At 38.6% G+C, this 141524-nt stretch overlaps 27 protein-coding genes across 27 annotated transcripts in view; 11 read left to right on the top strand and 16 right to left on the bottom strand.

The window, feature by feature from the left end:
* Positions 1-23120: 23120 nt before the first annotated feature.
* On the bottom strand, positions 23121-23925 carry GCK72_022088 (uncharacterized protein; the record flags this gene model as incomplete). Its single annotated transcript, XM_053734649.1, has 3 exons — positions 23121-23249; positions 23451-23519; positions 23617-23925. The coding sequence occupies 3 exons, from the start codon at positions 23923-23925 to the stop codon at positions 23121-23123; spliced, it is 507 nt and encodes a 168-aa protein (XP_053578215.1).
* GCK72_022087 (uncharacterized protein) lies at positions 23704-25636 on the top strand (the record flags this gene model as incomplete). The annotated part of the gene is made up of 4 exons (XM_053734648.1): positions 23704-23772; positions 25095-25271; positions 25328-25389; positions 25432-25636. The coding sequence occupies 4 exons, from the start codon at positions 23704-23706 to the stop codon at positions 25634-25636; spliced, it is 513 nt and encodes a 170-aa protein (XP_053578214.1).
* Positions 25637-26229: 593 nt separating this feature from the next.
* On the top strand, positions 26230-26494 carry GCK72_022086 (uncharacterized protein; the record flags this gene model as incomplete). The annotated part of the gene is made up of 2 exons (XM_053734647.1): positions 26230-26401; positions 26466-26494. 2 exons carry the CDS (start codon positions 26230-26232, stop codon positions 26492-26494), a joined length of 201 nt encoding a protein of 66 aa, XP_053578213.1.
* Positions 26495-27246: 752 nt separating this feature from the next.
* Positions 27247-27684, bottom strand: GCK72_022085 (uncharacterized protein; the record flags this gene model as incomplete). Its single annotated transcript, XM_003091375.2, has 1 exon — positions 27247-27684. One exon carries the CDS (start codon positions 27682-27684, stop codon positions 27247-27249), a length of 438 nt encoding a protein of 145 aa, XP_003091423.2.
* A 260-nt stretch (positions 27685-27944) lies between these two features.
* On the bottom strand, positions 27945-28336 carry GCK72_022084 (uncharacterized protein; the record flags this gene model as incomplete). The annotated part of the gene is made up of 2 exons (XM_053734646.1): positions 27945-28059; positions 28110-28336. 2 exons carry the CDS (start codon positions 28334-28336, stop codon positions 27945-27947), a joined length of 342 nt encoding a protein of 113 aa, XP_053578212.1.
* Positions 28337-30398: 2062 nt separating this feature from the next.
* Positions 30399-30822, top strand: GCK72_022083 (uncharacterized protein; the record flags this gene model as incomplete). Its single annotated transcript, XM_053734645.1, has 2 exons — positions 30399-30585; positions 30638-30822. The coding sequence occupies 2 exons, from the start codon at positions 30399-30401 to the stop codon at positions 30820-30822; spliced, it is 372 nt and encodes a 123-aa protein (XP_053578211.1).
* Positions 30823-31980: 1158 nt separating this feature from the next.
* Positions 31981-32404, bottom strand: GCK72_022082 (uncharacterized protein; the record flags this gene model as incomplete). The annotated part of the gene is made up of 2 exons (XM_003091370.2): positions 31981-32165; positions 32218-32404. The coding sequence occupies 2 exons, from the start codon at positions 32402-32404 to the stop codon at positions 31981-31983; spliced, it is 372 nt and encodes a 123-aa protein (XP_003091418.2).
* Positions 32405-34405: 2001 nt separating this feature from the next.
* On the bottom strand, positions 34406-37587 carry GCK72_022081 (uncharacterized protein; the record flags this gene model as incomplete). Its single annotated transcript, XM_053734644.1, has 6 exons — positions 34406-35193; positions 35888-36083; positions 36128-36664; positions 37012-37096; positions 37146-37308; positions 37359-37587. The coding sequence occupies 6 exons, from the start codon at positions 37585-37587 to the stop codon at positions 34406-34408; spliced, it is 1998 nt and encodes a 665-aa protein (XP_053578210.1).
* Positions 37588-44292: 6705 nt separating this feature from the next.
* GCK72_022080 (uncharacterized protein) lies at positions 44293-46119 on the bottom strand (the record flags this gene model as incomplete). Its single annotated transcript, XM_053734643.1, has 3 exons — positions 44293-45148; positions 45868-45965; positions 46069-46119. 3 exons carry the CDS (start codon positions 46117-46119, stop codon positions 44293-44295), a joined length of 1005 nt encoding a protein of 334 aa, XP_053578209.1.
* Positions 46120-48331: 2212 nt separating this feature from the next.
* Positions 48332-48753, bottom strand: GCK72_022079 (uncharacterized protein; the record flags this gene model as incomplete). The annotated part of the gene is made up of 3 exons (XM_053734642.1): positions 48332-48371; positions 48416-48622; positions 48677-48753. The coding sequence occupies 3 exons, from the start codon at positions 48751-48753 to the stop codon at positions 48332-48334; spliced, it is 324 nt and encodes a 107-aa protein (XP_053578208.1).
* A 282-nt stretch (positions 48754-49035) lies between these two features.
* Positions 49036-49581, bottom strand: GCK72_022078 (uncharacterized protein; the record flags this gene model as incomplete). Its single annotated transcript, XM_003092793.2, has 3 exons — positions 49036-49084; positions 49128-49325; positions 49379-49581. The coding sequence occupies 3 exons, from the start codon at positions 49579-49581 to the stop codon at positions 49036-49038; spliced, it is 450 nt and encodes a 149-aa protein (XP_003092841.2).
* A 7420-nt stretch (positions 49582-57001) lies between these two features.
* On the top strand, positions 57002-58396 carry GCK72_022077 (uncharacterized protein; the record flags this gene model as incomplete). The annotated part of the gene is made up of 5 exons (XM_003092801.2): positions 57002-57084; positions 57746-57893; positions 57939-58115; positions 58162-58229; positions 58276-58396. The coding sequence occupies 5 exons, from the start codon at positions 57002-57004 to the stop codon at positions 58394-58396; spliced, it is 597 nt and encodes a 198-aa protein (XP_003092849.2).
* A 7915-nt stretch (positions 58397-66311) lies between these two features.
* On the bottom strand, positions 66312-69059 carry GCK72_022076 (uncharacterized protein; the record flags this gene model as incomplete). Its single annotated transcript, XM_053734641.1, has 6 exons — positions 66312-66390; positions 66587-66726; positions 67061-67864; positions 68193-68289; positions 68334-68500; positions 68856-69059. 6 exons carry the CDS (start codon positions 69057-69059, stop codon positions 66312-66314), a joined length of 1491 nt encoding a protein of 496 aa, XP_053578207.1.
* GCK72_022075 (uncharacterized protein) lies at positions 68303-70551 on the top strand (the record flags this gene model as incomplete). The annotated part of the gene is made up of 5 exons (XM_053734640.1): positions 68303-68413; positions 68874-69039; positions 69280-69362; positions 70198-70361; positions 70413-70551. The coding sequence occupies 5 exons, from the start codon at positions 68303-68305 to the stop codon at positions 70549-70551; spliced, it is 663 nt and encodes a 220-aa protein (XP_053578206.1).
* A 641-nt stretch (positions 70552-71192) lies between these two features.
* GCK72_022074 (uncharacterized protein) lies at positions 71193-71717 on the top strand (the record flags this gene model as incomplete). The annotated part of the gene is made up of 2 exons (XM_053734639.1): positions 71193-71256; positions 71458-71717. The coding sequence occupies 2 exons, from the start codon at positions 71193-71195 to the stop codon at positions 71715-71717; spliced, it is 324 nt and encodes a 107-aa protein (XP_053578205.1).
* Positions 71718-74066: 2349 nt separating this feature from the next.
* GCK72_022073 (uncharacterized protein) lies at positions 74067-75850 on the bottom strand (the record flags this gene model as incomplete). The annotated part of the gene is made up of 4 exons (XM_003092789.2): positions 74067-74184; positions 74230-74357; positions 74985-75618; positions 75696-75850. 4 exons carry the CDS (start codon positions 75848-75850, stop codon positions 74067-74069), a joined length of 1035 nt encoding a protein of 344 aa, XP_003092837.2.
* Positions 75851-81148: 5298 nt separating this feature from the next.
* On the bottom strand, positions 81149-86259 carry GCK72_022072 (uncharacterized protein; the record flags this gene model as incomplete). The annotated part of the gene is made up of 19 exons (XM_053734638.1): positions 81149-81175; positions 81224-81401; positions 81455-81605; positions 81654-81735; positions 81786-82044; positions 82094-82191; positions 82247-82402; positions 82447-82615; positions 82748-82861; positions 82921-83152; positions 83200-83377; positions 83840-84181; positions 84228-84434; positions 84482-84640; positions 84769-84890; positions 84940-85087; positions 85138-85235; positions 85282-85391; positions 86225-86259. 19 exons carry the CDS (start codon positions 86257-86259, stop codon positions 81149-81151), a joined length of 2865 nt encoding a protein of 954 aa, XP_053578204.1.
* A 931-nt stretch (positions 86260-87190) lies between these two features.
* On the top strand, positions 87191-89483 carry GCK72_022071 (uncharacterized protein; the record flags this gene model as incomplete). The annotated part of the gene is made up of 7 exons (XM_053734637.1): positions 87191-87295; positions 88013-88207; positions 88327-88442; positions 88522-88845; positions 88891-88986; positions 89062-89296; positions 89388-89483. 7 exons carry the CDS (start codon positions 87191-87193, stop codon positions 89481-89483), a joined length of 1167 nt encoding a protein of 388 aa, XP_053578203.1.
* Positions 89484-91671: 2188 nt separating this feature from the next.
* On the top strand, positions 91672-92923 carry GCK72_022070 (uncharacterized protein; the record flags this gene model as incomplete). Its single annotated transcript, XM_053734636.1, has 4 exons — positions 91672-91802; positions 91845-92252; positions 92598-92853; positions 92906-92923. 4 exons carry the CDS (start codon positions 91672-91674, stop codon positions 92921-92923), a joined length of 813 nt encoding a protein of 270 aa, XP_053578202.1.
* A 4107-nt stretch (positions 92924-97030) lies between these two features.
* Positions 97031-97973, bottom strand: GCK72_022069 (uncharacterized protein; the record flags this gene model as incomplete). Its single annotated transcript, XM_053734635.1, has 3 exons — positions 97031-97145; positions 97273-97499; positions 97911-97973. 3 exons carry the CDS (start codon positions 97971-97973, stop codon positions 97031-97033), a joined length of 405 nt encoding a protein of 134 aa, XP_053578201.1.
* A 5955-nt stretch (positions 97974-103928) lies between these two features.
* Positions 103929-109306, top strand: GCK72_022068 (uncharacterized protein; the record flags this gene model as incomplete). The annotated part of the gene is made up of 11 exons (XM_003092806.2): positions 103929-103951; positions 104288-104455; positions 104509-104628; positions 104674-104718; positions 104770-104901; positions 105741-106494; positions 106642-107199; positions 107246-107617; positions 107881-108906; positions 108951-109166; positions 109244-109306. The coding sequence occupies 11 exons, from the start codon at positions 103929-103931 to the stop codon at positions 109304-109306; spliced, it is 3477 nt and encodes a 1158-aa protein (XP_003092854.2).
* Positions 109307-109859: 553 nt separating this feature from the next.
* Positions 109860-110383, bottom strand: GCK72_022067 (uncharacterized protein; the record flags this gene model as incomplete). Its single annotated transcript, XM_003092794.2, has 2 exons — positions 109860-110062; positions 110110-110383. 2 exons carry the CDS (start codon positions 110381-110383, stop codon positions 109860-109862), a joined length of 477 nt encoding a protein of 158 aa, XP_003092842.2.
* Positions 110384-117170: 6787 nt separating this feature from the next.
* GCK72_022066 (uncharacterized protein) lies at positions 117171-118274 on the top strand (the record flags this gene model as incomplete). The annotated part of the gene is made up of 4 exons (XM_053734634.1): positions 117171-117472; positions 117523-117549; positions 117646-118092; positions 118139-118274. The coding sequence occupies 4 exons, from the start codon at positions 117171-117173 to the stop codon at positions 118272-118274; spliced, it is 912 nt and encodes a 303-aa protein (XP_053578200.1).
* Positions 118275-119033: 759 nt separating this feature from the next.
* On the bottom strand, positions 119034-122227 carry GCK72_022065 (uncharacterized protein; the record flags this gene model as incomplete). The annotated part of the gene is made up of 10 exons (XM_053734633.1): positions 119034-119144; positions 119195-119416; positions 119466-119700; positions 119805-119915; positions 119964-120077; positions 120124-120284; positions 120902-121069; positions 121132-121314; positions 121856-122087; positions 122139-122227. The coding sequence occupies 10 exons, from the start codon at positions 122225-122227 to the stop codon at positions 119034-119036; spliced, it is 1626 nt and encodes a 541-aa protein (XP_053578199.1).
* A 6756-nt stretch (positions 122228-128983) lies between these two features.
* On the top strand, positions 128984-129757 carry GCK72_022064 (uncharacterized protein; the record flags this gene model as incomplete). Its single annotated transcript, XM_053734632.1, has 4 exons — positions 128984-128988; positions 129204-129338; positions 129394-129519; positions 129718-129757. The coding sequence occupies 4 exons, from the start codon at positions 128984-128986 to the stop codon at positions 129755-129757; spliced, it is 306 nt and encodes a 101-aa protein (XP_053578198.1).
* An 828-nt stretch (positions 129758-130585) lies between these two features.
* Positions 130586-131046, bottom strand: GCK72_022063 (uncharacterized protein; the record flags this gene model as incomplete). The annotated part of the gene is made up of 2 exons (XM_053734631.1): positions 130586-130793; positions 130847-131046. 2 exons carry the CDS (start codon positions 131044-131046, stop codon positions 130586-130588), a joined length of 408 nt encoding a protein of 135 aa, XP_053578197.1.
* Positions 131047-135158: 4112 nt separating this feature from the next.
* GCK72_022062 (uncharacterized protein) overlaps positions 135159-141524 on the bottom strand; it is a gene marked incomplete at both ends in the record, with an annotated part of 7085 nt that continues 719 nt past the window's right edge. Inside the window, 10 exons of the mRNA XM_053734630.1 lie at positions 135159-135278; positions 135327-135440; positions 135833-136050; positions 136480-137035; positions 137084-137257; positions 137314-138085; positions 138141-138348; positions 138403-138529; positions 138965-139122; positions 141234-141332. Of these exons, the coding sequence (XP_053578196.1) occupies positions 135159-135278; positions 135327-135440; positions 135833-136050; positions 136480-137035; positions 137084-137257; positions 137314-138085; positions 138141-138348; positions 138403-138529; positions 138965-139122; positions 141234-141332 (2546 nt within the window). The remainder of the gene's footprint in view (positions 135279-135326; positions 135441-135832; positions 136051-136479; positions 137036-137083; positions 137258-137313; positions 138086-138140; positions 138349-138402; positions 138530-138964; positions 139123-141233; positions 141333-141524) is intronic.

The following is a 141524-nucleotide window of genomic DNA, read 5'->3' as shown; positions in this document are numbered from 1 at the left end:
TCATCATGTACCCGTTTTTTTCTCGTACGATCCTCCAATCAACACGGAAAATCCAGACAATAAAATCGGCGGACAACCGCAATGAGACGCTTCTAACTGTTTTCCGTGTCTATCGCTCATAACTTGTGTATTTCGGATCACGTACTAACTTCAAAGAAGTCGAGTCAGTATCACCGTATAAAGATAATCATCGCGATATGACAAAGTCAACAACTACTAATTACAGTAACCCAACTCTTAAAATGTATCGTTTTCGAATGAACCAAATTGAGTATTGGCGAACCAACGCTACTTGATGATTCACCGATCCCGATACAAACTCAACAACTACTAACTTATAGTGACCCAACTCTAAAATTGTACCGTTTTCGAATGAACCAAATTGAGTATTGGCGAACCAACGCTACTTGATGATTCACCGATCCCGATACAAACTCAACAACTACTAACTTATAGTGACCCAACTCTAAAATTGTACCGTTTTCGAATGAACCAAATTGAGTATTGGCGAACCAACGCTACTTGATGATTCACCGATCCCGATACAAACTCAACAACTACTAACTTATAGTGACCCAATTCTAAAATTGTACCGTTTTCGAATGAACCAAATTGAGTATTGGCGAACCAACGCTACTTGATGATTCACCGATCCCGATACAAACTCAACAACTACTACTTATAGTAACCCAACTCTAAAGATGTATCGTTTCCGGTAAAACCAAATTGAATATTGGCGCGTTTCGAAGAACGCGTAGCCAACGCTTCTCAATGATTCACCGATAACGACACAAAGCCAACAACTACTAATTACAGTAACCCAACTCTAAAGATGTATCGTTTCCGGTAAAACCAAATTGAATATTGGCGCGTTTCGAAGAACGCGTAGCCAACGCTTTTCAATGATTCACCGATAACGACACAAACTCAACAACTACTACTTATAGTAACCCAACTCTAAAATTGTACCGTTTTCGAATGAACCAAATTGAGTATTGGCGAACCAACGCTACTTGATGATTCACCGATCCCGATACAAACTCAACAACTACTAACTTATAGTGACCCAATTCTAAAATTGTACCGTTTTCGAATGAACCAAATTGAGTATTGGCGAACCAACGCTACTTGATGATTCACCGATCCCGATACAAACTCAACAACTACTAACTTATAGTGACCCAACTCTAAAATTGTACCGTTTTCGAATGAACCAAATTGAGTATTGGCGAGCCAACGCTACTTGATGATTCACCGATCCCGATACAAACTCAACAACTACTACTTATAGTGACCCAATTCTAAAATTGTACCGTTTTCGAATGAACCAAATTGAGTATTGGCGAACCAACGCTACTTGATGATTCACCGATCCCGATACAAACTCAACAACTACTAACTTATAGTGACCCAATTCTAAAATTGTACCGTTTTCGAATGAACCAAATTGAGTATTGGCGAACCAACGCTACTTGATGATTCACCGATCCCGATACAAACTCAACAACTACTAACTTATAGTGACCCAACTCTAAAATTGTACCGTTTTCGAATGAACCAAATTGAGTATTGGCGAGCCAACGCTACTTGATGATTCACCGATCCCGATACAAACTCAACAACTACTAACTTATAGTGACCCAATTCTAAAATTGTACCGTTTTCGAATGAACCAAATTGAGTATTGGCGAGCCAACGCTACTTGATGATTCACCGATCCCGATACAAACTCAACAACTACTAACTTATAGTGACCCAATTCTAAAATTGTACCGTTTTCGAATGAACCAAATTGAGTATTGGCGAACCAACGCTACTTGATGATTCACCGATCCCGATACAAACTCAACAACTACTAACTTATAGTGACCCAACTCTAAAATTGTACCGTTTTCGAATGAACCAAATTGAGTATTGGCGAGCCAACGCTACTTGATGATTCACCGATCCCGATACAAACTCAACAACTACTACTTATAGTGACCCAATTCTAAAATTGTACCGTTTTCGAATGAACCAAATTGAGTATTGGCGAACCAACGCTACTTGATGATTCACCGATCCCGATACAAACTCAACAACTACTAACTTATAGTGACCCAATTCTAAAATTGTACCGTTTTCGAATGAACCAAATTGAGTATTGGCGAAGCCAACGCTACTTGATGATTCACCGATCCCGATACAAACTCAACAACTACTAACTTATAGTGACCCAATTCTAAAATTGTACCGTTTTCGAATGAACCAAATTGAGTATTGGCGAACCAACGCTACTTGATGATTCACCGATCCCGATACAAACTCAACAACTACTAACTTATAGTGACCCAACTCTAAAATTGTACCGTTTTCGAATGAACCAAATTGAGTATTGGCGAGCCAACGCTACTTGATGATTCACCGATCCCGATACAAACTCAACAACTACTAACTTATAGTGACCCAATTCTAAAATTGTACCGTTTTCGAATGAACCAAATTGAGTATTGGCGAACCAACGCTACTTGATGATTCACCGATCCCGATACAAACTCAACAACTACTAACTTATAGTGACCCAATTCTAAAATTGTACCGTTTTCGAATGAACCAAATTGAGTATTGGCGAACCAACGCTACTTGATGATTCACCGATCCCGATACAAACTCAACAACTACTAACTTATAGTGACCCAATTCTAAAATTGTACCGTTTTCGAATGAACCAAATTGAGTATTGGCGAACCAACGCTACTTGATGATTCACCGATCCCGATACAAACTCAACAACTACTAACTTATAGTGACCCAATTCTAAAATTGTACCGTTTTCGAATGAACCAAATTGAGTATTGGCGAAGCCAACGCTACTTGATGATTCACCGATCCCGATACAAACTCAACAACTACTACTTATAGTGACCCAATTCTAAAATTGTACCGTTTTCGAATGAACCAAATTGAGTATTGGCGAACCAACGCTACTTGATGATTCACCGATCCCGATACAAACTCAACAACTACTAACTTATAGTGACCCAATTCTAAAATTGTACCGTTTTCGAATGAACCAAATTGAGTATTGGCGAACCAACGCTACTTGATGATTCACCGATCCCGATACAAACTCAACAACTACTAACTTATAGTGACCCAATTCTAAAATTGTACCGTTTTCGAATGAACCAAATTGAGTATTGGCGAACCAACGCTACTTGATGATTCACCGATCCCGATACAAACTCAACAACTACTAACTTATAGTGACCCAATTCTAAAATTGTACCGTTTTCGAATGAACCAAATTGAGTATTGGCGAACCAACGCTACTTGATGATTCACCGATCCCGATACAAACTCAACAACTACTAACTTATAGTGACCCAATTCTAAAATTGTACCGTTTTCGAATGAACCAAATTGAGTATTGGCGAACCAACGCTACTTGATGATTCACCGATCCCGATACAAACTCAACAACTACTAACTTATAGTGACCCAATTCTAAAATTGTACCGTTTTCGAATGAACCAAATTGAGTATTGGCGAACCAACGCTACTTGATGATTCACCGATCCCGATACAAACTCAACAACTACTAACTTATAGTGACCCAATTCTAAAATTGTACCGTTTTCGAATGAACCAAATTGAGTATTGGCGAACCAACGCTACTTGATGATTCACCGATCCCGATACAAACTCAACAACTACTAACTTATAGTGACCCAATTCTAAAATTGTACCGTTTTCGAATGAACCAAATTGAGTATTGGCGAGCCAACGCTACTTGATGATTCACCGATCCCGATACAAACTCAACAACTACTACTTATAGTGACCCAATTCTAAAATTGTACCGTTTTCGAATGAACCAAATTGAGTATTGGCGAGCCAACGCTACTTGATGATTCACCGATCCCGATACAAACTCAACAACTACTAACTTATAGTAACCCAACTCTAAAATTGTACCGTTTCGAATGAACCAAATTGAGTATTGGCGAGCCAACGCTACTTGATGATTCACCGATCCCGATACAAACTCAACAACTACTACTTATAGTGACCCAATTCTAAAATTGTACCGTTTTCGAATGAACCAAATTGAGTATTGGCGAACCAACGCTACTTGATGATTCACCGATCCCGATACAAACTCAACAACTACTAACTTATAGTGACCCAACTCTAAAATTGTACCGTTTTCGAATGAACCAAATTGAGTATTGGCGAGCCAACGCTACTTGATGATTCACCGATCCCGATACAAACTCAACAACTACTACTTATAGTAACCCAACTCTAAAGATGTATCGTTTCCGGTAAAACCAAATTGAATATTGGCGCGTTTCGAAGAACGCGTAGCCAACGCTTCTCAATGATTCACCGATAACGACACAAAGCCAACAACTACTAATTACAGTAACCCAACCATTAAAATGTATCGTTTCCGGTAAAACCAAATTGAATATTGGCGCGTTTCGAAGAACGCGTAGCCAACGCTTCTCAATGATTCACCGATAACGACACAAAGCCAACAACTACTAATTACAGTAACCCAACTATAAAAACGTACCGTTCTCCGCTTCTTGTTTTCTTGCCCACCGCATCTCGCACTCGACCTCTCCTCATCCCTCACGACGTTGGTTTCCTCTTGGTCCTCGTCACTTTAGCACTGAAAAAGAAAACACTAATTTGTAAACTTAGTAAGCAAATAGGGAATATAAGTATAAGATAAGTAATGGTTATGGAGATACCTCAAAGATGGTCAGAAGAGAGGCAATAGATGAGTCACCATCCAGTACGGAGAGATAGTGGACGACTGAGCCAAGAAAATAAAGTGAGGAGACTGAGGGACACTGGGAGGCGTCTAGAAAGAAAGCGGCCATCTGCTGGTCAATAGGATAGGACATAAAAAGTGATTATGATGGTCTATTCAACATCACGTTACGCTAAATCCCTAAAAACCCCAACTCACCGTTTTTCGCTTTCTTGCGAACCGTGTCTCGCAGTAGACCACTCCTCCTCCTCTACGACGGCTGGCTTCCTCTCGATCCGCTTCACGTCAACACTGAAAGAGAAAACACTAATTTGTAAACTTAGTAAGCAAATAGGGAATATAAGTATAAGATAAGTAATGGTTATGGAGATACCTCAAAGATGGTCAGAAGAGAGGCAATAGATGAGTCACCATCCAGTACGGAGAAAAAGTGGACGACTGAGCCAAAAAGATAGTGTGAGGGGGACAGTGGGAGGAGTCAAGAAAGAAAGGGGCCATCTGCTGGTCCAGAAAGATAGATTTTCCATGAAGATAAGTGAGCAGGTGGTTTGTGTTAGCATTAATGAGACAATAGAACGGTGTCTATCATGTTGTCTTAAAAAAGGGTAAGAGTGGACTGCTCGGTTGCGAGAGAGAGAAAGGGACAACTGACTGTGTTCTACCAGTCTGACCTCATTTGACTTGGCGGCGTGGTCTATTCGTCATCCTCCATTCGATTTCTCACGAAGATAACTGACAGATGGCTGTCAAGTCGAGTGAAGAACAATGAGAATACGGGCCGACTTTTTCACATTTATGATTGATGACTCGCTCTCACCTGCCCCTATGAGTATTGTTTGCGGACCGCTCGCAGATCACCTGACGGAGTCTAACCGGCCACGTTTGGGGTAAGAATTATTGATTTATTTATTTAATTTCAAGAGATAAAGAATTATAAGATACAGAGAAGACTTGAAACATGTCCCTCACGAGACAGTTTCAGGTTAAAAAAAGAGGACAATTCAAGGAGCAATAACAAGGGACAATTATCGGGTTGAATGAGACAAGTGAAATTTCTAAAAACGGGGAAACCGTGTTATATGAATGAGATAAAAGGGGAAAACGAACAAGGCAATAGGAGACACGGGCAGGGAAAAGAAAAAAACTGTGAATATGTACAGTTATAAGGAGAAATGAAAGAAAAAATTACAGTAGCGAGCATAAGTGAGCACCCCTTCATACTTTTATACGTAACTCTGCTGAATCGTGTCCGTTTTGCATAAACTTTTATTTGAAAGAAAGCCAAAGTATTCAGCAATAAGAAAATATGTTTTTTGAAAAAGTTTCGTCACGGATTTTTTCGATAATCGATTTTTCCTGAACTTGATTTGAAAATTCGAAAAACAACTTTTTATTTTTCTCTTGGAGGTATTGAGTTTTTGATGTCAAAATGATGGAAAACACTCAAATAAACACAAAATTATGTTGAATTAGCTTTTCAACTCCTGAGCATCGTGCTAGAGCTCCAGAAGTCAAAAGTAGTGCCCTCGGGGAAATCATCATAACTCATCAAAAAATGCTCCAAATCGATTAAAACATGTACCAAAATACGCGTTTTGAGTTTTTCTACTAACCAACATTAAAAAGTTACAATTTTAGAAAAAATAATTTTTCAAATTTTTTTCAGTCAAAAATTATTTTATTCCCATTTTTCCCAATTTCCGATATTTTCTGGCTATAAAACGTGCATACCTTTCAAAAACTTTATGCAAAGTGCTTTATCACAAATAACAAAACACATGCATGTGTTCCTCGTTGCGTATTTATTGTGAGGACTCGGAGAACTACAGGGTTATGAGGGTACCTTGCCACCGGCAACTTCCCCCCCTTTACAGAAACCGGGCCCCGACCGGTTCGAGTACTCTCACAGATACGACTTACATTCTTCTCCCCTTATCTCACACCACCTAGCCTAAACTCAGTCACACCACCCTAACATCAAAATAATCAAAACGTTGTCTTTAGGAGACCTCAATAATTTTACCCTACTACTAAAACAAACAATTAATTAACAATTTGGATTGTCCACCAAGATGACATCACTGGTGACTCCATTTGTCCTCCTTTATCCGTGGCTCCGAAGTCACCGACTCCTTACTCAGTTGGGCCACCACCACATTCTCCGTCGTCCTCGCCTCCAGGAACTCCAGCAGTTGTTCCCACGTTTTGAACTTTTCGTCCGCACTCGCAGCCGAATCGCTCCACTTTACACGACCGGCAGTTATCCAACTCCGTTTCCAACTTTCCACCAATCCCGATTTTGCACCATCCATTTTGTATGGAATGATCGTGATCTCCTTCACTTCCTCAGCTAACTTTCGCACCAAGTCACCCAACTTTTGGTTCGTCTCCTCGTCCTCCGTGAGCTCTAACAAGAATACGATCGATTCCACATTCGCAAAATCGAATCTATTCTTCCACGTGTTCAGCGCACTTTTCCGATACTCAAAGATGGATTTACCCTTCACGCCGATTCTCGGAGTTATGAGAATCTTCGATTCTCTAATCACCGTCTTCTTTGGCTTCATCCCTTCTTTTTTCTCCTCCGTCACTGTATCCACAGCGATTTCCTTGCTCCTCTCCGCAGTTTTTCCGGAAGGTTTCGTGTTTTCCACCCGGATTCCCAGATTTCCCACCATGAAAACCTTCTTCTCCTCACTACTCGTCGCATCTCTTTTTGCTTTCTTCTGTTGCACATCCATTCTTTCCTGTTTCCACTCCACCGAAACTCCAATACTTTCGAATGCGTTCGTTCCAAGCAGCATTATTTCGGCATCGTTCTCAACGAGCTGAAAAACTACTTCCGCCTTCCTATCTCTCACTTGAATCGGTACTTCGATTTGCTGAATGATACGCATCTTCTTTTTCGAAGTATCGATCACTTCGAAGCTCGGTTTCCCTAACCTTTTCACCACGTCCACCCAATTTCGGCAACCCTTCTTCAGTCCATCCCATGCTCCAGTTGACATCACCGACACCGCGGCTCCACTGTCGATCACCATTCTCCGCTCTTGTCCCAGCAACTTAACCGTCTCCACAGCTACTTTGCCTACACCTTCTCCTTTTCCTCTTACTTCCACACTTTGCACTGGCTTCGATGGGCATTGACGCGCCAGGTGTCCCACACCTCCACACGAAAAACATTTCTGCTCCATCCAGTACCGGTTTTCCCCACTTTCTTTTTCCGCCACATCTTTCTCGCCGTCATTTTCAGCTTTTGGACGTTCCTTCCAGCATTCAGAATATCGACTCTTCTGGCAATTTCCACGACGCTGTTCGTTTTCTTGTTGCAGCACGATATCTTTCAGATGATCGTACTGTTCTTCCAACGATAACTCGAAACGCTTCATTATGAGCATTTTGTGCAACGTCTCATCTGCGCGTGCCGCTTTCATCAGCTTTGTTGTTCTCATCTGAGACAACGTCTCCTGCTTCACCTCCGGGAACGCCTCGACCACTTCTCTACTTCCACGAGATACTCCCACATCTTCTGGTCCGACCTCTTCTCCAGCCCTTCAAACTCGTTCAACGCTTCGATCTTGCTATCTCCTTGTCGCTTTCGCAGCTTTTGCTCAAACTCTTCGAACAGCGACTGTATCGATCTTTCGAATCTTTTCGGCAGTGTTTTGAACAGTGACTTAGCTGCCCCTTTCAAAAACTTTCCCTCCAAGATTGCGACCAGCTCGTAATCATTCTCCGTAACATGGTTGTACTTCAACAAGAATGCCCGTTTGAACTGTTTGAACTCGCCAGTTCCATCAAACGTTTTTGGCTCCGGTAATGCCGACGACTTCAACATCCTGTTCATACATTGCATCATATCGTTGACTTCGCTACTTCCAGAGTGACTCAACGTTTTCCTGCTAAACGCGTCTTCTCCTCCTTTCTTCCTGCTCCTCTCATCGTTTCTCTCGATGTCCCAATTTTCCACCTTCTCGCACCAGCTTCTGCTTCCTTGGGTTTCGTCCCACAAGCCATACGGCTTGCGTTCCTGCCGCTCCTCGAATTGCAACCTTGTTTCGTCCTCCACTTTGACGCTGCTAGCGATGATTTTAGTGAACTTCTTCACATTCTTTCTTCTCTCCTTCACGCTCATTTGAGTTTCCACAACAATCATCCGATTGTCGTCCACTTTCGACGTTGACCGCTTCGACGATGTTTTGTCGCTCATCTTCTGCGTTGTTGTCCGTAAACTAAGTTTCTATTCAAAAACTGTTTACAATTCGTTGATAATCCAATCGACGAAAAGTTATTTTTTGATTTCTCCGATACTTCCTCCAAATTTCCACGTTATTCAACGCCAGAAACTGCCGACAACCGGTAAATAATTTCTCCGTTTATCCAAACAGAAGAAAAATAAACCAGAAGATTACAGAAAACAAGGAAAAATAACGAAAAATTAAGAAAGACGGTTCGGCCCCCAAGTTGCCCGCGTACGAATACGGGGTGATAGGGTCCTGATAAAATAAGACGACAAATACACAGTTTCTTACAATAAATTTACTTTATTGCAAGAAAATACAATAAGAGAGCGTAAAACTTACAAAACAAAGGTAAAGCACCAACGCTAAAATTAGAACTAAACTCTGAAAGCCAACCGACTTCAGAAAACTTCTTGCTGCCACGTGGAGTACACGTGTCCACGTGAACTGACGCGCTGACGTTACGGTAGGCGCGTGAGGCTTTGGCGGAGTGTCGTTGCGTATTTATTGTGAGGACTCGGAGAACTACAGGGTTATGAGGGTACCTTGCCACCGGCAACTAATACATTGTGAAGGGAAAAGAAAAGAATTGACATTTTAGGTAATGACATTCCAATACGGAATAGTAAAGGAGAAAAAATTATCAGACAGGTGGGAGAGATAGATAAGAGTCATGGGTGTTCTGGGAGAATTTGACAGTCTGACATAGGCATAACAGAAGGGAAAGTGAGATGCGCCAGCAATGAATTCGTACAGAAGGAGTAATTGAGCTCTGAGTCTACGGTGTCTAATAGAGTGCACAGAGAGGAGTTCCAAGCGATGCGCGTAGAAAGAAAACGAGATGTTGCAACGCTAGAGAGTTTTTTTAGAGAATACTCTGAGGGTGAATTCCAGAAGTCTAGAGAGACGAGATGAGGGGGACAGGCTGAAAATAACAGAACAATGGATAGGAAGCACATAAGTTTTGAATAGGAAGGAGTAGAAAGCAAGGTTGCTAGACTTGAAAGATTTTAAGATTGGGGTGGAACGAAGACGGGCTAGAGCCACGGTTCGATTAATGTGAGCTCGAAATTTGATCAGGTTCAACAAAAAGGCTAATGCCAATTATGTGTGCAACTATGGACCTACAGCTAATTTTCCACAATTCAAAAATAATAAACACGATTCTTCGTTAGCCAGTTTTGCAGATTTCTTGCTACATAATCCACGGGCTAGCACACAATGGTGGAAGGTTTAATTCAGTAATGAAGAATTTCCAACTTCCAAGATATTTTCAGGTATGACCATGTTATGTTGTTAGGAGAGCTTGACAGACAAGGAGGCAGAAAAGCAAAAGAACCAAAAATTGTATTGAATGGAATGACAATCATTACGGCAGAGTTTGACTATGAGAAAAGGAAACTGCATTTTCGTGATTCTTTCCAATACTTGCAAATGGGACTAACCAAGATGCCAGGGGTTATTGGTCTGGAGGGGGAGGCAAATGGCTTTTTTCCCCATCTCTATAATGATTTGGACAATTATGATAAAGAGTTAAAACGTTGCCAGCGTAGATGTACTATAGCCCACAGTTCATGGCACCTTCTACAAAGAAAGAATTTGATGACTGGTATGGAAAGTGGTGCCATGATGGATTCAAGTTACATGATAAGCTGCTAAAGTATTGCCAATCTGATGTTCGTATTCTCACGTTAACATTGATGTCTTTCATAGAGGTAAGTAAATAGTTTGAACCTGTTGGAATTTTGCTTTTTTACAGATGTGTGAATCAACTTTTAATGGTTGGAATCCAATAGTCAATGGATGTACTATAGCTTCCTATGTTATGTTCGTATTGAAACACGAATACATCAAAAAGGGAGATGTCGGATATATTCCCGAGAATGGCTATGGAGTTGGAAACAATTCAATGTTAGCGTTGAAATATATTCAATGGCTCGAGAAAAAAGATCCAACACTACATATGAAGTACAAATTACGTGGAGGAGAAGTCAAAATCGAAGCAAATGGATCTTCTTACTTTGCTGATGCTTTCAATGAGGCCACAAGGACGTTTTTGAGGTTTTTTTTCATTTTTGAGACAAACCCATTCCATTTACACATACACACTCACAGACCCCAAGGAAGACTGACCCTCACAACAAGTGAGATGAAGGAAACCTTTTTCTCTAAACTGTTTCAAATAGTATCGATGTTCATGTAATTTTTTCAGATTTATGGATGTGTATGGCACGGGTGCCCAACGTGTTACCCGGATCGTGACAAGAAATTTCCAATGAGACCCGACAAGACAATGGAAGGTTTGTATAAGGAAACAATGAAGAGAGAAAAAGATATTCTATATGAGTGATTCAATCTAAATTCTTTTTGGGAATGTGAAATATACGAAGAGATGGAAAAAGATAGAGAGATGCAAAAATCTTTTGAACTAGTAAGTTTCAAACTAATAGGCCAATCATAAAGTTTTCTTCAGAACAAGTACGATCAAAGACTCAAACCACGCGTAACATTGTATGGAGAAAGAACACAGGCATTTCGATCAATGGCAGTTGCACTTGAAGACACACTCCTAAATTTTTATTAATATTTTCATTCTTGCAATTAGGAATTGTGGGCCCACACAAGACGCAGCTATGGGATATTTACCTCAGAAAATAATGAAGAAGCTAATGTTTGTTCTTTGTAGAACTTGTGCGACTGATCAGAACATTGAAGGGAAGTGTATACATACGAAGGTCTCTGAAAGATTTTTGACTGGAGTATGGTGCACAGATGAGCTGAACAAGACCATTTCTAAAGGGTACAAGGTGCTCAAGTATCATGAAATCTGGCATTGGGCAGAAGAGGCTTGGGTCAAAGGAGGGTTTTTCGCCGATTACATTACATCAAACCACTATTGAAATTGAAAGACGAAAGTAGTGGGTGGCCAAAGGAAAATATGACAGATGAGGAAAAGAAAGCATACATCGCAAGAACATGGGAGATGGATGGAGTCAAACTGGATCCCTTGAAGACCATGAAGAACAAAACACTGCGAAGCCTGTGCAAAATATTCCTCAACTCCACCTGGCGTAAGTAGAGATCTATTATCATTTAATTTTGTTCTTTTTCCAGGAAAATTTGCACGAAACCCAATGAAGGTTGAGACAAGACTCGTTTACAACAGTGATGGACTTGCAATGACCAATTTGTTCAACGACCCTAACTTTGAACTAACAGGAATGCTTCCTTATGGTGAACACAAGCATTTCATCTCAAAAAGACCCAAGAAAGACTTTCTCAAGACATCACCATTTACAAATCTTGCTATCGCAGCAATCACTACATGTGCGGCCAGATTTATTTATTTTATTTTATTTTGAAATACGATTAAAGAATCGTGAAAGTGAGAATTAAATCAAATACAACCGAGTGTAGTTCAGAATAATTAGAGTAGATGTGGTACGATAGTAACGAGTTTACAATAGATGAGATGTGGGTGACGTTATATTAGACCTTATAAAAATGAGATTTATGATACATACATGTATATTAGTGAATACGTGGAATAGACCGGAATAATGGAACCAATCAGAAACCACCTGTGTCTTATTTGTGTGTACTATTAATGTTATGTGTGCCCTATTTGATAATTGTTGTTAACGCGCGATTTGTGAAAAAATGCCTCCTTAGCCTAGTTTTGCACTTCGTCCAGATGAACTTTGTTTGGGTTCGGGTCTTATTGTTTGTGTCTAGCTGGAAAAATTTGCTTGTGTCTATATCAACTTTCCCGACTAGCATTTTGGAGACGAATTTATGGTCTATCAGAGTTCTTTGCGATACGAGGGAAGAGAGGCCGAACATTTCGTTGCGTTTTAATGCAGTTTTATAGTCGGGATAATCAATACTAATATATTTTCCTAACTCCCTGCTTTGAATTCTTCTGGTAAAAGAGTTCTGAACTGACTCAATTGATCGTATGTCACTTTTCTTCAGCGGGTTGGTCACTACTGTATCATACTCTAGAATGGGGAGTACAAACGTTTTATATAATAGAATAAGTAGTCTGGGGTTGTCGCTAGATTTCTGGTTGAAGATTTGTGTTAGAACACACTTTGCATTATTCATATAATTTCCTCACGTCGGACTAATGAACCATCTATGCTATAGTCAAATATTTTTGGTTTGGTACCCAGGGTTATACAGGAAGTTCTTTCTTTATTGAGAGCTAGCCGATGGTCTTTTGATCATTTGATGATGGCCTCGATGGCTGCGGGGAGAGGGCTAGCGACGGCGTCTTTTGGCAGAATCGCGTACAGTTTCAGATAAAGAAAAAAAGCGAATTGCTTACAGCGAGCATTTTGTGAAAGAGCACTCGGAATAGTTTTCACAAAGATGCCAAACAGCGCTGGCGAGATCACGGACCCCTGCGGAACCCCACAGATCGCTGTTCTTTTGCTAGAAAACGAAGAACCCCACTTTTACCTTAAAAACTCAATTTTTCAAAAATTCACTTATCCACGAGACTAAATTCTTATTAAACTTCAGTTCTTGGAGTTTATCAAGCAGCTGGCAATGAGGGACTCGATCGAAAGCTTTGGCGAAATCAAAATAGATTAGATCTACTTGGTGTCCCTTGTCAATTGCCTCAGTCCATTCATTCATTGGTTCTAACATACATATTGTTGTAGATTTCCTAGGCAGAAATCCGTGCTGGGAACTGTTCCAGAATTGGATATCGCTAAGATGACTATGAATTTATCGCAGTAGGCATCTTTCGAACACCCTACATATGTTAGATGTGATGCTAATGGGTCTGAAATCGGTGAGAGCCCATGGTTTGGCTATCTTATTTAGCGGCATAACTTTCAGCAATCCGGTATTTCCCCTGACATCATGAACGCGTTACAGATTTGAGCTATTTGACTACTTATTAGAGGAGCGATAACCTTTACAAACATGAAGGGGACTTCGTCGGGTGTTAGAGAACAGGAATCTGTGGGTGCAGGCGATCCATCCGGATGGGTAAGGTTGGGAACGATAATAGTTTTTGGCTTTAGTAATGTTTTTGCGTGGTGGGAAAACCTTAATTGTGCGAATTTCCTTGCGATTTTTTTCGCGATACAACAACCGAATACCTCGAAAATAGTGCCAGAGTCTCTGAAAACCCCGATTTATCGGCCTTTTTGCGAGTAATTCGGCAGAAATTCCCGAGAAATCAGCGATGGACTAATGTATCCCCTTTTCTCCGGAAAAGTTGAGATTTTCGATTTTCGCAGGAATTTGGACTCCATTTGCTCGAAGACCGCTCGCATCGACCGTTTGCTTGATGTTGTCGTGCCTCGCAGCTTGTTGGCTATCATCATGTACCCGTTTTTTTCTCGTACGATCCTCCAATCAACACGGAAAATCCAGACAATAAAATCGGCGGACAACCGCAATGAGACGCTTCTAACTGTTTTCCGTGTCTATCGCTCATAACTTGTGTATTTCGGATCACGTACTAACTTCAAAGAAGTCGAGTCAGTATCACCGTATAAAGATAATCATCGCGATATGACAAAGTCAACAACTACTAATTACAGTAACCCAACTCTTAAAATGTATCGTTTTCGAATGAACCAAATTGAGTATTGGCGAACCAACGCTACTTGATGATTCACCGATCCCGATACAAACTCAACAACTACTAACTTATAGTGACCCAACTCTAAAATTGTACCGTTTTCGAATGAACCAAATTGAGTATTGGCGAACCAACGCTACTTGATGATTCACCGATCCCGATACAAACTCAACAACTACTAACTTATAGTGACCCAACTCTAAAATTGTACCGTTTTCGAATGAACCAAATTGAGTATTGGCGAACCAACGCTACTTGATGATTCACCGATCCCGATACAAACTCAACAACTACTAACTTATAGTGACCCAATTCTAAAATTGTACCGTTTTCGAATGAACCAAATTGAGTATTGGCGAACCAACGCTACTTGATGATTCACCGATCCCGATACAAACTCAACAACTACTACTTATAGTAACCCAACTCTAAAGATGTATCGTTTCCGGTAAAACCAAATTGAATATTGGCGCGTTTCGAAGAACGCGTAGCCAACGCTTCTCAATGATTCACCGATAACGACACAAAGCCAACAACTACTAATTACAGTAACCCAACTCTAAAGATGTATCGTTTCCGGTAAAACCAAATTGAATATTGGCGCGTTTCGAAGAACGCGTAGCCAACGCTTTTCAATGATTCACCGATAACGACACAAACTCAACAACTACTACTTATAGTAACCCAACTCTAAAATTGTACCGTTTTCGAATGAACCAAATTGAGTATTGGCGAACCAACGCTACTTGATGATTCACCGATCCCGATACAAACTCAACAACTACTAACTTATAGTGACCCAATTCTAAAATTGTACCGTTTTCGAATGAACCAAATTGAGTATTGGCGAACCAACGCTACTTGATGATTCACCGATCCCGATACAAACTCAACAACTACTAACTTATAGTGACCCAACTCTAAAATTGTACCGTTTTCGAATGAACCAAATTGAGTATTGGCGAGCCAACGCTACTTGATGATTCACCGATCCCGATACAAACTCAACAACTACTACTTATAGTGACCCAATTCTAAAATTGTACCGTTTTCGAATGAACCAAATTGAGTATTGGCGAACCAACGCTACTTGATGATTCACCGATCCCGATACAAACTCAACAACTACTAACTTATAGTGACCCAACTCTAAAATTGTACCGTTTTCGAATGAACCAAATTGAGTATTGGCGAGCCAACGCTACTTGATGATTCACCGATCCCGATACAAACTCAACAACTACTAACTTATAGTGACCCAATTCTAAAATTGTACCGTTTTCGAATGAACCAAATTGAGTATTGGCGAGCCAACGCTACTTGATGATTCACCGATCCCGATACAAACTCAACAACTACTAACTTATAGTGACCCAATTCTAAAATTGTACCGTTTTCGAATGAACCAAATTGAGTATTGGCGAACCAACGCTACTTGATGATTCACCGATCCCGATACAAACTCAACAACTACTAACTTATAGTGACCCAACTCTAAAATTGTACCGTTTTCGAATGAACCAAATTGAGTATTGGCGAGCCAACGCTACTTGATGATTCACCGATCCCGATACAAACTCAACAACTACTAACTTATAGTGACCCAATTCTAAAATTGTACCGTTTTCGAATGAACCAAATTGAGTATTGGCGAACCAACGCTACTTGATGATTCACCGATCCCGATACAAACTCAACAACTACTAACTTATAGTGACCCAATTCTAAAATTGTACCGTTTTCGAATGAACCAAATTGAGTATTGGCGAGCCAACGCTACTTGATGATTCACCGATCCCGATACAAACTCAACAACTACTACTTATAGTGACCCAATTCTAAAATTGTACCGTTTTCGAATGAACCAAATTGAGTATTGGCGAACCAACGCTACTTGATGATTCACCGATCCCGATACAAACTCAACAACTACTAACTTATAGTAACCCAACTCTAAAATTGTACCGTTTTCGAATGAACCAAATTGAGTATTGGCGAACCAACGCTACTTGATGATTCACCGATCCCGATACAAACTCAACAACTACTAACTTATAGTGACCCAATTCTAAAATTGTACCGTTTTCGAATGAACCAAATTGAGTATTGGCGAACCAACGCTACTTGATGATTCACCGATCCCGATACAAACTCAACAACTACTAACTTATAGTGACCCAACTCTAAAATTGTACCGTTTTCGAATGAACCAAATTGAGTATTGGCGAGCCAACGCTACTTGATGATTCACCGATCCCGATACAAACTCAACAACTACTACTTATAGTGACCCAATTCTAAAATTGTACCGTTTTCGAATGAACCAAATTGAGTATTGGCGAACCAACGCTACTTGATGATTCACCGATCCCGATACAAACTCAACAACTACTAACTTATAGTGACCCAACTCTAAAATTGTACCGTTTTCGAATGAACCAAATTGAGTATTGGCGAGCCAACGCTACTTGATGATTCACCGATCCCGATACAAACTCAACAACTACTACTTATAGTAACCCAACTCTAAAGATGTATCGTTTCCGGTAAAACCAAATTGAATATTGGCGCGTTTCGAAGAACGCGTAGCCAACGCTTCTCAATGATTCAACGATAACGACACAAAGCCAACAACTACTAATTACAGTAACCCAACCATTAAAATGTATCGTTTCCGGTAAAACCAAATTGAATATTGGCGCGTTTCGAAGAACGCGTAGCCAACGCTTCTCAATGATTCACCGATAACGACACAAAGCCAACAACTACTAATTACAGTAACCCAACTATAAAAACGTACCGTTCTCCGCTTCTTGTTTTCTTGCCCACCGCATCTCGCACTCGACCTCTCCTCATCCCTCACGACGTTGGTTTCCTCTTGGTCCTCGTCACTTTAGCACTGAAAAAGAAAACACTAATTTGTAAACTTAGTAAGCAAATAGGGAATATAAGTATAAGATAAGTAATGGTTATGGAGATACCTCAAAGATGGTCAGAAGAGAGGCAATAGATGAGTCACCATCCAGTACGGAGAGATAGTGGACGACTGAGCCAAGAAAATAAAGTGAGGAGACTGAGGGACACTGGGAGGCGTCTAGAAAGAAAGCGGCCATCTGCTGGTCAATAGGATAGGACATAAAAAGTGATTATGATGGTCTATTCAACATCACGTTACGCTAAATCCCTAAAAACCCCAACTCACCGTTTTTCGCTTTCTTGCGAACCGTGTCTCGCAGTAGACCACTCCTCCTCCTCTACGACGGCTGGCTTCCTCTCGATCCGCTTCACGTCAACACTGAAAGAGAAAACACTAATTTGTAAACTTAGTAAGCAAATAGGGAATATAAGTATAAGATAAGTAATGGTTATGGAGATACCTCAAAGATGGTCAGAAGAGAGGCAATAGATGAGTCACCATCCAGTACGGAGAAAAAGTGGACGACTGAGCCAAAAAGATAGTGTGAGGGGGACAGTGGGAGGAGTCAAGAAAGAAAGGGGCCATCTGCTGGTCCAGAAAGATAGATTTTCCATGAAGATAAGTGAGCAGGTGGTTTGTGTTAGCATTAATGAGACAATAGAACGGTGTCTATGATGTTGTCTTAAAAAAGGGTAAGAGTGGACTGCTCGGTTGCGAGAGAGAGAAAGGGACAACTGACTGTGTTCTACCAGTCTGACCTCATTTGACTTGGCGGCGTGGTCTATTCGTCATCCTCCATTCGATTTCTCACGAAGATAACTGACAGATGGCTGTCAAGTCGAGTGAAGAACAATGAGAATACGGGCCGACTTTTTCACATTTATGATTGATGACTCGCTCTCACCTGCCCCTATGAGTATTGTTTGCGGACCGCTCGCAGATCACCTGACGGAGTCTAACCGGCCACGTTTGGGGTAAGAATTATTGATTTATTTATTTAATTTCAAGAGATAAAGAATTATAAGATACAGAGAAGACTTGAAACATGTCCCTCACGAGACAGTTTCAGGTTAAAAAAAGAGGACAATTCAAGGAGCAATAACAAGGGACAATTATCGGGTTGAATGAGACAAGTGAAATTTCTAAAAACGGGGAAACCGTGTTATATGAATGAGATAAAAGGGGAAAACGAACAAGGCAATAGGAGACACGGGCAGGGAAAAGAAAAAAACTGTGAATATGTACAGTTATAAGGAGAAATGAAAGAAAAAATTACAGTAGCGAGCATAAGTGAGCACCCCTTCATACTTTTATACGTAACTCTGCTGAATCGTGTCCGTTTTGCATAAACTTTTATTTGAAAGAAAGCCAAAGTATTCAGCAATAAGAAAATATGTTTTTTGAAAAAGTTTCGTCACGGATTTTTTCGATAATCGATTTTTCCTGAACTTGATTTGAAAATTCGAAAAACAACTTTTTATTTTTCTCTTGGAGGTATTGAGTTTTTGATGTCAAAATGATGGAAAACACTCAAATAAACACAAAATTATGTTGAATTAGCTTTTCAACTCCTGAGCATCGTGCTAGAGCTCCAGAAGTCAAAAGTAGTGCCCTCGGGGAAATCATCATAACTCATCAAAAAATGCTCCAAATCGATTAAAACATGTACCAAAATACGCGTTTTGAGTTTTTCTACTAACCAACATTAAAAAGTTACAATTTTAGAAAAAATAATTTTTCAAATTTTTTTCAGTCAAAAATTATTTTATTCCCATTTTTCCCAATTTCCGATATTTTCTGGCTATAAAACGTGCATACCTTTCAAAAACTTTATGCAAAGTGCTTTATCACAAATAACAAAACACATGCATGTGTTCCTCGTTGCGTATTTATTGTGAGGACTCGGAGAACTACAGGGTTATGAGGGTACCTTGCCACCGGCAACTTCCCCCCCTTTACAGAAACCGGGCCCCGACCGGTTCGAGTACTCTCACAGATACGACTTACATTCTTCTCCCCTTATCTCACACCATCTAGCCTAAACTCAGTCACACCACCCTAACATCAAAATAATCAAAACGTTGTCTTTAGGAGACCTCAATAATTTTACCCTACTACTAAAACAAACAATTAATTAACAATTTGGATTGTCCACCAAGATGACATCACTGGTGACTCCATTTGTCCTCCTTTATCCGTGGCTCCGAAGTCACCGACTCCTTACTCAGTTGGGCCACCACCACATTCTCCGTCGTCCTCGCCTCCAGGAACTCCAGCAGTTGTTCCCACGTTTTGAACTTTTCGTCCGCACTCGCAGCCGAATCGCTCCACTTTACACGACCGGCAGTTGTCCAACTCCGTTTCCAACTTTCCACCAATCCCGATTTTGCACCATCCATTTTGTATGGAATGATCGTGATCTCCTTCACTTCCTCAGCTAACTTTCGCACCAAGTCACCCAACTTTTGGTTCGTCTCCTCGTCCTCCGTGAGCTCTAACAAGAATACGATCGATTCCACATTCGCAAAATCGAATCTATTCTTCCACGTGTTCAGCGCACTTTTCCGATACTCAAAGATGGATTTACCCTTCACGCCGATTCTCGGAGTTATGAGAATCTTCGATTCTCTAATCACCGTCTTCTTTGGCTTCATCCCTTCTTTTTTCTCCTCCGTCACTGTATCCACAGCGATTTCCTTGCTCCTCTCCGCAGTTTTTCCGGAAGGTTTCGTGTTTTCCACCCGGATTCCCAGATTTCCCACCATGAAAACCTTCTTCTCCTCACTACTCGTCGCATCTCTTTTTGCTTTCTTCTGTTGCACATCCATTCTTTCCTGTTTCCACTCCACCGAAACTCCAATACTTTCGAATGCGTTCGTTCCAAGCAGCATTATTTCGGCATCGTTCTCAACGAGCTGAAAAACTACTTCCGCCTTCCTATCTCTCACTTGAATCGGTACTTCGATTTGCTGAATGATACGCATCTTCTTTTTCGAAGTATCGATCACTTCGAAGCTCGGTTTCCCTAACCTTTTCACCACGTCCACCCAATTTCGGCAACCCTTCTTCAGTCCATCCCATGCTCCAGTTGACATCACCGACACCGCGGCTCCACTGTCGATCACCATTCTCCGCTCTTGTCCCAGCAACTTAACCGTCTCCACAGCTACTTTGCCTACACCTTCTCCTTTTCCTCTTACTTCCACACTTTGCACTGGCTTCGATGGGCATTGACGCGCCAGGTGTCCCACACCTCCACACGAAAAACATTTCTGCTCCATCCAGTACCGGTTTTCCCCACTTTCTTTTTCCGCCACATCTTTCTCGCCGTCATTTTCAGCTTTTGGACGTTCCTTCCAGCATTCAGAATATCGACTCTTCTGGCAATTTCCACGACGCTGTTCGTTTTCTTGTTGCAGCACGATATCTTTCAGATGATCGTACTGTTCTTCCAACGATAACTCGAAACGCTTCATTATGAGCATTTTGTGCAACGTCTCATCTGCGCGTGCCGCTTTCATCAGCTTTGTTGTTCTCATCTGAGACAACGTCTCCTGCTTCACCTCCGGGAACGCCTCGACCACTTCTCTACTTCCACGAGATACTCCCACATCTTCTGGTCCGACCTCTTCTCCAGCCCTTCAAACTCGTTCAACGCTTCGATCTTGCTATCTCCTTGTCGCTTTCGCAGCTTTTGCTCAAACTCTTCGAACAGCGACTGTATCGATCTTTCGAATCTTTTCGGCAGTGTTTTGAACAGTGACTTAGCTGCCCCTTTCAAAAACTTTCCCTCCAAGATTGCGACCAGCTCGTAATCATTCTCCGTAACATGGTTGTACTTCAACAAGAATGCCCGTTTGAACTGTTTGAACTCGCCAGTTCCATCAAACGTTTTTGGCTCCGGTAATGCCGACGACTTCAACATCCTGTTCATACATTGCATCATATCGTTGACTTCGCTACTTCCAGAGTGACTCAACGTTTTCCTGCTAAACGCGTCTTCTCCTCCTTTCTTCCTGCTCCTCTCATCGTTTCTCTCGATGTCCCAATTTTCCACCTTCTCGCACCAGCTTCTGCTTCCTTGGGTTTCGTCCCACAAGCCATACGGCTTGCGTTCCTGCCGCTCCTCGAATTGCAACCTTGTTTCGTCCTCCACTTTGACGCTGCTAGCGATGATTTTAGTGAACTTCTTCACATTCTTTCTTCTCTCCTTCACGCTCATTTGAGTTTCCACAACAATCATCCGATTGTCGTCCACTTTCGACGTTGACCGCTTCGACGATGTTTTGTCGCTCATCTTCTGCGTTGTTGTCCGTAAACTAAGTTTCTATTCAAAAACTGTTTACAATTCGTTGATAATCCAATCGACGAAAAGTTATTTTTTGATTTCTCCGATACTTCCTCCAAATTTCCACGTTATTCAACGCCAGAAACTGCCGACAACCGGTAAATAATTTCTCCGTTTATCCAAACAGAAGAAAAATAAACCAGAAGATTACAGAAAACAAGGAAAAATAACGAAAAATTAAGAAAGACGGTTCGGCCCCCAAGTTGCCCGCGTACGAATACGGGGTGATAGGGTCCTGATAAAATAAGACGACAAATACACAGTTTCTTACAATAAATTTACTTTATTGCAAGAAAATACAATAAGAGAGCGTAAAACTTACAAAACAAAGGTAAAGCACCAACGCTAAAATTAGAACTAAACTCTGAAAGCCAACCGACTTCAGAAAACTTCTTGCTGCCACGTGGAGTACACGTGTCCACGTGAACTGACGCGCTGACGTTACGGTAGGCGCGTGAGGCTTTGGCGGAGTGTCGTTGCGTATTTATTGTGAGGACTCGGAGAACTACAGGGTTATGAGGGTACCTTGCCACCGGCAACTAATACATTGTGAAGGGAAAAGAAAAGAATTGACATTTTAGGTAATGACATTCCAATACGGAATAGTAAAGGAGAAAAAATTATCAGACAGGTGGGAGAGATAGATAAGAGTCATGGGTGTTCTGGGAGAATTTGACAGTCTGACATAGGCATAACAGAAGGGAAAGTGAGATGCGCCAGCAATGAATTCGTACAGAAGGAGTAATTGAGCTCTGAGTCTACGGTGTCTAATAGAGTGCACAGAGAGGAGTTCCAAGCGATGCGCGTAGAAAGAAAACGAGATGTTGCAACGCTAGAGAGTTTTTTTTAGAGAATACTCTGAGGGTGAATTCCAGAAGTCTAGAGAGACGAGATGAGGGGGACAGGCTGAAAATAACAGAACAATGGATAGGAAGCACATAAGTTTTGAATAGGAAGGAGTAGAAAACAAGGTTGCTAGACTTGAAAGATTTTAAGATTGGGGTGGAACGAAGACGGGCTAGAGCCACGGTTCGATTAATGTGAGCTCGAAATTTGATCAGGTTCAACAAAAAGGCTAATGCCAATTATGTCTTTATTGAAAGCTCGATGGCCTGGAAGTTTTTCATGGTCATAATGCTCGAAATAAGCAACAACTTCAATCGTTCCTGTAGCCGTAACTGTTTTCTTTTTCAGGAATGCTGGGCACAATTTGGATCCTGACAACTTCTTCGATAGACCAACCATCACTTCTTTGGCTTCTGATTGGAAAGATCCTTCATGTTTACAGTTCCAATAGCTTGAGATGACTCCATCATTGTTACGGCTGTTTCGGATTGTCCGCACGTGTCTTCTTCTCTGATTCGATGCCAACTCTGATAGAAATGAAGGTATTTATTTTTATTTTTACAAAAATGTATACTTCGAACTCTGATTCAGTTTTGAAACGATGCCGTTGCACTACAGAATCTGGAGCGTGATCTTCAGAAAAATGACATCCCAAATTCTCTCTAGGTAAAAAATTTTGCTTCGCATTCTTCGAAAGGGCATTCCATGTTTCCACTTCGGCTTGTTACCGACTCTGGAGCAGCAACATGGTGACGTACCAGAATTGGAGATTTAGTAGATTTAGCCAGATGAATTTTCTGAAGGATGAGATGAAAACTAACAAAAATTACCAAATTCTTAGATTTTATTCATAAAAATTACACTAATTTCCCTGTTTTCAGCTATCTACAGTACCTTTAGAGGCGGAGCTTGACTTGGTGGTGACATTGACAGCGAGATGTTTGCCGGATTGAGCAATGGTTTCGGATGCTTTCTGCGGATATGTGTCTCCAAGCCATTCTTCGTTGCGACAGTGTGGCTACAGTAACCACATGCGAAGGCACCAGTTCCGTGAGTTTCTAGTGCTTTATTAGATACAATTCGTTTGTCGAATTCATTGACTTCAGCTTCAGTCAGATGATGAACATTCTTCAGATGACGAACAATGTTGCTTTTCTTTTTCGTTTGGAAATCATACTTTGGGCAGCAGATCGAAAAATCCATTTTTGACGAAAAAAAATGTTCGAATGAGATGAAACCTCCCTTTTATACTCTTTTCCCTAGGCTAAAGTTCCCATGGACCCGTGAAAACCTTACCATTTTCCCATGAACAATAATGGGAAAATTTCGAAAAATTATCATCTTTCCAGAAAATTCGGAAATTTGAAAAACTAACGTTTTTTAAAATCATTTTTCATCATCATCACTCAAAATTGAAAGTTTTTTTTGATTTTTTCCAGTGCAAAACCTTAAATTTTCAGCAATGAGTATTTATTTCAGGTTTTTCTCATATCTTGGATCCTGCTCCTGCACGCTTCGTTCCAGCTCTATCGCTTATGTTTCTATTTTTTTTTCAGATAAGTTTTTTTCTGTGTTGTTCCGTTCAAAAAATCTCCGTAGTTTATTGAAATGTATGTTCAGGTTACTCTTCCTCGATCTACTCTCTTCAGATGGCAATTTGGCTTCAGCTCATCAGTACAATTCGACTCTCCCCGATGATTTCTTCGTCCAATTGAAACAATTTTTTTCGAAAATAAATTTATATCAAATTTTATATTTTCCCATTAAAAACTCTTAATAAAATAATACAAAAAATCACAATATCACATTTATCAAATCTGATAAACTTAAACAATCAACGTTAAAATTTTTCTTCGAGTCTCTCCAGTTTTCCCTGCTCGATTTCGACGTTGTTCTGAGGCCGTATGCATGAACATTTACCAAGTAAACCGTTTTACCTTGGTAAATCTTTACCAAGGTAAACAGGGGGTAAATCGTTTACCGTGGTAAACCATTTACCGTATTCACAAGACATTTTTACCGAGGTAAACATTTACCTCGATAAATAGGGTTGTTTTTCCCTCAAAGTTCATTGACTACACGTCTCAATGACTGCATAGACTCACGGACTCCACATTTTCATTGACTTCAATGTACCATTGAAAAATGTAGTCAATATTAACTCAATATTGACTACATTTATTCTCACTCACTATACTTTTCTCATCGACTACACCATTCATAGACTACAAAATTCAAGAAACACTCTCTACGATTACATCTATCTGAATGAAACTACACCATCTGAAATTATCACATATCTCAGAAGTCTTATCTTTGAAACAGAGCTAGAATTCATTTATTAGATATAGAAAATAACGTTTTCATTCCAGGCGATCAACTGGCTCAGTGAGTTTCCATTGCCAGAAGCAATCCGATTGGCTAAGAAGCTCAGCTTCCAAGCGAAGATCCCTTCGTGGGCTGTTCCAGGACTCAACCAAACAACCACAACGATGTCACAGTCGGAGTTTAAGAATCTGCGGGTTGTAAAAAATCCAGAAACAGGATCGGTTAGTTTGGAGCATATCAGAATTGTTGGAATTTGTTATTTTCCAGTTAACTGCAGCACTCGGCTCTCGTGTTGATGGTCTCTCGGATGCAGTCAAAAACGATTCTATGGACAAGAAAGTGCTTAACTGCCTGATTTTTGTTGATAATATATTCTTTCAGATCCGCCCAGCAAGTTGATGGACACCGGAACTCGCTTGCGCCACGTCTACTCGTTGAAACAGACAAAGAAAATGATCCAGAGTCAGATGAAGAAGGGTCCGATGAGGAAGAGACTGATGAGGCGCAGTCCGATGAGGCGGAGTCCGATGAGGAAAACTCGGAGTGGAGCTACGAAAATGAAAAGAGAAGACCGCACCGTCACTGATTCTTTTGTTGACCATTTACTGTGATTTTCTCCAAATCAATTTTCATACTGTATCTCTCTTTTTGTGTGATCTCCATATCTGTTTTTCATTGTTTTACTGTCAAATTCACTGTCAAATTTTGTTGTCAACATATTGTGTTTTTTTTTCAATGAGTGCGTCATTCTCATGTGGAAATAAAACTAATTCTGCAGGAAAAGTGGATCAGAAAACTGAAAATCGGCAGAAATTGGGAAAATTTGATTTTGAATTGGAATTAGTTAAGGCAAACTAGGGATGCTGTAAGTTTCTTGGCTAAAACAATCTTTAAATTTATCAGAAAGTCATTTGGTTTTTAAGCGCAAATAGAAGGTTCTTGGGCTGCAATAAGAGAAGAGAAAGCATTTAACACCACGGTCTGTTTTGTTTTGCCTGTTTTGAAAGCTGCAAAACGCAGTGTAACAATTTTAGTAGTATATTATATATTTACTGATAAGTTAGAAACGGTTTCAGAACATTCCACATGTCTCTCTCATGAGTTTTGTAGTTGACTATTTTTTCCTTGTTCTGGAGAGAAAAGAGATACAGACGCTGCACTTCAAGATTATATAAGTGCATGTACAAGCATTGGCAGTGGTCCACTCTCAGAACAGTCATTCATGCCACCTCTGAAATGGTCAACCATTATTGCGAGAAGCTGGACCAAGGAAAGGCAAAGGCACTGAAATGGAATGATGCCGTCCCAACGACCCGGCGGATGAGAGGACAGAAAGAAGAGGAGAACAATTGTGAGTAACCCCCTCCAAAGCTATTTAAAACTTTAGATAAACAAATAATTAAAAAATTTTCCAGCTTCCGAACCATCGACATCATCTTCATAAACGCGCTCTGATTCTCTGGCCACCTGCCTTCTTCATCTCTTATTGGATCAAGCACATGGATATATTCTCATTTCTGAAAACCTTTAAGTATCTTTTGTTGAGTTGCTGTCTTTTTCTGCACTATTTTTCGCGCTCTCTTTTTCTACCCTTCAACATTTGATTTCTGCTTCACCCACTTTTTAACACCGAATTTTCCAAAGTTTCACATTAAGGATGTCAACATTTTGAGTTCAATTGTTATTAATCACTTGTTTCTTTCTGATCAATCTTGATATTCGTTGTTCTTTTTTTCTCACTCTATTAAACATAGTTTTTCTCTTTTTGTCACTTGTAACACTATTTATCTCTTTTTTTCAGCTCCATCATTTGATTATTATTTTTTCTCTAACTATTAAAATGTGTACTAAACTTTATTTAATACTACATACTTCTTCCCTCATTTTTTAAATAAATATTACCTTACTTTTTTATATCATTGTTTTTCTATATTATTTCAGCGATTCCAGAACATTCAAATCTAAAATTCAAATCGTCCTTTGTAATTGTTTCAATGTGACCGTCCAGATCCTCCCACTTCTCGAAATCACTGTAGTCATAGGTCATATCAATGTACAGATGGGTTACTGTAGTGATGGATCATGTCATCGTTGGGATGGGTTACTGTAGTAATTAGTCATGATATTGTAGATATGGGTTAATGTAGTAGTGGGTCATCTCATTGCAAAGAAGGGTTATTGACATGATGAGTCAAGTCATTGTAGAGATTGGTTATTGTAGTCTTGAGTCAGGTCATTGTTCTCCTCTGCTTTCTGTCCTCTCATCCGCCGGGTCGTTGGGACGGCATCATTCCATTTCAGTGCCTTTGCCTTTCCTTGGTCCAGCTTCTCGCAATAATGGTTGACCATTTCAGAGGTGGCATGAATGACTGTTCTGAGAGTGGACCACTGCCAATGCTTGTACATGCACTTATATAAGAAGTCCTTTCGATTTTCCACAAATGTTCTTTGGATGAATGGTGAAACCGGAAGTAACTCAATTTCCTTATTATTGGGAATAATGTAGAAATATGTCGATTTCAGTTCCTTGATGTAAGGTTCCAAATGTGACATCAGACGCTCTCTTTTCTGGAGAATGGTTCCTTTATTTGAATTCTCAACACTTTTTCGAGCCCTATCTGCCCACTGGAGCATGATCTCGAAAGGACCATCCACAAACAGAACATTCCATAGGGGGGAAGAAAAAGAGAAGAATTCGAACTTTACGAGTTCTGCAGACCAGATAATCAAAAAATCAACATATTTATTCAAAAAAAGTGAACTAGAAAATATCGGGTTTCTTTTCACAGTCAAATTGTTTTGCTCTGAAGATGGTTGAGCTGAGTCCATCAACGAGAAATTGGACCATGAAGTACTTTGCTTTTATCCCAATCTCTAGAACTGTTTCCTCCATCTCAACAGCCATATCCGCGTGGCAAGCGACCAGGGTACCAACAGCAATGTGATATCGAGGGTGGAAGGACACAGTCATCTCTTTGGGAAGAACGGACATCGATTGAGCGTATCGATCTGTAAAATAGTGTTTGTCCAATTGAAACTCTTTATTTTTATTTTCTCACCCCGCAACAGAGTCGAATTGCATCCCAAGTAAAAAAAACTCCTCTGGGAAAAGGTCCATGATTAGACTTGCATCTCGTTTTGCAATAGTTTGTTGAAGAGTATCAAGGACTTTGACGCATGTGCCGTGGTACGGACTGAATTCCTCGTCGACTTCATTGTTTACTGGTACGCAAACCACTGATCCAAAAAGAAGCACAAATACAGTTAGAGACAAGGAAACACTCATGACAGCGAAAATATCCTAAAATCAGAAATGTGACGAGAAGGGCTTAGAAAAGAAGTGAATGAAAAGGAACGAGAAGAGCTGACGATTCCTCTTCCTGAGGAGGCCGGTATTTAAATCATTCTTGGGAGGCGAGAAAGTACGGTCAGAGAAGAGAGTGCTCATGTGGGCGATGGGAACGGGTTTTATGTCTTTTATTTTATGGGAATGGGAATTGGGAGAAAATGAATGATCAACACCATAAACTGATCATGAATCATCTAAAAGATCGAGAAATCAAATCCAGGATTTGAGACTGGCCCAATGAAAACAAAGAGAAACAAGAGGAAGGATTTCAAAAGAAAGTTGCAACTTTCCTGAACCAGCAGGTTGGTAATAGAGTACCGTGCAGTAAGATATACTATTTGGCCTTTCCCAGTTGAAAACGTCTATTTTTGAGAGTGTCTTAGTGAAACTAACTGTCCAACAATGTAAATTATGTATCAGCCATACAGAACAAAGGTAGAGCTTCATTTTTGTAGTTACCAACTTTTTCGCACGGACACTCTCTAGAGAGGTATGTTCATTTTGAGGAGACAGCTTAAAAATCACTCTGTTTTAACATTAATAATATATTCATTCAAAACATATTTCAGATTTTGGGACTCAACAATCAAAACTCAACAATTTAGTAAGAAAACAAGTGAACAGCAACAATGAAAAAGTGGCAGTTGAAAAGGAACGTTGAGATAGGATGAGTCAATTTTAAGACAAGTTCAAGAAATTGGAAAACAAGAAAAAGGGAAAGGTAGGCGCTTCTCGGTTTCAATGCAATAGAAAAGACAGATGCTCAAGCAAAACAACGGGGAAATTTGGCGAACAAATAAAAGAAATTCTAAACAACGACAGAAAAAAGAACATTTTTATCGGAGTAATAAAAAGCAGTTGAAAGGAGAAGGTCTCGGTGATAGATTTCTCAACGTCTTTGAAGATTATCTGGAAAAACTCCATATTCAGGTTTTTCAAGAGTCCCATTGCTAAAGTCTGGAGGTTTTTAAAAAGTTTTGAAGAGATTCATAGGTGCTTTCTAAACTTACTTTATTCAGGTTCTAAGTTTTGCTTGATCTTTAAACATCCATCTCAGTCATTGTTAACCAAACATTGTCTAGAAGAAGATTTCTTCCAGTGTCTTGAGAGGGAAGCTCGCTTTTGGAAAACTTTGTGAAGGCAGAATTCGAGAAATACAGGAGCAGCAGTACTGTCTATACTATTTTGTTGCTACAGTAATCCATCAACACACTGTTACTTCTCCAGACTATTTTATAGCTACCACCTCTACAATGACATGACCAACAGTAACCCATCTCAACAATAACAAGAGTCGTCACTACAGTAACCCATTTTTAGAATGAAAAGATTTGTCACTACAGTATCCTGTCTCTACAATGACACGACTCCTCACTACAGCAACTCACCTCTGGAATGACTCAGCACTACAGTAACCCATCTCAACAATGACAAGACTCGTCACTACAATAACTCATCTCTGAAATGACTCATCATTACAGTAACCCTTGTCTACAATGACATGTTTGATCACTACAGTATACCAATTCTACAATGACAAGGCTAATCACTACAGAAACCTCATCCCTACAGTAACCCATCTCAACAATGACAAGACTCGTCACTACAATACCCCATCTCTGAAATGACTCATCATTACAGTAACTCATTTTTACAGTAACCAGTTCCCCTTTTTTTCTGAATAAATACTCAAAATTATCGTGCAATATCAGTTTGTTCCTTGTGTAATTTGTCGAGTTTACGTTCATTTTCAGCAGGATAGCTTGATTTGATATTGCAACATCCTCAAAATCATCGATTCCTTTAGAACTTTGATTCTACAGTTTCCTCTTTCTTTTCAATTGTTTCTCGTCTTTTTTCTGAAAATTCCCATAACAGAAAAACCATTTAGCAATAAAACGCTCCCTCGCCTCCACCTTGGAAAATATGTTAATCGAATCATGAAGTCGCTATATAACCGTCCTCACATTTTCAGTTTTTCATCATTCTCATCCACAGAATGTCTTATTCTATTTTCCTTCTCCTTCTTTTCGCTGTCCTCGTGTCTTCCGCTCGCGGTTCGAAGAATCCCAAACCTGATCCAAAATTAATTGCATCTAACACTTTGGAAGCCGCCTTGAATGCAGCTAGAGCTGAGGATTTTGGACGGTTCAAAACTCTCGTTGCCTATTACAAAGGGCCAGGACGTAAGTTGCTTTAGGAGGACGTGCCAACTTTTTATTAACAAGTTTTTTTCAGTTTCCGATTATGATATGAGGATGTTCGCCAACTACTATGAATACATTGTGTTAAAAGCGGAATTCAACGAAGACGGACACGTGGAAACTATATGTACTACGTCGCCGACCGATCGTCTCTATTTCTTTAAATTCAAACCATCATCCGAGAGTCCAACTGGATGGACCAGTTATCTTGCCAAATAATTGGGTTTTGACTGAAATAAATCATTGAGCATTTCAAACAGAGTCAGAGATGAAATTAGATTTGTTGTATTAGTGTGGTCTTATCAAAAAATATTTTTTTGAACATTATATTTTTTTCCGGTCCGGCCCGGTCGGGCCGGATTCAAAAATGGGTACTCATTTTTTAACAAAATTTTCTAAAAAGTTACAAAAATTTAGAGTAAAAAGACTCAAATTGTCATACATATTCACCTCTTGATAGCATATCTAATTTTTAGTCGAAAACTATACTTTATTTCTGAAAACTTCAAAAAATTTCCAAAAAACTTCAAAACTTCACATTTTTTTCGAAAAATGTTTCAAAACGTTCCGAGCGGGCCGAGCCGGGTCCGGCCCGTGACAAGTCTGCTTTCTAGAAACTAGTATTGTGTTTTTAAAAGAAAGGAGAAACATTAAGCAGGTGTGATATGTATGAGAGTTCTATCGTGGAATTCGACTTTTAAAAAGTAGATTTGTTACAACAAAAACTATTTTCAGTGATTTTTTGTGGATTTTAGTGGTCAACATGTGTCAGCCCAATCGATAGATCGCTTTTTTGACTCTTTTCCAGTTTAGATGTCCTTTAAAAACTAGAACGTCCCTTAAAACTCTCAGACGTCCCTTAAAACACTTAGATGTTCCTTGAAACACTCAATCGTCCTTTCAAACTCTTTTTTTTTGAAACGTCCTTTAAAATGTTTAGACGTCCCTTGAAACTCCAAAATATAGTTGTGAATATTAAGACGTCCCAAAAAACATTTAGACGTCCCAAAAAATATTTATACGTCCCTTGAACCCTTTCAGTGACTTTTAGTGTTGAAGGGACGTCTAAAAATGTTTTGGGACGTCTATTTATGTGAAACCAAATTTTGATATTTCAAGGGACGTCTAAATATTTTTTGGGACGACTAAACGTTTTATGGGACGACTACATGTTTTAAGGGACGTCTAAGTGTTTCAATGGACGTCTAAGTGTTTTAAGGGACGTCTAAGAGTTTTTTGGGACCTTAGAGTTTTCAAAGGACATTTAAACTGGAATAGAGCCGCTTTTTTTAAATATGGCCAGTCTGATACAACAAATCTAATTTCATCTCTGACTCTGTTTGAAATGCTCAATGATTTATTTCAGTCAAAACCCAATTATTTGGCAAGATAACTGGTCCATCCAGTTGGACTCTCGGATGATGGTTTGAATTTGAAGAAATAGAGACGATCGGTCGGCGACGTAGTACATATAGTTTCCACGTGTCCGTCTTCGTTGAATTCCGCTTTTAACACAATGTATTCATAGTAGTTGGCGAACATCCTCATATCATAATCGGAAACTGAAAAAAACTTGTTAATAAAAAGTTGGCCCGTCCTCCTAAAGCAACTTACGTCCTGGCCCTTTGTAATAGGCAACGAGAGTTTTGAACCGTCCAAAATCCTCAGCTCTTGCTGCATTCAAGGCGGCTTCCAAAGTGTTAGATGCAATTAATTTTGGATCAGGTTTGGGATTCTTCGAACCGCGAGCGGAAGACACGAGGACAGCGAAAAGAAGAAGAAGGAAAATAGAATAAGACATTCTGTGGATGAGAATGATGAAAAACTGAAAATGTGAGGACGGTTATATAGCGACTTCATGATTCGATTAGCATATTTTCCCAGGTGGAGGCGAGGGAGCGTTTTATTGCTAAATGGTTTTTCTGTTATGGGAATTTTTAGAAAAAAGACGAGAAACAATTGAAAAGAAAGAGGAAACTGTAGAATCAAAGTTCTAAAGGATTCGATGATTTCGAGGATGTTGCAATATCAAATCAAGCTATCCTGCTGAAAATGAACGTAAACTCGACAAATTACACAAGGAACAAACTGATATTGCACGATAGTTCCAGATTTTTTAATTATAAACAATTACTAACATAAAAGTAATTTTTGGAGTCTCTTTGAATTTTTCGCGAAATTTTTTTTTTCATACGCAAAAACTGATTGGAAATGCGGTGAGTCATCATCGGGAGGAGGCAAAATGTGTGAAGTGGGCGGGGCTTCCGTCTGGGAGCCGTGTGTGCATTATCATTATTGATTTTGGATCGTGATGACCGGTGCGGATCCTTTCGGAAAATTGAAGGTGAACGTAAGCCGTTCCAGACTGGTTGATTTCTTTCTTTGATATAATTTGTGGATGCATTGATATTTTCAGAGCAGAAAACTGAAAAATGAGCTGAATCGAAGAAGTCACCGGACAGGAGGTTCAAAACGTGAGTGACCAAGGGGTTTTTGAATTTTATAGTTTTTTAAATAGGTCCAAGTTGGCGGGGCTTTTATGAAAGGAATAAGCGCTTTTGACGCAAAATCTGGCGGTCGATTTAAGGGTAGCGTGCAAACTGTAAATTTGGATGTGGAGATTCCAATGTTCTTCACCGTCCACGATATCGTGTTAGACAGTTTTTGATAAAGTGAAAACAATTTTTTAGAAGAAAAAAACAATTTTAATTGCAACATATTTAAAAACAAAACATTCGAACGAAAAACATAGAAAGCATGCAATTTTTGATTTTCAAAAATAATAAACTGGAAAAACCGAAACAATTTTTAAATAAAGTTGTATCATTTAGTTAATTTAGATTAAGTGAAGATGTAGGCAAAGGCGCTCGTAGGCTCTTGATTTTTCATTTTCTTTTTTTGATCGTCGCTTTTCTGAAAATAGGGTTGTTAAATTTACTATATTTGTGTGTGCCTTTTATAAGAACTGTCAGATATAGAACTGGTTCGAATCAGAACCGCCCGACCGTTGAATCTAGAGTACCGCTCAAAAGTGTGTTAATGTAAGTTTTTTTTGAATAATAACTTATTTCAAATATGCTCCGAAAGTTTTCTGCACAATGTTCGAAAATCTTAAAATGCGAAAACTTACATTCTCATTTATGTAGATTTATAGAAATAACGTTTAACCAAATTTTATTCTGCTCCGATCAGACCGATTTTGATTTGACCCATTGTATTTCGGACAGTTCTGATCCGGGTCAACACATTTTATTTGAATTTCAGTGAGTATTAACGCTTCTTGATAGCTACAGTACGATCAAAACGATTGAAAAGTTTTGCAGGTTTGGTTGAAAGTGGTGATTCTTGAGAATGAGCCAAGGGTGTACTGTTGTATTTGATCACTTTTTTTAAAAGAGCAACCTACGGTTATATTGATGACTATAGTGAATGCCGCAAGAAAAAAGTTTTCAATTAGAAAAGTGAGACTCGTGGTTTCAACTACAATCCCCGTGAAAGATACCGTAAGCCTGAAATAGGGCCGCATCTGGCGGTGCCTGTTCGCAGCGGAATATCTCGGTTCCCATATGAAATATCAAAAATATGCAACTGGCAAAATATAGCTTAACATTCATAGAACATTTCTTCTGTTGACATTGTTTTAATATCTTCAAAGAAAACTGAGATAGGATTCTCCAAACTCTTGCTAGCGAGTGCGCCTCTATTACAGGTTTTACGGAAACATCAGGAAGGCTTTACTCGTTCGAAAAACCCCGTGGAAAACTAAGACAGTCATTTAAACCCCCACCAGCTTCCTCAAAACTCACTTTTTTATCTCCCTCTTCCTCTCCCACTCCCTCTCTTTCCTATGTTTCTCGGACGCCAACAGTGTCTTTCTTCTCGCCTCTGCCACCATTTCATCCAGTTTCCTTTTTTCCTCCGCCTCAATCTTCTCCCTCTCCGTCATCTTATTCATCTCCTTGAATCTCTTCCTCTCCTTTTCAAATGACTTCTCCAGAGTCACTATAAAAATCGTCCCCATATCAACGGCTCCCTTAAACCCTAACTGATTTTCTGATTTGCTGAATAGACACCAGAATTCATTGGGGTCACTGTAGTAGATCTCTCTTCCTTTCTTCTTCAAATACTTCATCTCTTTCACTTCTTTATTTGAGATAACGAGGCCCGACAAGGAGCTTGTTCCATCGTCTCCGGTAGTGGAGGCACATGTGAATGTAAATTCATATGCTGGTTCTTTCTTTTCAAATGCCATCAAACAATCCAACATTAACTCTTGAATAGGAGTAGTTGATTTGAAGTCTTCTCCTTCTATCTTGGCATCCATCGGTCCAACTTCTCCACCACATATCAGAGCCATTGGAAACTTCGTGGGGAGTGGACTAGTGGCGTTTCTTGCCAACTCAGTGTCTTCCAAGTGTTTAGAGCACAACACCTCCGTTAACAATCTTCCAATATTCTTGGTTGTTCCTCTCTTATAACCAAATGGAAAGGAGGTGTCATAGTGTAACAGCTTTTCGCTTATGGAATCAAAGAGTAGAGGGACAGTAACAATCATCTTGTTCTGGTTTCGATACAATCCTGGTCTGTTATCTGGAAATATGATATTTTTCAGAGATGAGTTTTGTCGTGATGTCTTGTATGTGCTAACAGCGTAGCAACTCGGCAAACCGATTTTGTTTTGGGAATAGTAAAACGTGTTAGTTATAATGTGACTGACTCGAGGCATTGATGTCGAGTTCATCTACAATTCGTCCAAAGTCTCTAAGCGACTAAAGCATTTCTGTTCAACTGATGGAATTTCAAGCCAGTCAGACCTCAAAAGCCTTTTCAAAATTTATGTGCATACTTGTGAACCGGGCCGAAACGGACCGACGCGGGCCTGGCTTCAAACTCAATATTATCATTTGAGATATATTACAACGGTACGCTTCTTGCGACCGAGCTCTACCAAAACAGACGAAAGTTGTGTGCGAAATTTTTCAAGGGTGTTTCGGTGGAGCGCAGTTGCAAGAACTGTACCAAAGCAAATGTAACTAAATTCAGATCTCAGCGAATTTTAAATCACCAACCTACTCGAGGTTGGATTTGAAAAGCGTTTTATAATACTTCAGCCTTGCCCGCCACATATTAACAATCTTCCATTAGACCCGTAGTAGATCACAGACAGAGAACCTGCCGAAATCTTCATTTTCGTATATTTTCACCTCATATATTAAATTTGAAGAAAACAACGGACCGGATATGTATCCCCTCTCCTCCTTACAATCAGAAAAAACAAACTTACAATAATCATTGGGAGTTTCGAGCTGGCTCCACTGAAATTCGTCGAACTCTGATTCTTCCATTCCGAGGTTCTCCATAATCTTCTTCACTGCACCTTCTTCTTCAGCATATTCCGGGAATATTGTTGGACCGCCCGAGATGTCTGCCATCTCGTCGTCCAAGGACTCGGGCATGTAGAATCCATGGCAATATCCATTCTGAAAAAAATAAATGTCTTAGGACATCCGAACAACACACATACCTTGATGTAGTTGATAATTCCTCCTGCTTTCACTCTTGAGAGGATCTTCCGAACGACTGCCAACTGCTCCTTGGTGGCACAGTGATCCTTGAATTTGCTGACGATTTTCACTTTCTCCTCCAACAGTAATCTATCTTCTCCTTTCACCACGGGTTCCCTCGGAGAGAAGAAGTAGTCTTCCCCTCCTTGAGAGACCAAGAAGATGAACTTGGGATACATTTTTATGATTTCATCGGTATTATCGCACTCCTCGTGGTATTGTTCATCATATTTCTGGAGCTCCTCAATCACTCTATCCGTCGGATTGACATAGTTCTTTGCAAAACAGGAAGCCTCGAAGTTCTTTGGGGCATTGAAAAACTGGCACCTCTCCCTAGTCTTCTTTGCGTTGGGTCCCGCAAAGACAAAAGTCTTCAAAATATTGAACATTCCCAAGTTCTCAATTGCTCCCTCAGCCATTTCCATAGCATACTTTCCGATTGACACAATAACGACGTCTCTGGTAAGTGTCGGGAAGGCAGCGAGTTCTGCGACAGCCTGAAATTAGAAATTAGGTATAAGGATGAGTCCAGTGATAAACTTTTGATGCTGATCTAAAGGAAGGACATGATTATAACAAAGATTCGAGGAACAGATCGATCCTCATGTTTCTTGCATTAACCAATGTCTTTCTGTTGCAAACAACATCCGGACTGAAGAGAAAAGCTAATTTAACACAATTTTACAGAAAAAAACCTTGGCTATGGCCTCAATCACAGGCTTAAGCCACCATAGACCCGACAGGGCCAAATAATTCGCGATTGAAAAACTGAGAAAGTGGAGTCTACAGTGGTTGCCTTTAAGCCCCGCCTTCTCCTTTCACCCCTAAAAATTCAAAATCTCACCTGTCCTGTTGCTCCCTTCGGACAGAAGCTTTGCACACATGATTCAACGATGACCTCCATCTTTCGCTTGTTGGTACTGTCAGATCTGAAAATTACAGGATAGATTGTCTCCGTGAGAAGTAATAGAAACATACAAAACATTCGCACCATTAGGGACATCAACATAATGAAGTCTTCGAGAAGATGAGCTTGGAACTCCTGGAACATCATATTCCACACCATCATCGAATTTTTTGAGGATAGATTTCCTTGGCTTCTTAGAAGTTGGTTCTTCAGAGATGTTGATGTTTGGTAGTTCTGAAATTTTGCAAAATCAGTTTTTTTTTTCACAGATTCAAAATCCTTACCATCTGCTTCTTGTTCCAAATAATCTGAAGACATAGATGAACTGGAGCCTCTGGGACTCATCATCGTCGAATTCCGAATCCTTGCGACGGGATTCGCATTTGATGGAGCAACAGGAGAAGGAGCATCTGGAGAAGGAGTATCTGGAGGTGAAGCTCCTGGACGAGAACTCGTTGGTGTTGGAGCAACTGGACCGGTTTTTGGAGGGCGATGGTTGTTTTGTTGGGACATTTTGAGGGATCTGGAATGGAGGAATTAGATGATTTTGGAGGAATTTTGATGTCGAGCAGGAAAAAAACAAATGAGAAAAGAAAAATGATTTAGAATATAATAAAGAAAATTCAAGGATTCTAAATTCAGACCAAATAGAGCTCAAAATATAGATTCAAAAAGTTTAAGAACACAGTAGTTACAAGTCTTTACGTGAAGCCGGTGAAACCTTTTATTAGGAATTTGGAAGTTTGGATTCCAATTCAAATTTGGTATTTTTGTGTCTGGAAGGTAAGCTTTTGTAATTGATCAGTATATGAAAATCCCTTTCGAAATCAAAAAAAATTGAAAAATGACACTTCCAGAGAAAAGTCAACATTGAAGTAATTGCATTTTCAATGGAATCGTTGGTCTGAGGAAATTTGCGTATTTTGTGTAGTTGGAGACTCCTCTCGGAACTTTTCAAGACTGAAATTTGGGCGAAATTTTTTACTTTTCTAAAATAAACCAGTCTAGATGGAAACTCAGCGAGCCAATACATCGTGCGTTTTCAGAATTTTATGAGACTTTTTTGGGAAGTAAATAACAACTCCAATAGACATATCAAAAGATGTGTCAAGATTTTTTTTTTTACAAATCATCATTAAAAATTACAACTTTAGAATAAATAATCTTTTTCACATAGTTTTTATTCACATTTTTTTCTCAGTCTCCGATGGAAATGTCTTTGAAGATTTTAGCTTCTGAATTTCAAAAATTAAGTCAGCTTTATACCAAAGTTTCAGACATTTCTCAAAATCTCAAAATTTTGATTCTTTGATTCGTAATCAGTTTCGAAGTGACCATTTCAGTTATTCCAAACGACGTCTTAAAAACTTCATTTGTCTCAACAAAAAACTAATTTCAAATAATAATTTGGGTCTTAAACTTGAACTCTCAACATCTTATCAACTCAAAAAACAAAAGCTTCCATTTGTTCCAGTTTGAAAAGTCAAAAATACCCGCTTTTACCAACAAAAAAACAGTAAAGAAAGGAGTCAGTTGGAAGAAAGAGAGAGTGTGGAAGAGTGAGGGACGCTGAGAAATAAAGATAATATTGGAAGAAAGACGGCAGAAAAAAGCAGGATGGGGACTCCCTTCATACACACCACACAACACCAAGAAACTTATAATTTGCCATCAATAAATTTGGTTGAGTTGAAAAATGTCTTGATTCCACAGCATCTTTTCAGGGTTTGAGTCGCGCTAGGGTGTTTAAACCACACTTAGACGTTTCATGGGCGCCTTCAGAACCCGAGAGAGCGGGTCGCAATGAAATTTGGCGAGAGACGTAGAGAGAAAGGGAGCCGAGACGAGAGACGCACTTGGCATGAGAGACGCAAAGAAATATTCGAGGGAGTGGGGCACCGACGAGAAAAGCGTCTCTTATGAGAGAAGCAGAGACCCCACCACAGGTAAAGCGCGATAGGCAAGCGGTAAGTTAACTGCCGACCGCTGGCAGGCGAAGGGGGAACAACGCACACGTCTGTGGGCGGCCTACCAGTAAGCTACCAGCGCTCCATTTTTCAATTTTTGGGCAGCGGTTCCCCTCCACTATGGGTCTTATTAAGGAATATTCCCTACAAGAATTACATAATTTCAGCACATTTTCCTGCTTTTTTCGTTCCTTGGGTCCTTTTGTAATATCTGAAATAACCTAAAACTTCCTTTCCTTCGTTCTCTCTTCCCTTTATCCAGCCATCCAGGCACTTTCTCCTTTCTGGTTCATTTCTTATGTTTTTCACCATGCTGTCAATACTCCAGAAACTCAAAATACCTCAGAATGTGTTACTAATAAAAACGAATACATCGAAAAAAAGTAAGAGTGAAGAGGTCACTGTTTTTGTTCTAAATTGCTCTATTAATACACAAAAGGAGGTATTTTAGTTATCAAAGTATTTCTTTAATGATTTTGGCTTTTCCTGAACGTGAACTACGGCAGAATTAAAAATGTTTCTGTGAAAAATGAGCACCTACAACTCTTTTTTGACTTTAAAATTTTAATCTTCGCTGAATTGCCAATTTTCGACCCAAACTGAGAATTTTGAGACAAATGTTTGAAATTTTCATGCGAAAACAGATACAATTAAACGCTTTCCAAGTTTTTTCCAGTTACAAATGAGAAAAATATTTGAGATTTGGCTAAATTCTTTCAAAACGAAAGATTTAACGCATTTTCAGAGTGTTTTTCAGTCATTTTTTTCGAAAAAGGCAGATTTTGAGCGAAAAGTCAGAGTTTTCGACTAAATCAAAAGCAGTTTTTAACCAAACATGTCATTTTCACCTGATGCCTTCAGGAATGATTATAAATAGTTGAAGTTCGTCAAAGGTTATCGTTAGCAGTCAGAAATTAACATCGAAATTAATGCACTGTGCGGTTTTGTTAATCGCTCGTCTCTGGTTGTTTTTAATTCTCCGAAAACTAACTTACCTCACTTACCGATCCACCTGAAAAGTAATTAAGCTTCCGATTAGAACTAAAAATAACCAGATTAGTAGCAGCGCACAGTTCCCATTTTTGCATTTTTTTAAAAAATTATTGCAACGCGCAGCTATTTTCAGTTAAAATATAGTTTTACGCAATATTTTGCAAATAATTTTAGAAAAAGTAGTTCTGCCGTAGTTTAACTTTTCGGAAAAGCACAAAATACCAAAAGATTTCGGTGAGAAACACAAGAAACAAGCGAGAAAATGGGAAAAAATTAATTATTATTTAAAACTCCGACGCGGCCGCAGTGCCTGCGTCCCCTCTCTCTAATGCGTGTCAATGGAGTGTGGTTGCCTTATTTCTCTAAAATTGAGTTTTGACGCGTTAAAGCTCAAAAAAGAGAAAATGGATGAATCCTTGAACTAAAAGGACAGTTTGAGATGATATTTGTAAGAAATAGAACGAGTACATGCATTTGGCCAAGTTTCATTCTCACACGAACTCTCTCGTTGGTTAACCTTCACAACGTCTGCTGTCCATTCAGTTCCATACCGTATAAAAAGAATTACATAATTCTAAAGTATGAACGAGTTCACTTAGTTTGCTCGAAAAACTCTTTCATTGATTTCGGAATGGAATGAATTATTTTCGAAACGTTGGAAGTCTTCTCCGAAGAAGTTTGGGTTACGGTATCTTCACATAACAGATTAAATCTTTCTGATTCTCACGAGAAAGAAACTGGAAGACCAAGTTTGTTTCATAATTAACAACAGCATTCACCTGAAAACTCGCTTTGGAGCTTCAGAGAATATGGAGAATGTGTTAAAGGGTTCAAGAGAAGAAGGACATGGTCAGGAAATAGTGAGAATCAAGACATGAATATTTACAGAAATTAGGTCAAAGACTGTTTTCGGGCTTGATTATCTCATTCCAGTTACAAACTGTCAAATTAGATACGCCGAACCAAGATTTTTTTCTTCTATGTGAAAGAAAAGATCATTCAGCAATCATTCATCTATCCGCGGTATTCGAATATCATTCAGCTATCATTCACTTTTCCGCGATATTAAAATATCACATAGCTGCCGTTCGTCTATCGCCGCTCTTCGACTATCGCTCGCCTACCTTTCAGCTACCACCGCTTCCACCTAAAAACACCAATATGTCGCTCGCGTACTATTCACCTACTTGCGGTGTTCGCCCACCATTCACATGCCATTCGCCTGTCAGCGGGCCTTCAGCTACCGCTCGCCTACCACTCGCCTACAGCGCTTTACCTGTGACAGGACGACCAGCAAGGGCACACAGTGAGCGCGCTCGGCGAGGGAACCGCGGCGCCCAGCGCGACCGGCGGGGGCGCTCGGTATCTATTGTGACAGGGCAACGCTCATGTCATTCTTTTATTATTCTGTTGTTGCTGTCAGTGCGCAAAATGGTTTATCTCCAATTATCCCTATTGTTTACACTTACCACTATCTTTCCGTGCGAAGGGCCTTTTTCATATGCGGTCGATTCCCTTCCGCAGGTTCGACACCCACCCAGTCTCTGACTGACTGATTTTCCAAAAAATGGATGGGTACTTTTTTAAGGATAGGCACCTCATTAATGATAAACACTAAGGATAGGCACCTCATTGAGGATAGGCGTGGAGGATAGGATTCAGAGTGAGAGAGGGTGTGTGAGGGAGAGACACAAAGAATAAGCCCCCCCCCCTCTTCCAAGGTAGAAAGTGAGAGAGTGTGTGAAAAGCCATGTGGAATTGGCTTCTCAACCATTGAGTATCGTGCTAGAGCTGCAGAAGTCAAAAGTGATCCCCTCGTAAAAATCTTCATAACTCATCGACAAAGAGAGAACTTTACAGATAAACAGACTAGGAAAGTACAAAACACATCAAAGCTATATTAAAAGAAAGAGAAAAAGAGAGATGCTACCAACCCACCCCCGAAGGGTATCCATATCGAACGCAACAGTTGGAAGCAGAAAGGGAGGGAGAGAAAGAAGCGGGTGTTGATAGTGTTGCGTAATAAACGCCTGACTGTACTAGTGGGTAGAGAGCGTACTTGATGCACAGGACCCATGAAGCAGAGAGACGTAGACGACGAGAGAAGCTCCGCCCACCTCCAAGCATCAATAGTCCGGAGATCAGAAAATCATCATAGGGATGTGGGGATGAATGGGCTAACATTGAGTCGCTGACGGAGGCTAACCGATGATATTGAGAAATGTGTCAAATGAGAGAAACTGAAAACAATAAAAAAAGATGAACATAAGGATATCACATATTCAAAAAATAAGCGAAACGTAGGGTTATCAGACGACAAAAATTGAGAAACAAGAACAAGGAAAACAACAATCTTGGGTAAGAGCTAAAAAACGATCAATTACAATTTAAGACTGGAATGTTGAGTATTGCTCTAGATTTTGGTATCAAATCAGGATATCCCAAAATCCATAATCCACAAAGTTTCATTTAAAACTATACGTTATCAACTAGATATGTCCAATTCAAGTTTATTCCCTCAACCCAATTGTTTCTGTTCCCTCCTTTATCATTCATCGCCAAAATTAACAAGATTCAAATTGAGGAGCTGGTGGAGCTGGAGAGAGTACACAACCACAAAAAGATATAAAAAAGCAGCCAAGAGCATGATAGTCGCTTAAATGTTAGAACATAAAAGTAATAAAGCACAAAGGCGGTTGAAAAATGACTCTGGATTGATGTCTTTTGTCACAGTAATAAAAATGTGATAAGGATGGGATGAGAAATAGGAAAGAAAATGTCATTGCTGAAATTGGAGAGTGCATTGAAATTGTAGACGTATATTTCAAAGTTGAGGTGTAGGAAATCATCAGATCGAAATCTCTATTTTTAGCTACATAGTTATATAGGGTATACACCAAATTTCATTCTTGAAGCGTTCACTGACTTTCCTTTCAGTATGATGATGAATTTTTGAATACACCGACCGACAGTGACTATCTGTTTGTGAAAGCCAGCTGTAAATTTTTATCCCCAGAAGAGGTAGCCCTCGTTTTCGAAGATTTTTCGAAACGCTCCTTGTTGAGCATCGAATTAAAAATGCATATTTAACTTTGGAGTAGGTAAGGTCGTGTTCCTTTTTTACCCGGCCCATCCATATTTCCATCTGATCTCTCCTAACTGTTCCAATCATTCACACATTATAAACGGAAAAAGGTCACCAGACGTCTCATAACTCCGGTCATCGAGACTATTCGTTGCAGGTGTGCACGAAATAGTTACTGACAAGCAATGGTATAGTAATTACGAGAGAAAGAGAGAAAACTGTAAAAAGAAAGGTCCAGACCAAATTGAAACAGGCCTATTTCAATTTTTGATAGTACATTGTTCTCATTTCTAAGAAAAGGTTGAATAGTAGGGAGAGAAAATGAAGTTTATCAACAAAAAACCGATTCTATATATGTACCGGGTTCAATAACTCATTTAATTTTTTTTAATGTTCAACACTCTAGGTTTATCTTCGTTCTAATATTTATATACCTTTTATTTTACCTGAGTTGAAGTTTTTTCTCCAATAAATCTTACTTTGTGTTATTCCTCAAGTCTACAACCGTAACCTCTCTCACCATATCTCATTTCTTTCTGATTCACTATGTTATCTTGTGGAAGCAGAAGTGGGAAGAAACAACATTTTATCAGAGATTTCCTGTCCGATGACTTCAACATGTTTATCTACAAAACAGTGAACTAGAAAATAACCTGATACTCATTCTTTCAACAGGATTTGATTGTAACACCACCAGTTTCAGTTCCAAATCTAACGGCATGTCTTTACAGTATTCATGTTTGTTTCTACACAACCCATTCACCGCTGGGAGCATACAATATGTTTGTTACGGTGCGCCATTTCCCCTTTCCCTCTTTTCAAATTGGTTGAGTGTTTACAAAAAATGACAAAAAAACACGAGGGATGGAATGGGAATACCAGGAGAAGGAGGTAGGACAGAAAAGACGCTTTAACAAAAAAAGGGGGAAATTGGGCGAATGAATAGGAAAAATTCTGAGAGGGCAGGAAAAAGAAATTATCATTGAAGTAGATTGAAGCATTCGAAAGAAAAAAGTCTCGAAGATGGGATTTGAACGGTCCTTGAAGATTATCTGGAAAAAAAATTGTATTCAGGTATCTTGGGATTCCCATTTCTAAAGTTTGGAGGTTTGAAAAAGTTAGAATTCAAAGGTATTTCCTATACTTACTTTATTCAGAATAAAGTCTCTGCTCCTATGCATCCATCTCAATCATTGCTGGCCAGACATTGTCCCGGATGAAGTTTTTTGCAGTTGCTTGAGGGGAAGATCGCTTTTGGAAAACTCTCTGAAGACACCATCCAAGGAGTACAAAAGCAGCGACTACAACCACAATGATGATGAGCAACAATTCAATCAGCTTTGAGGTCTCAATGTCATCCAGGATACGGAAAGCAAGGGTTGATGGGGAGGCCGGGACGGTTGTGTTTGGAGTAGCAGTAGAGGAAATTGGAGCATGGGTGATGAAGGGATTGAACACGTGGCACTCCTTTATAACAAGACGAATCGATTGAATGTTGAACAGATCGGTCATAGTTTCAGTAAGTTCTTTGGTTATCTTCTTTCTTCCTGGCTGTCCCGTCATTGCCACATATATTCGGTTGATGTCCGTGTTGTTGCACTTCTTCACACCATTATGAAATAATCTGATCCGAGTTGTGTTGTTTTTAAAGTTTATCGCACGGACAGTAAAGCGGTGAGGGTTCTCATGCACTCCGTCTGCTAGATGCTCGACGAATCTGAGCAACAGACTCGGTTTTTGATGAAACTGTTCGGTGGTTGGTTCGATCATTTGAAAATGGAACATGTGGCTTGCAGGGATACCGCGGTTGACGTGAACTTCAAATGGTATGCGAACGAGTTGTCCTGTTGATACCCGGAATTTCCAGCTGAAACGGTGCACTCCAAGTTTCACTGGAACCGCTTGGAAAAAGCGATTCTGCACCTTAACGAATCCAATTTCCTTTTTCCCATCGTTAACATCGATTGTAAGATTTGAAAGGAATGTGATGTCGTAATGGATTTTCAGGTAGACTGAGCAGATTTCGCCTCTGAAATATGAACATTCGACACTACAGTAACCCATTTCTAGAATAACACGACTTTTCACTACAGTAACCCATCACAACAATGACCTGACTCATCATTACAGTAACCCATCTCTTCAATGACCTGACTAATCACTACAGCAATCCATCTCTACAATGACCTGGCGCATCACTACAGTAACTCATCTCAACAATAACACGACTGATCACTACAGTAATCATTCTCCATAATAACCTGACTCATCAGTACAGTAAGCCATATTCACGATGACCTGACTCATCACTACAGTAACACATCTCTACAATAACATGCTTAATCACTACAGTAACCCATTTCTAGAATGACACGACTTATCGCTACAGTAACCGATCCCTACAATAACATGACTCATCACTACAGTAACCCATACCTGCAATGACCTGACTCATCACTACTGTAACCCATCTCAACAATAATACGACCTATCACTGCAGTAACCATTCTCCATAATGACCTGTCTCATTAGTACAGTAAGCCATATTCACAATGACCTGACTCATCACTACCGTAACTCAACTCCACAGTGACCAGTACCCCTCCATTTTTCTACATAAGTACTGACAAGTTATCTTTCCGGATACCATAGTCTTAAAACCTCACTCATGTTCCTAAAGTTGTAACTCTTCCGAAATCCCTATTCTACTGCATTACTAGTTCCCATTTAATGTTAAGACAAACTGACCGAATACAAGTGAATTTTCTTGATGGTGCAGCTCCGTTGGGTCCAGATTTCTCCATAAGGGTAATGTTTCTTTTGGTGTAGATGTGCCACGGGTGGTACTGCAATATTTAAACTGGTTTAAAGGGCTTCAAGATTTCCCATTTTGTCTTCGAAATTCAGAAGAACTTCTCATTTGTTTTTAAAACTGTTAGAAACTCTTACTTTCGATTCGGGGGTGATGATGATTGCAGTAGCAATGGCTGCGAGCAGCATAAGCAGAATGGCCAGAAGTTGAGAATGAGTCATTCTGGAAAATTTGATCTTGAATAATAAGAAACACTTCTTGATGAATTTAAAATGAGTTTCGCTTGTCAAAAAAGTAAAAATTAAAAGCAAATGATCTAAAAAATACTTGTTGTGTAGGGTATCCGTTTTAAAAATGACATTAATGAAGAGCGAGAGGAAGATGTGCGTTGAAGGGGCAGAACTGTATTAGGGATAGTTTATGAGCAAGATACAGGTTGCGAGAGCCAGCGAGAGTTCATAGTTAACCACGGAAGAGTAAGAGGGAGCCATCATTAAGGGGTGGGGCAAGGTCAAAGATAGTTCATGAAAAAAAACGAATCCGACAGTGTGGTACATAATTGTGGGGATTTGATACGGAGAAAAAATATAAGAAATGGGAGGTTGATTTAAGGAAGCAACGTATGAGCAGGCGGGTTTTATAATTTTAAAGTTGAAGATCAGTATCCTGCAACTCTGAAAACGACCTTCGCATGATTAGGTGTTGAGACTTTTTTGTTTTTTCAACTTTTTGTTGAAAAAACAAGATCTGGAAAGTTCAAAATAAGATAAGGATTGTCGCATTCGCGATTGCACCCTGGTTCTTCAAATATGCGGTTTTGCCATGCCCGGTTTTTAAATAGCCGGTACCTTAGTGTCCTGGGGTCTCAAAATTGATATAGTGATTAAGTAACGTCAAAACTAAGTCGAATTAGTGCCCTACAGCGCTGCATCCGTCTTTGTAACTAACTGAGCCATACGGACACACGCGGAAATGATAAAGAACGGGGATAATTGAATTCTCATGTTTTTAAGGAAAGCCATGTGGATGGTCTTCCAAATGTAGAGCAGACAGCCTGGTTACCTTACAAAAACTGCTCGGAAGCAGTCTTCATGTTAACTTCTCTTATTTTAATTGAGACTTTTCCTTACTATCCGTTATTCTTATTGAGAATTTTATCAAAAATTGTCTGTATATCTAAAAACATCTTCCAGGAGTTCCCAACTATCTAGTTCTCCTGAAATACTCTACTTCTCTCTCAAAAACGAACGAATTTCGTTTCATTCTTAAACTCATTACCGTAACCTCCCCTCATCTTTTTTTCTTTTTCCCTCCACATTCTTGTTGTCTTTTTTTAATGAATTTTTAACGATGTGTTGAGAGCAGGTTGTTGATGCATTGTTCCCTCATAAATGGAAGCGAAAGGGTGCGGGGAGCAGGTGCCAGGTGCAGTACATGTTGACAAATTCTAAAAAAGGACTTTTCAGAAGAATATTCACGTGGTGAGAGCCGGGTGGAATTTTATCTTTCACAATAGCGGAAAAAAGACCCGGATTAAGAAAAAACAGATACTTTAAGAAAAGAATAATAAGTATCAGGTTTGTAAATAGTATCTTCATGTTTTGACACTGCCTCATCCATCCCACATACCGTAAAACCTGAGATAGAGGCGGATGAGCCGCTAAAAACAGACAGTATGGTTGAAAAATAAGTTCAGAAGAATATTCACGTGATGAGAGTCGGGTGGATTTTCAAATGACTTTTTTATGCGACCCCGTTAGCAAAAATTCAGAGGAAAACCATGTTTCACTATCTTACCGTATTCACTTCTTTGTTTTATCAAGATAATTTTTCGAAAAACAACTCATCTCAGTTCCCAGAGCCATTACCGAAATAACACCTCGTCTTTTTCTCTTTTTCATTTTATAATTTCATTGTCTCTTTTCAATGAGTTTTTTATAACGATGTGTGTGACGATGTGAAAGCAGGCTGTTTATGCATTGTTCCCTCATAAATGGAAATGGGATCTTTTTCATACTATAACAAGCGCGCGAAAAGTGCGGGGAGCAGGAGCCATGTGCGGTACTTGCTGACAAATTTCGAAAGGCAACAAAAAAAAGAGAGAGACTGCTTCACAAAGTTATTCATCTTTGATATCAGCAAGAAAAGCTTGAAACCATTTTGATAATTTCGATGCCAATTTTTTGTTTCTCAAGCTGGTCTTTTTTTTGAAGGAGTGCTTAGCCCGAACGGTCACGACTGTTTGTAGCGGATGGATGAAAAGTTTTTCTATTTCTTTAACGCCTTAGGGCGCATGTGTTTTTTTCAATTCAGTACATTCCCAATACGTTTGAACAAATTGGATTTTTAAATGCTCTTTATTCATTCGATTTCACGACGCGTGTGCAGTTAGTCTGGAAACTAGTCAGTCTGCCTGAATGACACGCCCAAACCGATTGATCTGAAAAAGAACCGTTATGGCTGTTTGAGAGGTTTACAACCTACGTTTGGCTTGTCGACCATGAGAAGGAATATATTTTATTTCTTGTAGTGTGACGGTCAGAAGTGCAGTTGTGTTCGGCCCACAGGTAAAAATCGTAGAGGGTTGATGGAAATTCATCCCCATTAGCGGTACCCTTGACATCGTACTTGAATGGGTAGGTGGTCTGATCCAGAGATACTGTCTCTGGCAAATGGTCATCCCAGTTTTCACTGAAACAAATCAAGTTACTCTGAGCCTGAGAAACAGATTACTGAGTAACTTACAATAGATCTTGCTCCCAAAGTTGAATGAATGTGATAGCTGGACCTGGTCCATGACACTGCTTCACGACATGAAACATGAGACTGCTTCACAAAGTTAGTTGTTTTTGAAAACAGCAAGAAGCGCTTGAAATCATTCTCATGCAAATTTTTTGGTTTCTCAAAATAAAGCTGGTTGAATTTTTGAAGGAGCGCTTAGCCTGAACGATCACGACTGTTTGTAGCGGATGGATTAAAAGCTTCTCTTTTTGTTTAGCGCCTTATGGCGCATATGTTTTTTTCAATTCAATACATTCCGAATACGTTTGAACAAATTGGATTTTTAAATGCTCTTTATTCAACCAATTTTATGAAATCAACAATTAATCTCCATATTTGAAAAGCTCGAATGATGCTGCAGCATTGATATAGCTGAAAAAGGAGTTTTTTGGTTTTCGAGAGGTTTTCAACTTACGTTTCGCTGACCAATTTTTCCTGGACCCATACTTTTCTTTTTGCAGTGTGACGATTGAAAGTGCAGTTGTGCTGCACCCACAGGTAGAATTCGTAGTGGTTTGATTCATCCCTATCGATGGTAGCGTGTATGTCGTATTTGTAAGGGTAGACGGTCTGATCCAGAACAATGGTTTGCGGCAAGTGATCATCAGCATTCCTGAAACAAACGAGTGACTCTAAGCCTGACGAACAGATCACTGAATAACTTACACTGGTGAATCATGCTCCCATAGTTCTAGTAGAGCGATAGCTGGATCGTTTGCGTATTGACAAGTAATATTCCCGTAGAATCGGACATAGTTGAGCACAGTTTTTCGAGTCATCCGTCCCGGGTTTGGAACAAGGGGAGATGAGTATCCGAACAAATCGGAAGAGAGCAGGAGAAGAACGAGAACAGTCGAGAGACGAATCATTGCTTGATGTCGAGTAAAGAAAACAGGGAAAAGGGTCTGCTATATATCGTGTGTTTTTAATTCGATTAGCACAGTTTCCCACCGGCTCCACCATCGAAGTTTTATGATTTTGGTGTTTGGTTTCCGGAGGATTGTGATAGGAAAATAGATAGATAAAAAATAAAGAATCAAAAGATGATAATATTCCCGGAACACTCAAAGTTACAAACAAAAATAATTGTCTGTTTTAGCATTAATTGAAATATCATCCATTCTGGAGGATGTGTCTGCTGATTTGAGAGCAAATTTTCCAAATTTCGAAGTACTTTCTCTTAATGAAACATTTTTTTGTTCTAATCATGATGAAGATTACCTAAAAACAAAAAAATTTAGGTGCTTTTTATCCAGAAGACATCGACATGTGTACTTTTTTTCAGCATTTTCAACAATTAATTTCTGTTTCTTAAAACTGGTACTATATTCAGTTTTGTCTGGTTCTGAATTTTGCTCACTGTTCAAAATCACCAATAAAATGTTCCAAAACCTCAGGCAATGATGCACACAGGACGTTTATCAATAAAGTATGAAAACAAAAGTGTTGCTATCAACAAACGAATAATTACAACAACATTAGAGCGAAGATTTCAAACGGAGTGGTCGAAAAACAGGAAAAATTGACTTCTACCGAAAGATGCTGTTCTCGATTCTCGTTTTGTAGCCAAGAAGCGCAAAACCCACAGAACTATAAAGTCGAACGAAAAATTTTCTCTCCATTTTTTGTGAAAACCAACACAATGGAGCTATTAACCTCCGAAAGAAATGTTTTTCCCTCTATTTATTCACAGGAAAAATCGGCGAAAAACGAAAAAAAATAGTTTTTTTTTAACGAATCGGATGAAAAAGTATTTTTCCGGTCATAAACAGCCTCATAAGGTAAATAAATTGTAAATTTAAAGAAGAACCACCAAATAAACTCGGGTAACTGTTCTTTCGGTCCTGTTGTGTGTTCTGATTTCTACATTTCTGCTCACGGCAGTGACAAAACATGAAAATGACATATTACATTTTCTTCCCTATTTTCGTTAAAAGCTGTAGATGCTGAAAATTAGAAAATTTCCAATTTCAGAAACTTTTTTGATTGATCTTTCACCCATCATCAGTAAATGGCGCCACAATTTCCCGAAAAAAGTCGAAAAAATCGGCAATTCCAACTTCCGGTTTTGAACAACCCTGGTCTGCAACCACTTTAGAAGATGTGATGGCTTTCGAAAATTAATACTACATTTCCTGGACTTCTGTCTTCTGTCATCTTGCATCTAATTTTGATTTCAGCTATTCCATTCTCCATATATTACTTTTTCGCATTTTTTCTTTTATCATTTTCAATATACTAACTTTATTGATAATAAAAGTCATTTGTTCCGATTAATCCATAATTTTCACAAAATGAATGCCTGAATCATCTGAAGTCTGAGCAATATCTTCTCTGAGAACTTTAATTTCTAATTACAAACAATTCTGAACCGTAGTCCCCAATAAGAGAAAAAAAGCAATTCCGCGCCGCAAATTGCGAAAACCTCGTGCGGCAGGAGGGTGTAGATTTACGAGGACTCCACCCACTTTTTTTAGAGGGAATTTCGATTTTTAAACCTAAAAGTTTTTCTTTCGTCATCACCCTCGATAATATAATTGAAACTTCAATTATATACCTCGATTTAAAGCCCGAATGAATCGTTATTGTTTTTATATTCCGAAATTTTCCAAAATTTCGGATTTTCCTTGAAAAAAATCTGAAAAAAAACTTCGGATATCCAATTTTCCAAAAAGTAAAATCTGGAAAAAATTCACGTTTCCAATTTTCCGAAATGTTTTTTTTTCGAACAAGCCTGTGGCACACCAAAAAGTGTTTTTGCAGTATTGTGTTATTCGACTGAAAAAAAGTTATTTTCAGAAACAAATATATGAGAACTCCTTGGCGATTAATATCAGATGTAGTTGACCTGCAACAATACTAAACAGAAAAGTGTCATTCCCACTTTCTCAATGAAAAACATCTGGCTTTGACATCAGCAATTTAAAATCATTGATAAGTATTCGATTATCTTGATTTTTAAAGGAACATTTAAATTGAATGTGGAACTCTTTTTTCGTAACTTGCAGTTATTTTTTGTGCAATCCCTTTTTAAAGAGACTGTTTGTTCTTTTCGGTCTCTCGATGATGGAGATTCGCTACAGTGTCTTAATGATCCTTCCATTGACAAATCACATTGACGTCTGAAACGGCAGAGCCACGATATCTCAACTTCTACCAAATGATTATAAAATGTAAATCAAAACTTTGATTTTGCGGTTTTACTGCAATCGCTACATTTAATATCATCACATTGCCCGCCTTTGATACTTTTCCTCCGTTTTTCTCTTTAACTTGTGGTTTTGTGTTTTGTTTCATCCATTTTCGCCAAATTTAATACTCGTATTAATCAATCACTAGTTTTATTGCATCAAGAAGAGATTTTGTGATGAATAAATAGAAAGCGACGTTTCCAATCAATCGTTGCATCAACCAGCTTGATCAGCAAATCGTTTTCTCTATTCCAACAGTCGGTCACGTGTTCTGAAAATAAAATCATTGCCCAGGGGTGGTTTCATGATGAACGGAACAAGATTTGAGGAAAAAATGACCTGAGAAATTATCCTCTGACGGTTTATGCGGAGAAAAAGACATCGCTTCCATCATTTCGTCACGGTTTTTTGATTGAGAGTGTGGTAGACTTCTATCAGCAACTTGTCATTACCAGTTCCTGCAACTTAGATTATTTTGATTTGGAATTAGTGACCAAATGAATAGTAATTGTTTCTGTTATATCCGTGAAGATATAGAAACCTGGCGTAGCACTCTGGTTCACGTTCTCTACTCATTGAGCGTGTTATTTTTTTTGTAAATCAGTTTGTAATTAAACTTTTTCCAAATTATCGGGATGATACGGTTGCGTTTGTGCGATGACTTGCTTATGATTATTTTGAATCCTTCCAACTTTCTCATCTGGTCAATTTCTTCGGGGTTTCTTCATAAATCCATTCTTCATAACCACTGTCGATCCTTTTTCGGTTTTGTCTTCATCAAGTGTCTCTCACTGTGCCATTATATACTGTTGACTTTGAAAATGTCACTTCTTCTTCTCGGTGTCTTCGCAACTACATCATTTTCTCTATAACTCAAGCGGTCTGATTTCGCATCATCATATTGTTGTTATTGGCACTTTTTGGATATGTGTTCTCTGCGTCCGCCGTCAAAACGTTTTGGCACAACATCTCATTGGATTATGCTCATTCCCACATCGATGACATTTATTTCTTCTCTGATTCTGGACTCTCGGCGGATTTTCTTCATCCGAACCATTTTCATCTACAGCACTTCCTTTGTTCTCAAATAATTATTTCTCTCCTCTCTGCACATGTCTCTGGCTCGATCTTTCCGGTTTTATTCTGTTTTTTCAGTTTCCATCGTTTTCACGGCAAATACCTCTTCTCTTGTTCTGCATCCTCCAATGTTTTTGGCGTCTTCTCTGAACTCTCGCAACTTCATTATCTCGTGCTCCAATTGAATAAGCGTCGTCGTCGTCGACCTTGTCTCCATGATTTGGATAGCCCTAAATCTTACATCAACCGTTTCGTTGGTTTGTGGACCCTTTGTCCAAATCAAAAACAGCACTTGTTCCGAAGTCATCTCTTTGAATTTGGCATCTGCATAGGCTCTGCATAGGCTCTCCTCCGATGTACTCTCTTGAATTGCCGCCTTTGTCTACAATATTCAGGAATTCCATTTTTTTTGCAAATGTTGATCTTGTCGGTGAGAAACATTCCTCGAGTTTATTCCTCAAAATAAAACTCACTCGTCTGACCTGGTAGGATTCAGTTTGTGAAGTAATGGTAGTCTCTCTGATCCAATTTGTTCAATCTTCTCTTGGCTTCATCTCATGAATCAGCTCCGTCACCCGTTATGGTGTCTCCATATCTCAAGTACCAATATTCAAACGCCTGACCTTCTTCTGGTTCATACTCAAAATTCGCGATCCGTTCCGGAATCGAATCGACGAGCTCTGATCCTGCTCCTTCGGTTGTCGCTTTTTTTAATTTCCCTTGTCCGTCGGCTAACGCCTTTAGCATCCATTGAAATTTAAACATTTATATCTCCAGCTTTTTCTACCATTGTTTATTCTTCAGCTTCTTCTACCATTGTCTTTCATTTCAATAGTTCGGTCGAAGGTTTCTTTCAAGTCTCTCGTGGTCTTTCAGTCTTGTGATCAGCACGTGAACTTGGCTACTTGACCCAGTTTTTATATTTCACGGATATAACAGTTTCATCTAAATCAAAACTTACGTCAATACCTTTTTGATGATGTGGTACTTTCATCACTTCGACCTCCCGTAGCGATTCAACCAACGAATTTTCTTCAATCCAATACTCCGGGTAGTACTGGCCGCAAATGCAGTTGGAAACTCTGAAATTAGGCGGAATTTGGGTATTTAGTGTTTTAACAACTGTCTAGTCATTTATGAAACCTCTTCGTCAAAATCAGAAACATTTGCGATATTCACAATTGCATTTTTCTGTTTTAGCTGTTTTTGTATAGGGGTAGATCATGTTTTGCATATTTTCATACAAAAAAACGAATGTTTTAAAACTTGAAATGGCCAACTAGGCATGCATTATCATATTGACTATACCGTGACCCCACTGCAGAGTTCATGTTCTACCAGAAATTGAGGTTCTATGTTTTTACAAAATTGTTCTTCACGTTCTCTAATCTTAGTTTCCGGAAAACTGAGAAAATCAAAGACTTACTGATAGTGGCTCAATTTTAGTTTTTGAATTGTTCACGTTGTCCACGCCGTTGACTGTTTATCAGCTTTTGATAATGTCCTCGCAGTGTTAGTCTATAGTTCCAACAACTGATGAAACTCGACATTCTTTCTGAAATAGTTCGGATTATTTTTTGATTTAGCAGTTTATTAAAAGTTGTACCTTACCAAAATATTTTAAATTGCTGATGTCGGCATGAGGGTTGATTAAGATACTGAAGTCAGGTCTTCACTGTTGAATTATCACTATTATAATAAATTAATAGATAAAAATTGCAAAAAATAAACTTTCCCGCCAAAATATGTATTTAAATCTTAAAGGCGCATCCTGCACATCTTACTCCTTTTTGCTGTTTGAATCTGAGAGACGCAGACAATCCTCGCTGTCTCTGCCTCTCTTCTCTTTTATAACTAGTGACGTCACAGATTCTGCGTCTATTCGGTTCATTATGGAGAGAGAGAGTGAACGGTCAACGCTGCCTCGGGCCGATCGGAGTCTCCTTCTCTTCTCAGCTGCGTCTCTCTATGCGCTTGTGTTGAAGGCCATCTTTCGAGGACCGCTGGGCCTTCTCTTGTCGATTCCCTGTTGCACGGGTCCTCTTCTCCACACAATTCGTGTGTGAATCGACGGCTAACAAGGACAGTGGTCTTCTTGGAGAAAGACTGTTTCTGTCCTGCGTCTCCGCACGTCTTCTGGTTGAAAGAGGGAGGATATGTAGAAAAGAGAAACAGCGTTCTGACGGGAAAATGAAAATGATGACGATAAGAGAAGAGAGAGGGATTTATGTTTAGCATGATAAGTTCCGTCGGGAGAAAACGAAATTCTAGAAAAATGGTTGCAGAATATAAAGAAATTTGATAATACCTTAAGTATCTAACGGTGACTGTTCAAATCGTGTCAAAGGGGAGTTATCATCTCTTTTTTTGTAAAAATGTCAGTTGAAATAAGGCAGACACGCTTTAAAAAATGCCAATTGCTTCAAAAAGTTGTGTCGTTCTGTGTTCCATCTAATTCCAAAAACACATTACCGTAAAGCCTAACGCTCGCACAAACTATCAAAACTTCAAGGCTTAATATCTCTTTTGGCTCTATGAAATGTTTCACAACTGAGAAACAGTTCTATGACTATTCAGCTTTATTTTGACAGCTGCCAGTTCTTCAATATCATCTTCGGAAATTCCGAGTATTCCGTTTCAAACGGAAACCACTCTGTGTGCCAGCATTATGAGTTGAACGTTTGGTTCAATTTTGAAAAAACAGGGCTGAGCCTTGTCAGCGAAATTATGGCTCGATGTACTTGACGCCAAAATTCAATTTTTTTCGCGAAAAAGTCAAACTTTTTACTATCATTCAGAATTAAAAGAAATTCTGTTAGCATTTTTGATAAAAATTGAAAATTTTCATTTTTGAACCCGGGCGTTCGGGCCTGACCGGGCCTCGACAAGTATGAATTTTGTCATTTTCTCTAAAATGTATTATCTCTTAAAAAAGTGGCGTTCTGAAGTTTTCTGCTTTTTTGGTTTAGAGTGATCAGTGTTTTTTTCGATAATTCGTGATAAACTATTGAATTCGTCTGTAGCCGAGGAGAGGTTTTTTGCAGTTGCCGATTTTCTGACTTTGAAACTTCCTTTGTTATCATTATACTGCTTCCTTAAATTTTTCTGATTTAAAACAAGTTTTCGTTCCTATACTACATGCAGATATTCCGCAACTGTTAGCAGGTTTCATAATCAGTGTGACAACCAAAACACGCGAAATTGACCTGCCAGCTGTTAATATTGAATCAATGTGTAGCCTCCTCATCTGACCTTCCATCAAGATGGAGAGACCATTATTGCTCTTTATTCTAATAGACCTTGTCGTCATCTCACCTCATCTTCCACTCTTATACTGACTCCCCTTTTTCTATTTAAAACATGAAAGTTTTTTTTAGTTGCACGAGTTCTATCGAGGGCTGGAATTCTCCGGCAACAACCGTTTTCTCTAACTTTTCTCGGAAATAATGATTGAAATTCTAACATTTCCGATATAAACTAGTAGATAACGAACAAGTGACACTTACATCTTCTTTTAGAGATAAGCCTTTTCTGCAATACACGTGAAACTCAACAACTTGTAATCTAAATCTAAAACTAAAAATCTAACCAAATTTCCATTCTTGCCGTATTCTCCCACTACTCCTCCTCTCTTATCAACTTTTATAATTCCCTCCTACTTTTCTAGGTTCTATCCTTAGATTTAACTGTTTCATTGCTCATAATTTTCTATTTATTAGTTGCATGATGTTGTGTGTACTTAGCTTTCTGCTCTCTTTCTCTGCCTTGTCAAGCCATCCATTGTTTAGCACACAGACAAATTGTCCTTTACTATTGATTTATTGGTGTGTACGTGCAAGGTGTAAGGTCAGTATTCTGGGAAATACCAGAAAGCTACCAACTATAACCTAAAGAGTCCTACCAGACATGGTATTTTTGTGTTTATTGTTCCTCTATCGTCTATTTCTCAAAATATTAAAAAATTCCTTTTCATTACTTGTAGAAACTTTTCTTCTCTTACAGATCACATCTTCAAGACAAGATGGCTGCTTTCAAGAAGGTATCGATTATGATGAAGGAGGAAACTCAAGTGCGACCAGACAGACCGATGTCTGAGAAGATTGCGTGAGTTTTAAAGTTGGAAAAATCTCACTTTTTTTTGTTTGACAGACCTTCTGAACCATTCCTCACTTTTGAAAATCTTAGAAATTATCGGAGAGCCCGGAGATACATTAAAAACAATTTTTGACTCCAGTTTTCTTCAAGTTTTCTTCAATACAGGAAGATCAATTTCGAAAGAGTGTTGTGGGATAACTGATTGTAGCAGAAAGATACTTTTTTATCGGGAGTAAAGATCAAACCTGAAACATCGCTTTTGTAGTGACAACTTTTTGGACAAGACCTTTCTGCCAAGCTACAAAATGTTGCTTTTTTGCTATGAAGCGGGAAGAGAGAAGAGCTTTAGGGATCTGTTACTTTTCAGGGAGGTCTCTCAGAAAAATGTTGTCAACTACAAAAGTAAAGTTTTAGGTTTGATGTACCCTCTCAATAAACTTTGCTATTTTTCAATATTTTTTGAACAATTTGTAAGATGAAAATGATTTGAGCACAAAAAACGGAACAAAATGGACCAAATGTCCAACCAAGCTTGTTTTATTGACAAGAAACTTATACGGGTTCTTTTGTGGGTTTTCGGAAGAGATTGTTTTATTAGAAAAAAGTAAACATTAAGATAATTCTGTGTCAAAAGAACAAATTTCAGCCTATTTTAAATGTTCTTTCTCAGAGAAATCCCGGAATTCTCAATTGCACTCAACAGTGGAAATAATGAAAAAGACCAGGAAGAGAACATTCACAATTCACTGGACCACAATCAGTCGGAGAAAAATGTGAAAGAGTTCCTGAAGGAGTGCCCGCATCTCAGCCAAGAGCAGGTAGAATTCATTTATTAGATATAGAAAATAGCGTTTTCATTCCAGGCGATCAACTGGCTCAGTGAGTTTCCATTGCCAGAAGCAATCCGATTGGCTAAGAAGCTCAGCTTCCAAGCGAAGATCCCTTCGTGGGCTGTTCCTGGACTCAACCGAGCAACCACAACGATGTCACAGTCGGAGCTCAAGAATCTGCGGGTTGTGAAAAATCCAGCAACAGGATCGGTTAGTTTGAAGCATCTCAGAATTGTTGAAATTTGATATTTTTCAGTTGACTGCAGCACTCGGCTCTCGTGTTGATGGTCTCTCGGATGCAGTCAAAAACGATTCTATGGACAAGTAAGTGCTTAACTGCCTGATTTTTGTTGATAATATATTCTTTCAGATCCGCCCAGCAAGTTGATGGACACCGGAACTCGCTTGCGCCATTTTGTGCCCATAAAGGAAGGGTTAGTCCCTTTAGGAGCACAAGCCAGGCAGTAGTAGACAGGAAGAGTGATAGATAACGGAGAGGAAGTGAAGGAAACGAAGAGACGACGGAGATAGTAAGGAGAGACAGTGACGAGAGGACTAAGAGAGTGTGTGATTAGAAGAAAGATAGAGAAAAGACTAAGTTTATAGTGATTTTAGGACTAAGTGTATGAAGATGTGAGAGACCTGAAAGGAGAGAGAGAGAGAGAACGAAGAATTGGTGGTAATCATAAAGATTTATTATTGTGGAAAGGGGTACGCGTGGTGATTTGCGTTATAAATGTAATGATTTTATAAGGAATTTTAGGCCAGTCATTTGCCACGTTGTTGTGGGCTTTCTTGGTTGCTACGGGAACAGGGGGAATTTACAGTTAAAAGGACTAAATTAATTAAAGATAATGAAAGGTGGAAAACATATTAAATTAGGGAAAAAAGGGAGAAACGTGATAGCGGTCCGTCGGTCGTCATTCCACCGATTCGAACTTGCCTCCGCCGACGGCAGGCCATCTCCACGGCAAGTGAGTCGCGACGCAGAGAAATGTCCAGCAGAGCGCGGATGCAGCGGGACAGTGAAGAGGAAAACAGAAGGAGGCGATTCCAGGGAAAAGGACGACGGGGAAGCTGAAAAGGCGGGTTAGAAGGACGGAGCTTTGCTCCTTTTACTGATTTGGATCAGATATTTTTATATTATTGTATTTAGTATTTATTATGCAAGAGTACGACTTGTGGAGTGAATAATTCCACAACACTCCCCCCCGGGGCAAAGGTCCGGCTATAAAATTAGTCGGCGGAACCTAGTCCGTGTGAATTCAGACCATCCTTTTCTGGACACCTTCCTGTTAGTTCTTCATCTGCTAGCATTTCACTGAGAAACGAATCTGCTTTTTCGAACACGTATTCAGGTGTGATTGTTCTATTTTCTCTTTTCACTGCGCATCGTTGTCGTACTGGGTACGGCATTTTTGCCAGTAGAGCTAAAGTGTGGTGGTATGTGAAGAACTCTGGGTCGGCTTCGTTAATGCGATCGTAAAGTTGTCTTGCTACACAGAGGTGGTGGGTGAAGTTTGCTGAGCTGTCAGATGGTACTCTCACGTTTTCCAGATCTCTTGCGAGACTGGTGACGCTCACATGGTCCATGTAGACTTTGTCTAAGCTCTGGAATGTAGCTCGGATTGCTTTTGTTGCATCCGTTACGAGAGAACGATGTACAGCGGCTTGTCCAGTAACCTTTTCGAGCAGAATGTCTCTGGCAATATCGAGATCAGTGTCTCCTAGCGTTACTATTTTGTTGAATAGTGTTCGGAATTTGGGGTAATATGACTTGTCTCCAGAGAATGGTGTGCAGCGTCGGAAATGGTCGAGCAGTTGTAAACTCTGTGCGCTGCTCATGTATCTTGGAACTCTGTTTCGTTCTTCTTGAACGGATTCTTCATCTGAATCTTTTCTTTGTCTTTGGTTTTCGTTCGGTTTGTAATGGGACGCTTTCTTCTTCGGTTCTGGTAGGAAGCTCTCGTGCATTGACTGAGCCCTTTCCGGTTTCGGAGTTGACGTAGCGGTTGGAGCGTGATTTTCCGCTGAGTTGGAGTTCTTGAGTAGGCTCCGCTCCAATTCTTTTTCCCGTAGTTGCCTTTCGGCCTCTTCATTTTTTAACTGACGCAGAGGACAGTTGTGATAGGTGTGAAGGAGGGATGTGCACTCCATGCACCTGTTTGTGTTCACACAGTATCTTCTGAGTGTGTCCTTATCCACCGTGCAGGTGGAGAGATGATGTCTTCCTTCGCAGAGTTCGCACGTGGCTGGTCTCTGTTGGCTTATCGCCGCTTCAATGTTTTTGTTCACTTCTGAGTCTAGTTGTTGGTTGGACTCATTAGAGAACCTTTGATAGTTATGTGGAATTTGTTGTTGATTTGAGTAGTATTCATTGTTGTGAATTTTTGAACGTGTTGGATTGTTGTCTGGGTTCTGAGTCTTACGAGCGTCTTGAGAGTTTCCTCTGTATGCTGAGTGCTCGGGTAGCTTGGAATATTCGGTGTTGTTTGGTTGTCTTTGCGAGTGGTGTGGTAGGTGGGTACTGTAGTTTCTGGTATTATCGAAAAGCTGTTGTACTTTTGGATTACGGAAGTTTGAATTGAAGTAAGTGTCCGAAATTTTTTCGGATGCTCTTGTGTTTCCTTGGTCATGGAGGTTTCCTCCTGTAGCCGAAAGAATTGGTGTTTCAGGGATATGGTGTGGCTGAGGGTGAGCTGAACTATATTCCTCATGGGTGGATGTTTCAGTATTTGGTGTATGGTTTGGGTGAGTTGGTGGGCTGGTGATACGGTGAGTAGGTGGGCTGGTGGAAGGTGTGGGTGATACAGAGCTAAGAGGTGGTGATAACTCTTTCTCTTCTTCTTGGAGACTGGACTCCTCGAAGGAGCGTTCCATTTCCTCCAAAATTTCTTCTGGAGAAACTGGAACGCTGACATTTAACTCATAAGACACAGTGTAAGCAGTTAGAATTGTAAGCAGATCTGCTATGATTGCTTTCTTTTCATTCAGGATCGGAGCATAACTAGATACCAGTGCGAGTCCTAATGACTCGACTTCTTCTGGGTCGGATCCTGACTCGAATGCTTTAGACTTAGCGTCAGATACCTTGTTTCCTAAGAGAACAGGAAGCTCACCGACTTGTTGCAGCATCCGTTGCAGGGACTCTGCGATCCGAGGCGCATGGACGCGATCCACATCATGTTGTTGACCGCCTTCCGAAGCTTCTTGGTCGCGGATGACTTTTTGGTCTCGCTGCCACAGTCTTGCTCCATCGATGACCTTGTCGATTTGTTTGTCGAAGGAAGTAACGTAGCTCTGGATCGTTCCGATCCTTTGTCGCGCGGTGCGAGGAGGAGGAGCGGGGGGACCTGGAGCCATGTTGGAGAGAGAGCACGAAAAACTGTTGAGATTCTGGAAACATATAGATTAGAGGGGAGAGAGGTCTTTACGACCGAACGAGAAGAGGGAGAAAGGGAAAGAGAGAAAACGAAACACAGCGGTGTAGAAACATAGAGGTTTTGCATCACAGAGTAGCAGTCGTCAGGTATCAATAGTTCGTATCTCGAGTTACGGTGGATTGTGTCAAGATTTATCCCTTCTGCGCAGAAGGGCTAATGAGAGAGAGTTGCCTAAGGTTTCGTGGTGTCGACTCCACAAACCCTTGTCTCTCTGCATAGTGTATCTTGTTGGTGTTATCCTTTAACTATTGGTAGCTGATCCTACTTTTAACCGGGGGGCGTCCATGGGCGGGAGAGGCCCAACTATAAAAATTAGACATCCTTTGCGGGAGAGGTCTAGTGTAGCATAAGAGAATAAGACATGTTGACTAAGTGTTCAACTTGATTTGGTTTATTGTGCATAAACCATGGCTTGCGCCAACATGAAAGAAAAAAACAGGGGGTTAACATGAAAAGGGAGGGAAGAAAAGATTGTGGGGAAACTGATTAAAGATTACTATAGGAAGAGGGAGGGGTGGAAGTGATTTGCTTGTCACGTTGACTTCATCGTCCGGTTAGAATCGGTGGACGAATCGGTTGATCTGTAAAACAGATGTGTTAATTACGGAAGCGACGTGTTTCAGTCGATGTTTTATTTCGTGCTGGGTGATTAGTCAGCGATTGTATTATGTTTGGTGAATTCTGCTGTGTTCTTTATCAGCAGTTATGTTCGGGTTTGGGGTGAAAGTGGACTTGAAGAGGTTTATGGGTTAAGAGGAACTAAGAGAATAGAGAAAATAAAGAGGAAGAGTGGAGAAGAGAACTAGGGAGATAGTAGAGGGAAGGAGAGAGATTTAGAGAGGATGACTTATGTTAATGCGGTGTGAATTATGGTAATTGGGCTTTGAATATTGTTAATTCGGGCTGGTTAATGATTATTATTAGTCGATTATTGTTGTAGTCGACAGATATAACTAATACGTTGATGAATGTTTACTAAATTGACATAATTTCTAGCTATTGAGTATTGATTTAAGATAATCGCTCGTTAATACGGCTTTTTAAGTGAGAATTCTAACTATTTCGAAATATTTCTTAGCCTTTTGATCTTTTTCATATTGATTTTTTGATAATTTTGAAAGAAATACTTACTTTGGAGCCTTTTCTCCTTTTTGTTCCGACGTTGTTGTGCGTTGTGTTCGATGGAGAAGACTCGGTAGAGATCTGTTCGGTTGGAAAAGGAGAGAGAGAGATTGGGATGAGAATAGAAAAACAGGTTGTTCGAAAAAACTTGATGGGATTTTCGAGAGAAAATTATATGCGATTAAACTGCTGAGAGAAAGTGATGTTCTCTTTGAATTTCGAAATTATAGCTCTTTTTATGTTTTGTTTTTGTCTATTTGTGTGGGGAGAGATAGGGATTAGGGTGGTAAACAGGTTGATTGAAGGTACTCGACGAGATTTTCGAGAAAAAAGAGTTTTTAGAAAAAAATTATGCGATTAAACTGATGAGAGAATAAAATATTTCCGAAATTTTTTCGAATTTCGAAATTATTGCTCATTTTTATATTTTGAAAACTACTGTAGAGCGTGCGCCTTTGAATGTTGTTGCGTCTGTTATACACTTATGCGTTGTTCATACACTTGTGCTTTAAGGAGCGTCTTGTGCGTTCGAGGAGCGTGAGCGCTACGCACTACTATCACCCGATGATTATCGATTAATTGAAGTTTTATATTTGAAGATGATACGTGTAAAGATGAATGAGAAATGGTGTGTAGAATCCATTTTCAGAACGATTTTTAGAAATTCAGAGTTTTATCTCCAATAACGACGGATATAAGCAGAAATGAATGGTTTTCGGAGTCTATTTTGACAGCGCACTTGTGGTGGATGCGATATTACGAAGGGATTCGAGTTTTCGGAATAGTTTGAGACTGTTTACTGTGTCTGTCTTGCTGAGCGTTCTGAATGGTTTTTGATGCTTACTTTGAAAGAGGAATAACGTCTTCTGCTTTGGAGTATTGGTTCAGAAGGAATGAGAATGAGATGTTATTAGCACGATGAAACTTGAATTTTTATGCATATTTTTCTGATTTTTATTGATTTTTAACTCTAATTTTAACGGAATTCTGGCGTATTTGATTGCTCTTGCTATCGATTTTGCTCGAATTGCTCTATAATTTAAGTTTCTCATGAATAAGTTTGAAATTTGGATATGCGACTGAGATTTCGGTATTTTTAGCGTGAATCGCTCATTTTTATTCGAAAATTGTCATTTTCTGGCTGAAATTGTGATATTTCAGTTCGAAATGCTTTCGCTTTTATCTGGAATAGTTTAAAATTGCATTGTTTTGGTGAAAGATGGTGATCGGGGTGCTTTTCCGATAAAGGTGTGAAAATATCGATTTTTGCAGTGATGCAATTTTTTGATTTGGGTGAATGATTTACGTCAGTGATGACGGTTCAGTGGTGGGTTCGGGTTCAGTGGTATGCTCGAGTTCGTAATAGAGGGAGATGCACCATTTTGTGCCCATAAAGGAAGGGTTAGTCCCTTTAGGAGCACAAGCCAGGCAGTAGTAGACAGGAAGAGTGATAGATAACGGAGAGGAAGTGAAGGAAACGAAGAGACGACGGAGATAGTAAGGAGAGACAGTGACGAGAGGACTAAGAGAGTGTGTGATTAGAAGAAAGATAGAGAAAAGACTAAGTTTATAGTGATTTTAGGACTAAGTGTATGAAGATGTGAGAGACCTGAAAGGAGAGAGAGAGAGAGAACGAAGAATTGGTGGTAATCATAAAGATTTATTATTGTGGAAAGGGGTACGCGTGGTGATTTGCGTTATAAATGTAATGATTTTATAAGGAATTTTAGGCCAGTCATTTGCCACGTTGTTGTGGGCTTTCTTGGTTGCTACGGGAACAGGGGGAATTTACAGTTAAAAGGACTAAATTAATTAAAGATAATGAAAGGTGGAAAACATATTAAATTAGGGAAAAAAGGGAGAAACGTGATAGCGGTCCGTCGGTCGTCATTCCACCGATTCGAACTTGCCTCCGCCGACGGCAGGCCATCTCCACGGCAAGTGAGTCGCGACGCAGAGAAATGTCCAGCAGAGCGCGGATGCAGCGGGACAGTGAAGAGGAAAACAGAAGGAGGCGATTCCAGGGAAAAGGACGACGGGGAAGCTGAAAAGGCGGGTTAGAAGGACGGAGCTTTGCTCCTTTTACTGATTTGGATCAGATATTTTTATATTATTGTATTTAGTATTTATTATGCAAGAGTACGACTTGTGGAGTGAATAATTCCACAACACGCCACCTTTACTCGTTGAAACAGACAAAGAAAATGATCCAGAGTCAGATGAAGAAGGGTCCGATGAGGAAGAGACTGATGAGGCGCAGTCCGATGAGGCGGAGTCCGATGAGGAAAACTCGGAGTGGAGATACGAAAATGAAAAGAGAAGACCGCACCGTCACTGATTCTTTTGTTGACCATTTACTGTGATTTTCTCCAAATCAATTTTCATACTGTATCTCTCTTTTTGTGTGATCTCCATATCTGTTTTTCATTGTTTTACTGTCAAATTCACTGTCAAATTTTGTTGTCAACATATTGTGTTTTTTTTTCAATGAGTGCGTCATTCTCATGTGGAAATAAAACTAATTCTGCAGGAAAAGTGGATCAGAAAACTGAAAATCGGCAGAAATTGGGAAAATTTGATTTTGAATTGGAATTAGTTAAGGCAAACTAGGGATGCTGTAAGTTTCTTGGCTAAAACAATCTTTAAATTTATCAGAAAGTCATTTGGTTTTTAAGCGCAAATAGAAGGTTCTTGGGCTGCAATAAGAGAAGAGAAAGCATTTAACACCACGGTCTGTTTTGTTTTGCCTGTTTTGGAAGCTGCAAAACGCAGTGTAACAATTTTAGTAGTATATTATATATTTACTGATAAGTTAGAAACGGTTTCAGAACATTCCACATGTCTCTCTCATGAGGTTTGTAGTTGACTATTTTTTCCTTGTTCTGGAGAGAAAGGAGATACAGACGCTGCACTTCAAGACTTTATAACTAGAAATGGGTTACTGTAGACGTGATGAGAATGATTTCAGAAGACTCTACTTGTCTCTCTCATTATTTTTGTAGTTGACTACTTTTTCCTTGTTCTGGAAAGAAAATAGATAAGGGATAGCTCAAAACTTTTAGTTTTGAATGAGTTTTAGTGGAAAGTTAGTGTTGAAACTGATAAAGTTCATTAAAAGTCGCTCTAAAAATTGATTTTTGTTGTATTTTCGGAATTGATCACAATCTCAGCAGATTTTGTACTAAAAATTTTTGTTTTTGGGCAATAATAAGTATGGAATGCACTAAATCAGTTAGAAAGCCTAATAAAGCGTCAGGAATTGTGAAAATGAAAATTTAAGCTTTTTACTTGAATTCTTCTCATTTGAAACAAAAATCGAGTCATTTCACTAAACTTTCACTGAAATTGAATGATATGTCGTCTTTTTTTACGAAACATAACACTTTCTCACTGTTTCCGGTTGATAACTATTAAACCATTAAAAACTCTAATAATACAATAAGACAGCGACAAAGTATGCACTTCATTACTACTTGTTAGACAGAATTTAATTGTGAAGGGAAAAAAGTGAAAAAGTAAGTCAAAAGTGACAGAAAATTGATAATTTACGGTTTTTACAGAGAAGTAAAGCTCGGAAATAGGATTTACAGGAAAAATGTGAGAATGAAGAAAATAAAGATATTAGACTTTCAAGTCATATAGAAGTGCACTTTATTGATAACCAGGTGATTTCGAACCGTTTTTCATCGTTTTTCATGGTTTTTGGCATCGAGTTCCAGCGATTATCAACAGAGCTCACTCTTACACATAGAACACAATCATAATACAAACAAAAATAACATTTTGAGAGTTGAGATATGAGGTTTTTGGTGATAAAAGCGCTGAGAAATCAATAGTTCAATTAATAACCCTCTCGTTTTGGCTCTTGGAGCCTGTAGCCGTGCAGTTCGCACCATCCGATCGGCAGAATGTCGTGGGAGCTGGAAAAAATGGAATTTCCTGGGTCCGTTGTTGAAAATTTTGAAATTGTGAAAAAAAGGCGAAAAATAGAAGACAATCATCAAAAATGTTGATTTATATTGAAAAATTCCGCAAATTTCGACCAAAAATAACATTTTTCAATGAAAAATCCTTCAGTTTGCTCAAAATTTTCCATTTCTGCCGCTAAAAACGTACTCAATATCGTAGAGTTCGTCGAACTCCTCGTCCCATCCGTCGTAATTGACGTTTATGATCCGTCCGTGTACTCCTGTGATTGTCGCAGGACAGATGAATTGATTCTCACACATGTCGGCCGCTTCGAGACGCATTCCGACCTAAAAAATGGCTGAAAATCATGAAAAATCACTGAACGTTACTCAAAATCTCGAAAAATCCGGAAGAAATAGTGTAATTACTTAATTTCGAAAAATTTTCATTTATTCCGGGCCAATTTTATCCTAATTGCTCTTACTTTGGCCGATTTACAACTGATTTTAGCAAATTTCTGTCGGAAAAACACCGTTTCTTTGAATTTCTCGATGAAATCGGCTGTAAATCGGCTAAAAAATAAAAAATTGGTATGAAATTTGTCCGAAATCAGAAAAATCTTTAGAAATCAAGTTTTCTCCGTAGAGTTTTTCAACGATATTCAGCCATTTCCAGCCATACCTGAAACATGTTCAACCTCTCCTGAGTGGGTTCGGTTCTGAACAGTTCCAACGGCATTCTCTCTGCGTTCTCCTCCTTCAAATAATCCGTCCAATTGAATGTTCCCTCGAATCCAGGAGGATCCGCCAACTTCAATCCATTTCTCTCTGCGTATCCAACAGGAAACATGAACGTATTATTGATATGAATAGGGAAACTGTCATCTAGTTGATCTGGACCGTCCATTCCCACAATCATATATCCATCGGTCTCACAGAAACTGATAATTGATGCCACGTGGAGAATCTGGAATTTTTGATCCAACGGATCGATCAACTCGAATTTTTGTCCGACTTTGACGCGTTTCCAGGCCTCTTCGTCCACTTTTTCATGCGGCAAATCGTCGAAAGTCACGTCTTCCTCCAAAAATTTCGGCGTTTTCCCCGCTTTCAGATCCGCCGCGATACGTTTCGTATGCGCGATGTAATCCTTTTTCGCCGACAATTTGTAGCCGTTGACGGCCGCGAAGCCCACGGGAAATATGAAGAAAGACGCCTCGTCTATCCAATACAGTGACTCGTTGCTCTGAGTTTGACGATCGGCTTCACCCAACGGCACCGGTGAATCTTCGTCGCATACCACAACACTGAGTCGGCGACCTGCGATCTCCTGGATTCGGGCGACTCGTATCTCCTGGGAATTCGTGTAATTCAGAAGTTCCAGACGTTGATCTACGTGGAAGCGAGAGTCGTGAAGGCGATTCAGTTTGTCGTCGTGGTTATGGGCAAGAGTATTCTGACCGTAGACTTCACTCTCGAGCGCGTTCTGAAACACGTTTTTAGAGAGGAAATTTTCAATTTCTGGGCGATTTTTGCTTTCTCAAAGGATTCGGGACTATTTCTGAACTTCAACTGTCAATTTTTGGCGGGTTTCCAACCCTTTTTGACAGATTTTATGCTTGAAATTCAAACATTTGAAAAATTGAGCCTAAGAAATATCATTTTCAGAGCGGAAATCAGCTAGAATTTCACATTTTTTCGTCGGAAACGGGGAATTCCGCCGAAAAAAACATCATATTGATGGAATTTCTCCCCAACATTTCCTAGTTAAAGCAGTTTTTCGGCGATTTTTCACTAGAAAAACGCTCACTTACCCGAATAAAACTCTCCAGATCGTTTTCATACTCCTCGGCTACGTGATACGGCGGAACATACGCGACCTCCACCATTTTTGGATCTTTTGAATCGGCGCTGAAAATTCAGAATGGCTTCAAAAACCTTCACAAATCTCTTACTCTGGCATATTATGAATCTCCGCAGTGAGCATATTCGTCCAAAACTTCTTGTCACTGGCGATGAATTGAGCCAACACACGGTAGCCGCACACTTTCTGGATCCGCGCGAACCAGCGACATTGGACACCGTCTGTCACTTTGTCGTAATCGTGAATTTTGCATTCGAACTGGAAATGGGGTTTAGGGGACTTTTTTAAACTTCAGATTCCGATATTTCAGAAAATAAGATCGGCTGAGATCGGCTAAGATCATTTGAAATTGCCAATCTGTACCGATTTCAGCCGATCTTACCGATCTTGACCGATTAATCTCACTCGCAACGTCCGCAAGTTTGGATTCTCAAGAAAATGATCAGAAATCTTGTTAGAGATGACTAAACGGCCGCGCGGAAAAACTCTTTCACCAGATCTCATTTTGAGTCAGGAGAACACTTATTGAAGCGATTTTAGCATATTCGTCAGTAATAAAAGTTCCTTAGAATTAGCCTAGAATCCCAACATATTCATTTCCATCCCCACTCACAATAAGGCCCTCTTTCAGAATGTCCTTAAAATCGATATTGGTATTCGTGTTGAACGCCTCCACCGGAATATATTTCTCCGTCTTCGATCCGTTTTCGAACGCCCTCAAATGGGTTTCCCACGAGTACGACAAGCCGAGTCGTTTCTCTTTCGCCTCGCCGCACCTCACGACTTTCAGATAATCGGTTTGTGGTAGTCGTGACATTTGACTGAAAAATGAGAAGCATTGGTGAAGAAACGATGGAGAAAAGGGTCGGAAAGTAACGGGAAAATCGGAAAAGATGGAAATGTTGATGAAATACACCTATTTGTCGCTATTTTTCATTAAAATACACCCAAAAATGTTTAATTTTCGGCACCTTCCTGCCTAAAATAATAGTTTTCTATGAAAAAACTCGAAATTTGTCCGAATTTCTGACTTTCAGAAGCAGTTATTCAAAGCGAACTTCTTCAGATCACTATTGACCCCCGAAGTGGCAGATTTTGGACGGAAAACGTCGATTTTTGGGTAAGAAACTATAAAACGACGCAGAAGATTTCATTTACAGCACAGAAACCTTGCCGAACACCCATCTTCGATAATTTGTCGTTTTTGACTGATAACTGATGAGAAACAGAGTTTTAACGAATTTTTGAAGTCAACAATCGGGTTTTTACGTGTTTTTAACTCGAAAAGTTACAGATAAATATAAAAAATCGGAAGAAAATCGAGGGAAAACTAGGAAAAACGATACAAATCGAGGAAAAACGAGAATCTGACATTATTGGCTGGAAAGTGATGAAAAATTGAATTTGAATAGATTTTTGGGATGAAAAATCGGGTTTTTACGCGTTTTTTACATAGAGAATCACGAAAAAATCAGAAAAACCGAAGGAAAATGAGGAAAAACGGGCATCCCGACATTGATTTCGCGGGTTCGATTCGTATTTTGCGGGCAATTTGAGTGTGAGCGGTGGAGCGCGTTTGCTGACTGTGACGTCACCAGCCGTCTTTTGCAGCGATTTTTGTAGAATTTCGATGAGTTTTTGCCCTTTTAAAATGTTTCTTTTTGACTTTGTGTCGGAAAATAGGTTTTTAATTGGTTTTTGAATAGAACATTTTTGAAAAATACCTAGAAATCGCAAAAATTCAATTTTTGTTAATTGAATTTTTTCTCTTCTAGTTTTTCGTTTTGTCATTGCGGTAATTTTTTGTGCATTCAAAGTTAAGTGAGATTGAAAAGTAAAGCTGGGTTTGGAGGGTCCCAGGATTTCCAGATAAGTCGGACATTCAGTTATCTCAGGATTAACGGTAACACAATTCGTTTCATAAAGATTTTGGTTCAAATATTCATTTATTTCAGAGAGAATCTGGATTCCCAGGACGACAACAAGGAAATACAATTCCAGGACCTGTTGGACGACACCTGGTTTTCAAGGAGAAAACGGATTCTCACCAGGAATTCGATTCAAGAGAGAACTTGTGGGAGCCGGTTTACCAAGACAACCAGGATTCTCGGGATATCCAGTAAGAGACAGACGCCAGGATTAGCAGAAGCACTAAATCATGTTATGCCAGGAGAGAAGGGACTTCCAGGATTTCTAGTAATCCGCGGAGAGAAGTGAATGCCAAGACTGGATGGGCCACCAGGAAGATTTCTAGTAGGCCAAAGCAAGCTGTGGGCGGATATTCCTTGTTGTACATTGATGGAAACTAGAAATCCCATAACCAAGACATCGGTTAGTTCCCTATTCCGTTATTTGATGTAGATATTTTTCTTAATTTTAAATATCAGAACACGGTGAATCCTACCTCCAAAGATTCTCTATCATGCCATTCATGTTCTGTGACTTCAATAACGTGTGACTAATCGAACTGGCTATCTACCTCTGCTTCTATTGCAATCCCAGTCGACGTGAACAATAAAAACGCGAATAAGTAAGTTTTGTCACAGATAATTCCCTTTTCATCTCCTAAAAACAACAATTTGAAAAAATCGCGCAGTTGGGAGAAATGCGCGGCCCTTGCAAAAACTTGCTACCGAAACGGAAGAAAATTGAGTGCGACTCTTCAGTTTTTGGTCGGAATATTGAAAACAAAAATAACTACAGTAACCCATTTCTAGTTATAAGGTCTCTAAGTGAAGCGTATCTATCTCTTTTACCTCCAAATTTTCTGTGAAAAATCTGGGATTTCAATAATTTTTCGTTCAAAATACACGAAAATCGGCTCCCTTTAGCCTCTGAAAAGACTGGATTTGCATTTACCTGCCCATGCGCTTTTCGCAACTTTGCCGCACGGTTTGCATTCTTTCCGAAATACGTTCAAACTTCATTTTTCATCACTTTTCAGCCAAAAATGTATGACTTTGACCATGCGTTCATGCAGCTCCATCACAATCCAACGCCAGAGCAGATCAGAGGTTTTTACCTCGTGAGTTGAAAAATTTTCAGCTAAAACCCCAATTTCCATACATGTCAAGGCCTGGCCCGGTCCGGACCTTGAAATTTTCTACCGGTCCGGGCCTTGACAATTATGGCAATTTCTATCTATTTTCTATTCCAGACAAATGGAATTCCTATCAAAAATGATGAAATTTGACCAAATGAAGTGAAAACTGCAGGATTGTCTCTCTTCGATCCTTCGCGAGCAGCGACTCGACGAAATTGGCTCAGCAAGCACATGCTTCGCCTCTACAAGCTTCTCGGCTTCTATAGTCGGAATATAGGAGGACGCGGTGTCTATGAGCCGGTCCACCGGAAAATTCAGCTCAACGAAATCCTGAAATTCTATCTGAAATGGGCGGAGCAGTGTGGGAAGGATCAAGATTTAGAGAAATTCAGGGAGGTGCTCCAGAAGGCTCGATCAAATTCGGATTCCTAGATCTCGTCGACGAGTTATTCGATGGGAAACAGAGCAAGATATTCTGTAGTCCTGATGACACTATGGAGTTATTCAGAATCATTCTGTGTTGAAGTCGGGCCGAAGAAACAAGAGATGATCTCCGTCTGCTTCCTTCGCATGGTTGCATCGATAATTAACGATAAGAAGTCCCTTTTTGGACGTGGAAGTGCGTAAAACAACAGGAAAACTGTCGTTTTTCTTTGCAAAAGCATTGAAGATTGTGAAATTCAGCCGATTTTTGTGGATTTTTATCGAAAATCGGTCTTTGCCCCGCGGCTCGTCAGCCAGAGAGAATACAGAGTGTAAGAGACGCAGAAAAGCGAGAGCGACAGGACTCAGCTCGTTTTACAACACTGATCAGCAACGTGTAATTGTGAAAAAGTGTATGTCACCCATCAAGAATGTCCAGTAGTTATATAATGTTTTCTCACATTTGTTGATGTAGTACTGTATTCGTTTGATGTTTAAAAGGACCGTGCTTTGCTGATGAGACCTGCGGTCCTTTTCTTTTCGATTCGTGTATATTATCTGACTATCCAAAGCTTAAAAAGTCGATATAGTCTTTGTTTTCATTTCTCTGTGTTATCTGTTATTTGTTTTTCAAGATTTTAATGTTATTTCAGCTACTTGTAACAAATTCGTCCCAAGAATGTCAAAGTGAACGTTTTTTTATGTGGGTGAGCTTTCGCGATCAAGAAAAATGGACAAGACGAAACTAATAAAGTGAAGAGGAAATCAATGAAACCAAAAACTTCAAAATTCTGCAAAAAAATTTTTTCTCGAAAAAACAACTGAAAATGTTCTCCCTCGTTCAAAACATATTCTGGTGCATTTTAATTGGATGATTTACGTAACTTCAAAGTTTCAATTTCAAGTACTGAAATCTTTTTAAGAAAAAGCCGCGGCTTTCCTAAATTTTCTTGCTCCTTTCTAGTTGTGCATATGTAACAGTTTTTCTTTCTGCCTCACATTGCATAGTTCCATTGGTCCCCATTTATCTCATTCCCATATCATTTCTCGTCCCCGTCTTGGTCATTTTGTTTTTCCTTCCCCCGGTTAGTTTCTTTTGATAGTTCACTTTGATTTTTCCTTTTTTCAATTGAAACTGTCTCATGAGGGACTTGTTAAATTCTTCTTTGATGTTTTATAGTCCCTAATCCATTGAAAATGAAATCACTGTACCTGACAATTTGGTCACTGTAGTCGAGCTTTTTTATCATTGAAACGGATGAAGGTCACTGTGAATGATATGAATTGTTCGAATTCTAGGTCAATGACACTGCGACCTGAGTTTTCAGATAATCTGTTTGCAAAATATTTCCTTGAAAGAGTGTGGGAATTGCGATCATTCTACGAAAAATTTCAGCCTCAGATCGTATTTTCCCGGGTGAGTCGAAACAAGTCTCAAAAAACTATATCACGAAGATCATGGGCAGATACACCAGGAATTCTAACTGATACACTGATAACAGCGTGTACGACGAGAAACCATCAAAAATAAAGCAGTTAGCCCCAAAAAGGAGAAACTGCGAATCAAATTGCCGCCAACGACAACGCAACTACGCACCATCGTACACTTTTGCGCCACGTCATGATAAATGGCGCGCACGCTAACGCACTCTCTTTTTCTCTCTTTTTCCCCCACCCATTTTCCCTAATTTTTCTCCGTCTTAAGTCTCTTTTCTCTAGTTTCTCTCACCTAATCATCCAAACTTTTTCTTTTTGTCACCGTTGTGAATGTTCATCAATAATTACATTTTCATAATGGTTCGTCTTGTTTTTCACCATAAAAATCACAAAGTCGATGTTCCTTAATTTCCATAGCAGATTTCCGCGAAAAAGTGCAGAACTTCCTTTTCATATCGCATAAACCTTCATCATCAGATGCTTCACATATTCAAAACTTCTTCTAAATTCAGCTTTCCCGACACATATATTATCCTGTATGTCCTACAAATCTTTTTCAACACTAGGGAAATTACGCCACACTTTTTGGGCAGCAACAGTAACAGAAAAGCATTAAATCAAATACCTTTTTTTCGACATTTATTTCATTTTCAAGGAATTGATAAGTTTCTAACAATGAAAGCAGGGAAGAAAGGAGACCTTTATGTCATTGAACAATTAAGCGTCAATGTGTTAATGAACAAGTAAGCATGCGTTTAATTTTCAAAACGTTCAAAAAAATCAGGAATTTTCAGAAAGCTATATAATTAAAGGTATGAGAAATAGTGAAAGATTGGTAAGGGTTAAAGAGGACGAATTGGTTAATAATCAGAAATTATTAAAATTTTAAAATTTTAAAAGTGAGCGGAGCCTGTTCTACGTTTACATAACTATTGGTTTTTTCTTCTCCACAATGCCTTTGATTGAAAATTCGCCGAACTCCAAGACTAACTCTTGTTCCTCGGTTGCTTCCATTGGGTAGCGGTGGGTGAATTTGAATCTAAAATTTCATTTACAGTACTGAATGGGTAACCAAATAACATACGTCATCCAATGCGTGTCTTTTGGGGCACGATAGTTGTACAAGACCTTCAGATGCTTTTTGATGGGGTAGTAGTTGCGGAAGTGAATATATAGGCATTGCCCAACGGGGAGCGTTTTCGATTGGAATCTCTGAAAAATCTGATTTGAGAAAAGGGTCGAAAAGATTTGTTGAAAATACCTAACTCTTAACTTGACACCTAACAATCATACAAAATCGTAAAATCTTATATGACTTTGAGAGTAGGGAACAGACCCAGAGAAGCGAGAAGCACTCCTCAAGCCGCACGGTCTCTTGTTTTCTCTGGTACATTTCTTTGCGCGTGTGTATCTCAGAAATTGGCGGAGCTATCAAAAAGCTGTCAACTACAATAGTGTAGCTTAGGTTTTGATCTAGATACACGTAAATTAACAATTTCTGAATAGAAAGGTAAGCCGTTTCGACATGTCAAAGTTAAGCAATTTTTGAACTAAAGTTTCAAAAAATTAGTGTTTTAAAGACGTACATCTTAAAAGTGGGCGGAGCTATCAAGAAAGGGTCAACTACAAAAATAAAGATCTCAATCTCATCTACATTTTTGCAATTGTCAATTTTTTAGTAGCTCCTCTACTAGCGCCAGTACTCATGACATTGGCAATTTTTTTGTAAATTCTTCAGGAAAAAAGTTTTCTTTACGGTAAAATCGATAAATCATAGATAATCTATTGGTAATTGGGTCTAATTTGCAAAACTAGGGTCATCAACATCAAATAACTCACCTTAATAATTCTCTGCAACACCTTGACACTCATTCCATCGACATAAACCGCCAAATTGTTGCAATGAAGAGCATGGTTGTACCTTATGTCCGGAATGTCGTCCTCATTGAAGCGAACACCATAACGACTCATATCCAATTTCAGCTTAAGACACTTTTTCCATTGCGGAGTGTTCACAAACGCTTTCTGCACGTGGGGCTTGTGACAAAAGAACTCGAACTGCTCAAGAACATCTTCATCAAACATCTCAACGAACTCAACCATTTTCTCAATTGGACAGTCATCATTAGTCCTGATTGATAAGTTTGTCACTCGGAACTTCATTCTTTGCTGTTTGGCGTACTCCACCAGATAAACGAATGCTTCCCAACTGTTTTCGTAGAATCCGAACATGTCGAATTTTGCTAAGCAGAGAGTGAAACCACGGTGTTTGAAAAAATTCACAAATTGATGTGCAGCAGTGTTGGCTTCTTGTCTACGTGGTGCCTTTTGCTGTCCTTCCAATCGTTCTATCGCTGTATTCAAAAACCACTTATTGGCCTGCCGATCGTAATAAAATTTAATTATGTCCAGTTTCATTGGGATCATGTCGACCAGTGTCTTTTCAGTTCGAGCAGTTAGACGCACCTTGCATCTGGAAATTAGAACTCATGTTTTTCAATCCAAGAGATTAGTGTAACACCCGCTAACTAACTTTCTACCGTTACTCACCTATCTCGATTCTCCAGTTTTTCGAAGACCAATTTCTTCACCTCCACCGGCAATTTTGCCCATTTGTGGAATTTGTTTATTTCCACTTTTTTATTCACTTTTGCATCCCGACTTTCGGTGGTCTTGTAGCGGGTCGTCGCACGGGTATCGTACATTTCGGTTTGGATCTGGAATAGCGAGGTTTTAGAGAAATGAAAGATAGGAAAAGATATGAAAAGATAAAAGAAATAGATCGCAAAAAGAGAAACGCGCCCAAGCTACCCCAGCATTTTTGAATTCATTAGTACATACAGACTATAGTTATAAAATTTTCTAGTCTTAATTAAAAACGCGGCGAAGGTGCGCCAAACAAACGAGAAAATTTTGCTGATAACAATCGGAATTGAAATGTGGCTCCTCTCTATGCCACAAACAACAAAAGAGAGACTTCGACGTGCGAGGAAGAAAAAGAAGAGAAGGGAACGAGAGAGCAAAATAAGACGAGAGAAGGAAAAGGGGAGAATTCGTAATTCCTCTGAAAGTTCATCGATTTTCTTGCTTCGTCGAGAGCATGCAGGAAGAAGCATTTGATGATATGGCAAGAAGAAAAGAAGGGATTAAAAAAGAGGGTTGGATGAATGAATAAATGAAGATAGGAGTGGAGCAGAGCAGAAAATAGAGCAGAGAACATGAGGCTCATTAGGCATATGGGTGTGGCTCGCCTAATAGAACGGTTTGATTAGAGAAATTATTATTCACATAACAGAAAACATGTAGTGCACTTCGCGGTGGAAACTCTTTGAAACCCTCTGAAACTCTTTGAAATCAAAGAAAATTGGAAAAACACGGAAAATCATGGTTAGTAACCTAATTTTCAAAGAAAAAAAACGCTCGAAACTATTGAAAATTCAAAAAAAAACACGAAAACAGATTTTTCACACTTTCGCTGCCAAAAGCCAACAAAAACATGTTCGAAATGGCGTGGCACCCACGTGAGTGAAGCGAAAACAACTTTCTGTCTGCAAACACAAACACCGAATTTGACGCCCTTGCTGGTTTTTCAAAATGGAAAAGCATAAAAAAATATTTTTGAAAAAGAATTACTTGTTCCGAACGGAGATGACTTAACTTCAACCTTCCCGGAATGAATATCGGATAAAGGGGCAGAAGATGAAAGAAGATCATAAGATGGTCAAGACGAATGAAGTGAAATAAGGGTCTGCTCCCTTTGGATGACGTGGCAGATCAGATGTGATTTGATATAGAGAATTGACTGTTCCATTTTGTTTTTCAGGTCATTTTTCAGGATTTTCAGGTGGATAAAATTTGTTCACTTTTCACAAAAATAACCGGTAGCTTTCCATTACAAAATCTCGATATGAGAAAAAAAGGTTCGGAAAACGGAAAAACACAAAAAATGAATAGTTAAGGAAGCAGATCTAAGAGAAAATACACTTATTTCTTGACTGCAACCCTGAAACCGAATTTCAAGAAATCCTGAATGATCATGCTTCGTTTACACGAAATTTTATCTCAAAATGAGACTAGAAAACCGGTGTCTCTACAATTTCATTATAGTTTTTTTTTGATTTTTACCATAATTCAAAGTCACAGAAGCGATTTTCTTTGATTTCCGTAGCAGATTTTACCGAAAAAGGGAAACTTCCTTTTGATTTTGCATAAACTTGCTCCGCATATCTGAACTTTCTTCAAACTCAGCTTCCCCGCCACAAAACATTCTGTGGGAAACATACATCCCCTAGTAGTATTCTCTCACTTCTCCCATCATTTTTCTTCTCGATTCCCCCGCCAGTACACCCTTTCTCTTCTGCTCCCTCGTCCACCAAAACACGACTGGAGACGCAGGCTGTCTCCAAGAAGACCAATGTCCTCGCCAGCCATCGCTTCATACACAAATATTGTGAAAAAGAGCGCCCCGTGCAGCAACGTGTCGCAGGGAGGAGATCCGGCGGGGCCTCGGAAGGTGTGCTACAACACGTGCGCAGGGAGAGACGCAGATGTGGTAAGAGGAGGACACTCCTATCGATCTAACGCGCCGGAGACTGGATGCTATCGTCCCATGCAAAAACGGAGAGACGCAGTAGTGAGAGAGAGAAGAGACCAAGACATCGCGACGGAATACTCTGCGTCTCTCTAGTCAAAATTTCCATAATCTCGATCGGAAGTTAGATGTGCAGGCATCAATACAGATTTTGGCGGAAAAATTGAATTCTCTTTTTTTAAACCAGATTTTTTAATATTGTGATAATTTAAGATAACAAACTTCAGTATCCAAACCTACATTCAATGCCAACACTCCAGAATATTTCGAGTAGAAGAAAGAAATCAGCAAATTTTATAGTTTTTGGTGAGATTTTAAAATAATTCATAATTTAAAGTTGATTCCGACTGTTTCTTCAGTGGAACAATGGACTTACAAAGACGTCGGCAAGAAATACGGAGACTGGTTGAGAAAACCAGAGCCATCAGCAGTAAGTTTTTAATTTTCTTAAAGTTTTAACAAATCTGGAACAGAAAAATTTGGAGACGAACCATATGTTGAATTTGAACTCAAAAAAATTGTTCTGAAATAAATTCGTCGTTAAAAAAAGATGATCTGACATTAATAAACAACTTTATGCTCCGAGAAGAAGTGATTTTTCAGTTTCAGAACTACCAAAACGTCTCCAAAAACATGTTTAGTCAAAAGGAGGCGGTTTTATGAACGATTTCTTGCTACAAACAATTATGATACAAGAATTCAACGATTCTTTCAGAGGCTTCAACTACACATTTCACCTGCACTTGCCCAAAACGGGTTTTTTTTAAACTGTGGCTGTGAGCAGACTTTAATGGGACAATGAACTTTCAAAGACGCCGACGAGCAATGTGAAGTCTGGATAAGGAATACAGAGCCATCAGCAGTAAGTTTTCAATTTTCTTCAAGTTTTCACAGATCTGGAACAGAAAAATTTTGAGAAAACCACTAGTTTTCGACAGAAATCGGGTTCCCAAATCAGAATGAAGGGTCCGACGCTCCGACATTTGTAGAGGACCCAATGTTTTCGTTCAGATTTCAATTTACCATTTTATAATGTAAAAAAAGATATCAAAAAGAGAATTCGGAAAGTTTTGATTATTGTGAAAATGCTGAACACCACCAAATCCCCATTTCAATGTTCACAATTTAGAAAACGGGGTTTTATGAGCTAATCATTGCTAGAAGCAATTGGTACACTAGAATTCAACCCTTCTTTCAGAGGCTGCAACTACATTTGCGACCCACACTTGCCCAAAACTTTCGAATTCCTGCGTTCAGAAGACTAAATTGAAGAAAGTGTGTCTAATGAATCAAGAAGTAACAGTGATTGCAAAGACAGTTCAACATCCTCATGATAATGCAGATGTAAGTGAAACTACCAATTTCAATGAGAAACATTTTCAAAAGAGAAAAATTTTAAATTGCAGGCGCTGGATATATTACATTGCTGATACAATTTAATGAACAGGATCAATTCGAAAATCGGACTGAAACTATTGAAACAACGTCCTTTTCTCCTAATCTACAGTCATAACATCAACCGCTGGTCATTTCTCAGGTCATTTTTCCTCAAATCTTGTTCCTTTCTTCAGAAAACCTCCCGTGGGCAATAGTTACTTTTTCAGAATATCTGAATAGCGATTGGAGAACAAAAATCAATTGATGACATCAATATTGGAGAACAAGCAAATTGCAGAAATGATTCAAACATTTCCCCTAAAAATCAGAGTGAAAATGCTGATTGAAGGCGTTGCTGTCGACTTCTCCACCGAATAATCTTTCCAAATGAATGATTCTACTGCTACGTAATAAAATCAACTAAATTTGGACTATAAACTGGCTCACAATAATAAATCTGAAAGGAAGAAACATACTGCGATGAATACCACAGAGAATTTATTATCAACAAGTCTGTGGAGCAATGAAAAGTATATGTATGTGAGAGTGCGCGCACAAGTGAGACTGCTATTCACACAACTATAGCTTGATTCGGTAACCTCCAAAACTAAAAATTTTCTACAGTTTAGTAGTTACCCACTTTTAGATAGCTCTGCAGGTCTCCTCCCAAAACCGGTGTCAATTGAACACAGTTGTTGAGAATACCCGACTTTGGTGTGTCAGACGAATTCTGAACATTGACATTAAGGTTTTGGATTTTCTGCATAAAGGTTTGTAAAAATGCACGGATTTGGACCATTTCTACTAATTTGTCCGTCTAAATGTAAGCTGGCGCACCTTAGATGTTTTTTGTTTCAGAATTTGTGAATTCTGAAGGGTTTTTGAGGAATATAAGTATTTGCTGATAATCGGAAATTTGCTGAAAATTGGCTGAAAGCGCTTGAGAACGGGTGAGAACGAGAATTCGAGGAAAAGCGGGTAAGGCTTGGTCCGTTTTAGCGATTTAAAATATTTTTTGGGCGGAAAAGGTGGAAGATGGGATTTTGAGAGACAGAAAATGTAATTTTTTGTTAAAACTACCGAAAACAAGCGAAAGTAAAGAAGACTGAGGTGCATGGTGTAAAAATTGCAGAAATTCTATAAAAATCACAATTTTTCTGGCAGAAATAGGTTCACAGAACAAAAAACAGTGAATTTTGATGTTGAAAACGCTAAAAACAAGCACAAAATCAAAAGAAAACGGCTAGAAATGAGGAAATAACTGTTTTTGAAAAAACGCGGCGAAGGCGCGCCTGTCGGAGTCATTTTTTGCGGTTTTTATGATTTTTTGAGAGGGAAAGGTGGAAAATGCAGTTTTGAAGAACGAAAAATGCAATTTTTCGTCTGAAAATTGTTAAGCATTGGGTGAAAATGACTTAAAACGGTTGGGAAAAGATAAAAATAAGATTTCAAGGAAAAGCGGATAAGGCGCGCGAGACAAAATGATGCTTTCGTGGTTTTTGAGCAGAAAAAAAGGAAAATAGAGTTTTGAGGGATTTAAAATGCAATTTTCCGTCTGAAAAAAGGTATCAAGATTTCAAATTTCTCAATTTGAATGCGTAAGCGTTCGACAAACCCAAGATTGGGGCGCCTTTGGCGCGTTTTGTTTTTTATGTTTTTGTGAATGAGTTTTCAAGCGCAATATATTGAACGCATGTCGGTGATTCTATACATTCCGAAGAGTGGTGCGCCTTTGACGCGTTTTCTGAGCCTGTGAAATTTGTTGTTTTGCTGCTTTTCAGAAATTTACTTTGACAGTCTGGCGTGCCTTTGACGTGGCATTTGGTTTATCTGTATGCTTGTCATTTACAACATTTTTAAGCTATTCCCGTGAAATTCTAGAATCAATTTTGTCCAACTTTATCCAACATGTACTAAAATACAATTCATAAGTTCAACGCATTTCAACAGAAAACAAAGATCAATTTTAACAGAAAAAAAACTGAAAGAGATCGTGAAAATGAGAAAAGGAATAAGCAAACATCCGAACATCATTCTATGAATTCCAGCTCTGAACAGCTCTCTGAAAATACATGTTTAATTTTTTGGTTAACAAGGGCTCTAAACTCACTCTACACTCATTTTTGACTGTCTCATCATCTCCCGGGTGGCATAAATATTTTGTTAGAGCTCTTTCCGATATTATCTCATTGTCGACATTTTCATCTAACAGTGCAACGATGGGCATATACTTGTTGGGAACCTCCTGGATTCTTTTGTATCGAGTATTATCGATTTCGGCTGCAATTCTAAAAAACATAGAAATTTGTTTCAGTGAAAACGATTATTTTGAAACACCAACAGATGGATAATTGAGAGAGGCACGTTTGATTGAAATTCCTTCCAGAAGATGATGATTTCTGGCCGCCAACGTGCTATGAGCGGAATTAACGCGTCTCGTTCTTCATCGTGTTGGAGTAAATCTCCGATGCAATCGAAATCTTTTTCCTCGGCTGAAAATCAAAAGAAAACATGAAAAAGTTCAAGTTTGAAAAGCTTACCAGATAAAATAATCATCAGTCGAAGTTCGTCCCAAATATGACGCATTAGAAGGTACTTGGCAAGAGCGAACGTTTCGATTTTCTGAAAATAGCGAGCTTGGTCTCAGATGTCTTTATGTGTTTAATACTCACCAACTTCATGTTCGCCCTGAAAAACACTCTCACATCGATCAAACAGTTCACCAAAAGTTTCAACGCGTCCTCCGTAAAACTCAGTGAGAAGAAATTGCGAGCGTGAGGATCAATCACATATTCTTTCCGTCTCGAATCGTATTCGGAATAGAGCTCAAACAGATATTTTGGGACTTGTGTAATGTTCTCATTTAATGTACGGATGGAGTATTTTTCATTTTCTGGAAGTGAGCCAGTTTCTTGTTCCACGCCAAGAACTCTGAAAACAGAAAATATTTGAAAAACTAAAGTATAGTAGTGTTAAATACCTGTCAAACGTTTTCAGGTGAATTATATCGTCCCGAATCAAGAAAAATGAATCGAGCAGTTCCAAGAAACGATAATGATCTGGGTCATTGAGACACGCCTGAATTAGATTGAATATACATATAGAGAGAAGCAGATAAAAAGTGGTAACCAACCAGGTTCAAATTGAGCACCCGGTATTCGCCAACGTGCTCCAACAAAGAAGCATCAATACACCTAATATGAAATTCAGTTGTGTAGATATGGTAGACGTCATGGAAGCACATGTCGTCCCCAACACTGTTAGACGCAATGATTGGAGCAGCTTCGACCTGAACAATAAGATAACGAAAATTAAAATACGCTGAACTCTCACCCGAATCAATTCCAAGTTCAGCCCCGGCTCATCTGACTTCTTTCTTATTTTTAACGATTCTTCACAATGATAACTATTGAACCGGCCGCTTCTTGGTTGAATGTATCCTTTCTTGGGATCAATACGTTCGAAGTCGTGGAGAGCAATCGATTTTATTATTTTCGCGACACTGAAAAATAACTGTTTTCGTATTTTTGCAAAAAATCAACTCAGGAAAATCTATATGACGATCTGAAAGCTCATGGAAAACATTGAAATCAAAACTAATCAGGTTACTCTAAAATTTCTGAGAAAAACCTACCAGGCAAAAATAATAGGCGTCCTGTCATCATGGAATGGAACTGTTGCAAGATTTTCAACAAGAGTTTGGGCTTTTTGGTGGAGTTTGAGGTATTGCAGCCTGCACTCATGTCTCCTGTGAATAATGATTTTTTTGAGCTATCCTGTATTACCTCTAGATACTTCAAAACTTACATTTCCTTCTCTCTTTCTTCCGAATTGATATCCGACTTTGTGACCAGTATTGGAAGTTTACTTGCTTCCTGAATAGCCGTTTCGAATTCGTCTTCGAGAGGATTTACGCCTGGTTGCTGGTTTTTAGGAAAGGTTTTCAGCAAAACTTCAGACACTCCCGTTCTTTCGTCCACTTTCAAAAAATGAATGAGTGCACGTAGTCCTCGAAGCAAACACTTGTATTTCGGGTGCCCTGAATCGATTGTTCGTGATTTGTTGTGAAGAAGAAAAGTAACTAACCGGAATTCAGATGAAAACCGCCCATTCTCTTGATGTCAGTCTCAACTGTCCGTTTGTATAAACGGACAAGCTCCTCTCCGTCATAGCGTGTGTCTTCCGTTGGCACGTGGAGACATGTGCAACGTTCATACGCTCGATATTTTTTGAAGTAGGACTCTGGAGAATACTGGAAGTTGGCCTGAAAAGATCTGTTTACATAATTCCTCTCAAGGTCATGAGAGGTTATACTTTGAAAAAAATAATGTTCCGACAAGGCATTTCGAAAGAAACACGCTGAAACCCAAGTGCGGCAGGTGATCATAGGCGGAGTTTTACTGCAAACGAAGCGGATGAAATTCCAGCTGATTTTTTGACGAGCAACGGATAAGTACATGTTTTAATTGGTTTAACATAAAAAAGTGCAAAAATTCAGCATAAACAATTGAAAATATCGATTCAAATATGAGTTGAATTTGAAATTTGATGTTGTTTCTCAAAAAATTAGCTGTATTTTTATCCCCCTCGCTTGCATTTTAAGCTTCACCCACGACCCCCCGCAGTGCTTGCGTTTCAGCACGCAAAATTTATTTTGAGAATAATTGTCGGAACTTCAGTTCTTCACAAGTTGTTTATATTCTCTGCAAATCAATAATGAACTCACCCATGCAATCAACGATTGTCCATCATCCGAAACTGCAAGTCCATCGAATGCATAAGGAAGAGCTATTTCTTCCATAATACATAAGAGAACTTCATCGCTTTCATCAGCCCATTCACCTCTTCCATTATTTCTCCAACCATCATTTCTTGCTTTTCTTGGCATAATCACGAATCGTCCTTTATGTACATTGTGATCGATGAGAGCAAACGCCTCTCCTGCAGAACTTATTTTGAAGTTGTTCATCAACTTTTTGTAATGCACGCGAGATCCATTGACAATAAACGCAATGTCAGGTTTTCTTCCGTCTCTGTCAACCCAGAGACAATCGTTACGAACTTTGATCTAGAAATTTAACTATATTTGAGTTGGCTTGTCTAACAATCTTTACCTTTCTTTTCTGCTTTTCATAAGTTTCCACTTCAATTTCTTGATATTCCTTCGTTTTCGGTCTTCTGTTCACAAAAGTGAGGTTGGTGCCACCTGACCAGTTATGCTCCGAATACACAAATGGGTCCGTTCCAACAATTAGTGATGTGTTTTTATCATACTTCTCGAATTTGGTATATGTTTCTCCGAGAGTGATCTCCTGATCATCCTATAACAATGAGTTTTTGAAGTGAAAATAAGGGAAAAAGATTATACCAAACATTTACAAATGGACCTGATGTCAATTGGAGTCGTAGCAATTTTCTCCGAGTTCGAAGTTTTACTCAAAAAATTGGATTTGATTCCGCAACCGTAGAGATTACCATTCTTTGATTGAATGATAGTATGGTTTGGTCCTATGAAGACTTGGTTAATCTGGAAATTATGTGGCTTAACGAAGACATTCAGTCAAAAGGTAATGGACTTTGGCCGTTTTCAAATGAAATTGATCAACTATTTTATGGTCAGCCTACATCCCGATCATTTTTTCTTTTATACCATACCTCTACAGGTCCACTGGAGTCAGACAGTTCCACTGGAGTCAAAACATCCACCCACTCTTCCTCAGATCCTATTCCCAGACGTCCATTCTTGTTTAACCCGAACGCCATAGCCATGTGTGTTCCTGAAACACAAATAAATCTGTGTATAAAACAATTTGTTATTAATTTTACGTGGTTTTTGGAAACTCCAAATTCCTTGAGCGACAGTTCCTGTCCGACTCCTTTTTGAGAGACACAACTCCATGGGAAATGTCGTCAGTCCAGTAGCAAGAAATTGCTGGATTATAATGACTTTCGTTGTCAAATTCAGTTTGGAAATCTGAAAATCCTTCAGTTTTTTGACTATTCGTGAGAATTTGAAAAACTGACTTTTCGACAACTCTCTCGCTTTCTGAAAACGCTCGCATATTTCATGTTTTCTGCAAACAATTTGGCTGATTCTTGGTATGCTTGCTGATTAGGAATTTCTGAAATTTCACGTTTTGCGTTCTTGAATAATTAAGGTCAACTCACTTTGTGCTAAATCCACAATATTATCAATAATTTTTGGAGCTTCCACGCGATTGAATAGGAGTGATGCTTCCAAATTGACGAGCTGTATAGCAAGATTTTGTGAGACGATCCTAAAGAGCAATTATATTTCCTAGTTTTCGGTTCAATGTTTTTCTATAATTGTTAACCTTGCAAAACTTAGGCACTTTTTTTAAAAGTTATGGTCAACGACTGAAATTGCAATAAATTTTTAATTGACTAGAATAAGTTGGACATTTTTATTACCGTTAACAAAATTTTTTTTTCTAAGTTCATTGGCAGTTTTTAGTTGAAAATGGTCAAATTTGTAAAAGTGGGACAGCCTCCTTGATAATCTCACAATATTGATTGTATGCCAAATAGATAGATTACAATTAGAGCTTTATTTTTGTAGTTGACTACATTTTTGTACATGCGCCTTCAAAGAAGTTACATGCAGTAAAAGTAAACATCATTGAAATCTCAACAATTGCGAGAAACTGCTTTGACGATTGATAAGTTCTTACGATGTGAGCGTACACGAAAAAGTGTCAACTACAAAATGAAGCTCTATTTGTGATCTATACAATCCATAAATATTCAATACTGTGAGACTATCAGGGATGCCGTGTCACACTCACAAAGTTGATCATTTTTAACTGAGAACTCTATGTGTCGCAGTATTTATGGCCAGTACAGTATATAAAAGACGGACGGTCTCTGTTTGTGAATTTGGCTGTGTCTGGTTTAATGATAAATAGGCTGGTTTAGTGATATTTTGAAAGAAATTTAGTGAAAACTGAGTTTTTGACATAAAATATTCTAGAAAGTTGAATTTTGAAATTCATAAGACAATCATAAGATAGAGTTTTATGGAACACCTGTGCTCAAGCTCAATTTCTATGCCAATTAACACTTTTTTTTCATTTTTAACAAAAAAACTCACTCGTTTTGTTGCTCCAGTGCGTCCTCTATGTTCATTTTCACCTAAAATTCGAAAAATAGTTTCTGTTCGAAAACGCAACACACCATCAATAAAAGAAATTAAAAAAACAATCGAGCGAGGCGCGAAATGACGCTTTTTGAATGAAGGGCATCATGTTTTATGCATTAGGAGGTTGAGAGATAGACAGTGAGAGAGTGCAGACAAATGATTTTCTTGGATGGGGTAAGAAGACGAGCCGTGGCAGTGTGTGGGACGACCTGTAGGGAGGGAAGACAAGGAAACAGTGCCCTGGACAGGCACTAATAGATTCTCGATCTTGTCCAGCGGCTAGTGAAAAAGAAAAAAGAATATCCGAGCTACAGTGCTGACCAAATAATTAAAAAAAAACGGTTTTTTGACTCCAGATCTATATTTCCGTTCTCAAATTCTGCCACATAGACATCTGGTATAAAGAAGTTATAATTTGAAAAAAGATTGAATTTCCGAAAATTTCCTTTTGTCAGAACAGATTCCAAAAATTTTACATTAGTATAAGAACAGAATGTTTTGGTCTCTTGTCACAAACTTTCAAAATGTTTTCTTCGACCGCCTCTGTTTGTTTATTTGTCATTACGTTTTTGATAAGCATGTTCTATCCCTGCCCGTCTATTTCTCCTAAATCTCGTTTACCGTCATAGCAGTTGCCCATCTCCCCTGTTCGTCTGTGTGTTCTCGCCTCCGTTGTCCACTCTGCTGGTCAACATATATTTTCCTGTTGGATGTTACTGCGCTCTATTGACGTGTGTGCGGTAAAATGTTCCGTCTTTGTAATGTATACAAGACAATAAGAGTGTTTTTGTTTTTTTTTTGGGCACTAGTTAATCAGAATCAATAACCACCGTTTTTAATTTTTGTTTTCCATTTTTTCAAACCAGAGAAACCAAACTTGATTCTTCAAAAACAAATAAATTCGATTTCAGAGCAAACATGAGTCAAAGATGGAACTTAGATCTGGTATTAGCAGGACAAGTCCCGGATTGGGCAGCTAAATCGTTGAAAATAGACGGAATGCATTCGAATGAAGGAGGAAAGGTAATAAAAATTTTATTAAACCTCCTAATTCTATCCAAAACGTAGATATTAAAAAGATTTTTAAACCTATTGAGTAATATCTTGATTTTTGAAAAACTACATAAAAACCAAAAATTTGAACTGAAATTTTACACATCGCAAAGTTTTTTCAAAAACATTTAAATAAAAAACAAATGAAAACAGTTTCAAAAATAAACGACCCAATTCGGTTGGAAAAAATCGAAAAAAAAGGCAGTTTTCAGTTGAAATGTCCAATTTAGAGAGTGTGTCATGGTAATGGTGATAGTCCCATTGAGTAGATTTCTATATATTAATTGTAGTTGACGAGTGTTTTCTACGGGCACTTCCTAGACAGTTGTGTTAATTTTAAGATGAGAGCTCAAAAATCGCACAAATTTCTACTGAAATGGGGCGATTTGAGAGAGAAATAACCATTTCGAGATATAAATTTTTAGAAAATGCCAGTAAAAAACTGTGAACAAAAATGAAGCTCTACTTTTAATCTGTATGATTCATCAAAAATCTACTGGGTGTGGCTATGAAAATTACCATGACATACTGTCAACGTTGGACAATTTTAAATAAATCCGGCTAACCTCGCTTCTCAGCTACCTCGACTAACCGGCGATTGTCCTAGATTTCCACTTATTAGTTTCAGATTTCCACTTTTTCGTTCTAGATTTCCACTCTTTGCCACATAACTGTTCTTCGTTTCAGAGTCTTGCCGAATTTCCACCAGAGCTGCTTGTCCAAATTTTCCAATATGTGGCGTCCCCAACCTGCAACTCGGTCCCATTGCACATGGATTTTTTTGAAGCGAAGAATAAAATGGATCTCCTAACAGTACTATGGTTGCGAAACGGTGAAGCCGACTGTGAGAAACTTGTTCTCTTTGAGATCAGTCTGCCGAAAGTTTAATGATGTCATCAATAATCATATGAGACCTGGAACAGATTATGGACATATCAAAATTGATATCAAAATCCAGGTAAACTAGCGTAGTGTTCAAATAGATAATTCTCTTATTTTAGGGATTCAATGACACTCGGGAGGTCACAGTCCACAAATATGGAGGAACTGGAACCGTGTGCCCGTCAACACATTTTAAAAGAGTTAGAAAGTACAACGAGGAGTTCCAGGATATTGAGTAAGCATTTTTTGAAGCAAAAACAATAAATCTATGTTCATTCGAATGAAAACAAAATGCATGTAGTTTTTTTTTCCAGACCATTCGAAAAAATCGACCAGCTCTTTGTCGTCAACACAGTGCTCAGCGAAGAGCTTCTCGAAACTGTGATCCGTCTGGACCTGACGGAAGCCTCGAAGATCACGTTCGAAAAAATTTCTGGATTTAAATTCGATGAAGGTGTCAACCTCCACCAGCGAATTCAACAATTTTTTGATGATCTGAACTCGCCAGCAATCGTTTACTTTCATTCGAATATTTTCAATGCGGCGGCCACACTCCTCAATCAGTTCAATGGAGAGGATGCAGCTTTCATGGAAGTGGAAGATACATTTGTGAGAGCTCAAATTAAGCAGGACTTCTGGCAAGTGTCAATACCAGTTTTCTAAAAAGCCGCTACATTTTTAAGGAATGTTGGTACCTACACAAAGCGGCACAAGAACATCAGATACGCAACTGATGACTACAAAATCGGGAAGTTCCGAGAACACCGAACCATGAATGTGTAAATTTTTTTCCAGTTTTATACAGATGTTCAGAGAAAAAAGTGTCTCAATTTTATTATTTCCAACTTGGACAGTATCATCCTCGGCCAGCACCACTCCACAGTTCCAGATCGGAAACACGGGACAAGAGCTCGATTGAATGCGTATTGGGCTGAACTCAATGAGGCTTACACACAACTGACAATATTCAAGACAGCAGATGAACAGAACACCGGAAGAGACCATTTGAGGATGGCATTCAAACTGCTCAAAGGAAAATCGAAGAAATCGAAAATGGAAATTCTCTACCACTTGAAATCTGTGAAAAAGGTGAGTAAAACTTTTCGGAGATGGTTAAGATATACTTTCTAATAAGCTTTTTTGCACAATTTTGCATATTTAACCAGCTGGAACATTTCAGATAATCGAAGACAACGGACCATTTCCCGCGAGAGGAAAACGTGTCAATCGCCTGGCTGAAGAAATTGAGGATTGTGAGAGCGGTCCGTCGACTTGAACAGAAAATGTGAAGGTCTGATATATTTCTGGTCAAATTCTGTTGCTATAGTCTTATTTTGACTTAGCTCCCTTTTCTCCTCTCTATTCTTTGCCACAATTTTCAAATGATCAATTATCAGTTTTCCTAATCACATTTCAACAATTGTTCTATTCTCTTTTTTATTACAGTATTATGACAACTTTCTCGGTATGCCACTTTTCTCACTACTCTCTCTTTGTTCTTTACTTCTTGAAAACAAGATTTAACAAATCTAACCTTGTTTTGTACTTCTGCCTATTGTTGTCTCACCTTATAATGATGTTGTTTCATTTCTCATCATTTCTCTTTTTATTATTCTCATTATGAAATACGATTAATGTTTTTTAGCTGGTTTCAGCACTGGAATTTGAATAAAGTCTGTTAAAATGAAAACGTCAAATATTGAGCGAGTCGTTTTAAAAATGGAAATGCAAACAGATGAGAGATACAACCGAAAAGTACCATGAACACCCCAAATAATATTCGATTGGTAGTTCTTCATTTTCTGGCAATCTATGCGGCAAAAGACGACTGGTATTCCATTGGAAGTAGAAACTATTCTCGTAACAGAGGTTTTCGAAGCGTAACATTCAAGCGGAGTTCCCATTATTATGAAAATTTTTATTCCGAAATAAGTAACTTGTTTTCAAAGAAACCTCAGTAATTCCATAACCAAGAATGCAATCGTCAAAATGACACCGGTGAAGATAGTAGCGAAGCTATCGATTGGTTTTTGCAGGACTTGCAAATATAGAATCGACGGAATGACATCTAAAGGAAAAATATTATGGATTTGAAAATGATTGTTGGCAGAGATATTTGATTGAGTCAACAACTGGGATAAGAATATAGCAACATTGAATCAAAACACTTACATTTTATTTCAATAAATCACATAACTTACACACATAATTGATCGAAATATGAAAGCGAACTTTGAAGGCAATAAAGAATTGGAACAAGAATTGGAAGGATGAGAAGAAAAATGAGCAGATGAGGGTGATGTAGAAATAAAACAGACTTCTGAGCACGAGAATTGAAACTGAACCTCGATCTGACAACTTATATGAATTATGTGCTTGTTATGACTGAACCGGAGATCGCAATACTTAAAGATGGTGTATGATAATACAGTGTGACGAAAGATCGGATTATGAAGGGAAGCACAAACTCAGTTTCGAAAATTTCCCTGTATGCCATTGATCATTTCCGTTCTGAAGTTTTTAGATAATTTTATTTTTTTGTAATCAGCGTAACCAGCTTACCAGAAATGAAATGTAGATAGCCAGTCAACTGCTCCATAAATTTTTCGTCGATTTCTTGCAACAAGTAGAGACCAAGTGAGCCGTCATCTAAGAGAACAAATTTTTCGAATCGTCTTTTGTCTCCAGCACTAGCAAGAAGTAAGGTGGTAAACTGACTTCGGCTTTTTGTTTTCTTTATATCATTCTTCATACCACACTCATTACATTTCCAAGCCCCATATTCTCCCGAGGAATGAATATATGCCTCCGGTACTTCGTGACTTCAAAGAAAGCTCCAGAAACATCTGCTGACCATGTTTAGCCAGTCGGTGTTCAACAAAAAATAAGCTCCGCCCATCTCGTACTTGTGAACACATGGCTTACCATTGGTTTTTTGTCGTATTGGTAGAGGACAGGCATTTGACTATGAGACCAGCGGAGTTGACATGTCCGCAGATATTCTAGTTTCATTTTTACGAAACGAACCAGTTATTACTTGTTTTTTACTCATTTTTATATTTTTCCCTCTTTAAAGCTGATATGCTCTCTGCTGCTTTAGCTTAAGTGTTTCAATAGTTTTCTTTGCTCTCCTCTGACTTCCGATTAGAAACGACCATTCTGTAAAACATAAGAGATCAGTTTTCTTTCACATTTTTCAGTATTTTCATTTGAGTGAACTTTTTTCCGCGTGTATGAATATAATTCAATCATTACCAAGTTTTTCCCGGGCGGGCCGGTCCGGGATTTAACAACCCTGATTCTACATACCACACTTAATACGTTTCCATAGCCCATACTCTTCCGAGGAATAAAGAAAGTTTAGCAAGGAATTAAGGAGTTTTGAGAACGGTGGTATTTCAATTAATAGTTTTTGCTTTCTTTTTGCATTTTTTACTTTTTGTTCGATCCAATTTTTATTACAGATGCCGTTTCGAAACTTTCATTTCCGGATTCTCCAACACCTCACAGTTGTGCAACAGCCGATTGACAGTTTGGTTTCTGTAATCACCGGCATGCTGCTGTTGTCAGCAGTTTTCGTGATTGATATTGTGAAGTAGTGTCCAAGCTAAAAAATTATCTAATGGAATTATTTCAGACTCATTGGATCATCTGTAAAATGTTATTCGTATAAAGATGTCCCACAAGAATGGACCGAAAGCCTGGAGAAACTTTGTTACAAGAGTGGCATGTATTTCCAATGGAAACCGAATAGCAATCCTCCACGAGAAGTGCCAGAAAACGGAGCTGAGAGAATAGACTATTACTTTCTCAGCACCTTCTACCTTCTTTATGTAGCTTGCATCAATTTGATCATACCGTACGCTTGGAATGACCTTCAAAACATCCGTGGAATTTCTCTCAATCAGTTCACGAAGCATATACTGGAGCTGAAAGCAACAATGCCTGCAGACCGTTTGGAATCAATGTCTCATCTGGCACAGTTCTTTCACTACACAATGCATCAACGCCAGTCTCTCTGGTTCTGGGGATTCACCCGTCCTGGGTGAACTGTTTTGTATATTATTCACAAAACACTATGTATCGCCCACATCCTCGTCCAATTAATCTGTCTGCACGCTATATTTGGCCACAGCTACGGATGGAATTTCGGGATGTATCTTTTTGACTTTCTATTTATCAAGAAGTTGGACTGGCAGATTACAGGATTTTTCCCTCGAGTTGTGTTTTGTGATCTTGGCGTTTGGGACCAGCAAAGCCAAAAAAATCAGGATTGGCACTTTTTCTGTCTTCTTCCTGTCAATGTTATTTTGGAGAAAATTGTTGTTTTATACTGGTAAGAAAAGAAAATGTGTTATCCTTTCAATCAAAACTCTAAAATTTTTTTCAGGATCTGGTTGGTCGTCCTTATCATCTGCGCAACATGCTGTATGATTCAAACTGTGTTCAAATTGCTCCGTCACTCTCATATCAAAAAGTTGCTGGGCTATTTGGTGGATCTTAGAACAGCTAGAGACAAAAGACGATTCAAAAAGTTTGTTCGTGATTTTCTCTTGGATGACGGTTCACTTGCCCTCTATTTGTTGGAAGAAGTCGACGAAGAAACTGTGGAACAGTTGGCTGGCTTTCTCTACTTATCATTTCTGGTGAGCTGATTACGCTGATGACAAAACCTATAAAATTATCAAAACATTCCAGAACAAACACGCACCATGATAAACTGATTGAAATCTTCGAAGCTGAGTTTGTCCTCCCTTGTACAATCCGATCTCTAGTCTCACTGTATTCCCTCTCTCCTCCTCCTCCTCTTCAAGCCGTGCGTTCTTCGGTTCAGTCATCACACACATATGTAGTTAATAAATTGTCAGGTTAAGGTTCCGTTGTTGTTCTCAAACTCAAAAGTCTATTTTCTCTCTATAGCATCCGCATATGCTTATCACTCATATCTTTTGTTCAATTGCATCTAATTTTCGGTTTCATCTTACGATCTTCCGATATAATAAATGTTACTGTATATCATTTGAAACCTAAGACAATCCATGCATGAGTCAAAAAAAATTGAAATACATAATTCCCCAGTCCGAAAAAAATTGGTTTAATATATAAAATAATTTTATTTTCTCATTATTAGACGGTTGAAAAAAATATGTAAGGAAAATGGAGCTGAAAACAATACAGTGCTGGGAACAATTCGAACGATTTTGACTGTTTTCAGTTGAAAATCACCTATTTTGAGAGTGTGGTGTTGTATAGATGATTGTCCCACAGAGTGAACAAGTCTGTCCCACAGAGTGAACAACAAGAATAACAGTATGCCTTCGTTTTTCTTGTGATAAAAATCCTGAATAACTACAGATTGGTTATGAATGTAACTTTTCCCTGCCCCTATTAAATTTTACTTTGTGCAATGCTTTGATTTTTTCTTATTTTGAAGTTCTGCTTGGTTAAAAATTTTTTTTGTTTTTTTTTGGTTTTTTTTGCTTTCTTTTTTAATTCTTTTTTTCCTTCCTCCTTTCTTTTTTTCCTTTCTTCCTTTCCCACTGAAGTGACACTCCTCCATTCTCCTATCAATCGTAATATGGCTTCGGTGTTGATCTCCATCCACTGTAATATGGCTTCGGTGTTGATCATCCTTGAAATCCGGCGCCCCGGGGCCATCTTGGAAATCCGGCGCCCCGGGGCCATCAGGTCGTTGCATTTGACTGGTCGGCCTATATCCTCTCCTCTCTCGATCCGGGGGGTGGATCCGCATCTTTTGCCACCGGGGGGAATCGAACCCTCAACCGTCCTCGACCAACATCGGTGGCCGGCCGCTTAACCAGTTGAGCTATGCCGGCCACGTTGACGACGACAGTCGATTGCGTATATGAATGCCGGCGGAACAGCGCCAGCGCATCCCTCGCGGAGAAATCTTTTTTGAAACTTTTTTTCGAAATTTTTTTTTATTGTTTTTTTGAAGAAGTAAAAAAATTTTTGAAGAATTTTTTCTGAAGAAATTTTTATTAAAAATTTTTTTTTCGAAAATTTTTTGAAAATTTTTTGTGGTTCCGATGTTTGATGGTTTACTGATTCAGAAGTCGAATATAGATTCTTTTGGGTAAAATATGAAATTTTTAAACGGTTCCGAGAGGGTCAAGGGTTCAATCTCAATTGAGGCCAAAAATTTTTTTGATATCATTTTTTTTGGTTTTTTCTAGCTCTAATTGTTGGTTGTTGAATCCCCATACACATCCTATTATTTTTTCAGCTCATTAAAACCCGGCTACGTTCAAAGACAACTTGTAAGTGCTGTTATGTCTTGAGTTGGCTGGTGCGAGGACACATTTGGTTCATTCAAAATTGTTCTTTTCCAAAATCTCACTTCTTTGAGCTGTCCGAAAATGGTCGAGGAATGCAATAAATTTTCAGTTTTCTCTTTTTGGACCTTAGCAGAGGTGCTTTTTCTAGTCAACTATCTTTCTTATTTTTAAGATATAATGTTCTTATTTTTAAGATATAATGTTTTTTTGTCAGAAAGTATTATGCTTCTGCTTGGTATCTCTTCTCTTTTCAACCATTTCAGTTTTTGGTGTCTCCTTATTAAATTCTGTTAGAATGTCAATTTTCTTCTTTTCTGTCCGAAAGAATGCACTACATTTCATATAAAGTTCTTTTTCTTTCAACCCGTACTTTGAATCCTTTTTAAAACAGAAAGAAAACAATGCATTTTTGAAGAGAGAGAGAGAGAGAAACATACAACATTGAAAAAATAGGGAAGGGCTATAATTGTGGCGAATTCAAGAAAAAGATAATTTCAAAATTTAAGACTTGTGAAACAAAAACAATTATTTATTGAAAAATCAAATCACGAAAATTTGAGAAACAAGTTTTCGAATGATGTGTTTGTTTTTGATAAAACTGAAAAGCCCTGACGAATTATCCACTCAAAAAGATTTTTGATACTGAGAGTAATGTATATATAAAGTCGATTATCCACACAACGTACACCTCAATACTGCAAATTGTTTACTATTGGTCTAAAAGTCTACAAAGCTAAAAAAAAAGGAGTAGTCTTTGAAAAATGATACTCAGTGAGAGATCCGCGAGATATGGTAGGAAAGTAGTTTATTTAATGGATTTGTGCGTTTTTATAGCACCAACTGATCAAGCCAGGTTTTTTTCTTATTGTGACGTTGTGTGCAGTGGCTCACTTCTTTTTGTTGGCGGAAATGAAATCACAAGAACTGATTAGTAATGCTACTTTGAAAATTCATTTTTGTCAATTTTATCAGTACTTGCAGCTGAAAATCTGAAATCCTCGAGACTCAATCATTTTTCACAGTTTTTCTGCCTCCCATAAACAAGAAACGTTTCCACCAGAGCTGTGCGGAAGTAAAATTTTCGAAAAAAGATGTCGGAAGAGGGAAGAAAGAAGTTTTTTTTTTTTCTGTTTTACCCCATTTTTACGAGTTTTCAGTATTTCCCTTGTTACATTTATCATTCCGAACGTTGTTTCGGAAGTATTCATACTTGTATGCTTTGAAATTTCAGAGAAACTCAATGGGTTCACACCGGAACATCACTTTCAGTGAAGAGGACAAATTCCAAAAAAACGAAAACTCGGATTCGCAAAAGTAGCAGTATTTCTCGGTGAGCTAATAACAGTTTGTAGTTCCAAAAACTTATAATTGTATTTTTACAGAACCGAGAAAGCTGTCGACTCTGCTCAAGGAATCATGTGGAAACAACGGAGGGAAATTTCAAGAACACCGCCAATGGAAAGCTAATAAATGTAAGAACTTATTCTTGAAAGTATGAAATTTTATTCTTGAATTTTAGAGCTCATAATCAATCGGATTTCTGGACAACGTCTACATCACCTATGTTATCATCCCCATCATCTTCACCTACATCAGATCCGAAGGAATAATAACTGACTCGTTCGAAATATGTAATTTTTCTTTGTTTTTAACATGATTGTCCTTCGTTTTTTGTTTTATTTATCTAATAAATTTATGAGTTCTAATGAGTTATATTTAAGCAAAACAGGAGAAAATCAATAAGAAGCTACTCCAGAGCCTGGACCGCGCTTTCACCAAGCCTCCCACCAGTCTTGGCCTGATTTTACGTAACACTTGTGGGAGATGTGCGCCTAGACTTGTGAGAGACTCGTGCTAGACTTGGCGACACTTGCCGAGTACGTATTTCATTTTTTGTTACTTGTATCTCTAATTTTCTTTTTAGATATGACTATTTGCATTAATATGTATTGTGAAATTGATTTTTTTCAAACTGGTTATTATGTTTATTTATAGACATACAATAAATGACCTGTAGACTATCTCAATTTCCAAATTATCCTTTCCTCAGCCTGCCTCCCCGCCTTTGGCGGTTCATCTTCTGATCTCTCCTGATTTCTGTGCTCTCAAAGAACATTTTACGTTTTTATCGAGTATGTATGTATGTATTAGTATGGTGAATAGAAAGTGCTACGTCTTTCCATTGTAAATAAATGGACTCCATTAAAGATAACGTGATGTGTGTACATTAATGGTGCTTAGCTAATTAGACAACACTGTATTCGCTATCACAGAAACGAGAAATACGACCCAATTGATACCATGATAAGAAAGCAAATATAAACGCTTTTATGCTATCTTAAAAAAGTGTTGATGAAATTGCTTAAAAACTCATAAACATTTTGAACGACTGAGTCTTTTGTGGCCTCGGCTTCCTGGCGTTAAGTTACAACCGGATGACTTTTGCTGCAATCAAAGAAAATTTAGAACAGAACTTTTATTAATTAGGTTCTCAATTTTTCAATGTCATCTCATCATGTCTCATTCACGACCAATGACTGGGAACGTAGCCGGGTTCTCGAGCATGGAAAATTCCCAGAATTGAATAAGCTGGAGTTCTCGATTTGCAGATTTCCAGTGAGTTTCTCACCGTTTTTGAGCTGAAAATCGAAAGGAATTGAAATGGAATAGAAGATATCACTTTCAGAAGTTTTATGAGGCCCTTCAATATCAAATCAAGTCAGCCTGTCCTGAGCTCCGTCAATAATTTGTTTTCCACTTTCTCACCATATTTGCGATTTCCTTGATCCAATTGACCCAATTTCTCTCAACTTTTTTCTCAGTAGTTTCGTAGTTATCTGATCATCACGAGCCCACAAAAAAACGACTGAATCAACATGCATCTTCTCATACTTCGTCTCGTCTATTCCTGGACCACTAATGACGCTTCGGTTATATTCACAGGTTCCGATCAATTTTTCAAGAATCGCGTCGCCGAAATTGTCTCTGGTGAACTGAAAAATGAAAATGAAGGTGTTAGATTCTACAAAACAATGAAAAGTTTTTGAAAATCTGTTTAATAATCAAGAGAATGATGAAAAATTGCTAAATTTATGTCACTTTTTTTTTTTGACGCTGGTTTTTATTAGAAATGTAAAGTAACACGAAATCCTCTTATTATCGTTTACTAGCTGAACTAAAAGACCAAAAACGTAAACCAAGTCATGAAACCTATGACTTCCTATAAGAAACTGATTCGAAAGTGCTCAAAACTTCAAGTTTTGCCTGTTTAGCTCACTATTATTGCCTAAAACGCGGTTTTTGTAAAACAGGAGGTTCACGAGATACATTTTTCACAATTTACATGTTTACACACTTTTCACACTAATTTTTAAAAAATCAAATAAAAATCATTTAAAAATTACCTTGTAGTGGTTAAAAATCAATACTTCCGGGAGCTGGAGACCATCCACACACTTTATGTACATTCTTTTGTTGGCTGCGAATCCATGTTGTCGTTTCTTTGCGGAAGCATCATCACATCACCTGCTGAGATAAAATTCTTCAAAGACAAAGGTCACTCGAGTTTTGTCTCCATTCCATTGCATAACGAAAGCCTTAATGACTGTGAAACTTGATAATTCTAATTGTTACCAGTCGGTTCACGTCGCCTAACGGCGACTAAACCTCCTTCCCTACACCATCCTTCTCACATGGAATGACTCCCGACTGGCTCCACAAAATTTACGAATTTATTGGCTTATTTGATAGATTCTACAGAAAAAATGACAAATCTAATAGCTTTTCCGGTGACTGGACCTAATTTTCGAGATTTTCAGATTTTTAGAAAATCAGTTTTTTTTCAAAATTTTTTTTTCATCATTTTTTTTCTCAATGTTCTCCCATCTGGCGAAAAAAGCAAAAACAAGTAAAAAATAGAGAATTTCATAGACTTTTCGATAGGCTATGGAAATTTTTTTGGTCATGTTCCTACTTTGACCAGACCCCCGAAAACTGAGAGTCAAAAAAAAAAATTTTTTCTGTGAAGTCGTTGGACTGTTTTAAAAAGCTTCAAAAAATAGAAGAACTCATGCAAACAATTTTTTCAAAAAAAAATTTGGGGGTAATCGCGAAAAAAAAAGAAATAAATTTTGTTGAAAATTTCGGTTTTTCAAGATTTTGATGGTTAAAGGAAACATGTCATTTCTTCTGTTTAAGCTTTGAAAACGTTGATATATTTAATGAAATTAATGACCACAAACTTTTAAAACCTGTATCAAGAAGTTTGAATGTTTTCTGATCAGTTTCCAATTCGTAGCAGAGGCTCAAAAAATGCATTCTTTTGAGGTGGTGAAAATTTCAAAAGCCTGCAACGTGCTTTAAACGTCAGATTAACGACTGTTGTTTTGAAAACATGCTTAAAATGAAAGATTCAACAAATTCGGACACTTTAAACAAAAATTTAAAATTTTCATTTTTCATGAAAATTTCATGTGGTCCCCCCTTATGAAATTTTCAAAAAAAAATTAAAATTAAAATTTTTGTTTAAAGTGTCCGAATTTGTTGAATCTTTCATTTTAAGCAAGTTTTCAAAACAACAGTCGTTTATCTAACGTTTAAAGCACGTTGTAAGCTTCTGAAATTTTCACCACCTCAAAAGAATGCATTTTTTGAGCCTCTGCTACGAATTGGAAACTGATCAGAAAACATTCAAACTTCTTGATACAGGTTTTAAAAGTTTGTGGTTAATAATTTCTTTAAATATACCAACGTTTTCAAAGCTTAAACAGAAGAAATCGCATATTTCCTATACCCATCAAAATCTTGAAAAACCGAAATTTTCAACAAAATTTATTTCTTTTTTCTTCGCGATTACCCCCAAATTTTTTTTTGAAAAATTTGTTTGCATGAGTTTTTCTATTTTTTAAAGCTTTTTAAAACAGTCCAACGCCTTCACAGAAAAAAATTTTTTTTTTGACTCTCAGTTTTCGGGGGTCTGGTCAAAGTAGGAACATGACCAAAAAAATTTTCATAGCCTATCAAAAAGTCTATGAAATTCTTTATTTTTTACTTGTTTTTGTTTTTTTCGCCAGATGGGAGAACATTGAGAAAAAAAATGATGAAAAAAAAATTTTGAAAAAAAACTGATTTTCTAAAAATCTGAAAATCTCGAAAATTAGGTCCAGTCACCGGAAAAGCTATTAGATTTGTCATTTTTTCTGTAGAATCTATCAAATAAGCCAATAAATTCGTAAATTTTGTGGAGCCAGTCGGGAGTCATTCCATGTCAGTTTCACAGCGCCTGCGGCGCTTCTTAGCTGAGCAGTCCGTTCCGACAAAGCACAATTGTAAAATCTCTCCTTTTCAGACTCAAATTATACAAACTTTCTCAATGATTTTTTCTATCCTGATAGAATATGGAATTTAGATAGAGCTGTTTTTGAATTTACCAATTTGAACTTTCTTCCTATGTTTTCCTCGTTTCAAAACAATCTCACAGAAGAACGTGAACTTGATAACTCTTCTTTCTTTCCTTCTCAATAGGCGAGTGATCATGCCGAATTACTACTATCGAGGTCTCAGAATTCTCCTCTACTTTTGGATCGTATAACTTATTCACTTGTAAGGTAGTTTTCGTTAGCTAAGAAGCCCTTTCCGGTAGAGAACAATTAAAACACTTCTGTATTTCTGATAATATTTTAACAAATTTTCCCAATGACTTTTTCCTGTGGAATATGGAATGTCAGTATAAAAATGCGCTTAAAGTATTTTTTTGAGTTTTTGACTGATTGGCGGCGATGCCGCCTCCCTCCCTAAAACCTTTCAAGATGTTTTCCATATACACGGAAATCTTCTGTCTGGTTTGATCCGAAACGTTCTGCTTTCTGATTTAATACCTCTTCGGCGGCAATGCCGTCTCTTTTCTCTAGAATACTTGAAAACTATTTTACATACTTCTAAGTTCAAAAGTAGAAGTACCCATCTTTTATTCAGTCTATTTTGATTCCAATCCTCATTTGTACCTGAAAGGCACCACAATAGTTGGCAAAATTCTTAAAGATCTTCAAAGAAATGCACTTTATGTATAGGGTATAAATAGTGATATACGCAAAAACGTTATAACTTTTTTCAAAAACTTCAAAACATATTTTCCTTTTGACAAAAAAATTTTGACAGAAAATGTAATTTTTTGAGTTTTGACTGATCGGCGGCGATGCCGCCTCCCTTCCCCAAGAAGATACTTGAAGACTTTTCTGTTCACATCTTCAAAAAATGGATTCGAAGTATTCTACCTAAAGTTTTTGACCGATCGGCGGCGATGCCGCCTCCCTCCTCGGAATAGGGCAGACTGAGACGGTGTTTGAACAAACCCTCATCCTAGAATTCATTTTTAGGTAGCCGAGCAACGAAAAATTTGCTTATTCACAAACCACCATCACTACTTTAAAAAAACTTTTCTGATAGGGAGGGAACGAACTCAGCACCCCATGAGTTAGAATCATCTGCGTAGACCGCTACACCAAACACGCGCGGCCGAGGCGCTGTCGAGAATGCAGTTAAGAAACAACCGAGCCAGTAGTATGAGATTGATTGAACTTTCTACCACCCTGTCGGGACACACCTTTCTCAACGCTTTTTACTGTTGAAATCGGTATCGTCTCCAGAAGACGTCAAATTTTATATTTTAGAAAAAAGAAAAGTTCGGGCATCATCTAAGCGCAATTTCCTATCTATCTATCCAGGTTTCATTAAAATCGGTCCACTACCGACGGAGTTACGATCGGCGACAAATAAACGGACAGACGGATCTGTTGAATATTATTAGTAAAGATTACAAGTGACGACTCAGAATCGCAGCATTCCGTAAATGCTTGTAATGAAGTGACATTGAAAACCAACCAGCTTCTTTGATCCTTGGCGACGTGGCAGATACGAAAAATACATGATTTGAAGCAGCAAGGGCACTCAAATAGCAGATTTTTATCGAGTATTGAATGTTTTCCATTGTTTCCGGGTTCAATGCGCAGAAAAGGAAAACAACTTAAATTGGAATTGTAAAAATGATATTCAGACAAGAATACCATATAAGAAAATATATAATTCCGGTAACGACGAAAAATCTTTCAATTTTCCCAGACTTGGTCTCTTATTTCTATCATGTTTAGTCAAAAACATGTATGAGAGACCGTAGAATTTTTATTTGACAAGTAGTTTCCTTTTTCTCCACTTTCCCAACCTGAATTGTGATATTCCTGCTTTAAAACTGGAACTTCGGATGCATTCTCTCCCACTATGGTTTTCAAGCTTATTTGAAGACGTCCAAATCATCATACGTTTGCTAATCCTTCTTCTAGATAGTGTCTTGAGAACGTTTGCTCATTTACACAGCTTTTGCTTTTGTCAAAACTTAGAATTTCGGCGCCACTTCATTTCTATTGTGCTTTTTCGAGCTCCAGCAGCATATTTGAAAACCTACAAGTCATCCTACGCTTTCTCATTCTTCTTCTAGTCTGGACTACGCTGGTAATCTACAGAGCTTTTGAATGACGTTCAACATTTGGTGCTTGAAGAACTAACTTTGTGCCCTAAAAATGAAAATGAAGTTTTTGATTTTACAAAACAGGGGAAAATTTGAAGATTTTGATTAAGAATAACGAAAAATCATGAAAGTGTATTGAATTGATCATCGTTTTTCAGTTTTGACTCTGAAGTGATTGGACATGCAAAGTAACACGGCGATCTCTGTTTTACTATTACAGACTAAACCAAAAGGTTCAAACATTCAATTTCAGACTAAAATTGTAATTTTTATTAGAGTTTGAGAGCGTGTCTGTGAGAAAGTCACCCAGAAATATCAAATTTACTGTGAAGAATTGATTTGAAAACTATCGCAGCTTCAATGTTAGAATGTTCATTTGATTTTTATGGCCAACGACACGTTTTCGTAGAACGGGCGGTTAAAACAATATATGTTGCATGATTTTCACAGTTTCACGCTCAATTTTCCCATTTTATATTTGAAAAATCCTCACCAAGGCTAAAAACATCATATTTCGCGCAAAATTCTCTCGTATTCCGTTGGGAATGTAATGTCCCACGACAACGTATGTTTTTCTTTGACGAACTACACGAAAAAGTTCAAAACTTCAATTTTACGCTACAAATGTAAATTTGTTAAGGTCTGAGAGTGTGTTTGTAGGAAAATGTGTTCGAAAATTCTCAAAAATGAAAAAAAGGTATTAAGTTTACCAAAAATTCTCATTTATTACTTTATTTGATTAATGGGTGAAAGTTAGTCAAAAATCCTGGATTTCCTTATAGAAACTGATGGTTTTCCAATTTCTTTCTCTATATGTTTTGATTACGAAAATTTAGATTACGAAAATGTGATTTAACAAAGATTTTCTGAAGTAGGCGGTTCAAAAAATTGTATTTTGTTCCGTTATTTTACAATTTTCAGCACGTTTTCCATATTTTCATAGCCTATAAATTCTCACCAAGACATTGACTATTAATTTTCTTGCGAAATCTTCACAGCCGCAGTTATTACTCGACTTTTGTGCATGGGGTTCTAATTTGCAGTTATTGAATTGATCAGCTTCTTTTCGTCGACCTCCTCGCATGTGAAAGTATGCAAACTGCTGGCAAATCGCTGAAATTGAAGACGATTACCGATTCTCAACTATTTCCTCTGTTTTTCTCATTTTTGGAGACATTTTCAATCGCTGTTTCGATAAATTGGTTAGTGTCGTCTGAAATACCTAGGTTTTTCATCTTTTGGCATAAAAGTTTATAAAGTTCGTGAGGGAATCATTGAGAAACTCTCCAAACCACCCAAAGTTTTGCCAGAAATCAATACCGACCCTAGGGCCACTGCCACACTTGCAACACTTTCACTGACTGCGTCTCTAATCTATCGCAGTCCTCTCTTCTTCATTTCTATTCACACCGCATAACTCTCTCCTCTAGTGACCCCTCTCTCCCTTTAACACCGTGTGTTGTTGTTCTCGGTGTAATAGTGTGGAGAAGAGAAAATTGAACGTATAACGGCACGGCAAGCGGAGGGGGAGAAGGAGAACTCTTTGCGTCTGCGTCTCCAATAGTGACAGGGCCCCACTATCTGCGTCTCTGCTTTGGACTAAATCTATTGTTTCCGAGAAAATTTAGGATAGATTGTTGTTTTTTTTTATTTTTTCTCTCTAATTTCTTGATTTCTACTGTAAATTCTCATGTTGTTTTATCAAAAATGGATGAGGGTTTCGAAAAATCGATCCTACCGTTTTTTTTTTCATGAGAATCGAGGTTTTAATCAATTAAACTAAAAAAAACAATTCTTAATTCGTTACCTTTCGTTTTTTTCTCTTGTCTTTTTAATATAAAGATTACATCCATCGTTCCAGAAAACTCCCAAACAAGTGTCAAATCTTCAAAAATTGTGGAAAATGAGCGCATCAGCAGAGAAAAAGTAAGTTTTCTCGTTTAAAATCTATAAAATCCCACTTTTTTTATTGCGAAAGCTTGAAAATTAAAATTTTCATGTGGTTCGAAAAAGAGTTTTTTTTATAACAAATTTTTTTAATTTTTAAGAGAAGAAGTGAAATTTCAGTAGTTTTTTTCAGTTGATTCTACTCTTTATTGGAGTGTTCAAAAATGTATGCTTTTCCTTTGAATTTTTGAAAGTTACTCCCACAAGTTATTAGATTTGGGCGAGCAGATCTTTCGGTAACTTAACGACAATTCCAAAATTCAGTTTTTGATATAAATGTTCAAATCTCTTTATTTGAAAATCATGTACTTACAGAACGCAAAAAGAATGGCCGTTTGAAATTCTGGCGGTGCTTATTAAAAGCATCTACTTCGAAACGGAAATTGCCAGGTCGTCGATAACGCTGAATGACGCATGCGAGCGTTTTTTCTACGAAATTGGCGACCTAAGTGAAATGTTCCCGTTTTCGCAATGTGTGTTGAGGTGAGCTTTCACGTTATTAGGTGAATAACATTAATTATTTGAATTGTTCTCAGGTCATACAAATTGTTGACCTCCAAAGAAGTTTTGGATAAACGAATTGCACTGGACACCTCACAGAAAGCAATGATGCTCTTCAAACTGAATCTTCAGCCAGACCCAAGTGTCTTGGATCTGTAAGTTCGCGTTGAAGTGATGTCTTCTAAAAATAATGTTTTCAGACTGCTCGATCATCCGGATGTCACTGATCAGAAATGTATTGAATGGTAAATTCATTAATTCTATCGTGAAACTTCCAGAAAAATTGGTTTTTTCAGGCTGCTAGAAATAAAAGAGGTGCAGATGAAGAAAAAAAGTCAGGCTGGCCCGTCGAGCAGCAACAACGTCGGATTGTCGGCTAAAAGAAAGCGACAAGGATCAGCCGAAGAAAGACAAGCAAAGGAGAGAAGGTGAGTGCTGATTTAAGTCAGAAATAATGTCAGAGTATAGAATTTACAACTGAAACCTATTTAAAAATACAGAATTTTGAGGAATAGTTTCAGTATTTCAAAATGCTACGGATTGGTCTTTTTATCCAACCATTTTCAGCTTATAGAAAACAAAACTGTCCATATATTTCATATTATATCAAAAAATTAAATCCCAGTTATAACAATATTTGGAAAAAGTGTCGTTTTCTCAAAAATAGAGATCAAATTATAAATTCCGAAACATAAATTATATCCCACACGACCGGATATCTTAATTTTGAGGTTCCGGAGTACGAATATCTTATCTTGAACTGTTTACTTTCCAGTTTAAAATTCTGGAGCTTAAATCCTGGATTTCGCATGTCAAACCCCGTATTTCAAGTTTAAACCTCCTAATATGAAATTTTTGGTTCTCGATTTCAAAATACAGATTCCTATTCTAGATTTTTACAATTGGCCCCATCGACTTCTCAAATTTCATGTTTGATTTCCAGAATTCGCACTTTATTTTTCGGATTTCTGATTTTCAACCATATTAAGACGAAATTTCGAAAATAAGAATACCAAAAAATCTAATGCTGATATTTTGAATATCAAAATTAGCGTTTTTACATTTAAAAAATTCAAGAATTTTTCTTTTTGGAACAATGCCACAAGAGAAATTTCGGATTCAGGGTTTCAAATTACGATTTTCAATTTCAAAATTAGTTTTTGGTGTGTAAAACTTCTTTCTTTTTTTATTTTTCATCCAAATTGACTGTATGTCTTTTTAAAATCGTAGCTCTCGTTCTACTATAATTATAAATTATCTGTTTCAGACAATCCTCTTCCAAAACGGACTCCAGACAAGCATCGGAGGAAGCTGGTCCAGGACCCTCGATGGATTCAAGTTATGCTGAAGAAGGAGCCTCTTCATACGATGCGAATCCTGAATTAGAGAAGCACGATTATAGAAATACAACTCGAAAACTTGGCAAGAGAGATGAAGACTTCGACAAAGTCGTCCAGGATGTGTCTTCCAGAAAAAGACATTCTGGCCATGTGTCTGTGGAGAGATGCATCGATTTTTTCCTCCATTTGGAACAATGCCACAAGAGAAAGGCGTACAACTTTGTTCACGTTTGTGACGAAGTCGAGCTCAAACTCCGATTCTTCAAAAAATCGTCTTCGGAGCTGAACACATTTCAGTCAAAGAGATCAGTACTGAAACACAAAGAAGTGCGGCTAACGATCATGTTAACCGCCAAATCAACCGGAGCCAAACATCTTCCTTACATTCTTATAAGAGAGGGAGAAGGCCAAAAACGGGCGATGAGAGTTGAAGTTCCAAGATGCAAGAAGTTGTTCAGTGGAAAGCTAAACTTGGCCTCGACCTCCCTTCCACACTTCACTCCCAAGGATATGATTTCATTTTTGAAATCCGGAAGTGGACCAGATGAGAGTTACATCAATCAAAACTTACTCATCTGGGATTCAAACATCGCCCACAACCACAATGAAGTCATTGACTTTTTGAATCGACGGAAGACTGATGTTGTTTGCTTTCCAGAGGAAGAGAACAACACTCTTCAGGTTAATTGGGGTTTTTTTTTCAAAAATTATCAACTTCAAGAGTAATTGTCAATTTTTTAATACAAAACCTCTCGAGGAAGTAACAGTCTTTAAAATCAAAAACACAAAAAATATTATTTTCTTTTAACTACATCAGTCTTATTCCAGATCGCAGACCTCTTCTGGAAACCCAAGCTGCTGGTAGGAATCAGGAACAACTACAAGCAGTGGTGGATCGAGACAGGACACCTCCAAACAGAGCCACCATCAATGGAAGACTATCTCCCATGGATTGTCGATGCCTGGAACTCGATCACCAGGAAGGAAATAGTCGACTCGTTCGCCTCTTGCGGCTTGGACATTGGAAGTGGAGGAATCGACCCATCCAAAATTCGATGCTTCAACAAAGGAGGAGCATTGGAAAATCATGTTGGCTTGTTGGATTCAAGAAGGCAATTAAGAGCTCAGAATAAGGAAGACTTCGAAGATTACGTGACGATCTCCAACGTTGACATAAGTTTTGAAGAGGAGGCAGGCGCAGATCCACATCTCCTCCAAGCCGTCAAGGATGTTTCTCGGGAAAAGAAGTGCTTCCTGAAAATCGGTGTCATCGAATGCATCGATTTTTTGGTGACTCTGGAGCACATGATGTTGAGAAGAAGATACCAACAAATTTTGGCCATCAACGAAGTGGATTTATGTTTCAGCTTTCAGAAAAAAGCTCCGGTAAACTTTTTAAAAGGGTTACAATTTATAACTTTTATATTTTCAGCTCTGGCAAAAGCAGGCAACGTACCACAAGGTGCGCATCACGGTGCTGCTCGCAGCCAAGTTGGACGGATCCAAATGCCGACCGTTCGTGGTTCTTCCAAGTAAAAGGAAATTAACTGGAAAGGAGTGGAAGCAGTTCGCGACGATAAAAAACCAATTCAAATCGCGTATCGAGCTGAATGCGAAACCGGAGTCGTCAATCGACTCTTCTGATTTGAAAAGACTTCTTCCAACATTTCTCGGAAGAAGCCAAACCACAAGAAAACTGGTCGTGTGGGATTCACGAAGCAGCCATGAAGAAATGACTCGATTCTTGAAAAGTCGGGCGGTGGATAGCATTTTGGTGCCAGAGAACGCAGTTGAAGTGTTGCAAGTGAGTTTGCAAGTTTATGAAATAGTGGAAGTTGTGGACCAAGAATGCAAAAAGAGTTTTCAACTTAAAGTTTTCAGTCTAAGGTCCTGTTCTTGGAGATTTTCGTTTCTGGACATACGATTTCGACTCCAAATTTTGAATTCTATTTTTCAAATTTTAGATAAACAATTCAGAATGTCTGTCTCAAAATAAAAACTCCGGAATCAAAGTTTTAGTACGAATCTTTAAATAAAAAACTTTTAATCATATCCTATTTGTTTCAGGCAGCCAACATCTACTGGAAGCCGGAATTCATTGCAAATCTCCGAGAAAACTTCCAGAACTGGCGTGAGACGTCGGCAGATCCAACCCCGGACGTCCCAGCCAATGATGTTTTTGCTTCTTGGATTGCCGATTCATGGGAAAGAATCCCAAAGAACAGAATTCAAGAATCGTTTGTTGGGACCGGGCTGAGCGGATGGAGGGGACAACTGGATGCAAATAGACTCCACTGTTTCGGAGTGAATGGAAAGCTGGACGGTCACAGAAACCTTATGGAGAAAAGACGATCGATTCTTGCCACTCATATGGATCTTGTTCAAGTTGAAGATGAGGAAAGTGAGGGAGAGGAAGATGTCGATGAAGAAGTTGAACTAGAAGGAGTAGAGGGAAATGCCGACGAAGATCTTCAGGGAGAAAGACCAGATGAAGAAGAACTCGAGGAAGAAGACGTGGATTTGGAGTTTGACGTTTTCGATGCAAACATGATTGCAGCAGCCTTCAATATAGAAGGAAATGCAAGACCCGCTATTCAAGATGCTGAAAGAATTGAGAGCGGAGAAGAAGAAGAAAAGGGGGAAGATGAGGAAGAAGCAGAAGACAACCACGAAGTCCACAACGGACGACTTGACAGAATGGAGGATGAAGTCGAGGACAAAGAATTGGATGAAGATGGAGCGGAAGAAACCGATGATGAGCAAGAACCAGCTGAAGAAGATGAAGAAAAAGAAGAAAATGATGCAGAAGAATCTGGTCCTGCCAACCCGAAGGCAATGTCGTTGCGAGAACCTTCGCCGGAAATGATGCGGAACTCACAGTCGACGTCTTCATCGTCGTCAAACGCGACTTCGCAGCAACCATCTTCACCCGCACAAATAGAAACCCAGCGGAATCCGGAGCTTCAAAAACCAATAAAGGCTCATCTCATCCTTCTAGCTCTCCGAGAGTGTGCGTCCACAATGTCGCGACGTCTCTTCGACGAGTTCTTGAAAACACTCGAGAGACAACGCTACCTGACCGATGTCAACAAGGCAAGTTTTTGAATTTTTGTCATTTCAATAAGCGTTATTTGCAGACGGTCCCACTTGAAATATTGGTAGACTCCGTGGAGTCTATCGAGAGTCGCCTCGTCGGCAACAAGACTCCTCGTGGCGATGAAACCAACTCCGTTTCCCTGTCCGTCGCATTGGCTGGATTTGAAAGCTTCTTAGCAACATTGAATGAAGAAGAATTCCAACAGCACTTGGTTCGAATCCGGGAGCTCAAGGCCAAATTCGAAAATCAAGAATTCGTAAGTTTTCTGTTTTTGAAAAACAAAACTATAACAGTTCATATTCCAACTTCTTAGTCCAAATCTGCTATTTTCAGAATGTGCTCTTCGAAAAAATTGTCTTCTTCTTCGACCACATCTTTGTATCCGCCTGTCAATGAAATTTTTTCATAATTTTTTCTCGTGTGCCCCCTCTCCCCTTTGAAATCCTCCCGATAACTACATGTTGTTATATCATTTTTTTCTATATTTCATATTTTTTCGATTATCATAAACAATCTTAGAAAAATTTAACACTTTGTTTCTTTTCGAATGTGCTTCATAAAACTTAGTCAGTCAAGAACGATCAGATTTTTTTCTCGGTAACTTCGATATCCGGGCAAGAGAGTCTGGCGTGCCTTTGGCGCGGTAAATCTTGTCTAGGTCAGCTAGCGCGCTTTTAACGCGGTGTCATTTCTGAATATGGTCTGACGTGCCTGTAGCTCGGTAAATGTTCCGGTGGTCATCTGGTGCGCCTCAAACGCGGTGTAATTTCTGAATATGCTCCATCATGCCTGTGGCGCGGTAGACAAACCCTTCTCGTTTTTTCTGCGTTTTTGGCCAACAATTTCTGAAAGAACAAGGTGCTTGGTAGGATTGAAAATGTATTGAAATCAAACAACTCTGAATGAGAGAAACATGTACTCTTTGGAAACCAAATATCATTTAATTCCATTAGTTTCCAGAAAGATCACAGCCATGAATTCTTCCAGATTGGAGTTGGAAATATTCCAGGTCCAGGACAAGTTCGATGTATTTTCCGGGCCCTGTGAGTTCATGGCAAATGAGATGGAAAGTGATTGATTCGTCGGTGACATTCGCAAATCGAACCTTGCGAAGATTGGGCCGTTTCGACCTGATCCAGTCAATGACTCTTTCTAAAATCGGAATGGTTAGGAACCTTTTTGTTATATTCGGCACTTACCTCTGTTCATTTTTCTATCACACGCCTGAAGGCTGAATCCGGGGGCAAATAGACTTGAGAGCGCATTGGGATACTTCATATACATACACCGTTCCATTCTGTCCATGAAGTTCAATACGACTTTCTCGGTATTATAGTAAGGTATGAAGCCAAGAGAGCGAGTGGGGGCAATTCCATTGTTGAGATGAGCCTCGAGTTCTGGATCGTCTGGAACAAAGGCCGAAGAGACCACAACGAAGACAATAAGAAAGGGAATAGGAGAACCGAACCACATGCTGACTTGAGCTGGTGAACTGAGAAAAGCCGGAGAAGGAGAGATATTTATAGGAAAAATTGAGTGATAAAACGTGGGCGGTGGTTTCCAGGCGCCTCCCTCCTCTGGGAAAACGACCTAATCGAATAATAAATATTTCGAGGGGGCGCTATAAAAACGGTGAGTTGGAAAGAAACACGAGGAAAAACGATATTGACAGTTTGAAACATGGGAAAAAGAGAGGAAACACAAATGGAAAGAACCAAAACGGATTTGAATTGAAGCGGGTTGTAATTATTTAAGAGAGACTTTCTCTAGTGATCAACCAAAGGCCAACAGCCCATAGAACACATCGGCCAAACGCAATTAGCTCATTTGGTTTTTTGATATTATGGGTCCCTATGATGATGTTATGAAAAAACCGTACAGCTTTTTAGGCTCCGCCCCTTTTGACATGTAGAAAAAAATCGGGGGAGTGAAAAAATTAATTTTTTCCCTTCAACTGATTTTTGGACAAAAAAATTAGAAATGAGTTTTAGGCGTGTTTTTGAACATTTTTCGTGTTGACAACTTTCGAAAAATCTTTTGGTATCATTTGAAAAAAAGTGATTTTTTGAAAAAATGTTCAGTTTTTCGCATACCCCCAACAATTTTTCCACGGGATGTAAAAAGTTTTTTATTGCAGTTTGATTGTCTTTAGACCGTCCAACTTTGTGTTAATTTTTATCTTGAAATTCCGGCACCTTTTTTTTCTATGAGCAAAAATGTGTGTTTTTTCACGAAATTTTCACGTACCCCCCTCCATGGTGAAAAAAGTGAAAGTTTCAAAAATGCAAGAAACTTGGTATCTGAGTTTATTTGATTGTAATCAAAATGTTCACAAAGTATGAAAACCTATAATACAGTTTCTCCGATGTTATGAGACCTCGAAAACTCAATATCACTATTTTCAGATGGAGCTGTAAAAATCAGATATTTTACAGAATTTCCTCAATTTATTACTTTTAATATTATTTCATTTTCAATTTTCATAGGTTTTCATCACTTTTCTAAGGAAGAAAGTTATCAGTCACGTTTTTCTCTGCTCGGTGATTCAAGCCTATCAGTGCAAAGATACAATCAACTTGTTGCAGAGATGCGTGGAGTGTCAAGATCTACATAAGCTTATAGTAAAACTTAAAAATAAAAAGTACTAGTGATAGAATTGCAAGCAGTGTCAAAAGGAGAGCAGAAAACTGCGTTGCAAGAGAAAGAAGCATCATGACGTTGTAACAATTTTTTACAGTAATCACCAATGGGAAACTAATGAATCGTTTGCCTATGTCATTGCCACGTAATTGCCAATGGTAATGTCATTTTCAAGTAATATGGAATATTAGCTTTGAACCATTTTACTGCTGAGAAAAAGGTATCGTAGAGAGGATACAGAAATATGAAAAAGGTCAAGAATCACCGAGCAGAGAAAAACGTGACTCATAACTTTCTTTCGTAGAAAAGTGATGAAAACCTATGAAAATTGAAAATGAAATAATATTAAAAGTAATAAATTGAGGAAATTCTGTAAAATATCTGATTTTTACAGCTCCATCTGAAAATAGTGATATTGAGTTTTCGAGGTCTCATAACATCGGAGAAACTGTATTATAGGTTTTCATACTTCGTGAACATTTTGATTACAATCAGATAAACTCATATACCAAGTTTCTTGCATTTTTGAAACTTTCACTTTTTTCACCATGGAGGGGGGTACGTGAAAATTTCGTGAAAAAACACACATTTTTGCTCATAGAAAAAAAAGGTGCTGGAATTTCAAGATAAAAATTGGCACAAAGTTAGACGGTCTAAAGACAATCAAACTGCAATAAAAAACTTTTTACACCCCGTGGAAAAATTGTTGGGGGTATGCGAAAAACTAAACATTTTTTCAAAAAATCACTTTTTTTCAAATGATACCAAAGGATTTTTCGAAAGTTGTCAACACGAAAAATGCTCAAAAACACGACTAAAACTCATTTCTAAACTTTTTGTCCAAAAGTCAGTTGAAGGGAAAAAATTAATTTTTTCACTCCCACGATTTTTTTCTATATGTCAAAAGGGGCGGAGCCTAAAAAGCTGTACGGTTTTTTCATAACATCATCATAGGGACCCATAATATCAAAAAACCAAATGAGCTAATTGCGTTTGGCCGATGTGTTCTATGGGCAGTTCGAGAATTACTGACATTGTCTCTTAAAAGTTTCCTAGATGAGAATTTGATTCAAAACTATAAATACTTGAAAAATTTTCTTTTGGTGCCCATTTTCAGGGGTATTTTCGTTTTTCGAAAAATCTTTCCTACCCTGGAAGCGCCATTTTTTCTTATAATTGACGAAAAGACTCACATTTCAACGTAATTTCCCTGAACTAGAATTATATTCGACTTGGAAACAAGAAATTGTTGAAACTTCTGGTTTTTTCTTATTTCGCCATTCCTGATATCTGATTTTCCCTATTTTGGTCACTGTATCTGTAAATTTGGTCACTGTATCTAAAAATTTGGTCACTGTATCTGAAAATTTGGTCACTGTAACTAGCGAATTCGGTTACTGAAACTGACAATTTGCTCACTGTAACTGACCATTTGGTCACTGTAACTGACTATTTGGTCACTGTAACTGACACTTTTGTCACTGTATTCAACATGTTTTGTCATTGTAACAAACGATTGAGGTCACCGTGAATGATATAAATCCGCATTGTAGGTTAATGACACTCCGACCTGAACTTTCAAATAATCGGGTTCCCATGACGTCCTACATCTACTCCAGATTATGGATGACACGCTCTCTTCCAAATAGGTTTACTGTAAGGAATGAGTTTTTGGGGTTGAAAAATGGTCATTTTAGATTTAAAACCTCCATTTTCAGTAATTTTCAGAATCAAATCCTGTTTTGGAATCTGAAAATCTTATCTTAGACCCTATTTTTAAACTATAATCCACTTGTTCGGCTGAAAACCTGATTCTCAGTCATTTTTCGATCTGTTTTCGGCCAGAAATCCCTTTTGCAGACATTTTTCGATCAATTTTCAGCCAAAACCCTATTTTCACTCATTTTTCGATATGTTTTCCGTCAAAAATCATTGCTCCGGCATCTCATTCACTTTACAATATCTGTGATCCGTCTCCGGATTACAATTCGGTGAATATAATATTTATTGGCTCGGCGAGGACGTGGAGCCGACGATTTCCCCTTCATTGCCAAAATTCTGGAAAAAAGTAATTTTTAGATGATTTTTAAGGAAAAAAGTAATGAAAAATGTGATTTCTGACTGATTTTCAAGGAAAAATGGTTAAAAGTCACTAAACTCTGATTGAAAATGGTGATTTCCAGCCTAAAAAATCAATAACCAGTTCCAACGAGACACGTTCGAATTTCAGCCGATTTTCTGTATTTTCCATTCAAAAATGTGCAGTTTTCAGCACGAAATCTCGTTAAATTCTACGAAAAGTGGCATAAAAGCGTATTTTCAGTCATTTTTAATGCGAAAATAAATCAAAATCGACTTAGTTTTTCAATTTTCCGATTTTTCAGAGATTTCTCATAGAAAGTGGGACATATGGACACACAGACAGACAAAATATGGAAAAATTGAGGCATTTGAGCTCAATTTTCAGCCAGAATTGGTCATTTTCAGCCAACTGGTGTACATCGGGACAACCCTTAGAAATTTAGTTGAGATCCATTTTTTCTAAAAACTTTTGTTTTCTTCTTATCACACTCAAACACTTGAATATTTGCTGTGGGGTGACTAACTGAGACCCTGCGTCTTGCATTCTCTCTGCAAAGAGACATTGCTTTGTTTCTTTATCATTCTGAGCGACCACTGGGCGACAAGTTAACCGTCCTACTTGCACATATTACTGCTTTTTTTTGAATTTATGTTTCAAACTATTATTAACATCCTTTCTGAATGAATAGTCTATTTCTGATATTTTAAAAATAATTTTTGTAAGCACTGAATTAAATTGATTATACGGCTAGTTTTATAAACTTTTGAATATTTTATTCAAAATCTTAGTAGCTTATAGCTAAATACAAGAAATGAATCGTGTAAGAACATTTGAAAAGGTGAATATCGTTGAACATTCCCAGAAAACCGACACAGCGAGTGAAAAGGGTGAATGTTAGATTTTAGAAAATCTCGTAGTTGAAAAAAGAACGAATCCTTCCTGTTGAAAGCGTCGTTCCTCACGGTTTTTGATTCTTTTTGTGCTTTTCTGTACACATTTTCCTCTCAATTTAAGCTCTGTTCCTTTCCATTATGAAAATCGTTCTTCTTTCCCCTTCCAATGTATGATGAATCACTCTTTTCATTCGTTATGATTTATTTCGTACACTATCATATAGTATCTAAGCTTCGCCTCTGTTCAATGTAAAAGCAGAGGCGAGCGCTTATTTTTCAAATCTTTTTGAATTATTGTATCAAAAACCAGAGCCAGTTTTGTTTATGGTGAATGTTGCCAGATCAGTCGAGGAACAGGGAGGAAACTAAAAGCACACTTCAGTTGTTTCCGGTGGATTCAGAGAACAAAAATAGACAGTCATCTCATGAGTGCACAAACGGCAAACAGGGAGATGAGACTACAAACAGGGAGATGAGACTAGTTGAAAGTGGAATAAGAGAGCAAGAAATAGTCGACACCAAAATGCAAGTATCTGGAATCGACGTAAAAGAAGAAAGGAAATCCCTCGAATACCTTGAGCAAGATGTTGAGCGAGAGAAAACCATGTTCTCTAGCTTGCTCAAAGTTGGTTGGAAAGCGGTACAACAATTATGGACAATTTACGTTGTAAATGAAATGGGATGCCACCTAATCTACGCCAAATCAAAGGTCAAACCGTTGAAAGAAATTTGGACGATTCCAAAACTGGATATGCAAGCGCTCGAGATGGGCATAGTCAACATCCTGAAAACCATTGAATTCGTGAAACTGGAAAACATCAACGTCACAGAATGACACATTCACGGACTCCACGATCGCACTCAGTTGGGTGAAAGGAGCAACAGACAAGAAAGTGGTTGGAATCCTGGTCGCAAATGGATTGAAATCCATATACAACACAGTGGTTCAAATCAATTACATAAGAATTCTAGTGAGCTTTCGACATGCTGCATCAGAAGAGAACCCAGCGGATCTTGGAACGCAAGAATTAAAAAAAAAAATGAAACGACTTCTGGAGTCTCAACTGACACGAATGGAAGTTCAACAGTTGGCCAAGGCGGGAGCCTCTGCCCAGATCATAGACAATTAGGTAAGAATTGTTTTGAAAGAAACTGGAACTTCACCCTGCGCTTTCGACAACGATCGCCATGAGAGAGTGGACGGATCGCCGTACCGGATTCGGTCTTCGTCGCCAGTCAGAAGCAATTAGTCAATTACCTCAGCATCCAACCATTGTTGAAAATGCCGAACTTCGAGTGTGCGTCATAGTAAAACTAACTGTCCCACACTATACTTTTTTATGGGATCGAACAGACCAACACTATAACCCCATTTTTGTAATTGACAACTTTTTTGTACGGATACTCCCTACAGAGTTATGGTCATTTTAAGACGTCAGCTCAACGCTTGCACTATTTTGCACTGAAATTCGTCGATTGGAGGGAAAACATACTTTGTCGATACATAACTTGCTAGGGAGTGTTTGAACAGAAAAGTTGTCAGGAACAAAAATTAAGTTCTACTCTTTGTCTGTTCGATACCATGAACATTTATGACACACTCTCAAAGTTGGGCATTTTCAACTGAAAAAGGCAAAATATGATACCTTTTTGGCCGGTACTGTATCTTCTGTCTTGAAGACTCGCACTTTGATCAGTTTTCTCTATCTCCATCATATGTTTTTTCTTCTCTTATTTCTTCGTATGTTAATATATTCTTATGTTTTTATGTTATTATTCTTTTAATAAACAGGTTAAGTTACCGAAGTATGAGGTGTTCTTGAGAAAAAAGGGCAATCTGCCACCAATGCAAGGAGTTAACATACAGATAACCTATTTGTTCACAAAGAACCGATAAAGTCATACAGAAATATCAAAAGAATTAAGAAAAGTCGCTAAAAAGTCGTTTCCAAAGGCAAAAGCACTTTCAATCCACGATGTTTACTACTTTGTTGTGTTGCACAGACAATCCCAAATACGGTGTCCAACACTGGTACGTTATTTCTGTGCTGATGTATGTAGCACTTTGAATGCTTGTGGGGTTTCAAATATCAACGTCGCAATACTGCAATTCATCGTCAGTATTCACTCTAATAAAGCGAAGGGTTCACTTTACTATGTGTCTCTCTCCCTCTCTTCCGTGTGGTGTGGTCGACTCCCGATGGTCACTAGTAGCGGAGTGCTAGGTCTGAAGACAACCAACCGCTCTACGGTGGATTATTGAACTTTGTTTTGTTCTTTTTATAGATTTATGTGCTTATTCTCATTGAGTCTTTTTCAGTCTCTCACTTTGAGTTTAATTTTCTTACTCTTTAGTTTCCCATCATTATGTAATACGAATTGAATGTCTTAGCCCTGAAATCGATATAGGAATAAATACACACAAAGAATACCATTTTAGGAAGATTCTCACCCAATTAATCTGCCCAGTTGACATGTGTCAACCCAAGAAACTGACAGATGTTATCGTTGTGGTTTTTTGACCCCTTTCTCTCTGTTTGCGCACCTCATTGATTTCTACATTCTGTGCCGTTTCTCCCAACATTTCTCATTTCTTTCCTATTCAATTCTGAATTCTTTTTTCTAGATCATGAACTTTGCCACAATGAAAATTTTCAATTTTCCCTGTTTGATTCAACGAGAGATTTTCGAACAACTCCATCCATCAGAACTACTATTCCTTTCATTCTGCTCAGCTAGAACTAAACAATTGATAAAAGGAGCCAGAAGTCAACAGTGTGAAATAATATTTGATGTACAAAGAAAAAACAATATAATGTTTCATATTCATAACGGAAAACCAAATAGCAAATGCTCTGTGCTCAACATTTTGAACGAACCATTTTTCCCAAGAAAAGGTGATTTGAATATTATAAAATTGCCAAATAACTTGGGAATATACTGCAAGTAAGTTTTGTATTAATCTCCGACTTTTAACCTTCATTCAAAAGTTTCAGAGGTTCTTGGGAGTCTGAACACTTGACGTTAGAACAAAGGTTCAATCATCTTCAAATAAATGAGTTCTATGCTCATCTTTGTGATCTATTCCACTCTCCCACTAATTATTTTGTCAAATTTAGTGATTATGATGAGATACGAATTCAACTGCAAACTTCCTTGAAACCGAATATGATCAAGAAGAGTAAATTAACTGGAGAAATTCCTCCTTTGTTTTTTACCGATCACTCGGATCAGGAACTATGTATTGCTGAAAATCTTTATCGTCGTAATGCAATGAGTGGTGATGATCCAATACTCAGTATAAATAATATTTATGTGAAAAACATTTGTTGTCGAGTACAACGAATGCTACTCTTTTTCAAAGGAGAACATGCATTCTTGGAAACTGACATGTACGATCCTTTCATGATCAACATGTTCCTGAAATTTTGGGCGGAAAAAACTGATGACAAGTTGCAATCAATGATAGTTTACATGTCAAATCAAAAAGATTGGGAACTCAACATTTTTTCGAATATGGAAAAGGTGTCCTTGAAGAGGGATAGTATCTACCCTTATAATTCTTTGTAAGATTTGTTTTATAGTTTCTGTATGAATATGAAATCATTTCAGAATCAAAGAACACTATGAATTCTCCGCCGACACATTCGACTGTTCCACTGGATTTGAAGTTAAGAGGGCTGATGGAAGAATTGGCACAGTCAAAAAGACGACAAACTATTTCATGTTTTTCGTATGGAATGATTAACTTAATTGGTCCCAATACTTTCATAATTTGTATAGTCAGTACACATGTCAAGCTATCTATTGTCGCCCTAATCTCACTATTTTCACCATTTTTTATTTTATCTCTCTATTATATCTAATTTCTATTTTATTTATCTTTTCTTTCTATTTTTTCTGTTTGCTTATTTATCTATATCTATTTTACCTTATTAAATGTTTGAAAACCTGGGTTTCTGAATAAAGTTGTTTATAATTACAAAAATATGCGTAATTAGTGTTATCTTCACCGAAGGCACTGATGAACCGACATTTTCCGGGTTTTTTAAGTGTGAACTCTGTTTTATTTTCAGAAAACAAGCGATGAGTTAGTGTCATCAATGAAATTGTTCCCAAATGTTACTATGTACAGTAAAACATTTTGATTGAGGGATTTGGACAAAAAGAAAGTAACATTTATTCCGAGACAGGCGATTTTTGGAATTAAAAGTTTACAAAACCGGAAATGGAGGTGACATGACAAGATGAAAAGCAAGAAGAACTTGAAAATGGGATTAAGACTACAAAAACTAGATAAAAACTCACAAAATCATAATTTTACGTAAAATTGAGTCACGTGACTAGAAAAAAACTAGAAAAAAAGCGAAAGAGAAATGAAAAAGTGCAGTTTTCAACCGAAAATATAATAAATGAGGAATGGGTTTTCAATTATAAATACACGAAAAGGAACAGCTCACAGCTAATAATAATTGAACGAATGGGTCTTGACAAATCAGGAAAACACTTACACGGAAAAAATTAAAGGAAGCTCGTTGAAGATTTTGAAAACTTCATGTGGGTCAGTAGCAAAGAAAAACGATTTGAACAGGATGAGCACGTTTCCAAATGGGACTTTCTGAACAAAAAGAAACAGGTTTCTGTTAGTTTTTATTTTTGAAAACTTACACTTTCGCTGTTTTCAAGTTCCAATTTCGCTTGATTGATGTCGTGCAAAACTTTTTGAAGACCAGCAAATTCGAAAGATGAGGCAAAACTATGAAGACCAGTCAGCATCTTAGTGACCGAAACTGCACCACTTGTGTCACCTCCTTTGATGAATCGACTTTTAGATGTCACGTACTCGACAGTACCCATTATTAGTTGGATGAGTTTTGCTCCACTGATAAACTGAAAACAAGAATATTTTCAATTGAAAACATCTGTGGAAAATACTCACTCTGTTCACAGGACTATTTTTAATAGCTGCATCCACTTCTTTTGTAAATGGTGTGAAAAGAGGTGACTTCATTCGATTTATGTACACTTTCAGACTATATAGCACATGCTGAGCGTTCACAGATTCGCATGCATTTGAATTCGGGACAAGATTGCTTTGTGGATCAAGAAAATTGTAGACTGGTGATGTTTTAGGAGTTGATTTTTTTGTTGTTCCTTTTTTCTCTTTTGGTTTTCTATGTGATGGTTTCTTCCAAGCTGGTTTTTTTGAAGGTTGTTTTTCAGGTATCGATGGAGAACTGCAGAAAATGAAAATGAAGGAAAATATATAATGTCTTACCTGTCCTCTAGTTCTGAAAGCTTTGGAAGTGGTGAAATTGCTTCGGGTTCAATTTTATGGGCACTATGTAGCAAATACTGATGCCACCATACTTCATTTTCTTTCCTAATTCTGAAAAATACTGTTTTATTGAGTTAATAAGGGAATGCATCTCCTTACTTCTCTTGTAGACGTTTTCCTAGCCGGAATTCAAATGTTTTAATCATTCTACAACATAAGTTGACATCCCAGCTATCGAATATCTCATCCTGCCTTGCAAAAGCGTTTCTGACTCTAGAAACATAACATTTTTCATAAAATAATAGAAATCGACACTTACTTGTACTCTAATGTTTCCGCCGTGAGACCTGTTGTGCAGTAGGACACAAAATGATTGCAATACTTTAGAAGATCTCGGCAATGTGGGTTTCTTGAATACGTGTTGTCAACAGCTTTGATGAAATCGAGTATCAGTTTTGCATCAAGTTCGGGGGATGTTTTCTGGAATATGCAAAACGTTGATGCACCAAAATGGAACTTTTGTTTGTGGATCTCTCACAAGGGAAGTCTTTGGAAACGCGGCTTTCAACCAATCTATTCATTACGTTATTGGTAATTTCGAATACGTGGAGTCCATTTCTGCCTTCAAAACCGGTTAAATGTCTCTGCAAGCCGAGTTATAAGTTCTCAAAGGTCTCAAATGGTTAAGTTTGGTCAAATGGAATTCCAAATCGGCAAAAACAAATATGCAAAGATGTTCTCTGTTAGTCATTCCATAGTAAGCATAAAAATCTGGAGTAGATAAAGAAAGACATGGGAACCAGACCATCTGAAAACTCAAGATGCAGTGTCATTGATCTACAATGCGGGTAATTCATATCGTTCACAGTGACCTCAATCGTCTGCTGCAACGACAAAAATGTTTGATGACAGTGACAAAAATCGAGAGCGTAATCTAATCTATAGATCGTTTGAAAACAGCGTCAACAAAAACTTTCCTTGTCAGATTTCTAATTGTTTGTCAAAAGTATGTTCTCCTACATTTTATATCACACAATGAAAACTATTCTATTCCACGTATTAATCGCCCAACAATTTTTTTTCTACACACAACTTACCGACTCCTCTTCCATGTTCAGTGCTTTTGTAGCAGTTGATAACAAATTGTTAACTGGTGATGTTTCTATCTTCTTAGTGAATTCCAACTCCTCACTATTCCGCATCAGCTTTTCTTGAACTCGTTTCGAAGGTGTAGTTGGTGGCGGAGTAGTGTTTTCGGGCATGGTCTGAAATAGTAAATGAGTACGATGGAAAAAAAATAGAATCTTTTATACTATTTATAACTTACAACTGATTTCTCACTATGCCACGTTTCTGGATAGGGAGTGTCTTCAATCGTTAGGATGTCTATATGTTCATCTTCTATATCCATGTGTTCAGCAGAACTTGCGTACTTCAGGTTGCCCGCAATTTCTTTTTCAATAACTTGGTGAAATTGAGAAGTTGGTGTGGTTCCGTTCTCATGCATATTCTGAACAAAACCATATTTAATAAATTTTGTAATCGAAATAGTAACAAAATTTCAAACATCTGGAAACTGGTAGTTTAGACGCTTTCAGAAGTTCCAAAACCTCAACTTTAAAGATTTTTATCGCATACAAAGATTTTCGCTTTACTGATCATCAATTTAAATTGCTAAAGCTCTTCGAAGCTCTAAGCTACAGTATCGCTCAAAAAGTTATCTACGTTGGCTGTCTTCAGTCGAAAAGATGCTTTGACCACCTGTAACTTTCAAGACAATGCCCTTGCAAAAAATGGTCAATTACAAAAATGATGTGCTATTTTGGATCTGTCCAATTCATACAAAATGAAAATCGTTGGAAAATCAGGAGACATCGAAATTAACTTTCTAAGTTGGTCATTTTCCACTGAAAACAGACAATGTTGATACTCTTTTAAAAGGTGCTGTATTTCTCTAAAAAATTTTCTAACCCTCTGCGGAAATGTGTCACAACTAACGCTCATACCCACTTAATTCTGTCTAAGTCAGTATCCACTAATTCTCAACTTACTGTATTCCACTTCGGTGTAAAGAATCTCGAATCTGCATCGCCTTGCATCACAAAGTCGTCTACATGTTTGTACCCAACTGCCACTTCTCTGGTATCCATTGTATAATCAGAAATTTCCCGTTCCTGGTTATTCTCGAAGATTTCTTCCTTGACCTGCATGTTGCTGTACAAATTCATACTCGCAAACCATGCTCCGCATTTGCCATCAGCAATTTCGGGATGATCCATTATCCTACAAAAATCTGTCTCAAAAAAGGAACCAAAACTGTCACATTTCACTTACAGTTTCAAAAAATCATCGTGTGGTCGGATTTGCAGCTTGTAAAGCATCTTTGCTTTTTGTTGGGCGTCGATATTAAATTCGTCACACATAATTGTGGATGTGGTCAGAAATTCGTGTGCTCTGCAATTGAAATAAATCAAAACTAGTTCAGAAAATTTGATAAAACTTACTTTGCAACTACATCTTTCAACGGAAATCTTCTTCGAATTTTTTCATTCAGATGTGTAAATGGTTTGCATGCTCTTCTTAACGAGATGAACGACTCGGATTTTTCAGTTTCTTGGTAGATGATCTTCAGGAGCTTTGAAGTTGTGTGAAACGGCCAAATGTTTGCGCTTCTATAAAAAAGTGGTTATTTTCAATTGAAAAAGACTAGTATAAAAAGTTTGAAAAAGCGTACTAAAATTTTGCGAGCAGTTAGAATTTCGATACCCAGACACGTGGCTCTTCACCGAAGTCACATTCAGGCCTTTGCAGCTCGAAATGAGCTCATATCTCATTTGTGTGAAACACCACGTGTTTGAGGGTCTGAAATTCAAACTCCTCGCAAAATTTTGGTTCTTACAGGTTTTAAAACTAGAATGTTTCAGGGGGTAGATGAAAATCTTGAAAATTCAAGTTCATCTCAAAATCGAAGAAATGAGTCGAGAGGGCTCAGAGATGGAACCATGTGGCTGGCGTATTAGAACTCGAACTCTACTCGAAAAGTTGGTACTCGGAAAATCGGATTCAGACCTCACACAAAATTGGGAGCCAAGGTCGGAATTTCAGCTTGGATGAAGCCAAAATCCGAGAAAGTTGACGTAAAAATCAAAGAAATGCGAAGAAAAACACAAAATTCAGAACTTGAAACGTCTTTTGAAAGAGGTGGAATCTTAGAAAAAATTTCTGGGAACAATAATTCACAAATAAAATTGAAATATCGGTATTCTGGAATCTAGATAAAAATCGAAAATTTCAAACCGAGGTCAATAAAATATTAGAAAAAAGTAATTGATGTTTGAAAAAATGAAAAATTAAAGTAAAGAACTTTGGAAATGGAAGAATGTGCGAAAACCCAGATCTAAAATTCAGTAGAAGAAAAAGTGAGGCAATTTTCCATCAAAAAGTTCAGAAAGATAAACGTACAAGGTTCGGAATCCAAAGAACGAGCAGAATCAGGAAATTAAATTTATTAAATTTAAAAATTAACTTTAAAAATTAAACTACAAAAGTTGATAGGAAAATTGATGGAATCCGAACAGTGTTTCGTCAAAAAATTTTAAATTCTGGCTGGCCGAAGGTTTTCTTATGATGGCCGAACATTTCACTTTTTGATTTAGAGGACGGTGAAACCAAAGGATGGAGAACGGATGATAAACATTTTTCAAGAAGTTTTTAGTGGTTGCATACCATAATCAAAGTTTAACTAAAGTTATTCGGATTATTTAAATAATTATTAGCTTATTCATGGTTTATCCAAATTACCCTCTAATTATGAAACTCACCTTCGCGCGGGATGTTGACTCATTTCCCGTTAGCCACAACAAATCTGGTTAACAATGATTTTCTGAAATCTTAAAGCATTATTGTGAAAAAAAACACGTAAGACATAATATGCAATGCGATTAACAATATTTTCACAAATTTATCCTAATTAACTGTTTTTATTAATTATATGAAAGCTGTTAACACCTAACTACTTCAAAATTTTGTATGAAAATAAGCAAAACTGAATGAAAAGAAAACATATTCATTCGCGAATCGAACAAAATAGAGATTTTGATGCAGGAAAAAGAAAACGTGCGTAGGAAGAGACTTCGACCGACATAGAAATTGACGCAAACAGTGAAACAAACGCTCCGTTTTTCTAATCGTGGCAGCCGCGTCATTCTCTTCCTTCTCTCCACTATTACAACGAGAGCGGTGGGTCTGAGGGGAGAATAGGGGTGCCCGCTGCATCTTTTTTTGGTGTTTCGATGATTTGCAGTATACAAATATTAAAATGGCATCGAAAATGACTTTTATGGGTACTTGGTCGTTGGAAACGATACAAACTCTGTTACACTACATATATTTAGAAAAAAATTCCAGGAATACAGTATTAATGACTTTTGAAACAAACAAAATGAAAAGTGTGAAATTTTCATTTTGATCTCACAAATTCAATTTTGTACAAACTGCTAAAATAAAAAATAATTTATATTTTTTCAGATTTCAGTGTCTTTCCCCAAACATTTTGTATGGAACTTGCTGAATTTTTGCGATTTTTGTAAATCCTTTTTTCATTTCGTTCACAGTCAGTTGAATTCAAAGTCTACTTTTAATCACGAAAACCGCGTCATAGGCGCGCCATATAAGCGTATTTTTGTAAACTGACTCAAAATTATTCGAACATTTAATTTTCCTTTTATTTCTTATTTGTTCCTCGTACTTCATTGACTAGTTTCGATGGTGTTTTGTATCACACTTCGTTTCTATTGAATCTTCTCATCGGTTTTCATGTTCACCTCAAATTAAACGCTTTCAGAATTTTTCAACGTCATTCTGCATTCGAACATTTTCTTCCACAAATACATTAATCCATTATACGTGCACTCGCAAAATTTCAAATTGAAACTCTCGTTTTAAAAGGAGATTTTTTTTCTAAAACCTGCAACCTTTTTTTCTAAACAATTGCGCGTCAAGTGTGGTGTTTGGTACGTGTTTGCGGCCAAGGCCCTGTATTTTACGGCATGCAGCCAAGCCATGGTGAATTTTTCTAGAATTGAAGTAGTTTCCTTCCAATTTTTCGCCAAATCTTTATAAAAATATTATATTACCATTGAATATCAAATATTTCAGGCTAAGAATTCTACCGTCGACTATGAAACAACAGAATTGACCGGCGAAAGCGACAGAAATCGATAATTTCAAATATCGCAGGTATTTGCCTGTTTTCTTCAAATTTTGATAATGTCTCATTTTTCAGATATGATATCGCTGCAGGACAAAGGTCAGTAGACGGTAATTTGGATGATTCCAGCAGAACATGACGAAATATTGAAATTTCAAAGAGATCAACGGAAAATATCGGGAGAAGAAGCGGAAATCAAACTGGCAGACGTGGTAAGCACTGTATTTCAGAGAATCGAGAAGTATTGAAGCAACTGGTATTAAAACAGTTAAAGAAAACTGGAAAATTACGAGATAAACGAGAAATTTTTCACTTTTTTTTAACTTTGTCAAATTTTTACGTTTTTTTCAACTTACTGTTCAAATTCATTGAATATGCATTTTTCAGCTCTTCAAAAAAGAATGGAATCTGAAGATGGTGTCGCGATGATATTCGCTACTGAAGGTTCCCGGCTTTCCCAACGACATCAGTTCTAAAATTTTCGGTAACAAGTGAGTTGAAAAGTACTGAAAAACAAAAATGCAGACTCACAACGACGAAAAGTATCAAAAAACCCGATTATTCCATCAAAGCGACTTCTGGAAGATAACATGTACCGATTTTCCAAAAATGTTAAGCTTTTGTTTCTAAAATTTCATAATTATGCTGAAACTGACAAAAATGGTATTTTTGGAACCCGTTGTCTCATACTTCGTAGAAGCGATCGAAAGATCATTCTAACAGAATTTCAGTAATTTTCAATCACATTTTTAAAACTTTCAGGCATAGTAACCGAGAGACAAAGCCAGCAAGTATCATCGTCATGAAAACTTCAATCGCATTGAGCTGAGAAACTCGAGCGTCTTGAAAAATCACTTTTTCGAGAGAATGTCGAAATTCTGTAGAAACAACAGTAGCAGATTTCTTCTAAAATTTTCTGCAATTTTGCATTTCGGCTCGTCCATGCTGTGTTGGCAGTTTCCAGAAAGCGTCCAGGTGCCGAAAATCTGAGTCCTTATAGAGAACGTGGATTTCTCAGTGACTGATCTCGAGAAAGAAGGACATGAATCCAGCTGCAATTCTAGCTGTTCCGAATTATCCATAGCGCGAACATCAGAAGTGGTTCTGTCAGAAGATGTGTCAATCAAGTAAGTGTGTGTGAGAAGGCTGGAAAATGAAAATAAATACTTTTGGGGTCTCAAATATTTTACCTCAAAGAAATGAACTCAGTTTTCACAAGACTTGCAACTGAATTTTTCTTATTTGCAGCTCAAAACGTCAAGGAATCAAGCTACAACTACACATTGGATGTCTGTTTCAAGAACGGTGACACGAAAGATGCTTTGACTCTGAAAAGTTTTGAGCACTTCCGCCAGGATAGGGTTTCTTTACTTGGATGCTGTGAATCTTGCCATGCAACACCATTTATACCCCATAAGCTGGTACTACTCCCTATAAATATTTGACTACTATTACATGCAGGCTGTTCTCCCGTCGCTGGAGTGATACAATTCTTGCCTGCAAGCGGCGACGTTTGAATAATAAAAAAGGAAGAAAGATCAGTGGACCGAGAAAGACCAAGATAGACTTTCGAAGGTTGAATAATGAAGAATGGAAGAATCGGCGAGTTCTCTGCGTCTAGTTTCGATCGGAAAACAATCGACTGTATTTTGAAACATTTTCATTGTTTTAAAATTGGAAAGCCCACAAAAAAGTACAGCCATTTCACCTTCACTTTCTTCAAATTTTCAGTCATGATTCTTATTTTCAGACCTATAAAACTCAAATCGAAGTAAAAAATATGCAAATTGCAGCAATAACACTTATCAGTTCAGAAATATAAAACGTTAACAAGAAGACCCAGTCGCGAGAATGAATGCGGAAATCAAGATTCAATTTGCTGTGACGATATTTGCAGAGTATCAGAATAAACGTTAAAAAAACATCAAGTGAAGAACCCTGGATTCCCGCAAGTTTTAAAGGTCAATTTTTCCTCAGATATTGATTCCATTTGTAAAACCACCCCGTGGGCAATTATGTTTTTTTCAGAAACTTCTCTTGATTAAATGTGGTGGTTTGTCGAGGACACATATCTTTTGGGTGCATGTTCAGGAGTTGCTTACAAAGTGATCAAAATGGAACACGTCAATTTCAATCTACAGCGAAATCCGAGCAAGACGTCAGCCGAATTTTGACCAGGAGGACCTGCCAACGTCCAGATGTCAATTTTGCATCAGTTCTAATAATTATTGTCGTCGATATCCGCACTTTTCATGTTTTTGTTTTATTCGTTCTCTCTCCGGAACTCCAGCTCTCTGAGAAAAGAGTGGGAAAAACGCGTCTCAGGCGCGCCAGATTCTCTCTTTTGATTTTTTGAATTGAATTCGTGGAAATTCTTCTTGATCTGTGACCAGTAACCGCATCCAGATTTTTTCTAACGAATAAAATCACTCAATTTAATGTCCATGGTGACTTCATAATTCAATCAGACAGCGCGCAAAGTTTTGATAAAAACTCTAAATTTCGAAAAGATATGCTTCCGCTCAATGTACCTGCTCAAAACAATGAGAAATGACGTTGAAAGATTCTGAGGAGAATACAACGTGCCCGCAGATGTGTCGCTTCTGATGAGGTGCTAATTCTGAAGATTTACTAATTCAGGGGAAGAGTCCACGTGATTTGAAACTTCCGAGCGGAATGTTGCCATCCTTAAATACTTTGAATTGGATTTTGATGTCACGGAAGATTTTTCTAAGAAAGTCGAAGACATGAAAACCTTGGTGAAACGTTTCTCTTCAATAGGTGCAATCTGAAACCACTCGAGCCTCTCAATTCCAAGAAACGCAACAGATGATGACCAAAAAATGGAGAGAGTTCATAAAGCGGTTTGTATAATGACGGACTCTATTCAAACCTATATTAAACTTTTCCAGGCTTAACATTCGCACAGTTTACGTCACATCAATGAAAAGCAGTTATCAATTGCCGATGTTATTGGTTCTGTTACACAATGAGTCATCGCTGGTTCTGGAAAGTATCTTTTGTCGTCTCCGTCTTTTTCCACATTCTCTCCCTCTCTTTCCTTTGTTGTTTCGACATGTAAACGCATTTCATTCTTTCCCTATGGTACCTTACTGAATAGGCGCCTTCCCCTTTGAGCACAAGCATAACTGGCTTCTCATTATTTTATTTGAATTGTTATATGTTCTATTATTGTCTATGTATTTGTCAGTTAACTGAATAAAAGAGAACTATTCGTGAAGTTCTGAACTTGATGGCAAGTAGAATGGATTTGGAGTTGAGGTAATTTTTTTTTGATTTTATAAAAAATAAAGCTGCAAGCTGTTCTAATAATTCTGGAACAAGAAACAAGCTTCTTGTTGTAGAATTTTTTCGCAGACTCTAACAATAATTGAAATGACGCTTATTTTTTATTTTCTACGATTCCGTAGTTTGAAAGGATTTTAGAAGTGTAGCTCGTGATTCAGAGTGGTCATTATAGATTTAGTAGCACTGCTGCGCATTTTTGAGATATCACGTCAAATTGAAAATTTCAATAATATTTGCTGATACAGTTCATCAACCTCACCAGTGACTCATCTCATTGTGCCTCATCGTACTTTTTTTTAGAATGTTTTCTAGAAGAAATGTTTCGTGCGCGTGACTGAATAAAACTTCTACATATTAATTAGGAAGTCTAGATGATTCCGCCTTCAACGAAATATCCTTTTGGAACAGAGGCGCGTCTTGGTTTTTCCCATTTATGCAATTTTCCGAATCTTCTTTTTTACAGATATAGTGATGCCTTTTCATTGAAAAAACATAAAAACTACAATTTTCCTGAAAAATCCAAACAATCTGAATAGCGGGACTGTGTCGCACAGTAACATAAGCTCCTCCCACAGATGAGATGACATGTTACAGTAATAAACTTCTTTTTTTTCAGCACCTCAAAAAAAATCTGATGCAAAACCCCATTGCATTACAAAGAATGAAGTGGGTGCACCAATGGAATGGAACAGGCTGCTTTAGAAGTTGGTGGAGAAACCATCGTACGTACAGTAGAACTTACCAAAGTTGATTAATTCTGAGCAATTTTCTATTGTAACCCGTCTAGTTTGAGCCGACTTGTCGATTATCTCATTGTTTCAAAGTATAAAAAATCTAAATCGCGTCGAAAGAACACCAGATAACAACTTAAAATATTCCAGCAAAGATCCAGTCTTGCCACCATCATCTGGAACGACACGCAAGGGTTGTGTGTGTGGATATCCGTCGTGTAATGGGGCCGAAGCATACGAGCATTTGGTCAACAAGCCACGGACTGACGATCCTGATTTCAGAAGGTATAGTCAGCCACGTAACAAGTCAGTACTTCTGAACCATCCTGTAAATTTACAGAGCGCCAGTCATGATGCCATCTTCTGGAACATTCCTCGAGTGTCGTGGATATGAGTTGGGCGAGGGGCCAGATGACTCAACTCCTGTGACACTTCCACACATCGCTTGGTTTCCTCAGAAAGAATTGTGAGTAATCTTTTATCAATTTCCTTCCTGAAACGATTTTTGGTAAGGATTCCTGCTGTCAGGGATATCCCAAATGTGCAAAATTATTAGCATTAGCAAATTTAGAAGTATTGTTGCAGTTTAGATTTCTGTAGATGCGATACCTAAAATTATAGATGCAGTTGTCGAAAAAAAATTCTAAATCTATTACATCTTCAGACTCGTTCCCGACGATCACTACGCCACACCCACCACCTAAACCGCCACGCAAGTTCCCTGCTCCAGCTCCACTGCTCCCGGTCTGATCTTAGTATCCCACTTCATTTATCTTAAATTTTATAAATAAATGTTTCCATCAGCACTATTGGCTATTTGACCGTTCCCAAAATTTGAAAAAAAAAAGTATGAGGTATTTGGGTACGAGCTCTCAAAGTGCGTTCGGAGCTAAATTCAAAAACGTTGCGACATGAGAATAGATTTTAATTAAAATCATATTTTCACAGAAGAAAAACTACTAGTCAAGTTTGAATTCCATGTGAAAAGTCGTCAACTACAAAAATGAAGGAAGAGACATCAGCAATGTGTTGGAATCATTTTCAACGGGATTTCTGTGAGCCATTTTTAAATAGAAATGCTCCAAATGAAACGCCTCTATCTCGTTTTCTTCCAGAAATAGAAAAAAGTCGTCAACTACAAAAATGAAGGAAGAGACATCAGCAATGTGTTAGAATCATTTTCAACGGGATTTCCGTGAGACATTTCTAAATAGAAATGCTTCAAATGAAACGCCTCTATCTCGTTTCCCTCTAGAAGTAGAAAAAAGAAAGAGTGCTTGGTCAAACGATCCCGACTATTAGTAGCGGATGGATGATAAATGTCTCTATTTTTTAACGACTCAGAAAGAATGTGTTTTTCTCAATTCGGTACATTCCGAATTCATTAGAACAAATTCGATTTTTGAATGCTCTTTATTCAACCCATTTTATGAAATCAAAACAATTAGTCTCCATAGTGAAACAGCTCGAATGTCCCATCGATATTGATGTAGCTCAAAAAGAACCGTTTTGGCTTTCGAGAGGTTTTTAACTTACGTGTCGCCAACCCGTCTCACCGTGCCAGCTACTTTTCTGGTGATGGTGCGACGATTGAACGTGCAATTGTGTTCGGCCCACAAGTAGAATGAGTAGTTGTTTGATCCCCATTCATCCCCATCGTCGATAGCGTGGATATCGTATTTGTATGGGTAAATGGTCTGATCCAGTACAACGGTTTGAGACAAGTGGTCATCAGGATTCCTGAAAAAAACAAATTACTCTAAGCCTAACGAACAGAACACTGAATAACTTACATTGAATCACGCTCCCATAGTTCTAGGAAATTGATGCTTGGGTCGGTGGCGTATTTACATGTGATATTCCCAAAGAATCGGATATGGTCGATAATAGATTTCCGAATCACTCGACCCGGTTTCGTAACAAGGGGAGATGAGTATCCGAGCACGTCGGAGGAAAGCAGAAGAAGGACGAGAACAGTCGAGAGACGAATCATTGCTTGATGTCGAGTGAAGAAAACAGGGAAAAGGATCTGGTATATATATCGTGTCTTTAATTCGATTAGCACAGTTTCCCACGGGCTCCACCATCGAAGTTTTATGATTCTGGTGTTTGGTTTCTGGGAGAAAGGGATGGGAAAATACTTAGTTACTTAGTTACTTAGTCGATCCGTTCTTCGCTCAGTTGGTGTGGGCGCGGATCACAGCTATCCATTTTTTCCGATCTTTGGCGATTGTGCTCCAAGGTTCGATCAATTGAGTTCCTTGTCGCACTGAGATTTCTTTCTTCAGGGAGTCGGCCCATCGCATTGGTGGTCTTCCTACTGGCCTTTTCTCATTTCTGGGTATCCATTCTTGAAGTAACGTTGTCCACCGATTATCGTTTCTTCTCATCACGTGGCCAGCCCAACTTAACTTTCGTTTCGTTATGAAGACAAGAGGGTCTTTCACTTGGGATATTTTCCTTATATCTTCTCGGTGGAGGTTTTTCTCTCGTTGTTCCGTGAGGGTAATTCCGACGAGTTTACGTTCAAGTGCAGCATGTGTTATTCTTACTCTTTCGGATAGAGCTTTAGTGAAAGTCCATGTTTCTGATCCATATGTCAGTGCGGGGAGAACAATGGAGTCGAAAAGTTGCGCTCGGATTTTCGGACACGTCAGGGCATCTGTTGTGTTTTTTATATTGTTGAGTGCAGCCCATGCCGATCGTCGTCTTCTGTGAATTTCTGGCTCTAGATCGTTTTTTGTATTGAGCAGTCTCCCCAAGTATACGTATTCCTCAACATCTTCAATTGCTGACATGGTGTTGTTTTTTCTGATATGTATTTGGTGACTTGACGCAAATTTGTTCCTCAGCACTTTTGTTTTACTCGCGTTTATTTCTAGACCGACTGTTTCACAACTGTTTACCAGCTCTTGTAGCATTTTTTCCGCTATTTGTGGAGTTTTCGAGATGAGAATGATATCGTCGGCGAATCGTAGGTGTGTTAGGTTTCTGCCGTTAATTCTGATACCAGGGGAGTTGTCGTAGTCATCTTTGTCTTCTTTTATATGTGGCCATGACATTCGACGGAAGGCCGATTCGAGACAGGCAGAGAAAAGATTTGGTGAAATGGGGTCACCTTGTCTGACACCTCTGGTAATGGGGATATTGACTGGGTTATAGAAAGGTGTGATTGTGGTGGAGCAATCGTTGTAACACTCTTTTAGGAGTTTTATGTATCCAGAGTCTATCCCTTGAGTCTTCAGGCTTTCCCATAAAGCAGTGGGTTCGATCGTGTCGAATGCCTTTTTGAAGTCGATAAATACCATTGTGATTGGTATTTGGTATTCTCGACCGACTTCCAGCAGTCTTTGCACTGAATGGATGTGGTCAATCGTCGAGAAGGATCTTCTAAATCCTGCTTGTTCGACCGGTTGTGCTTCTTCCAGTGACTTCCGGATTCTATTCAGAATACATTTCGTGAAGACTTTATAAAGTATAGGAAGCAGGCAGATCGGACGATAATTTTCTAGATTTTCTTTGTCTCCTTTCTTGAATATTAGAGTTGTTTTTGACGATTTCCACTTTGTTGGAACTTTTCCTTCTTGAAGGTACCGTGAGAATTTGTTCGCTAGAAGTTTGTGAACGGAGGAGTGACAACTTTTCAGGAAGTCTGCTGATAGCTTGTCTTCTCCCGCTGCTTTACCGTTTTGGAATGAGTTCAGGGAGTGTTGGATTTCTTCTGGAAGGAATGGAGGTAATGCTTTTGTTTGTTGAGGAATGATGGTTGTCGCTTTTGACTGTTTGGTTGCAAACAGGTTTGAGTAGAAGCGTCTGACTTCGATTTCCATTTTCTCTCTTGAAGTGAGCTTTTCTCCTGTCTCTCCTGATAACAGACATGGAATGTATGATTGATATTCATTGATGTCTCTTGCGACCTTTCTCAGACTCTTTCTCTGGTTTGCTGCATTTAGAAGTCTATCCTTCGCGAAGTTTTCATGGTCTCTCTTTACCGCTTGTCGGCACTCTTTGGACAGGGTCTTGAAGTTGGGGTCTGATCTGTCTGTGAATCTCCTTTTCGACAGTAGCAGTCGCGTACTGTCCTTCAGTCTATTTCTAGAGTGATTGGTTGGAATAGTCACTGCAGCGTCCTGCGCTTTCTTTAGAGCATGTACAAGAGTGTCGTACTCTTTATCGATATCTTGATCTTCGCAAGAGTCAAGATTTTCTGTTGCGAGTAACGCTGCAGTCGGGTCTAGGACGGCTCCACCATCGAAGTTTTATGATTCTGGTGTTTGGTTTCTGGGAGAAAGGGATGGGAAAATACTTAGTTACTTAGTTACTTAGTCGATCCGTTCTTCGCTCAGTTGGTGTGGGCGCGGATCACAGCTATCCATTTTTTCCGATCTTTGGCGATTGTGCTCCAAGGTTCGATCAATTGAGTTCCTTGTCGCACTGAGATTTCTTTCTTCAGGGAGTCGGCCCATCGCATTGGTGGTCTTCCTACTGGCCTTTTCTCATTTCTGGGTATCCATTCTTGAAGTAACGTTGTCCAGAATGAGTAGTTGTTTGATCCCCATTCATCCCCATCGTCGATAGCGTGGATATCGTATTTGTATGGGTAAATGGTCTGATCCAGTACAACGGTTTGAGACAAGTGGTCATCAGGATTCCTGAAAAAAACAAATTACTCTAAGCCTAACGAACAGAACACTGAATAACTTACATTGAATCACGCTCCCATAGTTCTAGGAAATTGATGCTTGGGTCGGTGGCGTATTTACATGTGATATTCCCAAAGAATCGGATATGGTCGATAATAGATTTCCGAATCACTCGACCCGGTTTCGTAACAAGGGGAGATGAGTATCCGAGCACGTCGGAGGAAAGCAGAAGAAGGACGAGAACAGTCGAGAGACGAATCATTGCTTGATGTCGAGTGAAGAAAACAGGGAAAAGGATCTGGTATATATATCGTGTCTTTAATTCGATTAGCACAGTTTCCCACGGGCTCCACCATCGAAGTTTTATGATTCTGGTGTTTGGTTTCTGGGAGAAAGGGATGGGAAAATAGATCGATTAAAAAATAAGGAATCACAAGATGAGAGCAGACTGATGCAAATATTCCCGGAACATTAAAAGTTAAAGAGAAAAAAATATTAATGATACTTGTCTGATTTAGCATTAATCTTTCACCCTGGTGGATGTAGTTGCTGATTTGGAGCCCAGATTTCTGGCTCCGCGACAATTCACAACTGCGACATTTCGCAACAAACGTTGGTTCCGCAACTGCGACACTTTGCAACTGTTCATTTTGAAACTGCGACATTTCGCAACTACGACGATTCGAAACTACGATGCTTCGCAACTGCGACGTTTCGCAACCATTTAACTAGCAATAGTTTAACCTATTTTTGTCTAAAAAGGGTAAGATAACTTTTTCTTCTATTTAATTATTTACAAATGTGTTCCCAAGCATTTTGGTACACTCAACATTGTTTGCTGTTCCAAATATGCAAATTCCCAGTGGTTGCAAAACGTCGTGGTTGCAAAAAGTCGTAGTTGCGAAACCTACGTGAGTTGCGGTATGTCGAAGTTGCGAAATGTCGCAGTTGTGAATTGTGGCGAAGCCAGATTTCTGAGTCTCAAAGAAATTTCTCCCAATAAAACATATTTTTGCCAAGTTTGTCGAACATTATTCAGATGAATAAAAATATAGGTACTTTTATCCAGGAGGCATGTGCACTTTTTTTCAGTTTTTTTCACAATTAATTTCTGTTTTTAAAACTGGTACTAACATTTTGAACAGTTCTAAACTCTCATTCTTTATTTTCTATTAATTTTTCTCTAAAATTTTCATAATTCTTGTTCATCCAATTAGCTATAATCGGCTATGTTCTGAAACAGAATTAAAATTCAATTATTTTGATTCGAGCGCGTTTCTCAGATATACGGTAACACTCGTTTCAACTGTGTCAACACTTCTCGCTTTCTCCTTTTTTTGTCACTTGTTTCCAGTTTTGAGTTTAAACTGACTTTATGCTATCACAGTAGGACCCGACAAAATAAGAAAATAATGATGTTCAAAAAAACAAATTAAAGTAGTGATGAGAAAAACCAATATATTTATGACAAATATTTCTTTCCATAGAGTGCCGCTTTCTGATCGAACGCTGGCGATTCAATGACATCGTCGATATCATAGAACGGGTTCATGGCGTGTTTGATGTATGTTTCGTACATCTCCTGAAAGATTTCTGGGTTTTATGAGGGTGCTGAGGGTAGTCTTGCTACCTGGAAGAACTGCTTGATCCCCTCGTCCGCCCGGTGAGTGTGGAGCATGATGAAGCGAATGCGGCTGGCGGTGACAAATGCGCTGACGTACCATTCGTTGAACTTGTCCACCATCTGAAAACAAATGGTTGAGGGGGAGTTTACAGGGCTTTTGGATGTTTCTCACTGATAAAGCGATCTGACAGAATTAATAAATTGAAGGTTATCAATTACAAAGTTAAGGTTCAGTGCTAATCTTTATTCTGTGCAAAAAGCAGGGCAAAACCGTGATTTGCGAGAACATGAGTGAGTCAGAAACTTTCTTTTCACTAGTTTGATAAGCTGACGACACCTGCACTCCCCTAGATCTCCCAAATCACACGTCACAGCCGGATTCCTTTGGACGATGATTTTTAACCTCTCTTTGACCATTACTATTCCTTCACAATCATGCCCGATTTCCGGGAAATTTTTTTTTTAACTTTGGTTCCGAAATTTTCAAAATTTTAAATATAAATAAATCTCACCTTGAGATACATTTGACTGGTTGTCAAGGCGTGCTCGTCGACGATGTCCAAAGCGGCGTGACCAATGTAGTGATTGAGGTGACGCGTCCCTTCCGACTCCTTCGACTTCTTCTCTCCAGCAGGGAAGTCCATCTCAAAGATCGGCTGGTCGCAGTGTCCAATGATTGCAAAGTAGAACTCTTTGGTGGCCATTTTGAGAGAGGTAGATGGGATGAGACCTAAACTATTTGGATTGAAATTAAATTGACCTGAAAACTTTGGTTTTAAATATTAAAGCCAGCTCAAAACTGCTCAAAAAGAAAAAAAATATGGAAAAACAATAAGATTAAAGTTTTTTTTAATTTCAAATTGGAACAGTCTCATAATAGTCTATATTCGAACAATCGGGAAGAAATCACAGACGGGTGCAAGAGAAGGCCGATGGTTGAATTTAACGAAGTACCCAGAAAGAAAAGTTAAGGCAAAGTTTTGATGAGGGGCTAGTGATTGGATCGGGATGTGACAAACAATTAGGGGAAATTTTAAAAATTAATAACGAATACTTTTGATTTGACAGGTGAAAAATCTATGACATGGAACAAAAATAGTGAAAAAAAATGCTATAAATTGTTTTGAAATGTCTCAGACATTATAATATTGGGGGTTACGATCGTCTCGATCATTGGCTGACTGATCGAACCGAGAGCGTGGAGGATGATTGTCGAATCGACTTTTTCTCTGGGGGCGATGGTCATGGTCTCCAGTAGAATGAGCCATAGAATCCCCTTCAGACTTATCGAATCGACTAATACGAGATCGTTTTGGAGGACTTGGTCCATCATTGTCATGCGACGGCAGATCCACTTGTGAGGCAGTGGAGAATTGTTGGTGTTGTTGGTACTGGTTATTTTGATGGTGATGAGAGTTGAAGTCTCCTTTCTTGTCAAATCGAGAGCGGTTGAAGCCACCACCACGGTTGTATTGACCACCACGTCCTTCGGTGTCTCCAAACCGACTAGTTCGCTGCGGGTGACCATCACGATGATCACGTCCGCTTGGATGCTGCCCACGGAAATCATGGTCCTGATTGTGTGAGTTGTTACGGTTTCCGTAGTTTCCGCCACGTCCACGACCACGGCGATCTCCTCCTCGGAAGTTTCGATCATCATGGTCCCGGTGGTGATAGGATCCTCGTGCTGGGAGCTCGGCCACCTTTTGACGTCTCTGAATATTTGAAAAGTTAGGAATAGAATTAGTGAAACCATCACTCACCAGCTCTTCGTCATGAGTGAAACGGCATTGTTCGCCGCGGTTACAACCTCCCGGGCGGTTGATGAAATAAACGCATGGCTCCTGAATTTTCCACCCTGATTGGGTCCAGCCCTCTGAGTTTTGGGAGTCTTGACGGCGTTCCTGAGCCATCATCTCTGGTGTGGCGAAGGTGGCCTGAAAAATGGAATAGTTAGGATTCAAAAAAATAATGTTGATTGCTCTAAACTTACCACATAACCATCCATTGGATAATCCGGCGGGGACTCTTCACTGGAATAGGTGTTCTCAGTGGTTCCTCCTGCCAACTCTTGGCTTCTCAACAATTTCTGTGCTGTCTGCATCGCAGCAGCGAGCGGACTAGCGACTTCTTGAGTAGCTGGAGTAGTAGTTGAAGAGTCTTCGGATGAGACAAATCCTTTCGCCTTCAACTTGTTCAACATTTCCTTCAAATTAGACGGGAGCTCGAAGCGGGACTCAGTGGACGTTGCTGGAGCAGGTGCGCTAGTTTGCGGGGCACTTGTAGTCGCTGTGTAGTAGTTATTCATTGGTTGCGAGTCATGGAATATTTGTTGAATCTGTGGAGCAGCTGATGCAGTGCTTTGTGCCACCGTTCCTGGTTGAGAAATCTGATTGTCCTGTACAAACTGATTGTACGGGGTACGAGTGATAAGGTGTTGTTGCAAATGATCCAAATTGACTCCTGGTTGCGGATATTTAATTTGAAGCAATCCTTCGTATGATGGAGTTTGAGACTGAAGAGCTGCGGGTGGTTGAACATTTGGCTGCTGAGTGTACAGTTGTTGAGCTGGCTCGGCTTGTGGCTGCTGAGCAGTCGGCTCCACATCGTGTGGCGGTTGGCGATATCGTCCTGGCATTGGCAAATCATGAAGTGCACTGATCGCCGGCTCTGCTGGCTTACTTTCCGTTGGAATGATGATTGGCTGCCATTCCAAGAACATTTTTGCGGCCATATCGTTGAGAATTGGATTGCATTCTAAGTTGCTGGAAGAAAAATTTGATTAAAAATTTGAAAAACTATAAAAATTTGTGCACTTACCCAAACATCGCAGCTCTCATCACACCACCTGCAGCAATTCTTTGCTCTTCAACCTTGCCAGACTCAGACAACGTTTTCCTCACTGCTCTGCAGCATTTTTTTATTTTCACCACATGCCATTCGGCGTCTTCGAAATCATCGACTTCTAGAGCGGAGGCGGCAAACTCATTCTTCTCTGAGCAACGGAAGTCCGCTACGTTCGAGTGAACTGAAAAATTTGGATAATAAATTTCATGTTCTGGTGAAGAGAGTGGTGTCCTACTTGTTGCAATTCTCTCGATTTCCTTGATATGGCAGAGTGGGAGGTTTTTGGAATCGGCGAAGCAAATACGCCGGCGTTCACGATTTGGGTCGAAGAGTGGCGTGCGAAGGATTCCTTTGAGAGAGCCCTGAAAAAGTTTTTTTTTCAATTAAACTTATCACTTAATCCATCTTGTGGCTCATTTTCTGCATTTTTTTTACAAATGTTCATACTTGTCGAGGCTCGAAGGCCCGGCTTCAAAAAACAAATTTTTTTAAAAACTTTTTGCTTGAAATTTTTAAGTTTTTCATCGAAAATGTGTTCATTTCTGATAACTTTTTAGAATATCTTCTAACAATGAATGATGGTCGAAAATCTGACTTTTTTGCGAAAAAAAATTCACCAAATTTTAAAGTTTAAACTATGGCGCCAAGCACCCGGGTCTTTGGACAGAGATTGAGGTCCAAACCGGCACTGCCAGGGCCTTGAAAAATTAAAATTTGAATCCTAGTAACAGTTCTATTCGACCCAAACCTGTTTGTGCCTTTGGAGACCATTTTTCCTCACAAAAATTGATACTTACCGTTTTTTCCGGGGAAGCAGCATGTTCCTCTCCGTCTTCAGTGGCTCTGCGCTTCAACGTTGGCGTGACCGGTTGAGCTGGTGTTGTCTCTTGACCAACCTTTGGCTTTCTCTTGACAATGCGGATTGTCTTGTTGGCAGTGGTGAAATGGTCGACAGCTGAAAATATATTAAAATTAGGATGCAAGTTTGCGGAGAAGTTTAGGATATTCAATACCAACCAGAGATCCGAATGCGCTCAACCTGAAAAGGGGGTGTGTGGGAGGTAGGGGATGGTATTAAGGGGCAGGACGTGAAACACACACAAAACGGGGGGATTTCAGAGCTCCTTCAGTATCCGGAAACTATTTCTTCCCCGAAACTTATAAGCGCAGCCTTTTTTTGAATGCGATAAAAGAAAGTACTGTGATTTTTCTCCAATTCCATTATTAATTAGTTGTCCGACGCCAAAAATATACTATTTTCTACGCTTTTGACAAATCTCTACTAACACTATTGCTTTAATTTACTCTTAAACTCTAAAAATCGATAATAGGCGTGCCTTTATCAAACTTTTAGCTTGCATTGTACATCATTTTTAGCGGACAGCCTTGCGTTATCAATCTAGAACACGTAAAACGTCGTTTCTAGTTGAAAAATTGCCTGAACGCATGTCTTGCCATGAAAAATCAATAATTCAGTTGAAATTCCATTCAACACGCGTTTCTTCTTTAAGATTCCTGGATTTTTGCGAATCTGTTATTAATTTCTTCTTGATTTTATCTGTTTCCTCTTCTTGACCTCGAAACATGTTTGTTTCGTCATTGGGAGTTATTAGAAGAGCTCGTCACGCTAAAGAGCCAAATCACATCATTCGACCCCTTCTCGGAATAGCTTTCCATTAGTATTTCGTACATCCTCGAGTATTCTGTTTAAAAAAACCTGGGAAACCTGTAAAGAGAGTGGACAAAACAAGTTGAAAACCAGAATATGATACAATAAACGACATTGGGATATAGTGAAAGGAATGTTCAGGGACACTGAGAGTGGTAATTCATGTTGGACTTTTTATGTTCCTGTATATTTCCTGTTTTTTCTTTGTTTTTTCTTTTCTCGAAAAATTATTATGAATATTCAGGAATTTCCTGATTCTCAGTTTCATTAGATTCTCAATAGATACTATTTTGAATATTGAGATAGGGGAAAAGGAAAAGAATTGGTGAGCGCATCCGGATGTCCAGTCGGGTGAATCGTCCGTTGTCCAATTACCTGAAAAAATGAATTTTGTTTTCAGAAAACGGGTTGAAGTATGAAAATGAGAGAGTAGTGAGTAGGGCGCGCTTAAAAACAGTCTAATAACCACAATCCTGACAACTCAGACCGTTTTTAGTTGAAAATGATAAACTTTGAGAGCGTATCACGATATCACTGATTGTCACACCAAGCCAACTTTTATTGTTTCATACAGATGAAGTTCAGAGCTTCATTCTTGTAGTTATCAACTTTTTTGTACGAACACGTGCCAGAGAGATATGGTCGTTTTAAGACGACAGCTCAAAAATCCCACTATTTGCACTGAAATTTATTGATTTGAGTCAGAAATTACTTTCTCGATACGTAAGGGAGTGTTGATACAAACAAGTTGTTTACTACAAAATTAGAACACTACTATTCATCTGTTTGATCCAGTAAAAGTTAACTTTGTGGATCAATCATTGATAGATTTACAGACTCTTAAAGTTGGACATTATCAGCTGAAAACGACCATTAAGCGGTAGGTCAGAGTGGGCGGAGCCTAATGGGATACGATGTAAAATTATTGATGTATGTTGTAAAATTCTTTGAATTTCTAGGGTCCTCAAAACAAATTAAAACTTATCAAAACGGATCAGTTTGCCTGATGCTTGAGCAAGATATTCTCTTCGAAATTAATAGAATTATGACCGTTAGGTAGCATTCATACGCACTGTGAACCCTTCTGATTTTGCGTACCGCTGAATCGTGGGTCCATGTAAAGAAGTGAGCATCTAGGCGATCTTAGAACGTGCGAGTCGCAATAACTCTCCCTGATAACGATGGATGTTTTAAAACTAGCTCTATGACCTCACCGGACTACGGAACTTAGGCTTTGGCAGTATTGCGATCACTTAAAAAGCGTCCTGTGATTTGATTCGGCCTACTGACTAGCATTCTTTGCACTAATGTACTTGCATCACCTACATTCCATGTTGCCTGATATCGCGCAGATCTCTCTAGCTCCCATAAAATCTGAAATTATCTTATTTATTTACCTCCATATTTCTGGCGTGAAGACTGGTCGTCGAGTTTGTTTTGCATCTTTGCGGCATCGGAAGACGTCGAGGGTTCGATTGGAGTCGGGACGTAGACAGCTGAAAGAAGAAATGGTTCATTGAAACGAACACAATAACAGTGTATTGCGAAATGGGTGACTCATTTGGGACTCTTTCACGTTCATTTTTCTTTTCTTTTTGTTTTTAATGTACTCTCGACCCTCTCCCTTATTTTGGAGAATTTCCCCCTTGTCGCTTAGCAACTAGTAGTCGCATCTCCACAGGGAGGGT

Source organism: Caenorhabditis remanei, chromosome X (assembly GCF_010183535.1).
Source record: "Caenorhabditis remanei strain PX506 chromosome X, whole genome shotgun sequence".
NCBI classification, from domain to species: Eukaryota; Metazoa; Nematoda; class Chromadorea; order Rhabditida; family Rhabditidae; genus Caenorhabditis; species Caenorhabditis remanei.
The sequence above is the reverse complement of the archived record's forward strand: the minus strand, read 5'-3'. Positions and strand labels throughout refer to the sequence as shown.